The following is a 144179-nucleotide window of genomic DNA, read 5'->3' on the forward strand; positions in this document are numbered from 1 at the left end:
TAACCACTAATCTCTAATTAATTCACACAATTGAGCACATCATTGGATAGAGCAAGGGAACGATAATCTTTGTGCATCAATAATTGTATAAATTAATCTAAAATAGGAGATTAATTAGACTCTTAATTATGGTCTCCTCTTTTAAGGTAAAATTAAGCAAAGAGAGTCAAATTTCTCTTATTTATGAAAAATTTGATGTGATTAGGTGTTTTGATGCATCTAGATGCTATCAAAACACTCAAAAATACCAATTTTGACTATCATGGGATCAATTTAGACCCCAATTAACACATTTTCTAAATTCTTTGCCTCTCTTGAGCAAGATTAATCACAAAAACCAGTCCATTAAGAAAAATTAGTCAACTTGAAGGGATTTTTTATGGTTTTAAGAATTTTTTTGAAAGATTAAGCTACTCCTAATGCTTGCTAACACTCTATTCCAAATAATTTCAATAACAAATACACAATAAAACTAAAATTAATGATCTTAGTTCTATGGTTAATACTAAAGAGAGCTAACATTCACTAAAAATTGCATTCTATTGCATTGTTTGATGCAATGGATGCAAACTAAGCCTAATACAAACTATGTGCAAGCCCTAAGAATATGAAAAACCTCAAAAATAACAAATTAATCTAAAAATTAAGCAAAAAGCATTCTTTTCAAGAATAAAAAAGAGAGCTATTCTACACCAAATCTCACACAAATTACCATCAAATCCACATCTTTTTCATGGGAAACCATTAACCAAGAGAATGGGCAATGGGTAATGCGTAGATTAGAGAAAAAACGATGGAAAAAGCCAAGGGATGGCTCCCCGGCGCAGTGGCACCAAAAATGTTATGGCTCACCCTAACCCTCCTTGAAACACATCCAAAAAGAGATTGCCTGGTGAACCACAACTGTCATGAGAATCTTTCCAATGGCCGAGCTTATAACCCTTGAGGTCTCCAAGCTCTACAAATCCTTGAGAAGCAATTTCACCGTGCCTCCCGTGAACATTGTCACACCGTCGCGTTGCACTTTGGGTACTCGTTCCTCCTCTCACCTTACCTCACTTCACTCACACACACACACACACTAGCATGCATTAGGGAGAGAGATTAGCAAGAGCAAGATTCAATTGTACAATGGGAGAGTCCCTTATATTATGAGAAAAATTCACTTATATACATGGCCATAAGTATTCACACTCATTTAAACTGTGGCCAACTGGACCCTTTAGGCTCATAAGAGGCCTAATGCTATTACAATGATTACTCTCATAATATATCCATGAAGTACATCACTTAGGAATTCATCCTATCTTATTACCACATGCTTTTGAAGCAGAAATTGTCATAAATACTCCATGACACCATTACGAGCGCCCATCCAAGCCCATCCAAGTTGTAGCTTTGGACACTATTGCTTCATATCTTGAATGTATGACCCTTTGGCGTATCTACCTTGACTCCTTGTTGATGTAAGATAATGGCGGCAACTCTTGTTAACCCTATAATTAGGTTAACACTAAGTGACACTAATTTTTGAAGTCTTCCAAAAAACATCCTTAAGGGTTAAACCTCACTTGCAGACCCTGCTCAACCATCTATCCAACAAAAACGATGTTCTTTGTAATATTTAGACATGAAGCACATCTGCTAAGCACTTCATTTTGCCATCCTACATAGATAATGGCACTTTACCAACATGCGCAATGGGATGCATAGTATCATCACCAGCTAGCCATTTATGCCCACTGCCAAATAAGGTGAGGACGATTAATGCCATACTAATCTACATGACTCATGGGGAAAGCATCAGGAAGAAAGAAAATGTGGCTGGACTAGTATCTAGATAACATCCAAGATGGAATAGACAAGAGTCCAAACAATGCATGACCATGCAAGATTACTTTTGTTGAGAAATATGGTGCCAAAGAGCACAAGGAAGAGGTTGGGAGTGAGTAAGGTACAAGGTCATCTAGCAAGTTGCCATATCATCAAAGCTAATTTATCCCACATGAGCTCTCAAGAAACTTAGTAGCCACCTCATATAAAAGGGGCACCTTCAAGCAATGTAAACATAATTAACTCATGGTTGATTGTGTTTACATTGCTTGAAGGTGCCCCTTTTATATGAGGTGGCTACTAAGTTTCTTGAGAGCTCATGTGGGATAAATTAGCTTTGATGATGTGGAAACTTGCTAGATGACCTTGTACCTTACTCACTCCCAACCTCTTCCTTGTGCTCTTTGGCACCATATTTCTCAACACCCCCCCTTGGTGCCAAATCTTTGGGCTACTCAAGGTGGTTGGATGTCAGTTACAAAGTCTTGTTTTGACTTTTTACTTTCTACATTCCCCTATGTGCTGTGAGCAACTTTGGCACTCCCCCCCCCTTAATGCTACTTTCACTCTAGGTGAGAGATAAATTTCCATCTTGGGTACTTCATTGGTCCCAGAGGCTGGTTACAAGAACTTTTTGTAGGAAGTAGGATTTTTTACAATAAATTTTTGTTTAAGAGTTGGGTAGTGCTGGTAGCTTCTTTGTTGCTTCATTCTTTTCTGCATCTCTTTCGCTTTTTCTTCTTGAATTCTTTTCTTCTTTTTCATTTTGATATTTCCCTCTTCATTGTGCCTTTGGTTTTTTTCCTTACACACTGATGCGACATTATGTCATGTAGCGGGTGGTCTTACCATGATCTTCTTGAGTCTCTATGGAAGTGTCTAGGACCCCAAAAAATACGAACACAAATGAAATATTTTTACGAGAAGGTCTTAGCATGTATGGGCAATGTCTAATCCCAATGAAAAACATGGAAACAAAATATGTGTCACTATAGGACGTGCAATATGCATGATGCGGATCACACTTATTTAATGCAAAAAATGTGTGATTACAAATTAAGTGCACTGGCACCAAAGCGAGCCATCCTCTTCCTTCTTCTTTTCCATGCAACCCTGGCTTGAAGCATCGTTGTGAATGATGATGACCAACATGACAAAATTATTGTAGCACATGTTGTACAATGCATTGGTGTGCAAGCCTCACGATTTATCAACACCCACAAGTTTCTGATTTCCTCCATAGGAACAGCCTCTAGAAGAAAAAATGATTTTTTTTTCACCATACAGTTTTCAAACCTTACCTATGTGTGATTTTATGTGAACCACAAGAATGTTATATGCACCAACAAGCGCCCTTATCTGTGGACTGGCGGCGGCTACTGGGGGACGATGGCTTCTAGTTCTCTCTGCACACAACGATGGCCTACTAATGCTACTCTACGTGCACTCGCCATGTTGCCCTCCTCATTGTTGTACATGGTGATATGGCTATGCCATTCCCAAATACTATAGCCAGAGTTGGAGTCATCATGGAAGGCAACGCAGATGTGGTGGTGGCCCACGACGACAAACTTGCTGGAGTTAGGCTTGAGGGAGGCTCAGTCTTGCCGAAGACTATGATGCACATGATCTTGACCTCGAGGGGCGGGCTTAGTGCAGCCACGTATGTGCTGTTGAGATATCGAGCTCTAGTGAGGCGGTGGACACTGATGACCCGCCTGGGGGATAGGCCCCACACTTACACCACTGGCATGGTTGGTGAGATCTTGGGTGATATGCGGCCAGTGGGATGACAGGCTGTGTGACAGCCACTCTAGAGACTGGCATAGTTATAGCGCCAGCTCATTTTAGTCGGGTTCACACTATAGAGAACTCGTGTATGTATTTGGTTGAGTACCTTTCATATTGTGTGTACTCTTATTCTTGTATATGGTGTGTTGAGTGTTGAGTAGAGAAGAAGAAGATTTTCAGCCTCTCACCTTGTGTGTTCTCTATTAGGGTTTTGTGAGTGTGTGTGTGTGCTTGCAAGAGCTCAAGCTCTCCTCCCCCCTGCATCTTTTCATGGTATCAGAGCCTGGTTCGTGCTAAGGGCTGAGCTGCAAGCAAGAGAACCACAGGAAGCGGTACGAGGGTAAGAGCTTCAACTACTCTTCCCTATTGTGTTGGTGACTACACCCTTGTCGGGAGCTCTACGGGAGGCACCGGCAAACGATCTCGGATTGAGGAGCTTTCTTCGCGGGAGTGAAGCAATAGGGCAACTATACAGTACTACGGATCCTACGGACTGAATTTTTAGGCCGAAAACGCGTTTCGGGCGCGTCTGGACCTCCGTTTTTCAGAAAGCAGGCGATTTCGAGCACTGCGGGTAAGTCATCGATTCTTCGCAGAACTCTGTTTTAAGAACTGCAGGAAGACAGATTGACTGTGCAGACACTGTGGGTGCTGCAAAGAGGTCTACAGTTGCCATTGGGTGTATGTATGCACATTGAAGTCACTGGTTGTGACATTTGAGAGTACTACAGTACCGCTGTGCAGAAAATACAGCATTTGTGCAGAAAAAAACCAGAGTGCAGGTTCTGGTAAAATTGTGTGTTTGGCAAGATGTCTAATGATGGCATAACACAGATTGTGGCTGAGAAGCTGGACAAGAATAACTTCCATGCTTGGAGGTTCAGGTTGACGAATTTCCTGATGGGAAAAGGCTATTAGGACTACATAGAAGGTGAGCATGAAGAGGCACCGGAGATACCGGATATAAATCCGACTGCTGTGCAGATGTGAAAGAGTTTAAAGACTGGAACCAAGGAGCCAGGAAGGTTATGTATTGGCTTTCCATTAGTATACAGGACACCATGATTGGGCACATTCAGGATGCCAAGTCCCCCAAGGAGGCGTGGGACACCTTGGTAAAGCTTTATGAAACAAATACCAAGGCACGCAAGATACAGTTGAAGAATGAACTTCATACTGTGGAGAAAAAGAGCATGTCTGTGAATGACTATGCGCTGAAGATAAAGGGTATTGTGGAATCCCTTGCATCTATTGGTGTGTCAGTAGATGATGATGACAAGGTGGAAGTCTGTCTACGTGGTCTCGGGCCACAATACAAGGCATTTAAGACGTCTATTCAGACTCGGGAAAACATTCCCAACTTTACAGATTTGGTGTCTATGCTGATTATCGAAGAGAAGAACTTGGGTGAAGACCAACAGTCTTCACAAAGCAAAAATAGTTCAGAGCAACAGGCCTTCTACACAAGTTCAGGAAGAGGACGAGGTAGAGGAGGCCGTGGACGCGGTCAAGGAGGTGGCCGAACAGGTAATCAGAATTATGGCCAGCAGCAGCAGCAACAACAACAGTCCCAGAATCAACAACAACAACAACAACACGCAGGTGGAAGAGGCAAATTCAGAGGCAGGGGGAGTCAAAGAGGCCGTGGAAATTGGCAAAGGCAGTACAATGATGCACGTGAATGCTATTATTGTGGTAAGCCTGGACATGTGCAAGCAGAATGTTATAAAAAGCAGGCTGACATGCAAAATGGGAAAGTGCAGCAAAACAACTATGCATCCTCAAGCAGAAATAATGAGGATAATGAGAGGTTGTTTGTTATGCAGCATGTCGTGAATGCCATGTCTGAAAATGTTGATGCAGCACAAAAAGATAATGTATGGTATGTGGATTTAGGCGCTTCGAACCACATGACGAGTCATGGGGAGTGGTTCAAGGAGATGAAAAACCCCGAAAGACCAGGTTTTGTGGAAACAGGGGATGACACTGCTCATCCAATTGCCCACGTTGGAGATGTGCCATTGTCTATGCAGGATGGCAAAGTGAAGTACCTTGCAGATGTACTTCATGTACCGAACATAACAAAGAATATGGTTTCAGTTGGCCAGATGATTGAGCAGGGTTTGCAGGTTCAGTTTAACCCTGATGGGTGTTATGTTGAAGATTTTAAAGACAAGTGCAGGTTGGTTGCAAAAGGCAACAGAGTGGGCAGAATGTTTACATTGAATGTAGACATGCCTGAAATGAGTGCTGCAATGTTTGCAAATGGTTCAGGAGTTGTTGCAGACACAGACATATGGCATAAAAGAATTGGACATGTAAATGTGCAGAGATTGAAGTCTATGCAGACAAAAGGAATTGTGACAGGGCTGCCAAAATTTAAAGTGGAAGGTATGCACAAAATCTGTGAAGCATGCCAATTTGGGAAGCAAACAAAGCATGTGTTTCCACGTAACAGATATGTGAGCAGAAATGCACTAGATGTTGTGCATTCAGATGTATGGGGTCCTACGAAGACGGTGTCTATGGGAGGCTGCAGGTACTATGTCACTTTCATTGATGACCACACAAGAAAAGTGTGGGTATATTTCATGAAGGAGAAGAGTGAGGTGTTCACTCACTTTCAGAATTTCAGAGTTTTGGTTGAAAAGCAAACAGGGAAATATGTAAAGTGCCTAAGGTCAGATGGAGGGGGAGAGTACTTCTCCAATGAGTTCTCTGAATTCTTGAAGAAGAATGGTATTCGGAGACAGTTCACATGCAGATATACTCCGCAGCAAAATGGAGTTGCTGAGCGGAAAAACAGGCACATTGCTGAGATTGCGCGAGCATTGATGGAAGAGAAGAATATGCCGCATTGCTATTGGGCTGAGGCTGTTTCTACAGCAGTATACATCATGAACAGGACTCCAACTGCAGCCATACATGATGTAACTCCAGAGGAGAGGTTTACTGGCAGAAAACCAGATTTGTCTCATCTGAAAGTCTTTGGATGCATTGCATATGTGCATGTGCCAGATGAGTTGAGAACTAAGCTGGATCCGAAAGCTGAAAAATGTGTGTTTATTGGATATTCCCTTGAGCAAAAGGGATACAGGTGTTATAACCCTGCTACACGTGAGTTGAGGGTAAGCAGGGATGTTGTCTTTGATGAGATGAGCAGCTGGTATGCTGCTGAAAAAGAAGCTGTTGGGGCTGATGTGAGTGGAAGTGTGGTTGCACAGAATGCAGGTCAGCAATCACAGTCTTTGAGTGGACCAGGAGAGTCCTCATCTAGTGGGTCCGTTGATAGACCATGGAGTGGCAGGCTGCGTCATAATACCAGCCCTGCAAATGTGATTACTACATCACGTAAAGGAAAAGAGAAAGTGGTTGAGCCCCTTGGTATGCCTGACATTTCTGCAGGGCATTCTCATGTTGATGGAGAGTCTAGTGGCTCAGATATGAGCCTTGATGAGGAGCTTGGGATCCCAGCTATGAGAACACCTGGTGTAAAGAAGGCTATGGAAGCCATGAATGAAAAGCTGCGAAGATCAGGGAGAGTGAAGAACCCTATGCAGAGATTTACATATGATGGTTATGTGGCACATCACTATGCATATATGGCAAAGGTTGTGCAGGTTGTTGAGCCCACATGCATTGATGAGGCTGTTGGGAATGTGTGTTGGGAGAAAGCTATGGATGAGGAGATGGATGCACTATATGGAAATGAAACTTGGGACTTAGTGCAATTGCCTGAAGGCAAGAAAGCCATTGGATGCAAGTGGGTGTACAAAGTTAAACATAACAGTGATGGAAGCATAAACAGGTACAAGGCTAGATTGGTAGCCAAAGGATATGCGCAGACATATGGGATTGATTATGAGGAAACTTTCAGCCCAGTTGCCAAGATGGCAACGGTGAGAGTTGTGATAGCAGTGGCTGCGTCAAAGCAATGGTCTTTACATCAGATGGATGTAAAGAATGCATTCTTGCATGGGGATTTGCAAGAAGAGGTGTATATGTTGCAGCCACCTGGTTATGAGGATGTGGGTCACCCCGAGCATGTTTGCAGGTTGAAGAAAGCCTTGTATGGCTTAAAGCAAGCACCAAGAGCATGGTCTGACAAGATTTCTGAATATCTTGTCACTATTGGCTTTCATGTAGCCAATGCAAATTTCTCATTGTATGTGAGACATGGTGATAGAGGGGTTGTGCTTGTTGTCATCTATGTAGATGACTTGATCATTACGGGGGACCATGATGCAGAGATCTTTGATGTAAAGATCTTGCTAAGACAGAAGTTTGAGATGAAGGATCTGGGGGAGCTCAGATATTTCTTGGGCATTGAGGTGATTAGGTCACCACATGGTATTGGATTACTGCAGAGACAGTATGGCTTGGACATGTTGTCCAAGTATGGTATGACAGGCTGTAAGCCTATTTCTGTGCCATTGGATCAGAATGGCAAGTTGAGTGCAGATTTAGGAGAGATCTTGGAGGATCCTACTATGTACAGACGCATAGTAGAAAGCTTGATCTATATGACCATCACCAGACCAGATTTGAGCTATGCTGTTGGGTTGGTGAGTCAGTTTATGCAGGTTCCACGGAAACCGCATTTGGATGCAGTGAGACGCAGACTGAGGTATGTGAAGTCTACTTTGCATTGTGGACTATTCTATGAGACTGGGACAGAGATATGTGTACATGGGTACACAGATGCTGATTGGGCTGGTAGTATCTCAGATAGAAGATCTACCAGTGGATTCATGTTTTCTTTGGGGAGTGCTGCTGTGACTTGGAGCAGCAAGAAGCAGCCTACGGTTGCTCTATCGAGTACAGAGGCCGAGTACAGAGGAGCTGCTATGGCAGCATGTGAGGTAGCTTGGTTGAGAAAGCTACTTGCAGATTTGGGTCTATCAGTGGATAGACAAGTTGTCATTTTCTGTGACAACATTAGCAGTATACAGTTGGCCAGGAACCCAGTCTTTCATGCTCGTACGAAGCACATAGAGGTCCACTACCACTTCGTCAGAGAGAAGGTCTTGGCAGGAGACCTTGACCTTGTTTATGTCAGCACAGAGGATCAGGTAGCTGACATCTTCACCAAAGCATTGGGTACAGAGAAGCTCCGCAGATTCAGGGCTTCGCTTGGTGTACATGAGATGGAGTTGAGCTCGAGGGGGAGTGTTGAGATATCGAGCTCTAGTGAGGCGGTGGACACTGATGACCCGCCTGGGGGATAGGCCCCACACTTACACCACTGGCATGGTTGGTGAGATCTTGGGTGATATGCGGCTAGTGGGATGACAGGCTGTGTGACAGCCACTCTAGAGACTGGCATAGTTATAGCGCCAGCTCATTTTAGTCGGGTTCACACTATAGAGAACCCGTGTATGTATTTGGTTGAGTACCTTTCATATTGTGTGTACTCTTATTCTTGTATATGGTGTGTTGAGTGTTGAGTAGAGAAGAAGAAGATTTTCAGCCTCTCACCTTGTGTGTTCTCTATTAGGGTTTTGTGAGTGTGTGTGTGTGCTTGCAAGAGCTCAAGCTCTCCTCCCCCCTGCATCTTTTCATGTGCGGTGGCACCTCCAAGCTGATGACGTTGATGGTGGCTAGGGGATTGAGGCCGTTTTGGCCTGGAAGATCATTGAGGCTACTCAAGCCACTCTACAAGATGAAATTGCTACTGTGAGGTGATTAGCGATGCAACTGACGATGAAGTTGTTGCTGTGTCTCCTTTGTGTTCTGGTACAATTACCTTGACTATGGCTCCTATGCTACCACAAGCTTTCAAGCTACCAAGAAATGTGCTAATAACCTAAGAGATGCTCTTTGCTTTCTCTTTCTCTTGATGATATAATCCTAATGCACAGTCTAGCCTATTCACCTTGCTAAGTCTAGCCAACTTGGCTCTGATACCATGTTGAGAAACATGGATCAAGACTAGGCTTAATCTAAGGTGGATTAAAGCAAATGCTAAACATGATTAAAATAACATGAGCAAGAGTAAGAATAACTAAAAGGAGATAAACAAAGTATGGACCCAAATGGACTTACTTGATATTGCTTGAGAGGCTCCATAATTGAGTTGGTAGACCATTGTTGGTGATCAGTGGTGATTAATGTCTAGGGATAGTTCACCCACCAACACCTAACACACCCAGTGGATTCAACTCCACGTGCTTCTTATCTTTAATTTTTCATGTTTTGGAAAGGTATTTGGTTCGAGTTGCTAAGACATACTTCTAAGGCATGTCCCAACCTTGAATATACAAACTCAATGTTCATCCTTGTGTTTTATACCTTGTTTCATAGGCCCTTCTCCATTTTACTAATCAAGGAATGGCCCTTTCTTGTGGCCTTAGTATGACCCACTTCAATCACTTTAGGTTCTAGATAGCTCTCTTCTTAGTCATATGCATAACATCCACCACTAACACCACCATGTGTGCAACAAAGGTGTGGGGTTTTGTGGTGACACATCATCATATACATGACTTTTTGGTTCACTTTTCCTTTTCCTATTTGCATGGCTCTCGTATTGGCTCTAAAATGGCTCTCCTTCCATGACTCACCAGGTGTTGTCATTTGTGAGGGGTCCTTACGATACCGCTCTTCTATATGTGATCTCTTGCCTCCTCACCTGACAAAGCTAGTCAGGTTACCGCACCACTCTACCACATAGATCTAGAGCTAGTTGTCTAGGTTTTTATGGAAAGGTCACTATTGGAATTGACTCTTTCCTACTTGGTGTTTGGAGTTGGAGCATTGGAATTTTCTATTGTTGATTAATGAATTCCCAGTTGTCTAGAGGGTTAAACCTGTCATGCATAGCATAGTTAGCTAGATTCCTAAGGTAATGTCATGCTTTGTTTATTGATGTCTAGGAGGCATCCACAATTTTGTAAATATTAGTTAATAGTCAAACTTTGTCTTGTGCCAGAGCCTTCTTAGAATTATGCTTCCTCATGGCCCAATTTTGGAAATCTAGTGTGCTTCCTTGGATCTCTACCTTTTTCTTTGATAGCTCATAACTTTGGTGGAGGTGAGGGTTGTAGAGGGGTTGCATTAAACTTATCCAGTGAGTCCAAATTTTTAGCTCCCTTCTAGGTTCACCTCAGCGTGTTTGTGCTTGCCTCCTTCTCGAAGGCTTTCATCTTATTTATGTGGTTCTTTGAGCTCTTGCACCAGGACTTCTAACTTTTTATCGTGCGCACTAAGTGTGTATTCCTCATTTATCTTGTCTTCTATGGTGGTCATGTGCTCCCTCAATTTGTGCATAGGATTTATATCCATAGTAGTGCTAGTCCACAACACTAGCTCCTTTCATTACCCTTTTTTAGCTCTACAAGCAGGCCTCAGGCCTTTGGCCTTTAGGTTTTGGAGCTTATTTTTCTAGACTTCCACCTCCTTTTGTAGGTTTTTTTTCTCCTCTAGTGCTTCCACATCAGCACCTGCTATACCTTGTTATCCTTTACCTTTTATAGTTTTTTGTTTTTCTCCTCTAGTGCTTCCACAATAGCTGTTAGGCTAAGCCTGAGCAGCAGTCGGATAGCCGCATGTCGGCATCGTCAACTGTCAAGGCTCGCCTACTTTATTGCAGGAAACGGTGCTTCCTTAATACCCATCTGGTGCATCTTATCACAGTATTGACAAAGACTGTAAGTAAGTAGTATAAAAGGATGGATCCTGAACATTGTAAGGGCTAGCTTCCAATTGTATCATTTTCCTTTTGGGTTGATATAAGCAAGACCATTCTTTTTGTTCTCTCTCTCTCTATCTTGTACATTCATCTTCTTGTTACGTAATTGTGTATTCATTTACACTTCATATGTTATGGTCATTAGAGTTATCTGTCAAGTTATCATGCTCTTATACTATTTATTAAGCGGTCAGTAGTTTTCAGTGATCTGTGTGTTGCGTTTGTCTCTATGTTAGATCTGTAATTTTCTGGTGTATGTTGTGTGCATAACCAGTGATTCTCAGTAGGTTGCATGAGGGAATAAGGGGTCATATTTCCCCATCAACACTTTGGCAACCATGATGCTTTTTTCTCTTTCTTGTTATTGCCATTTCGTTTCTGCATGATTGCCATTGTGTTTGAATCTCCTCCCCTTGTTTTCAAACCCATCCCTCATGTCAACACATGAAAGGCGCTACTGGGAGCGCAACCAAGCTTGGAATTCTTGTTCACCAACCCTAAAGACCAACTCGCTATATTTGAACCAGAAAAAACCCCATCCCACTCAGAAGAAGGACCACTCACCCCTACTACCCCAGCCTCAACACCACTGCTCATACCACCTCCACCACCCAACTCGCCCCTCCACTACTACTACATAATGCAGTGACCAGCTGTTAATGTAAAATACCCCAAATTTTATGGGAAGTCCTCAAATGATGCTGATGCTCACATCCTTATGTTCAACACTGCTTGGCATGTCAATGTACTTAGCTCGATTGACCAACAACTCAAAAAGGTTGCCTTTGTTTCCACACTCTAGAATAGCACTGCTCTTTGGGTTGCTCAATCTGAGTACACCCATTTACCCACTTATGATGCCATCTGTGATGCACTCCTTCAATGTTTCAGAGAAGACAAGACATATGTGCATGTCTTGGATAAGCTATGCAGAATGAACCAGAGGAGAATGACAGTGGAAGATTATGCTGGAAAGTTTCAAAAACTTATCCGTAGGTTAGATGTAGCTAATCGGTCTGCAGAGGAAATTCTCAATTGTTATTTTATGAAGGGTCTCAACAAGCAACTCAAATGCTCTATGATGCTGGTGCCGACCTGACTACCCTCACCATGGAGCAGCTTATAGACTCAGCTCTCAAAGTAGAGCGGGTGCTGGTAGGCCCTGGCAAAAGCAAATAAAAGTCCAAGAGTAAAAGGAAGTCCAAGAAATCCTCATCTGGACCTTCGGACGAAGAGGATGATTTCGATGATTCCACAACCAGTGAGGAATCTGAGGAGGAGGAGAAAGATTGCAAGTCTAGGTCCCAGAGCAAGAAGGCAGGGAAGATATCCAAGGAACTCGTTGTCTGCCAGCAGCCAAAGCTTAGTTGGCCAGTGAAGGTGCGAAGTCCACTCCTACCATCCGGTCACAATTATGGACATGTAGCTGATGAATGCGACTTGAATGAACTCTGGTGTGCCATTTGCACGACGGCCACACATACAACTAAAGCCTGGCAAGAGAACCCCTCCAACCGATACCCCAACCTCCCGTGGTGGTGGCTGCAGTCCACCAACCCACCTAGCTAATAGCTATGCCTGACTAGTACCGTAGACCCCAATTCTGCCCACATGGAAACTTTCCACCCAAGGAAGTGGCTGGTGCCCCAAGGCCACCGAAAGCTGGAGTGTGAAATATGGAGAAAGCACAAAGCAAAAATAGAGGGAGATCAGGCTTTCTCACTCGGTTAACCCATAGTAAACAAGGTGGAAATCCAAGCTCTGGATGAGCAAGTAGTATCCTGGCTGACCACACTAGCGGCCAGGATGAGCAAGCAGTATCCCAACCGACCACATAGGCAGTCGAATCATTAACCATGGCGGTGACCAAATCCATGCAACCCAAGACTCCGGAGGCGGCGTAAGAACCGACCTCGGATAAGAAGGGGAAGCAGAAAGGGGTCACTTATAGCAGGACCACACTAGCGGCCGGGATGAACAAGCAGTAGTATCCTAACCGACCACACACAGGCGATTGAATCATCAGCCATGGCAGTGACCAAATCCATGCAACCCAAGACTCTAGAGGCGACACAAGAACTGACCTCGGTGGATAAAAAGGGGACGCAGAAAGGGGTCACTTGGCAGGATCAACACAAAATCCAGATGGAAGTATCTGCTTGGGTGGAGGAGGAGCAAGCCAAAGAGGCACTGCAGAAAAAGCACCCGGAAAAGCAAAGGCCAATTTGTTGGCCAGAATCACAACTCGGTTTTTTGGAGATGAGCCCGGAAGAAGAAGGCAAAGTGTCCTCGCTAGTCAAAATGCAATGGGCAATGAAAGGCACAAAGACACCAGGGTCGGAAGAATGTGCAGAAGCATAGAAGCAGGTGGATTACCCAAGAAAGCTCATAGAAGTAGAACACTAGCCGTACGACCTATGGGAATATCTAAAGTGGCAGCCAATACACATCTCAGTGGAGTAGTTACTAACATTGGTGCCGAGTTTCAGGGGAGCAGCTGATGGGTCGAGTTTCAGGGGAGTAGCTGATAGGTCGCTTGAAACCTCATGGGAGGAAATGCCACGCTTGCAGCCGCTGGAAGCCTTGAATATTGAGAAGGCAAATACCCCACCAAGGGAAGCCCTCATTTATGATGAAGCCATCCCAATGATCCATGTCAAGTTGGCTAGAGTGGATATAGCAAAAGTTCTATTGGGTTCTGGAGTCACTATCCTATCAGATGCAACATGCCGCATGCTCGAGTTGAGCAGATGGGATCTTGCACCATTTACTGTCAAAATGGCAAATCAATGGCGAGTGCAGCCACTTAGAGCTCACACTGGAGGTATCTAGATACAATTTCCAAATAGCAGTTGTGGTGCTCTGAAAAAATATCAGATTTGGTGGCAAAAGCCATGGATGTTGATCATCATTAATTTTTTGAGATGGGTGCCTTCCCCTTTCTTGCATACATAAGGATTGTATTTTATCACCCAACTTATAAGGTTCCCCTGCTTGAGTCCAAGGGTACTTGAAAAATGGATGTATTTGTGGTGTGTGTTGAGTTGTGCACGTATAGCCGTCACATTTATGGGTTGGTTCCTTCTTCCGGGCACATGGGTGTCCAAAAAGCACTCGATGGTTTCGCTGGAGCAAAATGGTGCTCAAAACAAGCTTGGGGTGTCTAGATTCGCTAGACACATGCACACACTTGTTAAACACTCCAATTTGCATTGAGGGGGAGTGTTGAGATTGGCAATGCCAAATTGGTTGGGGATGAGAGGTGAGTGATCAAATTGATTGGAGAGATTTTATGCACACAACCAAGTTTACATTGAGGAGGGGTGTTGAAATATGCAATGTAAAACGAATGGGTTATTTGGTTGAGTGTGTGAAAGTATCCTAGAGGTGCAAGATATTGTGGCAAGATAAGAATGCCACATGTAATATTGAATGGTGTGTGAGTGTTGACCAAAAGAGTGGAAAAGGAGTTGCCACACATGGATAATGATGTGTAAAGTGGGATAAGGCTAGAAGTCCTATATCATTGTATGGTTCATTTGTGATATGCAATAGAATTGAGTGTTGAGTGTGCAATCTCCCTCTCTCTCTCATGGAGTTTTTAGTGTGGTTTAATCCACCTTAATTATGTTGCTTAATCATTGTCTATCACCATGATTAATCTCATTTTAGGATTGTTAATAGTCCATGTGTCCCCCCATACATGGCTAGAATGGGCTCTATGCGATCTCTAGATGCTCGATCATCTCACAGTGTGCTTTGCACGGTGGTCCATGTGATCTGTACATGGTTAGAATGGACTGTCGCTCTTGATCATCTCACGGCGGGCGGTGTGCTTTACATGGTTGTCCATGTGATTTGTACATGGTCAGAATGACTTATCAAGATCTTTATATACTCAATGGCATCTCAGTATGATATATGTGTGCATGGTCAGAATGACTGATCAAGATCTTTATATACTCAATGGCATCTCGATATGATATGTGTGTGCAATACATGTGATCTACATATGATTGGAACAAGCTTCTCGAGATCTTTGCACACCTGCCTTGCCCTGGTGTGGCTTGTATGGTCTAGATGGCACCAACTCAAGCGCATACATGGTCAAATTAGGCTACCTGAAGTCTTTAAATGCTTAGTATCGGCATAACGTGGCTTGTATGGTTAGAATGGGATGCATGTGATATTTATGTGGTCGTCGGTATATCTCCTATGTGGTGTCTATGGTTTGTGTGTGTAGTCATATATATGAGCTTTGTATCTCATCGATGTACATGCTGCGAATGGGATTTTTGAGTGGTTTGTATGATCCACATGGTTTTGGTATGGTTGGAATGGATTACATGTGGTCTTTGTGTGGTAGTATTGTTCCCATCAATACTTTGTATGGTCCATATGATTTGGATCAGTTTAAAATTGATTAAATGTGATCTTTATGTGGTCGATATGATTCCCTTATGGTCTTTATAGTCCAAACCATATGTGTATCCTTTGAAATGCTACATGTAATCTTTATGTGCTTAATATAGCCTTGGTATTGTATGTATGGTCTATTTGTATGGGTGGCATGGATTACAGATGATCTTTATGGGTTCAGTATAGTCCGTACATATATTACAAGGGGGGCTGGCCCTTTTTGGCCCTAGTGCCTCTGTCAATTAATTTTTAACATTGCTAATTTTTTTTTGTGTTGTGCCATTTCAATTTTGTTTAAGAGTATTAATAGTTTTAAGTGTGTTGTGCTCAACTCTGTTCAGTCTGGCTAAGTGGGCACGGAGCATTCTTTTGTTTGTTATAGTTTTGGATTGCATCATATGGTGTTTTGACAGCCATTGCAGTAAGTCACCTTGCAGGTTAGAGGGGGATGAGGAGAGAGACTAATCGTTTGCTAGGGAGACATGTGGCCTCGCATGGAGGAGAGGAAAAAAAAGGGAGAGGGCTGTAGTGTCGGGTGCTACAGCCGTCTGCTTTTTTCCCCTGCATGCCCAGCAAGAGAGAGAGAGAGAGAGAGCACAACGGGCCAGTAGAAAGAGAGAGAGTGTGCGCACGACGATGGGTGGCCAGTAGAGAGAGAGAGAGAGAGAGAGAGAGAGAGAGAGAGAGAGAGAGAGAGAGAGGGAGGTATTAACGTTGGTAGAATGCAACACAAGGGCATATAAAACCAACGCTGGGACTTGAAAAAAATGGGTGGATCATGGCCTTTATAAGGGCCCTCACACTAGCCAAACTACCCCACTTGTGGGTGGTAAAAAGGTAGTGCGAGGGTCCTCTTTTATTACACACGCACACACTATGGGAGAGAGAGGTATTAATGTCGGTAGAATGCAACATGAGGGCATATACGACCAACGGTGGGGCTTGAACTTGTGTGGATCATGGCCTTTATAAGGGCCCTCACACTAGCCAATCTACCCCACTTGTTGTGGATGGCAAAAAGGTAGTGCGAGGGTCCTCCTTTATTATACACACACACACACTATGGGAGAGAGAGGTATTAACGTCGATAGAATGCAACACGAAGGCATATACGACCAACAGTGGGACTTAAACTCGGGTGGATCATGGGCTGTAGCACCTGACACTATAGCCCTCCCCTTTTTTTTGGCTTTAGAGACATAAGGCATTAAATTGAGAGTAAACCTAAGCAAGAGAGAGAATGTATCTTTAAATTTCTCTTATATATATATGTGTGTGTGTGTGTGTGTGTGTGTGTGTGTGTGTGTGTGTGTTTTATTTCTCTTATATAAATTAATACTTTTTTATTTTTAATACATAATTTTACTTTTTTTGCTTTTAATCTCTTGTGATATCTCTCTAGAGAGAGAGAGAGATTTTTTACTTTTAATAGAGACAGAAAGGAAGGGAGAGAGGGAAGGGTTTTAAAGAGAGATTTAAGATTTAAATTTTAAATCTTTCTCTCTCTCTCTCTCTCTCTCTCTCTCTCTCTCTCTTGAGAGAGAGAGAGAGAGAGAGAGAGAGAGAGAGAGAGAGAGCATGAATGTCCCATTCTTTAGCCAAGGGATCATGCGCTCAAAGAGAGGGAAATTTTAAATCTCTTCCCTCTCTTTGAGCGCACGATCCCTTGGCTAAAGAATGGGACATTCATGCTCTCTCTCTCTCTCTCTCTCTCTCTCTCTCTCTCTCTCTCTCTATCTATCTATCTCTCTCTCTCTCTCTCTGTCTAGGTTCGATGCCATAGTTGAAGTGGATTATGTTTTGTTGGTTCAATCTTTGTGGGAAAAATTGCAAGGGAGGAGGGGGCTTGCAAAGGATAGGCAGGGAGTTGGAAAAAGATGAGGGAGGAAAATATGGGCAAATGGGTAGACAGACACCACCTTACTTTTCAGTTTTGTTCGTTGAATGTCCTAAAATGTCTTGTGGATATCTTGCTCCGGCACATACAAGGTAGGAACCTATGGTATTTTTTTACCACAGAGAGAGAGAGAGAGAGAGAGAGAGAGAGAGAGAGAGAGAGAGAGAGAATATGCCAGAAAAGGTATTTTTATCTTTTTGTATTAAAAAAACCAAATATGTTTTCTTAATTATCTTACTAAATTGTTGCTTACTCTCTCTCCTCATATATCTCTTCTCAATATTAAAAGATGTCTCTCTCTTCGAGAGAGAGAGAGAGAGAGAGAGAGAGCATGAATGTCGGCATCACTATCACTAATAGTGATAGTGATACTTTCTCTTGTATGTCGGCATCACTATCACTAGTGATAATCAAGTCATCTCCACTAGTGATAATCAAGTCATCTCCACATAGATGACTAATAGCATGATCCATCTATCTGTCTTTTTCACCATAAAGTGAAAAATCTACATTGGATATATGAAATCCAATGGTAATAAGATACTCCCTGTTCTTGTTTGACCATGCTTTGGGTGCTTGCTATAAGCCATACAAGGCTTTGCATAACCTGTACTACATAAAATCAGGGTGTACATCACTCTCATAACCTAGTAGCTATATCATGTATACTTCCTCTTACAAATCACCATGCAAGAAGGAATTCTTTACATCCATCTGATGTAAATACCAACTCTTTGTTGTCGTGTTGCTGCTGTAGCCATAGCAATGACAGCTCTCACGGTTGCCATTCTTGCAAACCAGGCTGAATGTCTCCTCATAGTTAATGCCATAAGCCTACGCATAGCCCTTGGCAACACATAATCTTTCCTTATACCTTCTCATTGAACCATCAGTGTTATGATTGACTTTATACACCCATTGACATCCAATTCCCTTCTTTTTCTTAGGCAAAGGCACTAACTCCCATGTTGCATTTGCATCCAATGCTACCATCTCCTCATATGGCATCTTTCCATTTCTTATTTCCAAGTGCCTAATTAAAACAAGTGGACTCCAACTCCTGTATTTCTTTAACCATGTAAGAATAATGATGGGCTATATATCCATCATATCTCAACCTGTCAAATAGGGTACCTAACCCTCGTAGACCTGCGTACACCTATATCAATGCTAGGTGTCCTTGAGATCGCAGGAGTAACCATTAGGGAAAATTTGGACTCAAAAAGGGGCCTTGTAAGAGATCCCTTGGGATGGTGATGTGGACAAAGCAAGCCAATAAACCCACATATAATATTGGAGGGTAGGTGCGTCATTTTTGAGTTCTTTATTCCATTAACTAACATGTAGGGTGTTTTTTAATTCAAAACAATGCCTCTTAAGTATAGTTTTTTATTCCCACTATGGTGCCTTATTTTATTGAAAAAAGTCACCACTCTCTTTCTTCATTACACTTTTGAATGGAACCAAGCCAACTTTGCTTGAACCAAACTTCGTCCCTGCAACCCATCATCTTGCATTGTCTCCCTCATTGTCTTCCCGACTCCACAACCACAACCACTCCAAATCCAAATTGTTTTGAGCGGGAAGTTTTTGATTTTCTCTTCTTCTCAAGGCGGCAAGTTTTGAAAAAGGATGGAAAAGTATTTGTTCTTCATGCGCCATACCTGCTTGTGCATGAATAATAATCCCATTTCTTACCTTTTTCAAGTGAGGGTTGTGCTTACAAGTATTGTGTACATTTTGGTGCATCCAAGATACCAACAAGTTTGTTTGATGGACAAGGAGGTATTATTTAGTGATGTTGTCTTTTGGTTTTAATGAAGCAATCTTCTTCACGGGAGATAAGTGTAATATCTTTGGTTTCTTTTGGTTAAAGTGTGAGTTTATGATGCTTTTTGGTGTTGTTAAAGCATAGAACAATGCAATGGAACCTGTGAAACAAAAGAAGAAAAAGGTGGACATTCACTTCCAAGTAGAAGCCGATTATGCTCCCTGCTGCTGTAAGAGAAATTGGTCTAGGCCAGCATGCGAAGCCCACATTACTGAGCTTTGAAATGAAGGAAAGAAAAATATGGACCTATGGTTGGATGGTAGTATTTCCCCACCAGATCCAACCTCCTCTCAATCTCCATCATTCTTTGGGTTGACAAGTTTCTTGAAGTTTTTGTGTAAGGGTGAAAATGGATTGCTTGGATATTGCAAAAGATTGTTTGGCCAATGTCAAAGTATCTTTGAAAGACATTTGAGTGATAGAGATGCCAGAATAAAAATGCTTGAAGGTGCGAATTTTTACTTGGCATCGATCTCACAATAGCTTTGCAAGCTTCATATGAGGACAAAGCAAAAGTTTGTTCTGGGTTACAAAAAGAGATTGATCATTTGCAAGCAGACTATTCGTAAGATGCAGGACACTATTAAAGAGGAATGAAATTTTGGCAGTTCCAGAAATCAATAATTTCACTTTGGAGAGTGAGAATGCACACCTTAGAAAACAACTTGAAAAGTTCAACAAAAAATTACAATATTTGAAAGACACGCCATTGGGTGCTCGATTACGCAAGAGACAGTTCAAACCATTGGAAGAACTCAATGTTGGAGGTGGCCAATGGAAGTGTCGTGTAAAAGCTTGCAGGTATTGGGATCTATAATTTCTTTGAGCACTCACTTTTCATTTTCATCTTTAGTTCCTTTTTTGTAGATGGGGGATTGGGTGTGGGAGTGGTATAGTTAGATGAATGATGGACTAAAATAGCTATCGTTGTTGCTTCAAGATGGTCACAGATGTTGTGGGTCCAAAAGAGTAAGGTTCTGATATATTTGGCAAAGTTCTGACAAAAGACATCGTGGAGTCAGCAATACATCATCCTAAGTTTGCAAGACTTTGATCAGACATAACAAAGCAATCCTTGCAGAAGGTGAGTGAAGCATTCACTCCTGCAGATGCACAAGGTATATGTGACATGGCTGGCATAAGTACAAAGTCTTACAGGATGTTGTTTAATAAAGTTAAAGAAGGTTTCAATTCTAAGCTTGGAAAAAAAACAGTAATTCCCATTCCAAAACCATTTCACGTAAACAAAGCTCGAAATATTCTCAACTTGGGAATGGTCGAACTTGTTGGAGAGCCTTGTCACGTGTCTAGTACATTGACAGCAGTGACTAAAAAGAGCGGGGAACAGAAAATCATAGAGCTTACAGAGTTCAACAATTTCATTATTATGGATGTTTGAAAATTACAAATGGCTATGGTGAAATTTTATGACATCAGTGTACATGAGTGCAATGGAAGGCTGAAATTTGTTTTAAAACTTGATGAGAGTGAGGTGATCAAAGGACACAGAAGCTGGAAAGGGTTAGCTTGACTTTAATGAATAAAGCTTTGGATGCAAGTATCAGTAATGCTGATGAGAGGCACTTTAGTGTACAATCCGAAAATGAGATTTGGTGGCTGGCTGCATTTGAGGTGACATGCTATCCATTTTTAAAAAAAGTATATTATGTTGCTATCCATTACATGTTGTAGACAATTTAATTGGCCTCTTGTTAGCAGGTTCCAACAGAGACCCATGAAATTCTAAAGTGGTACTTTAACCAGACTGAGCTTCCTTCCACTATCCAGCAGCAGCAGTTGAATGGCGAAAAGCTTTATGTAGAAGGATATGGTGATAAGATAAATTACCTTCCTATTCTTTAATTGCCATCATTGCTTGATAAAAACATAGTAGACACTTTCTTTTGTGTCTACGGTGGGGGGTCTGAAACTCTTCAGATTATTGGTTCTACATCATCCCCATCTATTAGGTCCCATAAGTTCATTGACTCCAAATATAGCTTCATACCGCCATGTGTGGTAATTACCTTTGTCTAGTTTGATCCTACTGGGTGATCCTCCTCTAAGACTGGTCTTCTGCTAGATGCATCATCATCATTCTTGCCCTTGTGGTAGTGTCACTAGTGTCGTCCTCCTCTTCCTTCATAGTGTCACTAGTGTCGTCCTCCTCTTCACTTCATAGTGTTGGCTTGTTTCATCTATAAAATTTGTGGGCATCCCTATATTCATCATCTAAAATATCGTGGGGATAGGCCGCATGGATGGTGTTGAAAAGATGACTTTAGCTAGTCCTCATGTGTTGTAGCTATGATCATGTGCCCTTTGACTTCTCGAAGGCGGTGGTGATACTCCAAGAGTTTCTGGACTTTTGGGGCCTTCCTCTTCTTGATGGGTGTGAGCAACACTGTATCTGATGAGGTTTTTGGACTTTTGGGGCCTTCTTCTTCTTGGTGGGGGTGTGAGCATCATTGTATCTGATAAGGTTTCTGATGCCCTTGTGCTGATGTGCTACCATGCTAACAGTGGGGGAGAAGGCAATGAGTAAAGCATTGTAGAGGGCTGTGAACCTGGGAGGATTTATGGATAAAATTTGCAAGAGTTTGGGTAGCTGAAGAGTGAAAAATGGAAAATGAGAGGCCCCCTTGTTTATATAGCTTTTGCCTAGGAATGTACATATGCAAGTTGGTACGTATGTTCGCATAGCATTCTTGAATATGCATATGCAGAGTGGCATACGGTGCATTTACAACACTAAACGTATGTGTAGAGCATAGAACGTGCATGCACAGATGAAAATGTACATGTGCAGATGTGAACATGGAAAAGTACGTAGATTGAAACATTTGTGCATAGATTTGAACATGGAAACGTATGTGCGCAGATGTAAATATGCATGCATAAATAGAAACATGCGTGCACATCTTGCACAAGCAACTTTTTTAGAGATTTTGCATGCAAATAGGGCCCTTAATGAATATGCATGTGCAGTGTTAGGCCGTGCCTATGTGGGTGCCTTAATTAATAGTATTGTGATCATTAGCAATCTCGATGACAGCCAATATTATGGACCAAGTTTTCACCCACCATGGTCCCCCCTCCTAAGATGTATCTAGAAATCTAGTGATTAGAGAACCACTTACATAATTTGTATTGGCTTTCTTTTGGTCTCCCCTTCACAAGTCTCCACCATCATCTCTACCTTCTTCTATTGCTAATTCATTCTTGCTCCATCTCAACTGCTTTCCTTGACTTTGTTTATTGCTTTCTTTGTCATTTTTTATTAGTTTTTTTTAATGGTATCCCTTTCCATTTGGCCAGGTTGAGGTACCTATTTTTGTCCCAGTTGGTAGCTTGAGAGTGATGTCATTGTGGTAGGGAAATTCATGGTTCCCGGCTTGTAGCTGCATCATAGGCTTTTGAGTTTGATGCAAGAAATTTGTGGTTCTTAGCTTGCCACTGCATCATAGGCTTTTGAGTTTGATGTGGAAGGAATATCCTGTTTATGGTGTGTTTGGCGAGATGGTCATGGGGGCTCCATGATTTTTTTAAATCTTTTTCTTACCCTTTGCTAGGGTTGCACATAGGGTTGGTAGCCTTGGTTTTCCATTGCCATCTCGCCTTAGTACTTTTCGTTGTGATTAAAGAGGTTGAGGATAATGACAGTGTGGGTACTTTCTTCCTCGTAACCTCCCACCTCTCCTCGTATGTTTGTTCCATGCATATGATGGTCTAGAATATGGAGACTTCCAACCCTACTAATGCTACTTGTGCCTTTGATAAATAATTCTCCAACTTTTAGTCACTTCTCTCTATTATGGCATGCCCTCTAGTCTTTGATTCTTTGAAGTGTCTCTCATCCTGTAGATTCATTTGTGTGTGTGTGTGTGTGTGTGTGTGTGTGTGTGTGTGGAAGTTAGATTAGGTGGAATAAATACCCTAGTCTATTTTTTCCTTCTTAAAGATGAAAGCCATGGTTGTTAAGGATTTTTTTTGGGGAAAATATTTATAATATTAAATAATTAAGATCTCTACCTTTAAGTTTCAAACTTAACATTAGATTTCTTGAACATTTGTAACCTTCTCTTTATTAAGATCTTCAAGTTTACATGAGAATTTAAGATATTTACATTCTCTTCTTCTAAAGTAGTTTCTCTATTGTTTTTAAAAGGTGATGGGAGTGAATGCCCACTTGATAGAGGATGGACAAGTTAACAACATTTTGAAAAAGTGATTTAGATTCTCCAGGTCTATCCACCACAAATATATGAATAAAGTGAAAGTAATATGGATTTCTATCCACCACAAATATATGAATAAAGTGAAAGTAATATGGCTTGGACCTACTTGATGTAGAATATAATCAAGAAATGGGATGCATTGCTTGTGTGATAAACTTGACAACCTAGGTAGCTATGGAGGATAAAAGTTTAATAAAAAATCCATTCTTGGAGAGAGACAACAAACACTACCTTGAAGTAATTTCTTCTTTTTAATAGAAGGAGAATGATACTCTCATATAAATGTTTATGTTCCATGAATTTTTAAATAAAAGGAGGAAAATGATAATCTCATATGAATGTCAATATTCGATGAATGAACGCCTTTACACACTACTCATTGATGTACTGAGTTGGTTGCCAACATGGCCCCTACCTCTTACAACCATGGAGTTGAGCTCCATAACTAGCATTACAAAGGCAAAAAATCAATTTTCTAAGATGAGACAGCCAAAGGTGCTTCACTAATCACAAACTTTTTTTTCTTTAGAAAGGGGCATATTGGAAAACAAAAGAGGCATGGCAATGTAGGCTCCCTTAACCCGAGCCCCAACTAATAATGAACCCATACTGTTGGGCACAGGGGACTTCCACTAGAGGGGCCCCTAACTAATAATGAACCCATACTGTTGGGCAGGGAACTTCCACCAGAGGGGCCCCTAACTAATAAAGAACCCATACTGTTGGGCAGGGGACTTCCACCAGGGGGCCCCTTAACCCGAGCCCTAACTAATGCTCAAATTCTTGACCACCTCCTAACCATATCAATGGTCATAATAATGACCCCATCAACGTTTAGGTCGGGGTTCCCACCAAAGACACGTGCACCAATGGCTTCTCCTCCTAATGGGGGCCTTTATAAATGTGCACCAAACATCAATGTGTGAGAGAGGGATATTGAGTGTATAGTAACAAAAACAACATGTTGTGATTTAAAAAAAGCATAGCAAACAAGAGATGTGCCTAAGGAAATAGTAAACATCAAGCTAGAGAGTCTAAGTAAAAGTTGATGATCTTATCTATCACGTGCATTGAAATTGTGTTCTACAAAATGACATATTAAGAAACACGAGAACGTAGATCTTATGCATGCACACATATAGAGAAGGCTTCTTGGAATGTAGATATATTCTCTCCTCTCACGCAATAGGGTAATGCATTAACCTATGCTTTACCCTATTTTAGGTCTCATAGATTCATTGAGACTTTTGGAGTTGTTAACCTAGGCATTGTACTATTTTAGGTCTCATAGAATGCATTAACCTATACTCACTTTTTAAGTGAGGGGCGTCAGGACCATTGGAAAACAAAGAGCTATTGTGCAATGTGAAAATGAAAGGACAATTTTCATCACAATTGCCTTGTATAAACAACTCTTCTCAAGATCCTTGGAGAGACTTTACATGGACCCTCTATTCGGAGATACTTTTTAGATTCGCATGAGAATGAATTTTTGTTGCACAAGGTCGACTCCTAATGGGGTAGAGTTGTAGGTTTTCTTCTTCTTGGAGGGCTAGTTTGAGGGCGCTCTGAGACCCAACGAAAAAGCAGATTTTAGGGCAAATCTTTGACTGGAAGGCCATGTAAAGTTGCTTTTAGGGCCTCTGTGAAAGAGTTGCTAGAATGGAAAATATATTCACTCCATTGGGATTCACAGCCTACATTAAATGTTATACAACTACTTTTAGTGGTTGGTACTGGTTTTGCTAGTTCGAGAGACGAGGAGGTTAGGTACTAGTTAGAAGTTTCAAATTTTCACTTTAAGAGAGCAACCCTAGAAACGCCATGTAAACCTTGTGAATTTACATCTGGATGTGTCTGGGAAGGCAAACTACGTACGACGTGAAAACAAGCCCTTAAGGCTTAGTGTGAGTACTCGAGGAAGGATGGGGCCATGGCCCATTGAAGGTTTAAAGTTTTTTAACTTTTACAGGTTCAGAAGTCAACTCCAGTTTGACTATTGGCCCCTAGATTACAAAACGGCTCTTGAATGCGAAACGTAAAAAAACAGTGTGTCCGTGTAAAACAGTCTTATGTTTTTCACGACGGTTTCACACGAGCGCAACTTGCAAGGAACGGTCAAGATTCAAGAAGGACGTTCATGTTTTAAATGATCAAATGGCGCGTGGGAGGAACAACAGTCAAACAAGGCGTGATGTTTGTGCACAGTGTCACCGTGTGAAGGGTCACCCGTGACAGGTGCGCACTGCGCAGCGCCGCAATTTCCAAAGAAATATAGCATTTTTCATTTATACAGAAATGCAGAAATAAAGAAAGCGCGGCCGGCGGGCCGGTGAGGGGGTTTGTTTTCACGGGTGCCTTAGTAGATTGTCACCGTCGTCTTCTCCGCGGCGTGAGAGTTTGTGATCGTCGTTTTTTTCCCTTTTCGGGGAGCTCTAATGGTTTCCTCCAGCTTACCCTCGCAGGCCTCGCCATCGCCTACACTACAATTCTCCATAATATCTCTCTTCCTTCTCCTAGCCGTGTCTTCTTCCCCCCTCACCATTGTCGCTGCTGCGTCTTCTTCAACATCAGCAAGCAATATTAACACCACCCTCTCTTCCCTTCTTGCTTTCAAAGCATCCATCTCCTCCGACCCTACCGGCTTCCTAGCCTCATGGAACACCGCCTCTTCATCAGACTATTGCACTTGGCCAGGCATCCATTGCTCTAACGGCACTCAAGATGTCATTGCGCTTCTCTTAGATTCACATAATTTCAATGGTACCCTCACCCCTCAATTAGGAGATTTACATCAGCTCTCTTACCTTAATATATCCAACAATAGCTTCCACGGCCCAATCCCTCCACAGTTAGGAAAGCTCTCCTCTTTCACCCACCTTGATCTCAGTGTTAACCAGCTCACAGGCAGCATCCCAAACTCATTAGCAAACTGCACCCAGCTCCAATACATAGACCTTAATAGAAACTCTCTTTCAAGCAGGTTGCCTCCATTTCTAACCAATTTTACCCTTCTTGCCTACCTTGATCTGTCTGTTAATACAATCACAGGTGAACTGCCACCTGATATCAGCCTCCTCTCCAACCTGCAGTTTTTCCAAATCTACAGTTCCGCCCTTACCGGCACCATACCGGCTTCCATCCTTAATTGCACTAACCTTGCTTGGCTTGATCTTGGAGACAATGAGCTTTCAGGAGCATTACCTTCTGATTGGAGCAAACTTGCAAGCTTACAGCAGCTCAGACTCCTGGATAACCACTTAACAGGGAGCATATCGGCTACACTGGGTAATTGCACCATGTTAACGGTGGTCAATTTGCAGAACAACTCCCTCACAGGTGAAATCCCTGAGTCATTAGGCAAATTAACCTTGTTGCAGGATCTCCGACTCTATTACAATGGCTTGACTGGTGTTATACCTGCCTCAATCACGAATTGTACCAAATTGATGTTCTTGGAGCTACCTTATAATGATCTCTCAGGAAACATTCCACAGGAGATAGGGCGGCTAAATCAAGCGCAGTGGCTAGCATTTACCGGCAACTCTAAACTTGGAGGAACAATCCCTGATTCAATAGGGGGATGCGCTCAGCTGCAGCATTTGACCTTTGAATATACTGGAGTAGGGGGTTCCTTGCCAAGTTCTTTGTTTAATTTGAGCAATTTGCAGGACCTGAGGCTTACTTCAAGTAGGTTTTCAGGGAGGTTGTCCGAGCAAGTGAGAAATCTAACGTCCCTGCAAAAGCTGGGTTTGGGCAGCAATGCTTTTGAGGGCCAGATCCCTGGAGGGTTGGGTGAGCTTGAGAGCCTTCAAGGTATGATTTTGCAGCACAACAACTTCTCAGGGCTAATCCCCTCGCAATTATCTGGCTGCATTTCAATTTCTGAGATGGATTTGTCGTACAATTCACTCTCGGGGACAATCCCCACTGCCTTTGGTCAGCTCCAATCATTGAATGATCTTTATTTACAAAACAACCGCCTCTCTGGAGAAATACCTGACATCTTTGAGAGCTTAACAAGGTTAGGGATCCTTAATCTTGCTCACAACATGTTTACAGGATCAATCCCAGGCTCTCTAGCTAATCTTGGCACTATTAGTGTATTATTAGACCTGTCTTTCAATAGTTTAACAGGGACAATCCCTTCATCCATGGGAGGTATGCAGATGCTGGTGACGATGAGCTTATCAGGCAACAAGTTTACAGGTGAAATACCAGGGGCATTTGGGGATTGCCAAGGGCTGCAAGTGTTGGATCTCTCTATAAACAAATTGGAAGGGGAGATTCCTTCCGCGCTTGGACAAATGAAAAGCCTTCAGTACCTTAATTTATCGCAAAATGAGCTTTCTGGTTCCTTGCCACCATCCCTGGGCTACCTTAATGACCTTGTGTCCTTGAATGTCTCCTACAATGCATTGCAAGGGATGATACCTAATATTGGAGTCTATAAAAACTCCTCTTCATCTTCTTTTCTTGGTAATCCAAGCCTATGTGGGTACCCCCTATCCACAAGCTGTAATCCTCATTCCAATCACTCCAAAAGAGTTGCGATCATAGTGTCTGTGTGTGTGGTTGGGGGGTTCATTTTGGTGGCCATATTATGTGCTTGGTTGTGGTGGTGTTGCTGTCGTAGGAACGAGAATGCCATCTCAAAGGAGCCCCTATTTGAAGACCTTGAATCAGATTCCTTTGACATCCAGAGGCCTGGGTTCAAGGCATGGACAGCAAAGGAGATGAGGGCAGCAACCAACGGTTTTGACGCCGGGAATGTGGTAGGGTCAGGGGCAGTGAGTGTGTGCTACAAGGGCGTGATGGAGGAGTCAAAGGGGAAGAGGGTAGTGGCAGTGAAGAGGCTAAATGTGAGGGATTATTACGAGGCAGAGGCCAGGAGGAGCTTTGTGAATGAGCTCAAGACTCTGTGCAAAATGAGGCACAGGAATTTGGTGAAGGTGTTGGGCTACTGTGTGGAGGGAGGGGAGGTTGCACTGGTGATGGAGTTCATGGAAGAAGGCAATTTAGATGGGCATTTGCATAGTGAAACTAATAGACTGTGTTGGGAGGAGAGGGTTAATGTGGCTGTGGATGTAGCGGAGGGTCTAGTATACCTTCACCATGAGTATGTCCAACCCATTGTCCACTGTGATCTCAAGCCTAAGAACATACTGCTTGGATCGGATATGGTGGCCAAGATCGCTGATTTTGGCATTGCAAAGCTTCTTGATCGTAACCATACAGGAGATGTGAGCGCCAGCAAGTTTAGAGGGACGTTTGGCTATGCTGCTCCAGGTAAACTTTATTCTGAATAAATTGAATTGCATTACTTAATGAATTGTGCATCTTTCCGGCTTCACATTTAATTATTCTCGATGTAATATAATATAATACGCATGGTCGTTGAAGTCACGTTACGCACTCATTTTTTATTGTTATTATCATATCAATTTGATACTTAAAATAATATTCTTTTGTCAACCGAAGGGTATATATAATATATTATTTCATGTAATATAATATTATGCTGCTGCCGACCTAAGCCGTGACCCCGGCAGCCGGCAGGTGCTTGATTTATGAATAATTTATTTTGTAAAAGTAAAATATATTTTTATATATTTGTAGAAGTAAATATTTGCTGGCGTTGCGCTGACAGAATATGCAGCCGGGTCCCGCATATCCACGAAGGCTGACGTGTATAGCTACGGGGTGCTGCTCATCGAGCTTGTGACAGGAATGAGGCCCACGAGCCCGCAACTTCACGAGCGCGGGGTCAGCTTACACACGTGGGCGCGGACGCTTCAACGGTCCGGGCAGACAAAAGAGGCCCTGCACGAATGGGCTGCGGGAACGGACCCGCCAATTTTGCAAGAGGCCGCGGAGCTCCTGGCCCTGGGTGTGAAATGCAGCAGCGATTTGCCCACCGACAGGCCCACCATGATGGCCGTCCGCGACTCTGTGATCAGGCTCAGGAAGCACACACTTCACAAATCCACACGTAGTAACTATCCGGACATCAACGAGCTCCTGCAGGCCCCGGACATCACCCTCTCCTTGCCCGCAGCTGGCAAATTGTTATTGGACCCATGCATGGAGGTGGAGTGCTCAGATATGCACTCGTCCCTTACCAGATCATGATCTCATGGATAATCACTGGTGTGACCTTGGTTTTGGCTGTCCAACATCTTGTAACATGTCATTAGAGGATCAGTAACACCTCAACACCGTGTACATAGCCATCACCCTCTCCTTTCACTTGTCCGTTACTAAATCATGATCTCATGGATTATCACGGGTGTGACCTTGGTTTTGGCTGTCCAACATCTTGTAACATGTCATTACAGGATCAATAACACCTCAACACCTTGTACATAAAGATCTTGTTTGTTAGTTTTGAGATTCTCTGAGAATGCTTTTAAAAGTGGCACTTACCGTAATGCTAGTTATTGTGGGTGATATCACATTAATACTTAAGATCTATTGTTATTGGTATATGAGTTTGGGACCATGCTAGTGTTATCGATATTGGAGGTAATTTTTCGTATTAAATATTGACCTAGTGTATTATTGGTGTTATGTGTTATTTTTCGTGTTAAATAGGATAATTATGTCAATTAGTGGGCAGGGCCAAAAGGGGGCACTTTTTAATAGCTATTCCACACCCAAAAAGGCATGGTAGGGCTCCAAAAAAGAATCACACATGTTGCTGCTAGGGAAGGTGTGCTCCCTAAAACCAATCCTTGTGGACATTCCAAGATTTGGAAAATTGTTGTGCAGTGCTTCCCATGCACCTACATCGTTCCTCTCCAACATCCCTTGCATAGAAAAACAAGCAAAACTATGCCATGGCTCTGTAAGTTAACAAGACTATATAACTAGAACCAAGTATTTCCATATGAGATGTAGTTAGTACTCATTGGCGACCCGATTTATGATTGGTCTTAAGGGCAAGAGGCTTCATGGCCATCTCTACAAGTCTAGGCACTATATCTTCGATGAGTGTTGTGCTCGCGAGGTAATAGACTATCTATAATCTACAAGACAAGGATGTAAAAGTCGTCCACGCGAACTAAGAGATGGGGGTGCATCATCCAAAGCCTCATTGTTAGGTAAGGGTGCCCAACCAACACCAGCTAGAGTCCTAGTTAAGGACATGAGCATGGATGAGTTGGCATAGAATCTACTAGACTGTCTAGGCCGACAGTGTTTGGGACAAGCCCAAGGGCAACCTCAAGGGCAACCCCAACCAGCACCTCAAGTAGGACACTCACATCTATTCCCATGAAGAGATATGGTTTGGTTGCACAATCTGTCCTCGCCAAAATCATACACGCACAATGTGTTCCAATGTTGAGGCCTAGACAACAACAATATTATGTTCATTGCTAGCACCATAGGAGCCACGACACAACTCATTGTTGGTACCATGGAAACCCAACACCATAGCCTAGCGCCAAAGTATTCACCACTAGCCCAACCACATGTGCCAACTGGTGCATAACCTAGCACCCATACATCAGAACCCTATATTGAGAGGTATCTACACACTGCCACTAATGCCATACCCACCTTTGGTATTACCACACTAATCGGTTCCTTCTAGAACCACAGTAGTACAATTGTACTTGGTGATTTTGATAGCAGACTCAGAGAGTCCAAAATAGGAGAGTTATGAGTCATATGAGCAATATTATTCATATGAGCAATATTATTCATATGGATATCCAAAGAAACCTCTAGCCATTCAGTATGCCTCTGTGTTCGAAGCATGGTGCGACCTCAACAATATGGCTTGTAGGCCACCTATAATGTTTCCATTGTAAGGGCCCATAGCATGTTGTCCCTAGTGTCCTCATAGAACCATAACACCTAGCACCCCAACTCCATCCCTGAATCCAATGCGAAATCCCAACGTCATTCCATACGGAGGCACATGCTACAAGTGTGGATTCGAGTATGCTTTCAAGGATTATCCCAACCGAATGACAATCATCCGAGTGGCCAGAGCATTAGCCACTTTGACTAGCCTTAACTTGTGAGTGTACAAGGTGGACTTATTCACACAGTCTCCCTTAATGCCATCACAAGACTCCATACCAAGTTAAGGGTAGTTACCACTAAGAAAACACCCAAGGCAATGAAGAGAATCAAAAAGCTCAAGCTTTGCCCTCAAAGCCAGAGATGCAAGCCCCAACGGTTGCATTAGTCCCTAAAAAGGCTAATGAACGAGAACTAGACGTCTAAAAAAAGGCCTCATGAGTATGCAATGCAACGCATGATCAATTGTGTCCACAAGGGCAATGACATCACGAGACGACCATTGAAAGTGGTTGGAATGATACCTCTCAAGATATCTCCCTCATGGGGAGACAACGAGAAATCTCTCGTTCAAACTAGCTCTTCCCAAAAAGAAGAAACCCATTGACTATGAAAACCTTCCAAAGAAACTCAAAGAGTATCCCAAACACATGCTAGAGAAAGAAAAGAAACAAGCCTAAGAACTCTAAACTAGAGCCAGTACTTGAGTAAGTGGTTGAGTACAAACTATTGACCCTACCTAAGCTAATCCCTAAACCCCCCATCCTAGAGCTAATCATAGGAACCATAAGGAAACCTCAAAGCATGCCAGAGTTCTTGACCAAAATTGTAACCATTCTTAAGCAGTGATGAAAAGGGCCAATTTTTTGAGCCATGCCACAGTGAGTGCTCTTCTTCCATGCCTAAGACAAAAAGATAGCTAGAAGTTCCCATGAATGAAAGGTCCCTGCCCCCCTCCGCGCAACGAATTCTGGGGTGCTAGCAGTGGAAGTAGCACTTCTTGCGTAGGGCAGAGCCTCTCACTCGGGGCCTCGCCCTCGGATATTCGGACAAGATACTAATCCCTCGGTTCTTCCAAAACCGAATCCGGAAAAACTTCCCTCGCCCAGTAGACATAGGCGATTCCTCCATGATATTTTATTCTAACGTAGTCAAGGTCTTAACTAACCAAACTTGTAAGATTCCTCCCTCTAGCTTTTGAGGTGTACAGGTGTAAGAACCTCTCCTTCTGATCTTGTAATTATTCCCTTCTTTGAAATAAAAGAAAGATTCTGTTTCACCCTGTTTTGACCTAGAGAGAGAAAATGTCTAGAGAGAGAGAGGTAATCCAAAATTGAGATATTTTTGGATAAAAAAATCCTCCTAGTGTCTAAAATGGTTTCCCCTGAAACAAAAATTCAAAAAAAACTTTCCAATGTGCAATTGAAATTAATTGAAAATAGGTAAAAAGGACCTTAGCCTAAGGGTCCAGATTTTCAAAAATTTTTGAATTATGCTCTAATTAAGGTTCCTATGGGCCAATAGGATCAATCCAAGTGTGGGGAGGAGATAAATCCAATTTATAAAAGAAAAACCCCCCAAAAATGAGTAAATGCTCACATAAGATGAAGAGTTGACTAAGGAAAAGGTTTATTAGTAAAAAACTATGAGTATTACTAAAAAAAAGAGATATTTTAGGTATAATGATTCAATTTTGACACCTTGGTAAGGAGAAGGGGGCTCTTCAAGGAGGCGCCTATTTCACATGTGTGGTGGAGTTTTAAACTCAAAAATATTGTGATATTTTTATCTCTCCTCTCTCCTAGATTAAACCAAATCAAAAGGGAGCCAAACTAGGTCCAAATCTTGTCCAAATTCAGCCAAATTGAACCTGGAAAATTCTAGAAACTAGTTGGACTTGGTTAGAGGCCTCCCTCACCTATAAATAGATCCTTAGCCCTTTGTAAAAAATATGAGAACTATACCATGCCAGTATTATACTGAAATAATGATATTTTCTATTATCCTCTAAAAATCCTCTACAAATTGAAGAGATTGGAGCTTCTCTCTCTCTTCAATCTTCCTTGGAGACTTAATCAACATACCAAACCAATTGATTGGTTGGGAGCCTCTACTTTGATCAAAGAATCAAGCAATATAGGAGGTAAATTGTGGTTTGTGGTCTTTTTCCTTTAATCTCCAAATGTTTCTCTCTTCTCAACCCCTCTCAAGCTTGAGAAGCATTCAATTGAATGGCTTTTTAATACAATTGTAGTTCTTTAATGAATTGTGGTGATAAAACACATAAATTTTCATTTATGCTTAAATTAAATATTTTTTTTAAGCATGTCTCTCTCTCTCCCCAAAGAATGGTCATTCCTATGACCTATTCTATATTCAAATGAAGCTTCTCATGAAGCAATTCTCTAATCTAAAAGTAATTTCTATGCTTGTCAAATTAGAGGCCAAATAAGTGGCTTTTTAATGCTTTTATGCTATTTAATTTATGAAAAAATTAAGAATCAAGTCCATAATTGGGTATTGATCCAATTAATGGTTATTCTAATCATAGGAATATTACTAAACTTATGCTTTCAAATTATTGAGAATTATCAGTAATGGCAGTGGAGCTATGGCAAAATTTCTAAAAAATTAACGCATAAATCATTTTCATTCATAATATGAAAAGAGGACTTCCTACCATATTCTAGGATTAATCATCCTAGACTAATTGAATGATTCTCATTATAATCATGGAAAATTTAATTTTTATGTTTATGCATAAATAGTTAATTAGAAAAAAGAGGAATTTCTAGTAATCCATTTCTATGTTAAAAGAGTAATCCCCATGACAATGGAAATCTATGTATTCCAATGAAGTAAGAGAAAACTTAGGATGCTAAAATAATGTATATTTTATTTAAAAATTAAAGAAGGATTTTAGTTAAATTTATCTTTTTGGATAGATAAATTTAAATGTTAAAAGAGGAAATCCTATGACATTTGAAATTCCATCATTGAGATGGGAAAAGAGAAATCCCTAGCACATTCGAATTAATGAGTATTTTAATTCAATTCAAAGATGAAATTTAGATAAATTTATTTTATCTATGAGAAATATTTAAATGTTAAAAGAGGAATTCCTATGACATTTGGAATTCCATCATTTAGATGGGAAAAGAGGAATTCCTAGCATATTGGAATTAATGAGTATTATATTTAAATTCAAAGATGAATTTTAGATAAATTTATTTTATTTATTATAAATATTTAAATGTTAAAAGAGGAATTCCTATGACATTTGGAATTCCATCATTTAGATGGGAAAAGAGAAATTCCTAGCATATTGAATCAACGGGTATTTTATTTTAGATGAAATTATTTTATGAGAAATATTTGATGATAAAAGAGGAATACCCATGACATTGGAATGCAATTAATTAAATGCAAAAAGAGGAATTCCCATGGTATTTGAGATCCAAGAAATTAAATGAGAAGAAGAGGAATTTTTAGTATAATTCAATCTATGATTAATTATCAAAAGTGGAAATATGGGTAGAATTGAGTTCTTTAAATCCCATGCATTCTTTTATTCAAAAAAGGAATGTTGAATATAATTCATTTGAGAAATTGAGAATGAATATGGAAATAGTCGTCGAGAAAAAGAACCTTTAATTAGGCCAAGCAATTGGTAGAAATTTAGAAAAAGTCTCATTATCGGAATCAACCTAGAAAAGGCTATTAAATGGGAATAGCATGTGAATGGATGAGATAAGGTGAAAATAGGATGCGATAAGATGTGTATGGGATGTGATAGAATGTGAATGGATGTGATAAGATGTGTATGGGGGATGTGATAGGATGTGATAAGATGAAAATAGGATGTGATAAGATGTGATGTAATGAGAATAAATGTGGATGTGTATGTGGAAGAATGGATGTGGATGTGTATGCGGAAGAATGGATGTGGATGTGTATGCGGAAGAATGGATGTGGATGTATATGTGGAAAAATGGATGTGGATGTGTATGTGAAAGGATGTGATATCGATGTGAGTGAATGAATGAGATATGATGTGATGTGAATCGGGATAAGAATGAATGAGATGATATGTGAAATGAATGAGATGAGATGTAAATGAGATGAGATATGAAATGAATGAGATGTGATGTGATGTGAACCGGGATAAGAATGAATGAGATGAGATGTGAAATGAATGAGATGAGATGTGATGTAAATTGAGATAGATGTGAAATGAATGAGGTGTGATGGGATGTGAATATGGGTTGATGTGAGTGGATAAGATGTGATGGGATGTGAATATGGGTTGATGTGAGTGGATGAGATGTGATGAGAATAAATGAGGAAAGATGTGATGAGATGGAAAATGATGTGATTGGATGAGAATGGGTATACATATGAATTGGATATGGATTAAGTAATGTGGACGGATGTGGAACAATGTGAAAGATGAGAGTTCATTATAGGAATTGTATTTATGACTTGTTTTTAAATGACTATTTTATGTCAAAAATGTTGGGGAAGCATTTTTGACCATCTTGTGGTGACCTAACTCATAAAGTTACAACAGCTGATGGAGAGTCAATGGAGGACATCTCGCATAGCAAGGTAGGCCGAGGTCTTGACCAGCCTCGGTTCGATTTAAATGGTGAGCTTCTGGTACGGTGGTGAGGGACCAAGAAAGCGGCCTATGAGTGAAGCGCTAAGTCACCTACGAAGGATCCTAAAGGGTGCTGACCATACAGTGCTCGGGCTCTGGGTCACCGCCGAAGATACCCACACGTGCATCGCGAAAGATATTGGATCAAGGAGTAAGAGTTGTTTTCTGAAACCGAGCATGGATCTGGTTGATTGACCTTGCTGGTCCTCAACGGATAAGTCTATGGCTCTTTTATATGGATCTGTTGGTTGATCTTGCTGATCTTCAATGGGGATTCCATCTTGATTTTTATAAGTGAATATAATGTCGGGTACTATGAGCTAGGAACTATCGAAAAGGCCCCTAAGGGACAAGTGATGAGTGTTCTGGTTGCCAATGATGCCATAGGTACACCGATGAAGGAATAATTAGAAATTAGGATTCAACCGGATATTTTGGAGGATTATGATCAGTGACACTATGGTTTCATTAAATGATATTTTGCCAATGATTGGAAATCAGGATTCAACCAGATATTTTGGAGGATTATGATCAGTGACACTATGGTTTCATTAAATGATTGTTTTAAAGATAGCTGAATCTGTGAGAAAGGCAATTTCATATTGGGTGTGTAAGTGATGTGACAGGCGTTAAATTTACATGAATATCCAGCTAGGGGACATCCACATCACATCTATCCACATCACATCACATCTATCCACATCACATCTCATCACATCCATTTACATCTATTCAGATCCGCATCACATCACGTCACATCCATCCTCATCACATCTCATTCATTCACATATCTACCCATATCCTCATCACATCACATCACATCCATTCACATCACATCTCATCCATTCACATTTATCCCGATCCACATCACATCACATCCATTCACATCACATCTCATCCATTCACATCTACCCCGATCCACATCACATCCATTCACATCACATCTCATCCATTCACATCTACCTATATCCACATCACATCACATTCATCCACCTTACATCTTATCCATCCATTCACATTACATCACATCCATTTATATTCATTCAGATGCACATCTCATCACATCACATCCATCCACATCACATCTCATCCATTCACGTCTACCCAAATCCATATCACATCCATTCACCTCACATCACATCCATTCAGATATCATCACATCACATTCACATCCATTCACATCTCATCGCATCCATTTAAATATCATCACATTCACTCACATCTCATCACATCTATTCATATCTCATCACACCCATTCACATCCCATCACACCCATTCACATCCATCACATTCATTGCATCCACATCACATCACATACATTCCATCCACATCACATTACATTCATTCCATCCACATCACATCACATTCATTGCATCCACATCACATCACATACAGTCCATCCACATCTATCCATATCACATCACATTCATTCCATCCACATCACATTACATTCATTCCATCCATATCACATCACATTCATTCCATCCACATCACATTACATGCATTCCATCCACATCACATTTGTCCACATCCATCCATTCATTCACATTCACATCTATCCACATCCATTCATTCATTCACATGCACATCTATCACTTCACATCTCATTCTCATCCATTTACATCACATCACACCCATTCACATATCATCACATCTCATTCACATATCATCACATCTCATTCACATATCATCACATTCACATCCACATCCATTTACATCACATCACATCTCATCTACATCTCATTACATTCACATCCACATCCATTGACATTACATCACATCTCATCACATCCATTCACATCTGCTCACATTCACATTCACATCTGCTCACATCACATTCACATCTCCTCTTATCACATTCACATCTCATCTAATCACATCGCATCCATTTACATCCCATCACATTCATTTACATATTGTATTTTCATTCCTTAAACATCATTAATGAGAACTAATTCTAAACTTCCATTTACTCATTGGATCCTCGATCCTTTCAGGGATTCTAAATTTCCTTTTTTGAATAAGAATTATCCAAGTTTTCTCGATGGATATTTTCATATTCTTTCTCAAATTTCTCAATTAAAATATATTCAATATTCTTCTTTTCGAGTAAAAGATTCATGGGATTTAGAGAAATCAATTCTACCCATATTTTCCAATAAAAGTAATAATGCTCAAAATTCCTCTTTTACCATTTAATTTCTTGGATCTCAATTATAATGGGAATTCCTCTTTTTGCATAAAAATAAATTTACCAAAAGTTACTCTTTTCTCATAATCAATTAATTATGCATAATTACAAAAAAATTATTTCTCATGAGTATGATGAAAATCATTCTTTTTGCATAGGATGTCCAATCCTAGAATATGTTAGAAAGTCCTCTTTTAGCATTATGCATAAAAATAAGATATGTATTATTTTCTAGAAATTTTTGCCATAGCTTCGCTGCTATTACTGATAATTCTTAATTTTTTTCTAAAGAATAAAAGCTTGTAATGAACATATGATAGTAGTTCCTCTTTTATGCTTAAATTCAAACTATGAATTTAAAACATAATTTTAACCATAAAATTAAACATAACTATGATTATTCCACTAGATTAAGCTACTTTCAACATTCCTCTTTTTCCAAATTGTTAGGATAATCAATTTCTCATTTAGAATAAATTAGAGTAGTTTTCAACACTACTCATAAATAATCTAAAAGAATTTACCATTATTTTAATAGCACAAAATCATGAAAATATCATTTTCTTAATCTCTAGCTTATCAAGCCTAGAGTTTAGCTTTGAATTAAGAGACTATCATTGAGATGCATCCTTTTCCAAGGGATTTAGCCATAAGATGGCTATTCTTTTAGAGAGAGAGAGAGATTTACTTAAAGAAAGCATTACAAATAAGCATAAAGATTAGCTTTCTCTTAATTAAACATTAAGACTTTAAGGGAAAGCTTGATTTGAATTAAAACAATCATTTACAAAGCTTCTCAAGCTTGAGAGGGGTTGAGGAGAAGAAAGTTATTGAGAAATTTGAAAAAAACCATAAAAATTGAATTTACCTCCAAGTTTGGCTTGATTCTCTAATTGCAGTGAAGCCCCCGACCAATCAATTGGTCCGCCAAGAGAAGAGCTCCCAAGAGAGAGGAAAATTTAAAGCCCCCGACCAATCAATTAGTCCACCAAGAGAGAAGAGCAACTCCAAGAGTTGTTGTAGAGAGAGAGAGAGAGAGAGAGAGAGCTCCAAGCTCCAAGCTCCCAAGAGAGAGGAAAATTTAAAGGATAATAGAAAATATGATTATTTTAATATAATATTGGCATGGTATAGATCCAATATTTTATTACAAATGACTGAGGGTCTATTTAAAGGTGAGGAGGACACTAACCAAGTCCAACTGGGTTCTAGAATTTTTCAGGTTCTATTTGACTCAATTTGGAAAAGATTTAGAGCAGTTTGGCTTCCTTTTTGCTTTGGTTTGATCTAAGAGAGAGGAGAGATAAAAATATCACAACTTTTTTGAATTAAAAACCCTTACACACATGTGAAAGATGTGCCTACTCAAGAGTCCCCCTTTCCTTACCAAGGTGTCAAAAATACATCATTAGTCTAAAATATCTCGTATTTTAGTAATATCTCATAATTTTTAACTAATAAACCTTGTACTCAATCAACTCTTCATCTTATGTGAGCATTTACTCATTTTTGGGTAATTTCTTTTCTTCTTTGGATTTATCTCATCCCAACACTTGGATTAATCCAATTGGCCCATTGGAACCTTAATTGGACCATAATCTTTTTTTTTTGAAAATGTAGACCCTTAGGCTAAGGTCCCTTATACCATTTTCAATTAATTCCTAATGCACATTGGAAAGTTCATTTTGAACTTCTATTTCAGGGGAATCCATTTGACACTAGGGGGTTTTTTATCTCTCTAGGCCAAAATAGGGTAAAACAAGATCTTTCTGCTATTTCAGAGAGGGGAATAATTACAAGAATAGAAGGGGAGGTTAGGGGAATAATTACAAGAATAGAAGGGGAGGTTCTTACACCTTTACACCTCAAAAGCTGGAGGGAGGAATCTTACAATGAACAAGATGGGGCACTACTTTGAAAAAGCGATAAAATAAACACCATGTTACATGTTGTTTATAAAGGAATGACGATCTCTGCAATCTTAGATGTTCTTGCAACCATGGACATTTTCTCTTTCCACAGAAGCTTGGGACAAGGTTTACATAATAAGATGGTGCCAAAATTACATCCATGTTCATGCTTAATGCATTTGAGACAGAACCAATTGTGGAACCGGTTTCCTTGGAGCTCAAAAACACCACTGAGCTGCGTGGCCTACCTTGGACAATGGGGCTAGCCACAACATTTTGTCTTGTGAGATGTGGACCTCATTAGGCCACCCACCGCTCCACACTATCTAGAGTAACCCATTCCCAACCACCACTGAGCTGCGTGGCCTTCCTTGGACAATGGGGCTAGCCACAACGTTTTGTCTTGTGAGCTGTGGACCTCATTAGGCCACCCACCCCTCCACACCATCTAGAGTAACCCATTCCCAACCTATGACCGCCGGTTTGTTTTGAAGAAGCGAAGTTTCTAATTGGATCTAAACCTATGTTGTGCAAGTTTTATGTGACCCCCATAGGCATATTGAAAGAGAGCATCATCCTCTTGGGAGGGGATGGGTTGTGGCCACAGATTGCATCGCCAGCTCTACTATGAAGAAGGATTGCAATGCTTGAGCTTTCCCTTTGGGAGCGGTTATTGTACCCTTGGCACCCCGAACTTATGAACATCCCAAGCCTCACTCTCCCCACTTATAAACCGCCACCTTAGGTAACCTCACTAACACTAAACAATACTCTTCCCTCGATGTGTCGGCCACCCCCTCAAACTATTATATAGATCTAAAACCTCATCGACGAAGATGAAGACTACCCCTAAAACCTCAACTTTAGTAGTCCTTCCTCCGTCCTTCAGGGAGGTCACCAAGAAAGAGTGGGTACCTAAGAGTACCCTGGCTAGCCAAGGAAAGTATGATGCGCATGTAAGGACCTACTAGCCACCGTTTGGCCTAAAGCCAACCATGAACGGACTTGCTGGTAGTCACCGTTTGGCCTGAAGCCCAACCATGAATGAAGGTCTACCAAATGGGAGTCCCATGCCACATAGTTCTATCCAAACCTTAAGCCCCTATTGGATTCCCACCAAGTTGCTAGAGGCTTGCTAAGCTGCTAGTTCTATCCAAACCTCGATTCCCCACTAGATTCCCGTTAAGCTACTAGAGGCCCATGGCTTCTATGAAGGGAGCCCGTACATCTAGGTCCCTAAAACCTCACCATCCACACAACCTTGGAAGCCAAAAAGATCCAAGTACAATGGTAGAATGACTACCCAACACCCTTTTAGAAATATACGCTTCGTAGATCCTAATAAAACTATTGGAAGCACAAGGATTCTAGAAAGGGACCTCCACATCTGGATGCCAAGATCAAAGAAACCCGCAAATGCAAAGTTGGTATGGAGGCCCAAAACCACACCTTTGAAGCCAAATCTAAATATTAAGCAGGAATGGAGAGAAGTTTTTTCCACCTCGACTCGTATGTCAACACCACCTTCAAAACAGCCCGTGGACTTTGAACAACAAAGAGGCAACAACTTATCCATGTGCAATGGCCATACCCATCCTTGTTCCCATCGATGAAGAGCTACCCATGGTGTCAAAACCCAAAGAGAACCATGTACACACTTTATGGCACCATCAAGTAACCTCAGGGCTCAAAAAGATACCACAACCCTAAAACACCTGTGTGTGCCTATCATGTGTAACACCAACTCACAAGGTGCAACTCAAAAGACAACTTAATCAAGCATGCAAGCAAAGTTGGACGCAGTGACATATAAGCTTTCATCATGGATGGGTGAACGATTCTCTGCCCTTACCCCCTAAGCGCACACATGGTAGGCCTTGAACCCTTGCCCATATGTATATATGTAACGCGTAGACTCCTTGCTCAAGGTGTATAGTCACAACCTTCACCTCGAGAATGATAAAAAAACACAAATAATCTAAAAACATATCAAGAATCATAAAAAACAACTAAAAACATGCATATTTATACCACGTGCATGCACGTTTGTAGCTCGTGGACACACATTTGTAGAATCGTCAAAAAACAGATAAAAATAACTAAAAACACGCATATGCACTTGCACATTCATGCGTGTGCACCCTCACTTGTATCCCCATGTACACCCACATATTCACCTGCACGTGCATACTCCCCCCTCCACATCACACATCCATTTGCATCCACACGGGTATATGCACATGCACACACACATGCACTACTCCCCATTTGTATTTACACTCATACACAACCACACTCACTCTTGCACATGCATAGACACACACCCATTTACACACATGTGCACTCCCTATTTGCATCGTGTGTGTACACCTGTTTACACATGTCCACCCATGCATGCGCACATCGTCTGTGCACCTTTATGCCTGCACACACATACACCTAGACCCCATGCATGCCTCCGCATTCGCATGCATATGCACACCTACATAACCACACAAATATGTGCACTCAGTCTTATACATTCGCGTTTGTACCACACCCCATGCACATTCATGCATGTATCCACACTCTTACACATACACACACTCCCCATTCATGCATGTGCCCACACTCCCCATTTTCAATTGCACGTGCATGTACTTTTACACTCACTTGCACAGCACGTGCACACACCCACATTCAGCCATGCATGCACATTTATTCTTTTGCCCATGCACAAGGGATTTATAGCAAAATAATGCATTAAGTCAATTTTCTCTCTCTAGAAATAAAGGTAGCCTAAGGCTTCTTTCATAAATTGATAAATTAGAATTTTATCCTAAGATTGGGATTTGAATAACCACATCTACACTATCTAATGTTGAAAACAATTAAACAATAAAAAGGTTATTCTAAGGTCTATTCATTTAGAAATTAATAAAAGCTAGAACTTAACGATCTCTAGACTAGGAATTTGTGCAAAAACATTAAATTATATTTTAAATTTAACTTATAATTAAACTATCAAATTTTAATGAGAAATAACAAAGAAACGATAAATTATGAATATTTAAGCAATGTACCTTAAATAAATTAGCTTGGGGATGCACTACAGTGACCATTGGGTAATAGATGAAGCCTCCTCGTCTTCAAGAAATCCATGAATTTTAGATGAAGCCCCAAAGATATAGAAATTACAAATTTTCAACTCTTACACAAGAAAATGACTACTCTAGCATGTAGTAACGAGGCCTAAGGCTAATTTTGGAAGTACTTGACTAGGTTATGAGCAAACTACAATAGTCCATCCCTCTCAAAAAGACCATCACCCCGAAACTTTCTGCCACAAGGCAGAAAGACCATCTTGGCTAGCCCATCCCCAAAGCTATCGATCCAAAATGATCGTGCGTTCGAATCAAAAAAAAGTTCATGGGATATCTCGTAGGGGGGATATTTATATTTGAATTGGGTGAATGTGAGTCTCAATATGTGCATGAATTAGATGGGTGATTGGAAATTTGTTCTTTTTTTGAATTTAATGTAAACCATAGATTTTTCGAGGCTAAAATTCACTTTCGATTCTTATGCATGTACTTTATCTTTTTTGAACTAAAATAGAGAGCACGACTCCTATTTTTTATGCACCATCAACCATATACCACAAATTAAATGCCATCCTTAATTTTACCTTATTAAGAGGATGAACATACTCCGAGCAACTGAAACTGAGCAGCAAACATCTCCGAGCAACCGAAACTGAGCAGCAAACATCTCCGAGCGAGTGAAAAAAATCCAGTAAGGTGTTTGCACTCCCGCTTTTGAAAGTCCTCACAAGTGTAATGAGGGAGCTCAGAAATCGTGACCTAATAGTTCACACCCTTGGTGTGCGATCCCTTCATGCAGACAAAAAATAGGTGTGATTCATTGCATAAGATGATTGCCTCCTGAACCACGATCCAAGAAGGAACAAAAAGCAATGATGTGGGGATGCCTTAGTCACCCAATACCCCGCGGACATTGCCTTTTGGATGTTGGCCTGGTAAGCCTACAAATTTACTATTACTATTGGTTTCAATTATTGAAGCATGTCCTAGTAGAACCATGACTCAAGAGCAATCAAGCTGAATCGCAGAGCTTCCGAGAACGGGTGTTCGACCCAGGAGAATATACTTGCATTTTTTAAAAGAAAATATCCTCTCCTTTGGCAGAGACAGGGGGCCTTGCCCGCACGACCCTGTAAAATTGCAAGGGTTGTGGGAAATTGTAAGGGTTGTGGCTCCAGCCCGTGGGCTTTTTTTAAAACCGTTTCATACACGATAGGACATTGTCTTTAAAAAAAAGCCCAGAATGAGGCCACACTGCGACCCAGAAGATGAATTTAAGCTAACGTTGATGAACAAGCTCGGAAATAATTGGTGAAGTGGTAGCTCATAGTTGTTTTTATGCATAGTCGAATTAGAGTATAATTTTCTATGAAGCAAGTGGCTCAGGTTTTGTTTTTTGGTGAGCTAATTTCCACTTGTGGAACAACACACCCAAGAGATGGTGGGAACAGTACTAATAAATTGTTTTACATTGAAAGAGAACAATGGCCTCTCTAGGGACCAATTTCCAAGCTCCCTGGAATTCACAACCAGTTGTGACCTGAACACATCGTGTTCAACTGATACCCACAAGAACCAAAAAAAAAAAGGAGAATCTTTTGCTCACACCCAGAAGCCATTAAAATCCTAAGCTACAATCTGATTGGCTGCACACAACATCCACCGCACAATGCCATTGACCAATCCTTCCCCCCCCCCCCCCCCCCCCCCCAAAAAAAAAAAATCTCTAGGAATCATGATAATAATTATATAGTTTTTTAATTATGTCGAATTCTTGCATGCAGCTGGTGTTATGATATCAACCGCCAGGATCATGCTTTAAGAAGTAGATCAACGATTCATCTCCACCGTCACCAACCATTATACGATAAACCGATGACAACAACTAATAACACATAGGATATTGTCTTTTAAAAAAAAGCCCGGAAAACGTGAGATTTTTCCCTTTGACGGAGTACCTCCCTGCAGCAACCTCGGGCAACCCACATGCAAGAAAACACAAGGATTTCAAGTGCTCTTCATGTACAAGTCACAGGGCCATGGCAATTCACAATTAGTTCGATGTGCTAAAATGTTATGTCCACGACCAACAGGGTAAAGTGGAAATTGTTTTGGCCATTCTTCTAACAGCAGGTACTAAATGATTTGTTTTCATTAGAGGCCATATGAAGTGGATTTTGGGAGACCCTTCTGTGGCATCTCATGTACTTGATGCTAAGCAGAAGGCCTACACGTGGGGCCTACACATGGCAGGAGAACAAAGACCGGAGAGATGTTAAGTTTTTGGAAGGCAACTAGGTATATCTCTGAATTATGAAATTGAGGTTGAAGCAGGGATGCCCAAAGCTTTGTTATAGGAGTTTTGGACTATTCACGATCATCAAGAAAATTAACAAAATCTCCATGAAACTTTGACTTCGGTCTAGTTGGACCATGCACAATGAGTTGATAAAGGCCCATTTGCTATTGAAGTTCAAGAAAACAATGTGATCTGGACCATGCACAATGAGTTGATAAAGGCCCATTTGCTATTGAAGTTCAAGAAAACAATGCGATCGATGAAGCCTTGCAGTGGCTATAAATTTGTAAGAACAACTGTATCTTTACCCCATGACCGCCTTTTGATACCTCAATAGACATGCTTTGAAGGCATGTCTTCCATTGAACTATTGTCTTGGAGATGGGGTGTGGCATGGCTCCCACTCTGAAGGCATGTCTCCATTTTAGTCCCATGTTTCCTCGAGGCCATTGTTGTCTAGTCCCATGTTTCCTCGAGGTGTTTGCAAACCACATGGTTGTATGGTGAGCAAGCCTTAGCTGTTTTGTATATTTTTGTAATCATTTCAGTGCTCTAGGTGATGGATGTGGGGATCCATCACCTAGAGCACTATATGTTTTTTTGCAGTCGCTCGAGTTTGGGACTTACTCGGCTATGTTCTCTCGGTGTCTTGTACCACTCCCTTATTAAGTACATGTGTGCACATACATGTGCAAATGTGTACCCAAGGTCTATTTTTAATTTTATAGGCATATAAACCTTGTTGGCTTGCTCACCAAAAAAACCAATGCTTGGTGATTAAAGAAAAATGATTTCCCAAAAGATAATGCCTCAACTTGTTAACTGAATAAATCATACCCAAGGCTTATGTATTTGTTGTGGAGTAATTCTTTTCTATAGAGCAGACAATATCCAGATTGCATAATAAATTGGGTGGTACCATCCTCCTTTGGTTTGTTGCATTAATGCACTTCCTATTTCAACATCTGATGCATCCAAAAACATGAAATAACCTCTCCCAATCTGGAGGTTTCACAATTGGAACTACTGCTAATATTATTTGGAGATGCTCGAATGTTAGAATTGATGCATTGTGATGGAATGCATGAGGAGCTAAGGAATTCGTGGCGTAATCTCGCATGCAAATTGGGAGGCTTGGATGGAACTCTATATATAGCATAGTGGGCATGGCTCTTAGGAATCTTCCCCACCTAGGTTTTGTGTGGACATGAGGGGGCAATGGCGATGGGGATTGCTATCTTCCTGTGATCGTTCATGTGGTTTGGTGGTTATTGACACATGGGATTCGATCATGGTATTAGAGCACTAGGTGCTCAATCTTGGCAGGACTTTCACTACTCGAGATCTTCCTCTATGCAATGGTGGGAGGCGGCCTATTGACAATGAGATGAGGATCCATTGCAAAGGCCTTGCAAAGGTTCGTAGGACTAGGGACATCTGGGGAGACGTTCATGCAAAAACACAACAAGGCAAGGATTTTGGTTTGCTATGGTGGCAATGTCAACGAACTCCTCTTGGCTGACTGTTGACAATCTTGTGGCAGGAGGCAAGGGGAGTTAACTCAAATTTAGGAATTTTGGAAAATATGCATAATTTTGGGACAATTGTTTGTTAGATCCAATATAATGTTTACTGTGCGATATGCAAGATTTATTATTGGATGTTCTCAACAAGCATTTGAATAATACGATATGATTTATGTACTATTGTACATTTGTAACAAGTATATATGATGTTGGTGGGATGTAAATTTGCCTGCACACACACACACACACATGCACACCAAGAATTAAGTTTGTTTATATCACATAGCCTCCATGGTTTTATTGTAATTTTTCATTACCCTTACCCTATGGACATAGCTCCTTTTCTTATTTATCCCTTCAATGCTATCATAATCAGTGATCATGGCATCATGGTGTCTGTCATCAGAACTATCGCCATCATTGCCTTCTACATCATCATCCTCTTTTTCATCACTTGAATTGTTTAGGCTGTCAATATCTTTTTGCATGAAGTGATCTTGAATACCCTCATCAATAGAAGAAGATTCTATGTCCTTCACTAATGGTTCACCATTCTCGATGTGAGTTGCTTGATCGGCCAACTAACCAAATTCAGACCTGAAACACAAGTTGAACTTGGATGCAAAGATCCTTCTATAATGACACCCAAGCTACTCTCCCCTAGTTCTCTACAATTTATAGCCTCGTATGGGTGGACTAGCAATACTACTCCATTGCCAAGTTTTGTAGATCTGTTGGTCATCCCAAAGGATGACACTTTTCTCTTTCCAGCTCTCCCTATCTATAAAGTGATCTTCTTGATCAACAAGACGTTCCGCAAAATTATCCTCTTTGGTATTAGTAATGTCTTTGTCCATAACAAGGTTGACCAATGGCCATTTGATGATGCTTCCAACTGCTTGAGACATTATTCTTGCATCCATTGTGGCAAATGGAATGAGAAATGTGTCATCAAAGCTTTGTTGAACATGTATTGCTGCTGCACATGTCTCACCAATGAATTGAAAACCACATGTTTGAGATGCATCAATGGAATGAATAACCCCGCGTGCCTTCCTTGCAGAACCATCAATGAGAAGCACTGAAGCACCTTGTTTTAGACCCTGCAATCCCTGAGAAAATCAAGATCTCAATAAGAAAGATTGAAGCGATGTTTTTACGGTAGTACACAAAACTATAAATGTAATTCAATCTCAACATGAGTTCACGCTCCAACCAAAGTTTGAATCTCACCTATTAATGCTAGTTTGCTAGGAGGCTAGGCTCCATCTAAAGCTTGAGCCTTGCCTGCATATGCTAGCTTGTTAGTAGGAGGCTCCATGAGCCTCACCATCATATGTCAGTTTGCTAGGAGGCTCCAGTTAAAGTTATCTTCCTCACTTGCATAATATATTAGTTTGCATATGTTAGCTAGAAGGGTAGGCTCCTCCAACAAAAGTTTAAGCCTCACCCCGCGGATGCTAGTTCGCTTCTAGGAAGCTGAAAGTATATTTGGGTGAATGGGGAAAGAGGGAAGAAAAGAAGAACGTGAGCATTTACTCATTTTTGGGGGGTTTTTCTTTTATAAATTGGATTTATCTCCTCCCCACACTTGGATTGATCCTATTGGCCCATAGGAACCTTAATTGGAGCATAATTCAAAAATTTCTAAAAATCTGGATCCTTAGACTAAGGTCCTTTTTACCTATTTTCAATTAATTCTAATTGCACATTGAAAAGTTCTTTTTGAATTTTTGTTTCAGGGGAAACCATTTTAGACACTAGGAGGATTTTTTAATCCAAAAATATCTCAATTTTGGATTATCTCTCTCTAGACATTTTCTCTCTCTATGTCAAAATAGGATAAAACAGAATCTTTCTTTTATTTCAAAGAGGGAAATAATTACAAGATCAGAAGGGGAGGTTCTTACACCTGTACATCTCAAAAGCTGGAGGGAGGAATCTTACATCCTATCCCACTTAAAAAACACGAGATGTCCTCATCTCGTAGGTGGAGAATGATCTCTTTCATCTTCTTCTTCTTCTTCTATCACTTCCAGCGTTACTGCCTTGGAAGTGGATGGCCGATTTGGGAACATTCTTTGACTTTCCCTATTCTGAGGCGGAGGTCTTGCATTACTTTGGATTGAAACTGCGGGTTGGTTAGAGGGGCTATCTCTGGGATTTCTCTGATTTTGGCGGAAAGAAACCTGATTACTCTGGAAGGAAGGAGCTGGAGTTTGGAATCTTGATCCCTGATTTTCCTGTCCTGAAAACCTTGTTCCAAAAGGAGTTGGGTAATCTATACTGGGATGTCCAAATCCTTGACAGTTATAGCATTTCACTCCCTTATTCAAGGGTGGAACTTCTAAGCTTAGTTGAATGTCTTGCAGGGTCACCGATTGTGATTGAGCCTCATAATGCCAATCCTAAAAAAGCAACCAAAAAACAAAGCCCAAAAGGAGTACCACTTCCCCTTTCAAGAGGAAGACATACTCTCTATAGAAGAGTCATTTGAGACAGATTCCACAAACTATACGCTTGTGAAAGCACGTGAGGAATTCGATAATTCCCTTACAAGATTAAAACAGTCTCTCAAAACCTCATTTGGAGGAATGCTCTTCTCTCATGGGGTGAAGCTAGCATAACATCTAGACTTGCACCTTTAACGGCTCAACCTGAGTTATACCAAGACATAAAGAACTCCATAGAACAGGATTGTGAGGACTCGCAAGTTTCCAAACATACCTCATTAAGAATTGTCAGAGGGCCAAGTGTGCCAGTGTACGCATTGGGTACTCTTGAAAAAGGTGAGAGCCAAACAAAGGATGAAAATGGGAATATGAAATAGAAACAGGATCTGAAGATGAAACAAAAACTGAAACATCCAATTTTTTTTGAAAGATTCTATCATGGTATGGTTAGATTTCCTTATAGGCAATGATTTTAAGTGCAAATGCGCATTGATTAGCCCTCGAGCTAGTCATAACATCATGACAATAGACACTTGGGTGTCATTGGGATAACCTAAACTCATCCCTACAAGTAGTAGTCTTGCAAAAGGAGACAATGGACAAAACATTGAAGTTCCAGCTTTAGCTACACTACTCAAACTGTCGGTGAAGATATGGAATTTACATTCCATGTTACCCTAGATTCCCTTGAGTATGATGTCATCCTTGGTGGAACTTGGATAGGTGAATTGTTGTATTTAATAGATGACTCCATGCAAATAGTCACCTTGAACACTCCTGCAAAAGCAATGTACAATTGCTAGTATAGGAGGAAGAGACCTTGGAGAAGCTGGAACTTCCAACATATCTTACTAAAAAGATGCCTAGGATTCTGGTTGGATTGGAAATTCCAAATAAAATCACCACAGCTCAAGCACAGCTTTATCCAACACGAGAATTCTTGTACTTCATGTAAAGCTGTTTCATAAGAGAACTTAAATATACATAAAAACATAAAAATCACATGGGCAGAAGAAGACAAGAATAGGTCCTTCTCAACAACATTTGACAAGAATCCTGCCACACAAAGGGACATCATCAAAAGCCAATTACTTCAAATGATGAATCAAATGAGGAATTGAGAATCACCATCTCGTTTTGGTTAAGTCTAAATTCCTCCGGATCCTTCCCTCTCTTCTCTCCCATTATTAAAATCTCTTAGTGTCCCCACTAACAAAAATCACATGTAACCTTGCCGATGATTGCCCAAAACAAATTGAGAAAAAAAAGAGGGGGCTCACACAAATATAAAAATGCAATCATTCGCAAAAAAAACTCCACCCCCACCCCGTTAGGAATTCGCAATACACCACTAACCTATTAATTCATCAACTAGCTTTTCTTATTCCTTCCAGAGGAATAAAGACAATTGAATGTTAACATCAAATCCATCAACAAAGCTTGTTCATTCTCCCCACACAAAGGTCTTCAATCACAAGGACGCGATCGCCATAAGGAAAGGGAGGGATGTTAACCCAATTCTAGGGTTAACAAGATCTACCGCCATTATCTTACATCAAGGAGTCACAATAGGTACACCAAAGGGTCATACATTCAAGATAAGAAGCAATAGTGTCCAAAGCTACAACTTGGATGGGCACCCGTAATGGTGTGACGGAGTATTTATGGCGATTCTCGCTTCAAGATAGTGTGGTAGAAAGTTAGGATGAAGTCCTAAGTGATATACTTCATGGATATATTATGAGAGTAGTTATTGTAATAACATTAGGCCTCTTATGAGCCTAAAGTGCCCGACCGACCATAGTTTGAGTGTGAACACTTATGCCCATGTATATAAGTGAAGTTCTCTCATAATACAACATACTCTCCCATTGTGCAATTGAGTCTTGCTCTTGCTAATTCTCTTGCTAATCTCTCTCCCTAATACATGGTAGTGAGTGTGTGTGAGAGTGAAGTGAGGTGAGAGAAGGGACGAGTACCCGTAGTGCAACGTGGCAGTGTGACAATGCTCGCGGGGGAGGTGAAATGGAATTGCTTCTCAAGGAGTTGTAAAGCTTGGAGACCTCAAAGGTTATGAGCTCGGCCATTGGAAAGGTCCCCCATGACAGTTGCGGTTCACCAGGTAATCTCTTTTTGGATGTGTTTCAAGGAGGCTTAGGGTGAGCCATAACAATGGAATGTATGTCACTTGAATGGGACAACGGAAAGGGAATCATGCAATTCTCGATGGATGTACACATGAAATGCTTCCAGATATCATGCAAAAGATAGAGAAAATGCCAATTTTGGTGAAAAGAGTCATTGCATGGTTCAATTTATGTATAATGAAGCTTCTAAATCATTTCTTCACATGATTAGTGAAGACTAATGATACAATTAGCATGTGATTAGCATTATTTTATTGAAAGAACATCATTTAGTCATGCATTTATGAAAAAAAGCTTCTATTCAAGATCTAGAAAGCTTCTATGGCTCTAGCATGAAATTAAAGGGAAAAAACAAGAGAGAAGCTATCGTTCATGTGTTTAGATGCTACTTGATGTAATCTTGGAAGGAGATTTATGAAGATTAGTATGAAACTGATGATACTAACCCGTCTTGTTCCCATAAATCAAAATTACATAGAAGTTGAAGAGAGTGAATCATTCACCACTTGTATGAGTACTAGAGCATGGAGGAGAAAAGAAGAAACCAATGTGTGATTTAAAAAAAAAAACTTGGAAGGGATTTGAAGTGGCCGTCAATATGTGCGAATCTATGGAAATAAGAACCATTTTTGTAATTTTCACTCCTCTCCATGAAGAGAATGTTGAGATAGCTTTTCCATCACCTTCTACAACCTTCAATGGCCTCTCCAAAAAGCTCCTCCTCATAAGTATGGTTTATCTCCATCAACACTTGATATAAGAAAATGTCTAAGTCAAATGGAAAACTCTCTAGATCAATATGTATAACCCTACCTCCCCTACGAGGTCTTACCTCTACCCTTACGCTCAATGTAGAGAAGATAAAGAGCATTACCTACTACAAGCATGCACAGAATCAAGCAAACAAGCATGTATCAACACACGAGCTCACCACCATAACCACACAAGAGAGCAAGAGGGAAGAAGAAGACTCCAATGTGATTGGGATTGTATCCTTTTCATATTTCTTCAAGTCACTTAGATACAAGAGCTCTCTTTTTACAATGGCCAACCGCCCATTTAATAATTGGGGGCCCAAAACTAGTTCTCTAGCTCTATGTGATCCTAGTCTTTCTTGCACATGGCTAGCATTACACATGTCGTAAGCTCAGTCAACCCATATCTTTTTATATGAAGCCCTTAGCACAGTTTTACATAAAAAAGAGTTGCATGAAGTGTAACCACACTTTGATAAAAAATAGTAGGAGTAATGTTAGCCATTGTGGTTAAAATACCCCCCTCCCTAATTCAGGTCCGTGCTCAGAATTGGTACTAAAGCTCAGTGGTGGTAGTAGAGGGAGTAGGTGCGGATGAGATCATACTGCAATTTGGGGTATCAGGGGGAAGAATGGAAAGCTTTGTCTAGAGCACTATCTCCATTATGTCTTTAAAAGTTTGGAGTCGCCAAGAGGGCATCCACTATATTTGCTCGTAAAACCCAAAGAGTTGCTTGAGTGTAGGGCCTTTGTTGATGTCGAATGCGAAGCCTTGGGATCCTTCATCATACTAGTGCCATGTAGGGAATTCTACCAAGAGGATAATGGTTAGGTTAAAGAAGTGATGGCTGGGTTGGGCACGTGCTCATATTTGGCATTGAAGGCATTCATCCGAGCGATCATGATTTCTTTTATGTATGGACTGCTAGAAGTGGGGGGACTTAACCATGGAAAGTTGAATTGGATCTTTGAGTTTTGCTTCTATTCTTGGTGGAATAGGTCCCATGCCCATGGGTAGTGGATGGGGAGGTATATGGGGTTGATGTAGATGTGATATGGGGCTTTACAGTACTCGCCCCATACGTGAGGCTTCAGAAGGAAGGCACACTACCAGATAGGTTGATAACCCCATAAGATCAAAGGTGATAGGCCAGGCATCTAGGTTTGATTGCATGTATCACCCTCGTTGCCTATGTGGGTACTGCCTTTTCTAGGCATCCTGCTTGACATTGATGTAGAATCAAAGGACATTGTGTGGTTGCTGGGTGATGGCCTCTACAACACCACCAGCAGACACACAAGAAGAAAAGTAAAGGGATCAGAACTGGGGGACACCAAGATCCCAACTCCAAAAGTGCACCAACCAACTTTGCATCTATCCTCAATCCTGACACTATCGGACACCTATTACACCTCAAAACTCTCAAATCTGAACCAGATGATCCTTCAGCTATCCTTCCAAGTCAGCACTAACATCCAACACCTCTAATCTTCCACCTATATAGCCCAACTGACCTCCTTTGACATCCACCTGACCAGAATCCTTCCTAGGACACACAGCTGACTGTCCGATTCAAAACACTAATGCCGACCCTAGTGTGAAATGAGTCCTCTAGGCTGTTAGCCAAAACATAATACCTTGCACAAGAGAGGGAGAGAAGAATATAATGAAAGGGTCAATTCAGAGACTTGCATTTAGCCAACCCTAATGAGGATTAACTCTCCTATGTGAGGTCACCCAAGTGGAGCTCCACAAGCTAGGTAATGAGAAAAAAAGAAGGGAGCTATGGAGATCTCTACCTCCACTCAATGCCAATGTGCATGCAAGAGGGCCTTGAGAGGAAGACAAGATAAGGGGAGAGGAGATGATGTTAACCAGAGTGGTTAGCATACCCCCTCCCTAATTTAGGTCCGTCCTTGGAGGTGGCAAAGGATCTAATGTTAGTAGATCGAGTACATGCAGATGAAGTCATGTCGTGAAGTAGGATGTGGGGGGGCTCAATGATGGAAGACTTGGTAACTCATCCAGAAGGCTATCTCCATCATTTCTTTGAAAGTTTGGAGGCACTATCTAGGCAGGCATCCACTGGATGCGCTCGTAGTAGCCAAAAAGTTTCTTCAGTGTTGGGCCTTTGTTGAGGTCAAAGGTCAAGCCTTGATTGCCTTTGTGGTAATGGTTCCAAATCTAGGATGGTCTCCAACAGAGTGATGATAAGATTGAAGAACCATATTGTGGCAACCACCACAATAGGATCTAGCACCTGATTGTATCTACTGTGATGAAGTCATGGAGGTGCTTGAGCATGTTTGCTTTGGTGCAAGGGTTCTGTGGCATTTGGAGGAAAAAAGCATGTGAAGTTGTAAAGGAGTTTGGGGTTCTTGGCCTGCTCCTCATGAAAGAGATTCATTGCCTAGTAGGGCGGCGGATCAATAGATATTCGAGGTTGATCCGGAGCCATGGTGCCTTGCAACACTAGTCTCCTATGTATGGTTTAAGGGGAGAAAGGGATGCCACCAGGCCGGCTGCTCGCCCATGAGGTCGAACGTGATAGGGCGGGCGGGAGGGGGGCTGTGGTAGCTTCCACATTGTTGTTGAGGGGGTACTTGCACTTCTAGCCACAATGCTTGGCATCGAGGTAGGGTCGCAGCACGTGGAGGTTCATGTGATCAGTTACCCTGGTGATGGGTGCCTCCTAGAGTTGTTGACCGAGGAGGATTCGTATGGCATGCTCTCTCGAACTCTGTGTGATTAAGTGGATCGCACCAATTGAGGGGGTTTAGCGGAGGGTTGATTTCCTCTTGCTCTCATGTGGTGGTGGCAAGGGGATTTCTCATTCTTCCAAGGGTGGGGGGAAGGGATTTCAAGTGGCAGTTGTGACAAAGGTGGAGCAGTGGCCGATGACGAGGCGATAGTGCCAAGGCTTGCGATAAGGAATGGGGGAGGCCTGTGTTAACAATCCTAAAATGGGATTGATCATGGTGATAGACATAAGATTAAGCATAGATTAAGGTGGATTAAACCACACTAAAAACTCCATGAGAGAGAGAGAGAGAGATTGCACACTCAACACTTGATCTCTTCTATTGCGTATCTCAAATGGACCATACAATGATATAGGCTCTCTAGCCTTATCCCACTTTACATGTCATCATCCATGTGGCACTCCCTTTTCCACTCTTTTGGTCACACCATTCGATATTACATGTGGCATTCTTATCTCACCACAATATCTTGCACCTCTAGGGTGCTTTCCCACATACACAACACCACAATTACATCTTTCAACACCCCCTCTTAATCGAGGTGTTCCACAACTCACCCATCACCCATCTCAATGTAGCATTGCACAACCGCAATTGCTACCTCTCAACACTCCCCCTCAATGATACATTGGAGTGTCCATCAACCAAACATGTGTGCGCGTGTCTACCATCTTAGACACCTAGTCCATTTTGAGCCGACTCACTCACAACGGAACCACTGAGCCCGATTGAACATGGAAGTTTGAGTGGGAACCAACCAATGCGCATGCACCTCACACGTGCATCGCTCATGCACACATCACAATAACCATTTTGAGCTTCTAGGTGAGCTCGGGCAGGGTGACCCTCATACCATGGGTGATTACAAAAAAATCCTCGTTTTGAGCATGCAAGCTTGGGCACATTACCCTCATAAATGTGGGTGAGATGATTTTACAAAACCCTTTTATGCACTATGCAAGGACGTAAAAAAAGTTCACTTCTTGCATGTGAACATGTTTTAAGTTCATTCACTTTAATGTGAATATCCTTCTTGTTTGGGATAAGTGTGTGAATCCACTCTTAACTTTGTTAAGGATGAAACTTGATTTTTTTCATTTAGGTGCAAGAAAAGAAAAGAAAGGAAAAAAATAATTTGTCTTCTCTGCAATGTTGGCTCTCCAGCTGTATTCATCATTGGCATCCGCTACTACATGCTGCCATACCATACCCATGCGGCTCCTTTACTTTCGGGACCCATCTACTCTGCAACCCATCAGACTCCATCTTCTCCACCATGATTCCCTGCGCCTTTAGTTCACACCCGCCATAGCTGGAGCTTGAACTGCCAGGGTTGTCATTTCTCTCTACCAGCTATAGCTGCCTTGAATGGTGGCTAGTCCGTTGTCACTATTCACAGACTCCTCTTCAGCCATTTGAACATCATGATGAGCAGCACAGGGATATTGTTGTCCCAACACAAGCTTTTTCTAAGTCTTGGAGCTTACTATTCTAGGTTCCTACTCTAGAGTTATATTTTATGCAGCTGTTGTTCATAGACGATTCCTTGTGAGGAGTGCAGAATATCGGTTGATGCCACCTCTCCTCCTCATGCTGATGTGCTACAACCATCCTTATTTGCCACACAGTTGAAACTCTCACCAAATCTATTTTTGAAGTTTCCATAGCCCCATTCCCAGGGCTAATTTGAGCTCCCATAACTGTAGATTCTCCTCAACTTTGCTGCCTTTCTACACACCTCCTGCTGCTTGCAATCTTTATATGCAAGATTCATTTACTGTAAGTTGTCTATGCAAGACCTCCATATTGAGGTCCCAATAACCATCACCATTATGGCTCATAAGCTCCCAAATGAGCTTTGCTACTACCTTTGCATAACTCCCATGACAAGCTCCACATGCTTGCCTATTGGCTTCTACACATGTAGCTAGATGTGTGGTTACCTTGAGCTCCCAATTGCGCTCCATAATGCAGATCCTTCTTGTTTCAGTCTCTTTGCCTCTTCTAAACCTCTCTCATTGAGGTTTCTCCCATAGCCATCAACATGGCCTTTCATGAGCTCCAATATGAACTCCATATATAGCATGCTCTTCCATATGCATGCCAACATCTTCAAGGGTTCCTCTTCACAAATTTCCCACAAGAACCAAGGTGTAAACCAATGTAAAAGCTCCAAAGGCTTCCACCAAACATTGCCTATCTTCCATGAGCAAAACCATGAGCATCGCTCTTTCTAATGTGCTCAACCATGGACTTCTTCCAAGCCCATAACCACTTGTCCCTTCTTAGACAAGCATTTCACCTCCACACTTTCTCTTTGCCAATATGCAAGAGCCATGGGATTTACTTGTCCCATAAATCAGCAACCCTTCTTTACATTGAGTATTCTCCAATACTCACCAATACTTTAATGAGGCAAAATCCACAAAAACCAACCTTCCTGAGACACCTTTGTCTCCTTGGCAGCTTCCTTGTTGACACCGAAGACTCCATAGTCTTCATACTTGTTGCTGAAATCTCCATTTTCAGCTTCTTTGATGATGAGTAGGCTCTTCATGTTGCAAAACTCCCATTTGCAACTCTCTTGGGCAGCTTCTATGCAACCTCCTTGTTGCAAATCTCATATCAAATCCTCACAAATGCAAATCCAAAAGATAATATGAGCGTGCCAATTTTTTCCATAATAAACTGAAAATAATGCTTAATCAAAGAACTCATAACCAAGAAAAACTATACATAAATATTCACCACCATGACCAAGAGCCCACCTAAGCTCTCTGATACCATGTTAACAATCCTAAAATGGGATTGATCATGGTGATAGACATAAGATTAAGCATAGATTAAGGTGGATTAAACCACACTAAAAACTCCATAAGAGAGAGAGAGAGAGAAATTGCACACTCAACACTTGATCTCTTCTATTGCATATCTCAAATGAACCATACAATGATATACGCTCTCTAGCCTTATCCCACTTTACACGCCATCATCCATGTGGCACTCCCTTTTCCACTCTTTTGGTCAACACTCACACACCATTCAATATTACATGTGGAATTCTTATCTCACCACAATATCTTGCACCTCTAGGGTGCTTTCCCACACACACACAACACCACAATTACATCTTTCAATAGCCTTGCCAATGTCGAGGGTAAATTTGTTGTGGAATTGGGTAGGCCTAAGTTGAGAGTTAAAGTGGTAGGTGAGGGAGGCGGGTGGGGAGATGAAGGGGTGTAGAGGACTGTGAGGGGAAGAGAGGGAGTGTGTGGTGGTTCCGGGTGGGGGTGGGGGTGTTTGTGCTAAGGTGAGAGGATCTGGGAGGAGGTGGTTGATGGGGGGGGGGGGACATGAAGGTGGGGGTTGCTGAGGGGAGTGGGTGGCTGGGGATCCTCTGCCACCATCGCTATCGTCGTTGTTGTCGCTGTTGTCTTCATCATCTGAGTTGGTTTGTCAGGGCTTTTGGAGTTGAAAAAAGCTTTTGCGTGTCAGTGGATTCTTAGGGGGGTATACTCCATGGGGAACGCCAGATGTAAGTCATAAAACTGCATGATGTCAGTGGCCTAGATAACCTCCATCTATAAATGGCAGTGCTGGTACAGGATGAGGAGGCCCTTTGCTGAGTATGGTGAGAGATTGTAGCACCATAGGGATTTGTAAAGCAGCATAAACGATTTCCCAACCTATAGGAATCAGAGGCCTTCTATAGTTTTGGGGGAGGAGTAAGCGTAAGGGCATAGTCCATTAGGTATGGTGAGATCTATGGGTTCAGTGTGTTCTATTTGTTGGCCATATAGCAAAGGAGATAGGCCCAATTCAAAAGGTTTTCTTGGAGAGGATGGACATGGAGGTCAAAAAAGATGGAGGGGTGGGAAAGAGAGTTGTCCCTCAAAGATGAGGGTGTCTAGGAGGGAGATTCTATTAGGTGGGAGTTTGGTAGGGTTTGTGAGGGGTTCTGGGGAGGAATGACCAGGAGGGGAAGCTCATTGGTGGTGTCCATCAACCTTTCTTTCGATTGTGTTGGGTGGGGACAAGACCATATGGGGTGGGTGGGTGTTGGCCTACTTGAGCTTCTCTGCAACTTCCAATAGGGTGGTTTTTTGGTGGAGGGCCTCCTCTGCAACCTCACGATAGTGCTAGAAGTCGAGGTTGGTTTTGTTGAGGTTTTATTTGGCCTAGGATGCTCTTTAGTGGAGGTCCTATGCTATGGCCTGGGTGAGGGAGATTTCATTGAGAGCCCATTCCTGTGCTGCCTATAGCTAGATTTGAAGCTCTCAAAGGGGGGAGAGGGTGATGGCCAATATACACTCTCTATCCTCTAGGACTTGTTGGAGGTTGATATTGGCAATGGGGATTTATAGAGAGCCTTTTGGCTTTGTTGTTCCTATGCCTTCGTAGCAACAAACACCATCTGTTGTTGTGCCACTATTGCTAGCTCCTGCTGCTGCTGTGCAGTCGATACATACAGTCCATCATTTGTGTGATAAGCTCACGAGCCAAATGGGAGAAGCCCTAGGTAAAGTCTGGCACTTCCCCATGTGATGCACGAATGCCTTCAGAATATGCCTCATGTGAGGAAAAGCTCCTAGTGTGTGTCAAGCGGTGGGTTTCCAAGAAGGTATTTTTGTGCGAGGAGGTAGGAGAAGAGGGAGTAGATTCTGAGTAATGAGGAGGGAAAGGAGAGGAGCCTGCGGGGTGGTGGGGTTTCATATAGATTCTAATAAAAAAATGCCTTCCGTTGTGCTTCCTCCTCTCAGTAGCTTTACGATGGGCATCAACGGCAATCTCCTTTATGTTCGAGCCCAGGCTAGGGATTGGGGTGGAATCTACTCCTACAGCTTTGGTTCTGATTTTGAATGATGGCGCTTTGGGTGGAGAGGTGGGAAATGATTGGGGGGGTCGAGGGTGATTGGCACTACATTAGGCCCCTGTAGAGCTGAATTGCCCTGGAGAGTTTGTCCCATTCGGCAATGTGGTACAACACCTTGGTTAGTAGTAGGGATGCCGCCGCTGCGAGCTTCCTGGGGGTTGGCATAGATGGAATGCAACTCCCTATGCAGGTATTCTGCCCAGTTAATGGGTGTGCCCTTGTGGACCCTTGATAGTGTGGAGAGAATGCACTTGCTAAATTTATCTATCCATTGGGTTGTGAGCAAAAAGGATAATGCCTTGGCTAGCATGACAAGCTCCTCTTGTGTGGTGTTGGCCCATTCCACCACCCCATCCTTTGTGGTGGTGCCTTGAAGATGCCGCAAGTCAAACATGTGGGGTTGGTGAGGCCCATGTAAGGTTATTCCATCCTTGGGAGGTGTAGGGCATCTTGGACTACGCCAAGACTTAGGTGGACGGTCTGGGTCTATCCTGTGGCATCTAACACCTCTCCAATTGCGGCATTGGTGTCATAGGTCTCTATGAAATAGAGACAATTGAAGAGGTCTAGGGCCCAAGGTTCCAAGGATGGTAGCTCGCTGAGCCCAATCCCTAGGTGAGCGACTATGGCTGGATTGATGGCAACAACTCGATAACAGGGCCTCGTGTAATAAAGGAGCTTGTGCTCCACCTTAAGATTGTTCTTCATAAGGTTGTGGACAATGTGTCCACTGACATGCTTCATCAAGTTCTCTCTGAGGTGGGACAACTATGTTGGGTGTCGGCCATACTCCTCTAAGCATTCCCCAGTTGGGCACTTTTGCATCTGGGGAGTGTGGGGGAGGACCTCGAGGGAGGAGTCATAGTGTTTTGCCATTGGGTCGAGGATAGGAGATAGGAAGTTCAAACTCAAGAAAATAATTTGCAAGAGTTTGTCTAGGGAGAGAGAAAAGAGTGAGGAAAACAAAGTGGTGGGTCCCTATTTATAGGTTTACAAGAAGGATGTGGCCATGGCAAAGATTGGTACGAGTGTGGCATCTCTAGGGTATGAGCGTATGCTTCTAAATTGGTACGGGCATGGCACCGCATTAGTATGGTCGTGGAAAGGTTTGGTACATGACCGTGGAAGATGGGTATTGACTGGTAGGGGCATGGAATTGGGCTGGTACAATCATGGCAAGGTTTGATATAACCATGGCATAGTGAATGGAACGGGTGTATGCTTCTATTTGGTACGGTTGTGGGAACCAAGATAGAGTATGGTATGACTGTGGCTTCAGATTGGTACGACTATGGCTTCTGATTGGTACAACCATGGTAGTTGTTTTTTTATGGCCGTGGTTTTGGATTGGTATAACTGTGGTTTCTGATTGGTACAGCTATGGAGTTTTTTTTTAAAACACCCTGGAAACAGGTTTTGTACTCGTGGGCTATGTAGCCAGCAGCAACCCATTGCGGGTTTTGTATTGACCCGTGCCCAGTTCGCCAAAGTGAGAAGCTAGTTTCAGTTGGGTGATGGCGAGGTTGGTATATCCCTTGGGAGTTCAGAGGCTTTCAAGGAGCGAGTAGCTAAGGGTGGAGAGGACAAGGGCAGCTGAGTGGAAGTACTTTGAGGTAGCCAGATAATGAGGGGTGGGGGAGTAGCCAAAGTCAAGGGTATATCCTGGTTAGGGACCATGGGCTTCGTTGGAAGGGCAAGGGTGCTTCGTGCAGTTTTGTTCCTATTTTGTCTAGTGCAGTAGTCGTGGGGCAGAGGCCACTTTGGGCTTCCATTGTAAGGTTAGTGATTGCGAAAGGACAAGAGTAGGAAGTTGGTACCTTGGTGATTTGGGGACCCAAATTCGACGATTGCCTTCATAGTAGTTATGAGCTTGAAGCAAAGGTTTGGGGATCCACCGGGTAATTTGTTGTTGTAAGATTTCTCCCCACCCCCCCAAGATGTCCAGTATCTTCCCCTATAATCAATCCCCTTTTTAGAATAATAAAATATCTTGTTTCTACCTGTTTTGGCCTAGAGAGAGAGAAAATGTTCTAGAGAGAGGTAACTCAATTTTTAGATATCTTTGGATGGAAAAATATCCTTTCTTATCAAAATAAATTCCCCCAAAATAGAAGTTTAAAAAGAATTTCCTAAGGTGCATTAGAAATAAATTATAATCTGCTAAAAAGACCTTAGCCTAAGGGTCCAAATTTTTTGAAAATTTTGGATTAAGGTTCTGAGGGACCAATCAGATTAATCCAAATGTAGGGAGGAGATAAATTGAAGAAATAAAGAAAAACCTCCCAAAAATGAGTAAATACTCACATAAGCTAAAGAGTGGACTAAGGACCAAAGGAAACAAAAAAATGAAATTTTGACACCTTAGAGTGGGGATTCCCCCTCATGAAGGAGGCGCCTATTTCACATATGTGGAGGAGTTTTAAACTCAAAAAATAATGAGATATTTCATCTCTCCTCTGTCCTAATTCAAGTCTAGTTCCAAAAAGTAAGCTGAAGATATTTCACATGTGTGGAGGAGTTTTAAACTCAAAAAATAATGAGATATTTCATCTCTCCTCTGTCCTAATTCAAGTCTAGTTCCAAAAAGTAAGCTGAACTGATCCAAAAATGGTCAAAAATTGACCAAACTGATCTAGAAAAGTCTAGAATAAGTTTGCTTGGTTAGAGGCTCACTTTTTCCTATAAATAGAAGCCTCCCCCTTTGTAAAAGCTTAATAGTGTTTATGCGCTGTTACTCTACTCCTCCCCCCCAAAGCCAAAAACATTGAATTCACTTGATAATTTACTTGTTTTTGACTAATTCCTCTACAAAGAATTGGTGGCCACTCTTTATCCAAACAAGAGTAGAACCCTCAATCCCTCAAGCCAAAGGAAAGCTCACAAAACTCCATGTAAGTTAATAATTCTACTTTTTTTTAATTCTAATCTATGGTTTTCTGAATTCTTTGCTTTTTAATGTGAATATGGATGTTGAGCCTTGATGAAAAGGCTTCCCCCTTCTCTTCATTAAGAATTCAGTCCTTATTTATCCTAAAATGAGTAACAAATAAATTGAGTTAAACTTTTCTTATTGATTACTCTTTAGAAAGTGAAAATTGATTAGATTAGAGTGCTTTATTTCATCGTGGGATTAATTTCAAAGTAAATTTAGAATGTAAAAATTGAGAAATGGTCAACCATACAAAGGAGGTTATGGCAAAATTTTCTTAAATTTTGTGGAAATAACTTTTATCTTTATGTTATTTTAAAAGAGTAATCCACACCGTTTGTGCATTCTAAAAGAAATTCTTTTTATTTTAAAAGTGTTATTCCTATTTTATGCATAAATAGATGCATAAAAGGATTTTCTTTTATATAAAAGTGTTTTTCATTATATTTAAATTCTATGCATAGAAAGATGCATATTGGAAATTTTTTTATTATAAAAGAGTTATTTTCATTAGATTTAAATTCTATACATAGAAAGATGCATATTGAAAATTTTTTTATTATAAAAGTGTTATTTTCATTAGATTTATTTTCTATGCATGGAAAGATGCATAAAAGAAATTTTTTTAATTATAAAAGTGTTATTTTCATTAGATTTAATTTCTATGCATGGAAAGATGCATAAAAGAAATTTTTTTATTATAAAAGTGTTATTCTCATTGGATTTAATTTCTATGCATGGAAAGATGCCTAAAAGAAATTTTTTTATTATAAAAGTGTTATTTTCATTAGATTTAATTTCTATGCATGGAAAGATGTATAAAAGAAATTTTTTTATTATAAAAGTGTCATTTTCATTAGATTTAATTTCTATGCATGGAAAGATGCATAAAAGAATTTTTTTAATATTATAAAAGTGTTATTTTCATTGAATTCAATTTCTATGCATGGAAGGATGTATAACAGAAATTCTTTTTATTTTTAAAAGTGTTATTCCTAATTAAGTTGGATTTTATGCATAAAGAAATTTTATATCAAAATTAGAGTTCTCTTTAATTATATGTTGAATTTCCATGAGTAATTGATAAATGAATAAGTAAATACTCTGTGAGAGAAATTTCTATCGTTTCATATTCACTCGGATTGTAATGAGAAAATTCAAAAAATCTATCAAAATCGAAAATTCAGATAAATGATTAATTCGTGATTAGTTTAGAAATCAGTTAAGTGAATATTCAATGAATGAAATTCAGTAAAATAGTAATTGAAATATCACCCCTTTCGAGAAAGATAGTTCAGGAAGAACCTTATCTGACTCGAACCTAGAATCAAACTATGACCAAGACCAAACTCTTTCGTCGGTTTCAAGAAAAGATGATGTGACCAGTTCAGGAAAATACATTCAAATCACCCACCAAATCTGAAACTAAGTTGAAACCCTTTGAATTGATCTCAGGACCAAGGTTACAGAATTCGAGGAATTCTGTTTTGAAATTCAATGTTACGTGTATGAAGTTTTGGGGATACGGATTTAAGATATACTCATTGTATTCAAAAGAAAATCAAAACTGAAAACTTGCATAGAAATCTTGTTTTCTTAAAGGACTATCTTACGCCAGAATGCTGGAAGGAGCATTTGGTATATGTGTTTTTCTAAGGGAAGTTTGGTTGCAACAGCTGGCGGGGAGTGTTCAAAGGATAGCTCACGCGGCAAAGCGGTACGATTAAAATGGTGCGCTTCCAGTATGATGGACGATGGCCGACGAAGCGGTCCCTGAGTGAAGTGCCAGGACACCTAAGGAGGATCTTGGAGGGTTTTGACCAGGCGATGCATGGGCTCGCGATGCCGAGGACACCCATGCGTATGTTGAGGAAGATATCGTATGATGGACCAATGTTTATTGTAATCTGTTTACTGGATCTCGTTGCTGACCAGCTGGTCTCAAGGGAGAGTCCAGAGTGATACTGTTTTTGTTGAGAAACAAGGATTGGATGGAAAATTTGAGTTATGACATCTGTAACCAATGATTGTTTTTGTCAATGGATTGTTTTATAAGTTAAAGTTTCAAGAGGAGTGTGTGCGTATCTATATTCTAAAGCAAAAGTTAAGAAAGGCATTCAATTATGGGTGGGTGAGTAATTGTCTCGTTCTACCAATTCCAGTGGTTGGGCAGTGGCTAACCCATGGGCCGGATGGGGTAAGGCTGGAATCAGTAGAGTTTTAATAATAAAATTGATTAATAGGAATATGCTTAGAACTCGAGTAGTTAAATAAAAGCCTAAAGACTTCTCAAATGAATAGATCAACGGCTGTGCCTGATTCAATTAGGAAAAAAGCGTTAATTTCTTCAAGATAAGTCTATAACAGTTTTCCTTCTATCTGGTTTAGTCAGATGAAGGTTAGTTTATTCTATAACAGTTTTCCTTCTATCTAGTTTAGTCAGATGAAGGTTAGTTTAGTCTCTTGACCCCGTTAGAAAATTCATTAAGAAATTCAAAAAGGTGGAATCATCGCCATTTTTCGGGCAAGGGAAATTTTCCCGATTTCAGTTTCGGAATGACCACCAGATTAGCCTCGTTCCTAGACATTCGAGGGCGAGGCCCCGAGTGGGAAACCTTGCCCCGCACAAGAGGAAGGTACTTCTGCTGCTACCAACCGGGAATCCGGTGCGCGGAGGGGACAGTGGGATCTCACAGTTGTTGGGCAAGGCTTAAGGTGTGGGCGAGGATAGTTTGGCCTTGGGGAGCATTTGGGCCGACGATTGTCATGTACCTTGTGGGCTTGGGTTGCCTTCGAGAAGGACAAGGAGATGGTTTTTGCGAGGCAGTGTGGTGTCTAGAGTGGGGAGTGGCCTCTTTTTAAGAGGTATGGATCGGTGTTGATCGGAGGGCAGAATAATAGTGGTGAGGGGAGGATTATCATCTCGGCATGAGTTAGCGGAGGGCACGGGTTCTTCATCCATCATTAGGACTATAACTTAGCTAGAGGCCAGTTGTAGGGTGGCAGTCCTTGCATCCCAATCGATGTTGCAGAGGTTTTTTCCCATCCAACCTCATCCGAGAAGAATTTTCTCATGCATAGTTCCTGCAGGCATCACATAAAACTTCCCTTACAAGGGATTATTTCCAATGTGGAATAAGGTTGTAATTGTGCTTAAACATTGAACTGTTTGAGAGGCCACTATTGTGACCGTAACAAGAGTATCTTTTAATGGGGATTTCCCTAGGGAAAGCCATGTGTCATAAGACACTAAGTTGTAATTAGCCCCTATATCTACAAGAGCCAATTTTTGGGTAAAGGTTGTCAGGGTGGTCATTTCTAACCATAACCAAGCAGGTTTCACCTCCCAATCTTCCTCTTCAAGGTCTACAACTTGGGCCATGTTGACCACAATATTTCTCCCCCGAAGTTTGGCTTGCCATTCTTTAGCCTCTTGTTGGGCTGCTTGTTTCATCTCTTCGTGTTCAGTTTTTCATTGTTTTTTGCCATGAATGGGCCCAAGGGTGGTTTCACAGTTAGTGGGCCATAGTAGTGTTTCAATTTTCTACCATTAAAATATCCCGCTATCTCGACACCGTCAGGTGTCTCTATGCGGGGTTATCTCAGTGAGACTAGGAAAGGTCCTAACCCTCTAAGCTTGAGTTTCTTTTTATGAGTTTTTGTGCTAAAGAGGAGGACCATGTTGCCTCGTTTATTTGTTTGTCCTTTAGCTGATTATCAAACCACTATTTACGCCTTAGTTTTTCAATAATCATACTATAGACAACGAGGAGGCATGTTTCATCAAGTTTTTCAAGCTTGAACAGGTGACAATCGAGGACATTGCCCATGAGTTTTTCTTTTACTACAATTTGTAAACTCGGCACCAAGAACTCCATAGGCATAACTGCTTCAGTACCATAGGCATAACTGCTTCAGTACCATAGGGCACATTGAAGGGTGTCACATTGGTGGCAGCCTTGTAGGATGTTTGATAGGCCCAGAGTGCCGCCAGGTAACTTTTTTTCCCAATCGTTACAGCGGCTGTCTTCAACCGTTGGTTAGAATTTCACAAAGAACTTTATTGGTGCTTTCTGCTTGGCCATTGGCTTGGGGGTAGTATGGAAAAGATTTCTTGTGAGTGACAAGGAATTCTTGTAAGAGGAATTGTATTACCTCATAGCGCGTGCCATTGTCGCTCACTATCTCAAGGGGGCATCTGAAGCGAGTGATTACTAACTCATACAAGAATTTTGTAGTAGATCACACATAAGCTTTGTGGGTAGCTCTTACTTCAATCCATTTCGTGCAATAGTCCATTAGCCTGCAATGATGTATCGAGCTTGAGTGTATCTAGCCATGGGACTTATGGGTCCAATGAAATCAATTCCCCACTTTTCAAATGGTTGTAAGGAAACAACATGGTTTAGGGGCATATTGTCCTTAAAGTGGGGAATTGATGCTCGTTGGCATTCATCGCACCGTTTGACATATTCTGATGCGTTAGCCATTAAGGTGGGCCACCATAGCCCGATTTTGAGGACTTTGCATGCAGTGATATCTGTTGTGAAGTGCACCAAGCACAGTCGGAGTGAGCATGTTCTAAAAGGAAGACATATTTGTCTTCTCGGACACAGCATCTGATAATTTTATCTTTCCCCTACCTATAGAGTTGGCCTCCAATTAATTGGTAGGGGGTCGCCTTTTTAATGAGGTGTCATGAACGATCTTTATTGAGGAGTGGGTCAACTGGTAGGCCATTGGCTAGAAAGTGTGCAACCTCCTCTCCCCATTCCAGAATTAATCATAATTAGTAGGGGGTCGCCTTTTTAATTGGTAGGGGGTCGCCTTTTTAATGAGGTGTCATGAACGATCTTTATTGAGGAGTGGGTCAACTGGTAGACCATTGGCTAGAAAGTGTGCAACCTCCTCTCGCCATTCCAGAATTAATCATAATTGGAACAAGGTAGCATCTGGTAAATCGTCATCCTCTCCCATCGATGGCTCGCCACCATTGGGGATGCGTGACATATGGTCCACTAAGATATGCAGTGAGCCCTTCCGCACTATGTAGTGAAGCCAAACTCAAGTAAGATCAACAACCATTTGATTCTTCTGGTTGTGCATGGTTTGTTTACCAGATATAAAAGATCTTGATGGTCTACCAAGAAGATAAATTTGGTCGCCAAAAGATAATGGCAAAACTTCTTGACCGTGTAAATCATAGCTAACCCTTCACTCTCAGTGGTGGTATAATTTTGTTCGGCCTCTTTGAGTTGGCGGCTAGAAAAGATGAAGGGGAAATCCATCTTATATTCACCAACACACACACCCAATTGCAAAGGCAGAGGCATTAATGTGGACATGAAAGATGATGTCCTAGTTGGGGGACCTCAAAACAGGAGCACTTGCCAAGGCTTTTTTCAGAGTGTTATATGTGTGTTGGCATTCCTCTGTCCATTCAAAGAGGATTAGGAGTCCGTAAAGGGGGCGAGCAGTATTGGCATACATAAAAATGAAACGTCAATAATAGCCAACATGTCCCATGAAGAAATGGACTCCCTTAAAGTTGGTTGGTGGGGGAAGCTCAAGGATGAGCTGCACCTTATCAATGGAGATTCCTTGTTTGGAGACAATATGTCCCAAGATAACTCCATGCCTAACCCAGAACTGGCATTTAAGAGGGTTCAATGAAATACGGTAGAGCCTAAATATTTCCAGCACCTTCCGTAAACATTCGAGATGTGCTCTCTACGTGGAATTTGTGAGACCCCTACCCTCTACAATCTATCAGAATGCTAGCAGAAAAGCAAAATAGCAACTACACATGGTAGAGTATCCCACTCAGGGCCTCGCCTACGTCTATCTGAACAAAAGACTATCCGATGACTCTTCCCTAAGCCAAGCCCCAAAAAAATTTCTTACTGGAAAAACATAGGCAATTTCTCCAAGGAAAACTCTAACACAAACTATCTAACGTGGTTATTTAGTCTATTGGTCTTCTTGAAAGATCCCTGCCCCCTCCGTGCAACGAATTTCAGGGGTGCTAGCAGTAGAAGTAGCACTTCTTATGCAAGGCAGAACCTCTCACTCGAGGCCTCGCCCACGGATATCCGGACAAGAGACTAATCCCTCGGTTCTTCCAAAACCCGGAAAAATTTCCCTCGCACAGCAGACATAGGCGATTCCTCCAGAATATTTTTATTCTGACGTAGTCAAGAGCCTTAACTAACCAAACTGATCCGATCGAGCCCGTAAGTCACATACTCAGATCAAGGAAAAGACTTGTACTTGGATCATAGAGTCCAACGCTTTTTTTCCTCATAAAGAGGCACAGCCGTTAATTCTTTTCCATAGAACAAGGGTTATTCGGGATTTATTTCAACTATCATAACTTAACAGAATTGAGTCTCATTTTAGGGATCCATCAGTCTAGCCTAACCCCATCCAATCCCATGGGTTAGCCAACTGCCCAACCACTGTAGTGATAGGATCCATTTAGAAATTTGGTTATGTTTTGTCCCGAGTACCAGGGAAAAGAGTTCCTAGGCCCCCTAGCCGGCGCTTCAAGCAAACTTTAAGATAGTCACACCACCACACCCAATATGAAATTGCCTGTTTTACAGATTTAGCTGTCTTTAAAACAATCTTTTAATGAAACAATAGTATCACTGATCATAATCCTCTAAAATATCTAGCTTGACTTTTAATTTCCAATCATTCCTTCATCGGTGTACCTATGGCATCATTGGTAACCAGAACGCTCACCACCTGTTCACTCAGGGACCTTTTCAATAGTTCCTAGCTCATAGTACTTGGGAATATAATCACATAAGAAAATACAGATGGACTCTCCTTTGAAGATGAGCAAGATCAGCAGATCCATATAAAAGAGCCATGGACTCATTCGTTGAGGACCAGCAAAAGGACAATCAACCAGATCCATGCCCGAGTTCAGAAAACAACTCTAACACCTTGTTTCATGTTTCTTTCTCGATGCACACGTGGGTATCTTTGGCGACCGAGAGCCCAAGCACCGTATGGTCAGCACCCTCTAGGCTCCTTCGCATAGGTCACCTAGCGCTTCACTCATAGGCCACTTCCTTGGTCCATCATCCATCGTACCGAAAGCTCACAATTTAAATCAAACCGAGGCTGGTCACAGACCTTGACCGGCCTCGCTACGCGAGACGTCCTCCGTTGACTCTCCATCAGCTGTTACAACTTTAGCACTTAGGTCTCCATGACCTCATTCACAAGATGGTTAAAATGCTTCCCCAGCATTCTTGACATAAAACAATCATCTAAAGACATGTCATAAATACAGTTTCTAATGAACTCTCATCTTTCCACATTGTTCCACATCATTTCTCGTTATTCCACATTCTTCTAAATCAATTCACTTTGCTTATTCCACATCCAGTCATATCTATTCCCATCATCCTTCATCCATTCTCATCCAATCATATCATATTACATCTCATCACATCTATCCACATCACATCACATTCACCCACATCACATCTCATCACATCCAATTACATCTATTGAGATCCTCATCACATCACGTCACATCCATCCTCATCACATCTCATCCATTCACATCTACTTAGATCCACATCACATCACATCACATCTATCCATTCACATTACATCACATCCATTCAAATATCATCATATCACATTCTCATCCATTCACATTACATCACATTCACATAACATCTATCCATTCACATTACATCACATCCATTCAGATATCATCATATCACATTCACATCCATTCACATCTCATCGCATCTCATCACATCTTATCACATCCCACTCACATCTCATCATCCATTCACATCCATCACACCCACTCACATCCATCACACCCACTCACATCCATCACATTCATTGCATCCACATCACACCCATTCACATCTCATCACACCCATTCACATCCATCACACCCATTCACATCCATCACATTCATTGCATCCACATCACACCCATTCACATCCATTACATTCATTGCATCCACATCACATCACATACATTCCATCCACATCTATCCTTATCACATCACATTCTTTCCATCCATATCACATCACATTCATTCCATCCACATTACATCACGTCCACATCTATCACGTCCACATTACATCACGTCCACATGTATCACGTCCACATTCATTCCATCCATATCACATCACATTCATTCCATCCACATTACATCACGTCCACATCTATCATGTCCACATTACATCACGTCAACGTCTCATCACATCCAATTACATCTATTCAGATCCTCATCACATCACGTCATATCCATCCTCATCACATCTCATCCATTCAATTCTACCTGGATCCACATCACATCACCTCACATCTATCCATTCACATTACATCTATCCATTTACATTACATCACGTCATATCCATCCTCATCACATCTCATCCATTCACTTCTACCTGGATCCACATCACATCACCTCACATCTATCCATTCACATTACATCACATCCATTCGAGATATCATCATATCACATTCACATCTATTCACATCTCATCGCATCCATTCACATCTATCCTTATCACATGACATTCTTTCCATCCATATCACATCACATTCATTCCATCCACATTACATCACATCCACATCTATCACGTCCACATTACATCACGTCCACGTCTCATCACATCCAATTACATCTATTCAGATCCTCATCACATCACGTCATATCCATCCTCATCACATCTCATCCATTCACTTCTACCTAGATCCACATCACATCACATCACATCTATCCATTCACATTACATCACATCCATTCCAGATAGCATCATATCACATTCACATCTATTCACATCTCATCCCATCCATTCACATCTCATCACATCCACTCACATCTCATCACATCCATTCACATCCATCACACCCATTCACATCCATCACATTCATTGCATCCACATCACACCCATTTACATCTCATCTCACACCCATTCACATCCATTCACATCTTATCACATCCATTCACACCCATTCACACCCATTCACATCTTATCACACCTATTCACATCCATCACATTCATTGCATCCACATCACACCCATTCACATCCATTACACCCATCCACATCCATCACATTCATTGCATCCACATCACATCACATACATTCCATTTACATCTATCCTTATCACATCACATTCATTCCATCCATATTACATCACATTCATTCCATCCTTTTCACATCACATTCATTCCATCCACATTACATCATGTCCACATCTATCCACATCACATCTTATTCATTCCATCCACATTACATCACGTCCACATCTATCCACATCACATCTCATTCATTCCATCCACATTACATCACATCCACATCTATTCATATCTCATCACATCCATTCACATCTCATCACATTCATCCACATCCATCCATTCATTCACATTCACATCTATCCACATCCATCCATTCATTCACATGCACATCTATCCACATCCATCCATCCATTCACATGCACATCCATCCATTCATTCGCATGCACATCTATCCACATCCATCCATTCATTCACATGCACATCTATCACTTCACATCTCATTATCATCCATGTATATCATATCACACTCATTCACATATCATCACATATCATCACATCCACATCTACATCCACATCCATTTACATCACATCACATCTCATCCACATCTCATTACATCCACTCACATCTTATCGCATCACATTCAAATCTTATCACATCGCATTCACATCTTATCACATCACATTCACATCTTATCACATCACGTTTACATCTCCTCTTATCACATTCTCATCTAATCACATCACATCCATTTACATCCTGTCACATTCATTTACATTCATTCGGCTCTACATCACATCTTATCACATCCGCTTTTAGTACTGTTTTCTACTTTCGATACCGATGGGGCTTTTCTAAGTTTCTGCTAATTGCTTGGCCTAGTTAAAGGTACTTTTTCTTGATGGATATTTTCATATTCTTTCTCAAATTTCTCAAGTGAAATATATTCAATATTACTCTTTTGAGTAAAAGATTCATGGGATTTACAAAAATCAATTCTACCCATATTTTCCAATAAAAGTAATAATGCTCAAAATTTTACTTTTAATAAATATTGATAATTTGAATTATGCCAAAAGCTACTCTTTTACCATTTAATTACTTGGATATCAAATATCATGGGAATTCCTCTTTTTGCATAAAAATAAATTTACCAAAAGTTTCTCTTTTACCATTTAATTACTTGGATCTTAAATATCATGGAAATTCCTCTTTTTGCATAAAAATAAATTTACCAAAATTTACCCTTTTCTCATAATCAATTAATTATGCATAATTATAAAAAAAAATATTTCTCATGAATATGATGAAAATCATTCTTTTTGCATAGGATGTCCAATCCTAGAATATGGTAGGAAGTCCTCTTTTAGCATTATGCATAAAAATAAGATATGTATTATTTTCTAAAAATTTTACCATAGCTTCACTGCTATTACTGATAATTCTCAATTTTTTCTAAAGAATAAAAACTTGTAATGGAAATATGATAGTAGTTCCTCTTTTATGCTTAAAATCAAATTATGAATTTAAATCATAATTTTAGCCATAATCATAAAATTAATTATGATTATCCTACTAGATTATGCTAATTCCATTATTTCTCTTTTTCTAAATTGATAGGATAATCTATTTCTCATTTAGAATCAATCAAAGTAGTTTTTAACTACTTATAAATAATCTAAAATAAATAACCGTTATTTTGTTAACACAAAATCATAATTTTAACCATAATCATAAAATTAATTATGATTATCCTACTAGATATTTCTCTTTTCCTAAATTGATAGGATAATCTATTTCTCATTTAGAATCAATCAAAGTAGTTTTTAACTACTTATAAATAATCTAAAAGAAATAACCGTTATTTTGTTAAAATAAAATCATAAAAATATAATTTTCTTAATCTCTAGCTTATCAAGCCTAGAGTTTAGCTTTGAATTAAGAGACTAACATTGAGAAGCATCCTTTTTCAAAGGATTTAGCCATAAAGATGGCTATTCTTTTAGAGATAGAGATCTACTTAAAGAAAGCTTTATAACTAAGCATAAAGACTAACTTTCTTTTAATTAAGCATGAAGACTTCAAGGGAAATCTTGATTTGAATTAAAACAATTATTTAGAAAGCTTCTCAAGCTTGAGAGGGGTTGAGAAGAAGAAAGTCATTGAGATAAATTGGAAAAAACCATAAAAATTAATTTTACCTTCAAGTTTGGCTTGATTCTCTATTAACAGTGAGGCTCCTGACCAACCAACTGGTCCACATAGAGGAGAAGAGCAACTCCAAGAGTTGTTGTAGAGAAAGAGAGCTCCAAGCTCTTAAGAGAGGAAAATTTAAGGGATAATAGAAAATATGATTATTTTAATATAATATTGGCATGGTATAGCTCCAATATTTTTTTCCAAAAGACTAAGGGTCTATTTATAGGTGAGGGAGGCCACTTACCAAGTCCAACTGGGTTCTAGAATTTTCCAGGTTCAGTTTGACTCAATTTGGACCAGTTTGGCTCCCTTTTTTATTTGGTTTGATCCAGGAGAGAGGAGAGATAAAAATATCACATTTTTTTGAATTAAAAACCCTTCCACACATGTGAAATAGGCGCCTACCTCAAGAGTCACCCTCTCCTTAACCAAGGTGTCAAAAATGCATCATTATTCTAAAATATCTCATTTTTTTAGTAATATCTCATAATTTTTAACTAATAAACCTTATACTCAGTCAACTCTTCATCTTATGTGAGCATTTACTCATTCTTGGGTAATTTCTTTTATTCTTCGAATTTATCTCATCCCCACTTGGATTAATCCAATTGGTCCATTGAAACCTTAATTGGACCATAATCTAAAATTTTTTGAAAATGTAGATCCTTAGGCTAAGGTCCCTTATACCATTTTCAGTTAATTCCTAATGCACATTGGAAAGTTCATTTTGAACTTCTGTTATAGGGGAATCCAATTTAGACACTAGGAGGATTTTTATATCCAAAGATATCTAAATTTTGGATTATCTCTCTCTAGACATTTTCTCTCTCTAGGCCAACACAGGGTAAAACAAGATCTTTCTCCTATTTCAGAGAGGGAAATAATTTCAAGAACAGAAGGGGAGGTTCTTACACCTTCACACCTCAAAAGCTGGAGGGAGGAATCTAACATCCTACCCCACTTAAAAAATGCGAGATGTCCTTATAGTCTGGTCAACCCACGCAGAATCCTGGGATAAAGATCCCTTCTATAAGAAGAACATAGAAATTTCATTATCAGAGAACAATTCATTCAAAACATATCATTCATACCCTTAACATAATAATGGTCCATTAGATCGAAAATTTCATCTGAACATTCCTCGACGACGATGAGAATTTCAGTTATGCAGGTTCTCAATTTGTCATCCCTTAATTAGATCCATTGGGTCAAAGGTTAACAGCAGCAATCTGCAGCACAATCCACTAATCTCATAGTGATTTGTTGAAGTCATAATCGTCATTCCAATTACTAATATCATCACTGGGATTCATCCCATTCATCCTCATTGTGGCTTTGTTCAACTTATCTTCCTTCAACCAGAATTCAGAAATCATCATCTTTCAATCATCAGAATCCAAATAAACTCATCAATTCTCAACTAGAATTCTAAAATCATCAACTAGCATTCAAATTCATCCTTTGGATAGCATTTTTGCTTATAACTTCAAGGTCTTAGATTTACTTGTATATATATTGTCAGTAAAGAGCTGCAAATATACCCACGGTATATACGGGTAGTCATGGTCCTTGGAGCTATACGGTAAATACCATCATATCTAGGTCTTAAGCAAGTCAGGGATTCCATATAATTGTGGTACTTCCATCTGAAAACCCAATTTCCAATTTATGAATCTTCATTTTGAATATCGATTTGTATGAATTTCATCACATAATTACAATCTTTTACTCGTACTTCATACATTTTTGACATTTCTGGCTTCTCGGTTGTTCCACTTTAGCCAATTCGTTCTGATACCATTTGAAAGATCCTTGCCCCCTCCGCGCAATGAATTCGGGGGGTGCTAGCAGTGGAAGTAGCACTTCTTATGCAAGGCAGAATCTCTCACTCGGGGCCTCGCCCACGGATATCCGGACAAGAGACTAATCCCTCGGTTCTTCCAAAATCGTACCCGGAAAAACTTCCCTTGCCCAGCAGACATAGGCGATTCCTCCAGGATATTTTTATTCTAATGTAGTCAAGACCCTTAACTAACCACAAAACTAATCTAACCGAATCCGTAAGTCACATGCTCAGATCAAGGAAAAGACTTGCACTTGGATCATAGAGTCCAATGCTTTGTTCCTCATCAAGAGGCACAGCCGTTGATTCTTTTCCATAGAACAAGGGTTATTCAGGATTTACTTCAACTATCGTAACTTAACAGAATTGAGTCTCATTTTAGGGATCCATCAGTCCAGCCTAACCCCATCCAATCCCATGGGTTAGCCAACCGCCCAACCACTGTAGTGATAGGATCCATTTAGAAATTTGGTTATGTTTTGTTCGGGGTACCAGGGAAAAGAGTTCCCAGGCCCCCTAGCCGGCGCTTCAAGCAAACTTCAAGATAGTCACACCACTTACACACCCAATATGAAATTGCCTATTTCACAGATTCAACTGTGAAATAGACAAACTTCAAGATAGTCACACCACTTACACACCAATATGAAATTGCCTATTTCACAGATTCAACTATCTTTAAAACAATCTTTTAATGAAACCATAGTATCACTGATCATAATCCTCTAAAATATCCAGCTTGACTTCAAATTTCTAATCATTCCTTCATCGGTGTACCTATGGCATCATTGGCAACCAGAACGCTCACCACCTGTTCACTCAGGGGTCTTTTCAATAGTTTCTAGCTCATAGTACTGGGCAATATAACCACATAAAAAAATTTAGATAGACTCTCCATTGAAGATCAGCAAGATCAACCAACAGATCCATATAAAAGAGCCATGGACTCCTTTGTATTGGACCAGCAAGAACAATCAACCAGATCCATGCCCGAGTTCAGAAAACAACTCTAACACCTTGTTCCATTTTTCTTCCTCGACGCACGCGTGGGTATCTTCGTGTTGGCGACCTAGAGCCCGAGCACCGTATGGTCAGCACCCTCTAGGCTCCTTCTTCGCAGGTCACCTAGTGCTTCACTCATAGGCCGCTTCCTTGGTCCCTCATCCACTGTACCGGAAGCTCACCATTTAAATCGAACCGAGGCTGGTCAAGACCTCGAGCGACCTTGCTATGCGAGACATCCTCCGTTGACTCTCTGTTAGCTATTGCAACTTTATCACTTAGCTCTCCACGACCTCATTCACAAGATGGTCAAAATGCTTCCCCAGCATTCTTGACATAAAATAGTCATCTAAAAACAGGTCAATAACATAGTTTCTAATGAACTCTCATCTTTCCACATTGTTCCACATCATTTCTCGTTATTCCACATTCTTCTAAATCAATTCACTTTGCTTATTCCACATCCAGTCATATCTATTCCCATCATCCTTCATCCATTCTCATCCAATCATATCATATTACATCTCATCACATCTATCCACATCACATCACATCTCAACACATCCAATTACATCTATTCAGATAATTATCACATCACGTCACATCAATCGTCATCACATCTCATCCATTCACAACTACCTAGATCCACATCACATCACATCACATCACATCTATCCATTCACATTACATCACTGTAAGGCCCCCGACCCGAAGGGTGGGGGAATCCTTTTGATAGGCGGTCAAGTCTCGTGTTATTTTCCGATTGACGACACCTCGATCTCGTAGAAATACGAGGTTACGAGCAAACGGACGGACCTAACTCTATCTCGCAGGGGAAACGTAGTCATCCTAAAGGAAATTCTAATCCCCAGCACGAAATGTGCGTGGAGATGGAACAAGACCCACACTTGGTTCAAGGAAGCCAACGCCTTTTTCCCCGTATTCATGAGGCACGGCCGCTGGCTCGGTCCCCTAAAACAAGTCTTGTTCGTGACTCTACTATTCCCTAAGTATCGTAGGTTACGACTAGTAGAAAGCTACCCGACTGATCGGGTCCACCCATCCTTAGAATGGTACCGTCAGGGCATCCATTCTCCCACTTTCCACACACTCACCCGTTCAATTGTTTCCTAATTAAGTCCTACCACACTGTGAAACACTTAAAAACAAATTCCTTTGTTAATTAATTACACTTGATTCCTTAAAGAAAATCTTTCTTAGCACAACATTGAAATCAACGAGCATACTTACAGTGAAAAATATTTACAAAGACCCTGAAACCGGGCCGATATTCCAATCCAAACTCATGTTCAAACCATAACCATAACCACAATCCAATCACAGTCACAACCACAACCACAACCACATCGATGATCTAGAATTCGATCTTCCAGCCTCAACCAGCTGGGTAACCTCACGGACCGTCTCCCCTCGTCGTCAGCCAGCCGACGAGGGCCAAGCCGTCCTGTCACCCCCTCAGGTACTGACGCTTGTACCAAACCCTCTCGCTCTTCGGAGGGGACGTCTCCTCATGAGGTGGGGGTTAAGTCACCGCACTAGCCTGGACCCACAGAACTAGGCAGCATATATACATCACCCTGGTGGTGAAAACCAATTCCCAGTGGCATAGGAGGGGATTGCCCTGGGCCGACTCCCGGCCTCGCTATATCCTCCGCCCGTCTACACAGGCAAGCACGGAGTTAGCTAAGGGGGGGAGAAGCTGTACCTGCATGTTAGCAATAAACCAGCAGTATATCCAATAGAAAAAAAAACATAGCCTTTATTCAATGAATTCACACATTAACAAAAACCATCGTTTTGGAAAGACAATGATTCAAAAGCAAGATTATTTTCCTATAACTTTACTTAAGAGTAACCATAAGGTACTTTAGGCCATCTATACTAGGGGTTTAACCTTGGTTCCTTTTCTATTATTTCGAATCTTTGCATTAAGCTTCATAAGAGAGAATTTTACTTAAACTTGTTAAATGACCAACCTGGTTATCGTTTTCATGCCTATTCACTTCAAGAGGGGCGAAGTCGATTGCAGGGACGCGATTCGCCTCATTCCCTCCTTGGGCAGCGCGTGGTTCTTCAATTCGGCAGCGTTTCGGTGCCATAAGAGCACTAGAGTTTTAAGAGGATAGAGAGAAAACGAGGTGAATATAAGAGGTTGGGAGCGTGGAGAGAAAAGAGAGAATTCTAATGGTTCAAACGGATTCGAAAACGGAGTCCGTTTGGGGTAGGAAAAGCTTGTTGGGCTTATGGGCAGGAGCGACCTCTTAGCCTAAGTTTAAGTCGCCGCATATGGGGGGGGGGAAATTGAGAGGGTGTCCTTAACTTGGAGAGCTCTTGAGAAGAGTGTACGTCTAGGGAGGCCTAGGGAAGAGTAAGGCAAGGGTTGGAGGAGAGGCACACTTTAAGTCTATTCACACGGGGGGGGGGGGGGGGGGGGGGGGAAGAGTGTAGGACATGTCCTAGAGCTTGAGAGAGGGCTTGCGCGTAGGGGCTTGCTGGGGGCTTGTCTGGAGAAGGGGGCTGGGAGGGTCCTTTTATAGGTGCTGGAGGGTAGACGTCCGGGTGCGGGAAGGTGACACCTGGGTGGTGTAGGTGTCCGGGAGAGGGTGTGGGCGTGAAACACCTGGGGGTGGAGGTGTCTCGAGGAGAGAGAAAGTGTGACACATGGGGGTGGAGGTGTCCCCAAGAGAGAGAGAGCGCGACACCTGTGGATAGAGGGTTATGGGAGGAGGGGGTACGTGTAGGGGTGTGCTGGAGGGTGCGTCTAGGTCGTGTACACGCTTGGGTGTCCCGGGCGGATTGTCGGTTTTTTTCACGGGCGGTGCCCGTGGTGGGGCCCACGCCGGCCGCTCGCCGTCGTCCGAGGGGTCAAAAAATATTTTTTGACGGAAATGTCCGGCCTTGCCCCGTGACCATGGGGGCGTATTCCGTTCGTTGATTAGACGCCTGGATAGTTACTATTTTTGGTCGGAAGTTCGCAGATTAAAGGCTTAAAAGCTTAATTAAACCCATTCCGGGTGCCCGTTTTTAGTTCAGAAAAAACTATTTTAAGCGTAAAATTACGCGTAGATTCCAAATTTGGATTCAGAATTACAAATTTCTAAGCAAAAATGGCTCATTTTCCAAAAATAGAAGTTTTTTTATCGTAAAAATGACAAACTAAGTTATATTTTTCAACTCTGAAGCAAGTACATTGTTATTTACAATGGGTATGTTACATCCTTCCCTACTAAAAGAACTCGAGATGTCCTCATCTCGGCATGAACTCTGGGTAATTCTTTTGGAGGGTTGTCTCTTCCTCCCAAGTGGCATCCTCCTCAGGGTAATCTTTCCATTCCACTAAATGTTCCCTAAGGATTCTATTGCGAAGCACTCTTTCTCTAGAGTCGATGATTCTATTAGGTCTCATTTCAAGGACTCCCTGAGTTGGCATTACAATTTGTTCATCATCAAGAACATGATCAGGATGAGGCACATATGGCTTTAGTAAGCTTACATGGAATACATCATGGATCTTGAGGTGGGTTGGGAGGCGAAGTTTGTAGGCATGTTTTCCCAAACATTTGATGACTTCATAAGGCCCACAATACCTTGGACTCAGTTTCCTAAATTTTCCAAGAGATAAAGAACTTCTCTTTGGCCGCACTCGAAGAAAAACTTTGTCTCCTTGCTGAAAAATTCTTTCAGATCTTTTGGTATCAGCATAATGCTTCTGTCGATCCTGGGCGGCTTTAATATCCTTACGAATAGCTTTGGTTTGTTCTTCCATTTCTTCAAGCATTATCCTGGAGGCTTCAACCTTTAGTGTGGGGTCAGAGAAATTTAAGGGAGACAAACATTCCTGACCATAAAGAGCTTTGAATGGTGACATCCCTATGCTTTGGTGATAGGATGTATTGTAAGAGAATTCCACTAGAGGGAGATACTGAATCCACTTCTTTGGTTCACGCCCACAATAGGCTCTCAGGATGTCTTCTATAATCTGATTAACTCTCTCAGTTTGACCATCTGTTTCTGGGTGGTAAGCTGTACTGAAACAAAGTTGTGTTCCAATAGCCTGGAATAATGATGTCCAGAACTTTGAAGTGAAGTCAGAGTCCCGGTCACTGACTATTCTTTTTGGCAATCCATGAAGCCTAAAGATTTCCTTGATGAAAAGGCGGGCAATATCAGAAGATTTAAATGTCTTCTTTACTGGGATAATATGGGTGACTTTGGTAAGCATATCCACAACTACTAATATAGAATCATACCCTCCTTGTGTTGTGGGAAGACTTGTGACAAAATCCATACTGATACATTCCCACTTCATCTGAGGAATGTCCAGAGGTTGGAGTTTCCCGGGCATTTTGATTCTTTCAGCTTTAATCCTTTGACATGAAAGGCATTGTCTGATGTATTGAAGGATATCTCTCTTCATTCCAGGCCAAAAGTAACTTCTCCTTAAGGCATTCAAGGTTTTTGCATAACCTGGGTGTCCTGCTACGGGGCTATCATGAGCTTCATACAAGATCATCTTCTTTAGTGCAAGATCTTTGGGGATACATAACCTATGCATGAAGTAGAGGCATTCATCATCGAGGGTGTATCCCTTGATCAATATATTTTCCTTTTCTGTGGGTACCTCCTTGTGAACCAGGCTTACTAGCTTTTGGTAATCAGGGTCATGAAGTGAAACCTGCTTTACCTTCTCTAGGATGGGGTTATTTGGCATAGAGATTGCACTTAGGAAGGATTTGCGACTGAGGGCATCTGCTACAACATTATCCTTTCCAGGATGAAATTTGATATCAAAATCAAACTCTTGCAGAATCTCAATCCACCTTCTTTGCCTCATGTTGAGATTGGGCTGGGTGAAGATCCACTTTAAACTCTGGTGGTCAGTTACAAGCAGAAACTTACGGCCTAGGAGATAGTGTCTCCATAACTTGAAACAATGAACAACTGCAAGGAGTTCCAAATCATGGGTGGCATAATTGACTTCATAGGATTTAAGCTTACTAGAAGTGTAAGCCACAGGCCTTCCTTCTTGAATTAAGACACCACCAAGTGCAAGGCCACTAGCATCAGTGACAACCTCAAACTCTTTGGTGAAGTTAGGGAGCTTCAGAACTGGTGCTGAGGTGAGGATAGCTTTAAGTTGGCTAAAACTGATTTGGTGGATTGGTAACCATATTATCTTGCATTCCTTCTTGAGGAGATCAGTTAAGGATGCGGCTATCTTGGCATAATCCTTGATGAAGATCCTATACCATCCTGTGATGCCTAGAAACCCACGGATTTCTCTGATTGTCCTAGGGGGTGGCCATTCCAATATATCCTTAACTTTGGTAGGGTCTACTGAGATGCCCCTTGAGGAGACAATGAACCCTAGATATTCAATTTGGGAAGTGAAGAAGGTACATTTGCTTTTCTTGGCATAGAGCTTATGTTCGCGCAGTATTTGCAATACTTTGCGTACATGCTCCTCATGTTCCTCTTTTGACTGAGAATAGACCAAGATGTCATCGAAGAAGACAAGGAAAAATTCATCCAAGTAGGGTCGGAAGATATCTTGCATCAAGCGGTTGAAGGTGGCGGGAGCATTGGTTAATCCGAATGGCATGACTGTAAATTCATAGTGGCCATAGCGGGTATTGAAAGCGGTTTTAGAGATATCTGATTCCTTGATCCTAATTTGATAGTAGCCAGACCTTAAATCCATCTTGGAGAAAACTTTGGATCCATAAAGTCTGTCAAGAAGTTCGTCGATGCGAGGAATGGGGTATTTGTTTTTGACAGTAACCTTGTTTAGGCCTCGGTAGTCAATACAAAGCCGAAGCGAGCCATGCTTCTTTCTCTGGAAAAGAACAGGCGCTCCCCATGGGGAATTACTAGGGCGAATGAATCGTTGCTCAATGAGCTGCCTAAGTTGTTCCTTGAGCTCTATGGCTTCGGGAAGAGACATTTTGTAAGGTCTCCTTGAAACTGATTCAGCACCAGGGATTAACTCAATCCCATGATCTACTTCTCGAGATGGGGGTAGTTTTGTAAGTTCCTCTGGAAAGATATCTGAAAACTCCTGGAGCCAAGAGGGTTCTAAATTTGGGTTGCTTTCTTCTACCTTGTTGAGTTTGACAAGGAAGATCTGTTGGCCCTTGCGCACTCCCTTAAGAAGACGATTAGCTTTGACCAAATGAAATTTGGGTTTACCTGTTTTTCCCTGGGCTGATACTACCTGTCCTTGACTATTCTTAAAGGTGATGCTTCCTTCAGCACAGTGAATGTCAGCATTGTTTGCAATTAACCAATCCATACCAAGGATTCCATCATAAATCCCTAATGGTAAGCTTCTAAAATACCCATGGGTTGATTCACCATCCAATTCAAGATCCCCCACACAATGTCGGGATACTTCTTCTTTTCCACTAGCTAACTCAACAATCATTGCTTGGGCTGGTTTTTGATCTAACTGTAACTTACGCAAGCATTTTGGAGAAAGAAATGAATGCGTACTACCACAATCAACCAAAAGTTGGAAAGATCTACCTTGATAAGTAGCCGGAGCTTGGATAACAGAAAACTGCTGATTAGGTCCTTGATGTTCTATAGCTGCATGAATGGTGGCTTGCTCTTCTTCTTCCATCTCTAAAGTCGGTTCACCAATCATAGAGCAGACACGGGCAGTCACTCCACGACCTCTACCACGTCCACCACCACCTCGTCTAGCTTGGCGATTATTAGGAATCCCACGACCTTGAACTACCTGGCCGCCTTGTGGAGCAGCAGTGACACTAGGATTGAGAGAGGGTCTTGCAAGTTTGGGGCATTCATTCCGGAAGTGGCCAACTTCATTGCAATAAAAGCACCTTTGGTCCCCATAGGATTCTGAAGTGGAATTAGCATAACTGCGGGGGACAAAATTATTGGGGTACTGACCAATAGTATTGTGGCAAAAATTCGATTGGTAATTCCTCTGAAGGCGCCCCCTTGGGTTAGACTCAGGATAGACTCTCTTCTTTGCTTGACCACTCTTTACTTCTTTAGCCAGAGGTTTGGCTCGAGTAAGAGCATCTTGCAAGGTAGTTGGCCTCATTGCTTCAAGGCGAGAATCCAAAGGTTCATTCAGCCCTTGGCAAAATCGGGCCAGTTGTTGAGTGATCGACATAGGTGGAGCATATTTGCCAAGTGTGACAAATTTTGAGTAGTATTCCTCCAAGGTTAAGCTAAGCTGCTTGAGGCTGAAGAACTCGTTCATCTTAATAGATTCATGAGATGGGGGAAGATAACGGCCCTTCACAGCTTGCTTAATGTCACTCCAGGTTTGGGTATCTTCAGTGACGCCCTTATCTCGGCACCATTGCTTCCACCAAAGTTTGGCGTCCCCAGTAAGACGGAATCTGGCAAGATTCCCAATTCCTGTACCAGCAGCCGAAAAGTAATCGTCCATGGCTTCTATCCAAACTTCTGCATCCCTTTCAATCTTTGAACCTGCCCCATTAAATGAGGGAGGTTGCATTTGTTTGAGGAGAAGCTTCTTCTCCTGTGTATCTGTATATAATGCATTGGGAGCAAGAAGTTGACGATCCTGGTTATCAATAAGAAGCTAAATTTAGAATCATGTCACTTAGGCGATTTAATACACATAAGACAATGAGTGTGAAAATCAAAACCTTTTATTCCAAGCTTTAATATTTACAAGTAAACCAAGCCATTTACAAGGATTGGACTAAATCCAATCTTATTTATTTACATGGTAGTCCTCTAGGGAACCTAATAAAGATCTGCGGTGGTAGCATTGAAAAAGTAGGGGGGTTCTCCCATGGTTTCAAGAACTCGATAAGTCTCTGGTAGGGGAGGTAAACCTCATCTAGAAAGACGGGTAACGGCTACTCTATCAGGGGATACAACTTGAGTCACCTTATCATAAACCCAACGATTCTGCAGCATGCGATTCCCATCGATAGTGACATAGGTGTTACGAGGAGTGCCAATAAACCAGAACAGGCGAACCATCCGCAACATCTCGGCATATCGGATCCGCCTCAAGTCGTTGGTGAGATTACCGACGTGCTCAGCTCGAATGATGAAGTAGGTAGATCGACGATGCCAATACTCAGTTCTGTTCCATCCCCTTTCGATGCGAGTGTAAAGAGGAAGGGTTAGCTTGTCTACAATGTGCATCATAGTGTCACGGAACTCGAATTCGGAAGAGCGACAAGCAGTCATGAACATGCATTGGAATACCAGGAAGCGAGAATAGGGATCCATCTCGTCCTCCTGCATCCAGTCGTAACTAGATTAGTTTAACAAGAATTCCTAGAGCAACAAGAGAATACAATATAAAATCTCCCAAGTCTAAACCTGCTCTGATACCATGTGTAAGGCCCCCCCGCCGACCCGAAGGGCGGGGGAATCCTTTTGATAGGCGGTCAAGTCTCGTGTTACTTTTCGATTGACGACACCTCGATCTCATAGAAATACGAGGTTACGAGCAAACGGACGGACCTAACTCTATCTCGCAGGGGAAACGTAGTCATCCTAAAGGAAATTCTAATCCCCAGCACGAAATGTGCGTGGAGATGGAACAAGACCCACACTTGGTTCAAGGAAGCCAACGCCTTTTTCCCCGTATTCATGAGGCACGGCCGCTGGCTCGGTCCCCTAAAACAAGTCTTGTTCGTGACTCTACTATTCCCTAAGTATCGTAGGTTACGACTAGTAGAAAGCTACCCGACTGATCGGGTCCACCCATCCTTAGAATGGTACCGTCAGGGCATCCATTCTCCCACTTTCCACACACTCACCCGTTCAATTGTTTCCTAATTAAGTCCTACCACACTGTGAAACACTTAAAAACAAATTCCTTTGTTAATTAATTACACTTGATTCCTTAAAGAAAATCTTTCTTAGCACAACATTGAAATCAACGAGCATACTTACAGTGAAAAATATTTACAAAGACCCTGAAACCGGGCCGATATTCCAATCCAAACTCATGTCCAAACCATAACCATAACCACAATCCAATCACAGTCACAACCACAACCACATCGATGATCTAGAATTCGATCTTCCAGCCTCAACCAGCTGGGTAACCTCACGGACCGTCTCCCCTCGTCGTCAGCCAGCCGACGAGGGCCAAGCCGTCCTGTCACCCCCTCAGGTACTGACGCTTGTACCAAACCCTCTCGCTCTTCGGAGGGGACGTCTCCTCATGAGGTGGGGGTTAAGTCACCGCACTAGCCTAGACCCACAGAACTAGGCAGCATATATACATCACCCTGGTGGTGAAAACCAATTCCCAGTGGCATAGGAGGGGATTGCCCTGGGCCGACTCCCGGCCTCGCTATATCCTCCGCCCGTCTACACAGGCAAGCACGGAGTTAGCTAAGGGGGGGAGAAGCTGTACCTGCATGTTAGCAATAAACCAGCAGTATATCCAATAGAAAAAAAAACATAGCCTTTATTCAATGAATTCACACATTAACAAAAACCATCGTTTTGGAAAGACAATGATTCAAAAGCAAGATTATTTTCCTATAACTTTACTTAAGAGTAACCATAAGGTACTTTAGGCCATCTATACTAGGGGTTTAACCTTGGTTCCTTTTCTATTATTTCGAATCTTTGCATTAAGCTTCATAAGAGAGAATTTTACTTAAACTTGTTAAATGACCAACCTGGTTATCGTTTTCATGCCTATTCACTTCAAGAGGGGCGAAGTCGATTGCAGGGACGCGATTCGCCTCATTCCCCCCTTGGGCAGCGCGTGGTTCTTCAATTCGGCGGCGTTCCGGTGCCATAAGAGCACTAGAGTTTTAAGAGGATAGAGAGAAAACGAGGTGAATATAAGAGGTTGGGAGCGTGGAGAGAAAAGAGAGAATTCTAATGGTTCAAACGGATTCGAAAACGGAGTCCGTTTGGGGTAGGAAAAGCTTGTTGGGCTTATGGGCAGGAACGACCTCTTAGCCTAAGTTTAAGTCGCCGCATATGGGGGGGGGGAATTGAGAGGGTGTCCTTAACTTGGAGAGCTCTTGAGAAGAGTGTACGTCTAGGGAGGCCTAGGGAAGAGTAAGGCAAGGGTTGGAGGAGAGGCACACTTTAAGTCTATTCACACGGGGGGGGGGAGAAGAGTGTAGGACATGTCCTAGAGCTTGAGAGAGGGCTTGCGCGTAGGGGCTTGCTGGGGGCTTGTCTGGAGAAGGGGGCTGGGAGGGTCCTTTTATAGGTGCTGGAGGGTGGACGTCCGGGTGCGGGAAGGTGACACCTGGGTGGTGTAGGTGTCCGGGAGAGGGTGTGGGCGTGAGACACCTGGGGGTGGAGGTGTCTCGAGGAGAGAGAAAGTGTGACACATGGGGGTGGAGGTGTCCCCAAGAGAGAGAGCGCGACACCTGTGGATAGAGGGTTATGGGAGGAGGGGGTACGTGTAGGGGTGTGCTGGAGGGTGCGTCTAGGTCGTGTACACGCTTGGGTGTCCCGGGCGGATTGTCGGTTTTTTTCACGGGCGGCGCCCGTGGTGGGGCCCACACCGGCCGCTCGCCGTCGTCCGGGGGGTCAAAAAATATTTTTTGACGGAAATGTCCGGCCTTGCCCCGTGACCATGGGGGCGTATTCCGTTCGTTGATTAGATGCCTGGATAGTTACTATTTTTGGTCGGAAGTTCGCAAATTAAAGGCTTAAAAGCTTAATTAAACCCATTCCGGGTGCCCGTTTTTAGTTCAGAAAAAACTATTTTAAGGGTAAAATTACGCGTAGATTCCAAATTTGGATTCAGAATTACAAATTTCTAAGCAAAAATGGCTCATTTTCCAAAAATATAAGTTTTTTGATCGTAAAAATGACAAACTAAGTTATATTTTTCAACTCTGAAGCAAGTACATTGTTATTTACAATGGGTATGTTACAATCACATCCATTCAGATATCATCATATTACATCACATCCATTCACATCATATCACATCTATCCATTCACATCATATCACATCCATTCAGATATCATCATATTACATCACATCCATTCAGATATCATCATATTACATCACATCCATTCACATCATATCACATCTATCCATTCACATTACATCACATCCATTCAGATATCATCATATTACATCACATCCATTCACATCATATCACATCTATTCATTCACATCATATCACATCTATCCATTCACATATCATATTACATCACATCCATTCAGATATCATCATATCACATTCACATCCATTCACATTATATCACATCTTTCCATTCACATTACATCACATCCATTCAGATATCATCATATTACATTCACATCCATTCACATCTCATCGCATCCATTCACATCTCATCACATCCACTCACATCTCATCACACCCATTCACATCCACTCACATCTCATCACACCCATTCATATCTCATCACACCCATTCACATCCATCATACCCATTCACATCCATCACACCCATTCACATCCATCACATTCATTGCATCCACATCACACCCATTCACATCTCATCACACCCATTCACATCCATCATACTCATTCACATCCATCACACCCATTCACATCCATCACATTCATTGCATCCACATCACATCACATACATTCCATCTATATCACATCACATTCATTCCATCCATATCACATCACATTCATTCCATCCACATTACATCACGTCCACATCTATCCACATCACATCTCATTCATTCCATCCACATTACATCACGTCCACATCTATCCACATCACATCTCATTCATTCCATCCACATTACATCACATCCACATCTATCCATATCTCATCACATCCTTTCACATCTCATCACATCCATTCACATCTCATCACATCCATCCATTCATTCACATTCACATTCACATCTATCCACATCCATTCATTTATTCACATTCACATCTATCCACATCCATCCAATTATTCACATGCACATCTATCCACATCCATCAATCCATTCACATGCACATCTATCCACATCCATCCATTCATTCACACGCACATCTATCCACATCCATCCATTCATTCACATGCACATCTATCACTTCACATCTCATTATCATCCATTTAAATTAAATCACACCCATTCACATCTCATTATCATCCATTTAAATTAAATCACACCCATTCACATATCATCATCATCCATTTAAATTAAATCACACCCATTCACATATCATCACATTTCTTCATATCCACATCCACCACATCTACTCATATCCACATCCACATCCATTTACATCACATCACATCTCATCCACATCTACTCACATCGCATTCACATCTCATATCCACATCTCATCACATCTACTCACATCGCATTCACATCTTATCACATCACGTTTACATCTCCTCATCCACATCTACTCACATCGCATTCACATCTCATATCCACATCTCATCACATCTACTCACATCGCATTCACATCACGTTTACATCTCCTCTTATCACATTCACATCTCATCTAATCACATCGCATCCATTTACATCCCGTCACATTCATTTACATTCATTCGGCTCTACATCACATCTTATCACATCCACTTTTAGTATTGTTTTCTACTTTCGATACCGATGGGACTTTTCTAAGTTTCTGCTAATTGCTTGGCCTAGTTAAAGGTACTTTTTCTCGATGGACATTTTCATATTCTTTCTCAAATTTCTCAAGTGAATTAGATTCATGGGATTTACAAAAATCAATTCTACCCATATTTCCCAATAAAATTAATAATGCTGAAAATTCCACTTTTGATAAATACTCATAATTTGAATTATGCCAAAAATTACTCTTTTACCATTTAATTACTTGGATATCAAATATCATGGGAATTCCTCTTTTTACATAAAAATAAATTTACCAAAAATTCCTCTTTTACCATTTAATTACTTGGATCTCAAATATCATGGGAATTCCTCTTTTTGCATAAAAATAAATTTACCAAAATTTACTCTTTTCTCATAATCAATTAATTATGCATAATTATAAAAAAAATATTTCTCATGAATATGATGAAAATCATTCTTTTTGCATAGGACGTCCAATCCTATAATATGGTAGGAAGTCCTCTCTTAGCATTATGCATAAAAATAAGATATGTTTTATTTTCTAAAAATTTTACCATAACTTCGCTGTGCTATTACTGATAAATCTCAAATTTTTCTAAAGAATAAAATCTTGTAATGGAAATCTCATAGTAGTTCCTCTTTTATGCTTAAAATCAAATTATGTATTTAAATCAAAATTTTAATCGTAATCATAAAATTAATTATGATTATCCTACTAGATTAAGTTGATTCCATTATTTCTCTTTTCCCAAATTGATAGTATAATCTATTTCTCATTTAGAATCAATCAAAGTAGTTTTTAACTACTTATAAATAATCTAAAAGAAATAACCATTATTTTGTTAACACAAAATCATAAAAATACCATTTTCTTAATCTTTAGCTTATCAAGCTTAGAGTTTAGCTTTGAATTAAGAGACTAACATTGAGAAGCATCCTTTTTCAAAGGATTTAGCCATAAAGATGGCTATTCTTTTAGAGAGAGAGATTTACTTAAAGAAAGCTTTACAATTAAGCATAAAGACTAACTTTCTCTTAATTAAGCATTAAGACTTTAAGAAAAATCTTGATTTGAATTAAAACAATTATTTAAAAAGCTTCTCAAGCTTGGGAGGGGTTGAGAAGAAGAAAGTCATTGAGATAAATTGAAAAAAACCATAAAAATTTATTTTACCTCCAAGTTTGGCTTGATTCTCTATTATCAGTGAAGCCCCCGACCAATCAATTAGTCCACATAGAGGAGAAGAGCAACTCCAAGAGTTGTTGTAGAGAGAGAGAGCTCCAAGCTCTTAAGAGAGAAAAATTTAAGGGATAATAGAAAATATGATTATTTTAATATAATATTGGCATGGTATAGCTCCAATATTTTTTTCCAAAAGACTAAGAGTCTATTTATAGGTGAGGGAGGCCACTAACCAAGACCAACTGGGTTCTAGAGTTTTCCAAGTTCAATTTGACTCAATTTGGACCAGTTTGGCTCCCTTTTTTATTTGGTTTGATCCAAGAGAGAGGAGAGATAAAAATATCACAATTTTTTTGAATTAAAAACCCTTCCACACATATTAAATAGGCACCTACCTCAGGAGTCCCCCTCTCCTTACCAAGGTGTCAAAAATGCATCATTATTCTAAAATATCTCATTTTTTAGTAATATCTCATAATTTTTAACTAATAAACCTTGTACTCAGTCAACTCTTCATCTTATGTGAGCATTTACTCATTTTTGGGTATTTTCTTTTATTCTTTGGATTTATCTCATCCCAACACTTGGATTAATCCAATTGGCCCATTGGAACCTTAATTGGACCATCATCCAAAAAGTTCTGAAAATGTAGATCCTTAGGCTAAGGTCCCTTATACCATTTTCAATTAATTCCTAATGCACATTGAAAAGTTTATTTTAAACTTCTGTTTTAGGGGAATCCAATTTAGACACTAGGAGGATTTTTATATCCAAAGATTACAACTTCATGTTATACAGACACATACATATTCTGGGTGAGAGAAAAGGCAATTAGATTAATGCTCAAAACATTACTGAAGATCTAGATCACCACCACGAGCACCCCACCTAAGATGAAAACAAAGACATTGAAAAGAAAAGGAATTCCCACAGTGTCTCAATTGAGATCTCCATTGAAATTTGGGACATCCTCAAAGAAGAAAACAACATACACAAAGAAGAAGGGAAAGGCTTCTCAAAAACATAAAAAACGTAAGGAGAACTTAGGGAAAAGAGACCAATCCAAAGAAAACTAAGGAGTCAAAGTTGAGCAAGGATCTCAAGCCTAAGGAGAAACATGCATCAGAGTCCCAACCAACCAAGAAATCCGAAGAGTCCAAAGATTCCATAGACGTTGACTAGCCAAAACAAGAGCCAAAGGGGTAGAAAGGATTTTTGTTCTCACACTTTGTATCTAACCAACTTGTATAGATACCATCATTGGAATAAATATATATATGAGATTAGGCTGAAAGCATGGATAGGTGATTCAAAAACCAGTGTCTTTGACATCTCTTTCCAAGTAGGAAAAATAATGTGAAAGTTTGTAATTTTACACATCTGTAAAAAAATTTTCTTTCTTTCTTACGTGGTCAATTCAGTAGGTGGAGGGTTCTTGCCACCGCTCCATTTTGCCAGCTTCTCTCTCTCTCTCTCTCTCTCTCTCTCTCTCTCTCTCTCTCTCTCTCTCTCTCTCTCTCTCTCTGCCAGCAGCAAACAAGGAGGACTTTAGTGAGAATACAAATATACAGATTTTGGTACCTACAGAGTACATGGATGTACAACCACTACAAATTATGGCTAGAGAGGGTGAAAATATGGCTACAAAAGGCAAAAATATAGCTAGTGAAAGCTAGGAAAATCACCATGTCGCCACCACAAGGGCAATCAGGGGGTACTAGGCTTTAAGGAACAGGGAGGAACGAATACAAAAGGTCATTGAGCATAGATTTGGGGAGAATGTTAAAATTTCACAATTTCAACAAAAGAAGATCTATAGGGTTGTTGTGCAAATTGCTGGCAAGAGGCCATCCAAGGAATTTGCATCACTACTCAGAAGGATATTTTTCAACAGCTCCTCCATCCTACTTTTGAGAATCTACAACCTTCAAGTTCAGGTCTTAAAAGAGTTATTTTTTCAAACATACAGAACACTTTGATGCAAGTGAAAGTCCCTCGATCACGAGATGAGATTTTTCTCAAGAGATCAACATGTATGATATATAGGGCAAGCATAACCTATTTAGGTTGTCAGTGGAGGTCCAAGAAAACATTTACAATAGCATGCCCCTTGAGCTTTAGAAAGATTTATATTCATTTTTGAATGAAATTTAAAGTCATTTTGTCAATTCATTTGATGCAAAGTGTAAACTACCTTGGCATGCATGTAAACTACTTTTCCCGTATTATTGTAACTACTATTTCAGTACCATGAACTAATTTTTAAGTACTTCAAACAATCTTATTAGGACCATAATCTTCTAATAATATATGTATACCATTTGTGAAGAGAACCACCTATATTCAGATTATATTGTATCTTGGGAACCTTTTCCAAAAATTATAAAGATTCTTGAAGAAAACTAGTTTTCCCAAATCAAAATTAAAATCTTCAACATCACATAACTCTTGACCAATCAAGGCACACAACCACTTCGAAGAACGAGGGAAACAAAGCTCCATCCTTTTTTTAAGGTTTCGAAGGGCAAAACTCCAATTATAAACATTCGCAAATCTGCATGCTATCAGAAGGGCTCTGCATCCTTGCATACAAAGTGGATCACCTCCTCCCCTTATTCATTTACCTGTATGTAGTCATTAGTATCCAGATTTGGAGGTTCCTCTTTCTTCAAATGGAATGTCTACAAAAGAACCCCTTGCAAGTCAAGAACCAATGCCACTCGATCTAGATCCTTTGTATCTATGAACTTTGATGGAGTGTGATACCGTGGCGGCACTATGTCAATCTTGATCTCCTCAGCCCTCTATATTGCCACATGAGCCTTTTGAACCTCTAATACACAAAATGATTATTAACACATTAATCTAAATTCATCAAAACTTTGCACAAGGAGACTCAACGCATTAAAAAGAGACATAGATGACAAGGAGTTTCAAAAAAGGATGCATTTCATTAAAATAGGGGCAGTCAATACAAAGAGTGGCAACAATGCTTATAGATGTGTATTAAATACAAGAGGCCAAAAATTGGCAGGTGCCAATGATACAAACATGTGCATACAACAAGTAGTTTACAACTTCTTGCATGCATGGGGCTTATGTAAGTGCAAAGGGGGGTCGATGGGATTGGGTCTAGTACTTTTATTGCTTGGTTGTGGTTGCTGTGACACCACAGGGAATGATTTAATATCTTCATCACCATCGCGACTGGTGCTAGCTTTGTCTTCTTTGGAGGGCCGGCTCCTACAAACACAATAGCCTTTCAATAATAATAATGATGATATTACAATATGGTTAAAAATTAAAAACAAGGTACCTTCATTTGTATTTTGCTTTCTTCCATTCGTTGCTAACGCTTATTTTTATGTTTCTCTTTGATGAATTGGCTCAACGTCACATTTGGAGAGGCTTTAGTATCAACATCCTCCTGCTCCCCTTCTTTGCCCTCATTGTCAAAATTTTTCACAACCTTCATTGTGCTGCATACACACCCTCCTCCGCTGCTTTCTCCATGACCTTGACTGGTGATTTTTTATGTAGGTCATCAACCATAGGCTTAGTTGACACATCTTCCATGCCACTACTCTTTTTCCATTGTCTGTACTCTAAGCTTATGTACAAGGTTTGTTGAGAGATGTATGCCACAACCAATACAAGCATTATACTTTATAAAATCACCCCTATGGATGACTTTAGCCACTTCCCATTTCACTCCAACTTCATTATCCAAGTCAGACTCAAATATATTTATAGACAGCCACATTGCTTTTATCCTCTTCATGTTTACTTCTCAAAAACATGCCACAAATACACGAAGAGGTATAAAGCATGATAGCTTAATCCTCTTAGAAAATCTTCTTACATTTATAGACTTTTGAATATCTAAGGCAATCTTGGATTTAAATGCTAATAGAATACCTTTGTCTAGAAAATCTCAATCTAAAGAATTTAGGCTTGGTACAAGCAAACTTTCTAATCTTCCATAAGCTTCTGGTCTTGCAAGGACAATATACTTAGCATTATACAATTTTATTTACTTTTTAATGAAAAAAGAAGATGGTTAATTGAAAAATACTACTTTCCCAAGATCAGCATGCATAGCTTCAAAAGTCATGGTGAATGACTCCAAAGGTTTCCACTCAATGCTTGTTGATGGTGGATAAACATCTATCACATATACAACACATGTGAATAAGCCATAGAAACGAAAAGAACATAAATTAAATTAAAAAAAACAATTTTACAATGAGTTGCAATGCAGATGCTGGAGTAGAAGGAAGCATGTGCATGTCTCCTCTCATGTACACATGTTGCACCTTTACCTTCCATCCATCTTTTGCTATCTTGAATTCCAAGATATGCCCCTTCCAATGGTATTGTAGTAAGTCTCTTCTTTGCCTTTTTATCCTATGAGGACCTTTGCATGATGGTTGCATAGACACCCAATCATTTAGCTTGAATTTTATGTCCTTCCACAATCCCTAATTATCTTTAACATTGTGAAGAATGCAGAATGAAATGGCATTAGGAGTGCATCTCGGGTTGGAATATTGTCTCGACATTGTTTGATGATGAATAGAGGAGAGAATGATGTAAAAAGACGACGAGAAAGAGGTACGACTACGATAGATTAGGGAATTTGAAATAATGCATTTACTCAAATATATGACTCATTTTAGGGGGAACCTAATTTTTAAAATTTTATTTTCTTAAATACTGACATTTGGTACGTGGGAGTAGGTTTTGAAGTTGAAACTCCCACAAATAGCCATGCCAGATTACATTAAGTGGTGATAACCCCCTAAAATAACCAAAGGTAGTGAAGTTAGTGAAAAGTAGATATGACACCCAATGTCATATTTATGGTTGAATGTCGTGTTTCTATTGGTCCAAAGATTAATCCAAATCTGGTACAAGTGATCAAAATGTGGCCCCTTTTTAAACATTTTTTGGTCCTAATATTGGGAGGATGGTGGCACGATGATGCATGGTAGGGCTGGAGATGTATGAATCCTTCTATTGCGCTCAAACTTTCTGGCACAGAGGCGGTTATAAAAATGGGAGCTAGGCTGAGGCTTTGTGCCTCCACGAGAGAGAGAGAGAGAGAGAGAGAGAGAGAGAGAGAGAGAGATGTGATACGTGAACGAGAGAGAGCCTCTATGATATGTAAGAGTGAGAAAGGCAGGGAGAGAGATGTGTGAGGTAAAAACATATTAATTAACAAAAACATAATGCTCGCCGCTGAGACGATAGAGAGGGCTGATTGAACATCCTAAGGTTTATACCTTAGGGTAATGCACTTTAATGGAACAACCAACATCCTAAGGTTTATACCTTAAGGTAATGCACTTTAATGGAACAATTGAACATTAGTTAATTAATTAATGTGGCAAGCAGCCTCAAAATATGAAGCATGAAGCCTGAATAAGCCACATTGATGTATTTGTATGTGTCATGTTTTCAATTTAATGTTTCTTTTATAATTTAAAAAAGGTTTTAAATTCGGTGTCTTCAAGATTCACCTAGGCATGCCAAGTGATTGCTTGATCAAAGATCTACTACAGGATGTGCTTTTGTCAAGACTACAGCAGGTCACAAGAAACTAGGCTTCAGTTACATCCTTCTTTATCCAAACTCTATTACTATTTACAAACATGTAGTTGCTTATAAGTAAACACATTTATTTTATTTTAAGATTCCTCCCTCCAGCTTTTGAGGTGTGTAGGTATAACTCCCCTTCTGATCCTATAATTATTCCCCTCTCTGAAATAAAAGAAAGATCCTGTTTTACCCTATTTTGGCCTAGAGAGAGAAAATGTCTAGAGGGAGGTAATTCAAAATTGAGATATTTTTGGATATAAAAATCCTCCTAGTGTCTAAAATGGTCTCCCCTGAAACAAAAATTCAAAAAGAATTTTCCAATGTGCGATTGGAATTAATTGGAAATAGGTAAAAGGACCTTAGCCTAAGGGTCCAGATTTTTAGAAATTTTTGAATTATGCTCCAATTAAGGTTCTTATGGACCAATAAGATTAATCCAAATGTAGGGACGAGATAAATTGAAGAATAAAAGAAAATCTCCCAAAAATGAGTAAATGCTCACATAAGATGAAGAGTTGACTAAGGACAAGGTTTATTAGTTAAAAAAGAAGAGATATTTAGAAGAAATGATACATTTTTGACACCTCAGTGTGGGGATCTCCCCTCATGAAGGAGGTGCCTATTTCACATATGTGGAGGAGTTTTAAACTAAAAAATAATGAGATATTTTCATCTCTCTTGTTTCAACTAGATCCAAAAAGTAAGCTAAACTGACCCAAAAATGGTCAAAAATTGACCAAATTGATCTAGAAAATTCTAAAATCAATTTTTTTGGTTAGAGGCTCATTTTTTCCTATAAATAGAAGCCTCCCCCTTTGTAAAAGATTAATGGTGTTTATGCATTGTTACTCTACTCTCCTACCCATTCTTTTTGGCTTCATCCTCTCCAAAATAATTGGTGGCCATTCTTGCTTCAAACAAGAGTAGAACCCTCAATCCCTCAAGCCAAAGGAAAGCTTACAACTCTATGTAAGCTAAATTTTTCTTACTTTTTAATTTCAAATCTATGGTTTTCTTGATTTTCTTGTTTTATAGTTTATTAAAGCAAATTCTAATGCTATGCCTTGATGAAAATGCCTCCCCCTTCTCTTCTTTACAATTCAGCCTTTCTTTATCCTAGAATGTTTAACAAAAATATTAATTAAACTTTTCTTATTGTTTACTCTCTTGGAAATTAAAAATTATGTAGATTAGAGTCCTTTACATCTAATTAGGGTTAATTTAAATTGAAAATAGAATGTTAAAAATTAGAAATGGTCAGCCATACAAAGGAGGTTATGGTAAAATTTTCTAGAATTTTGTGGAAAAGAAAGTTCATTTTTATATTATTCCAAAAGAGTAATACATTCTAAAAGAAATATTCTAATTTACTCCATGTATATATTGACCTATGAATATGCATGGATATCACTGATATTAATTATTAAAATTAATTTCTATGCATAGAAAGATGCATAATGGAAGTTTTTATTATAAAAATGTTGTTTTCATTGAATTTAATTTCTATGCATAGAAAGATGTATAATGGAAATTTTTATTATAAAAGTGTTATTCTCATTAAAATTGATATTATGCATAGAAAGATGCATAAAGGAATTATTTTTATTTCAAGTGTTATTCTCATTAAAATTGATTTTATGCATAGAAAGATGCATAAAGGATTTATTTTTATTTCAAAAGTGTTATTCTCATTAAAATTGACTTTATGCATAGAAAGATGCATAAAGGATTTATTTTTATTTCTAAAGTGTTATTCTCATTAAAATTGATTTTATGCATAGAAAGATGCATAAAGGATTTATTTTTATTTCAAAAGTGTTATTCTCATTAAAATTGATTTTATGCATAGAAAGATGCATAAAGGAATTTTTTTTATTTCAAAAGTGTTATTCTCATTAAAATTCTCATTAAAATTATTTTTTATGCATAAATAGATGCAAAAAAGGATTTTTATAAAAGTGTTATTCCCACTGAAGTTTATTTTTATGCATAAATAGGTGCGTGAAGAATCTTTATATCAAAAGTAGAATTCTCCTAAATTCTATGTTTAAATTCTATGAGAAAGATGTGAATCAGATAAATGTGAATGAATGGATGGATGGATGTGATGTGAATAGAGGTGAATAGATGTGATGTGAATCAGATAGAGGTGAATGAGTGGATGGATGGATGTGATGTGAATCATATAGATGTGAATGAATGGATGGATGGATGTGATGTGAATCATATAGATGTGAATGAATGGATGGATGGATATGATGTGAATAGAGGTGATGAGAATGTGAGGTGAATAGATGTGATGTGAATCAGATAGAGGTGAATGAGTGGATGGATGGATGTGATGTGGATAGAGGTGATGCGAATGTGAGGTGAATAGATGTGATGAGAAAGATGTGAATTAGATAGATGTGAATGAATGAATGGATGGATGGATGATGTGTTGTGAATAGAGGTGATGAGAATGTGAGGTGAATAGATGTGATGAGATGTGATGTGAATCAGATAGAGGTGAATGAATGGATGGCTGGATGTGATGTGAATCAGATAGAGGTGAATGAATGGATAGATGGATGTGATGTGAATAGAGGTGATGAGAATGTGAGGTGAATAGATGTGATGAAATGTGATGTGAATCGGATAGATGTGAATGAATGGATAGATGGATGTGATGTGAATAGAGGTGATGAGAATGTGAGGTGAGTAGATGTGATGAAATATGATGTGAATCAGATAGATGTGAATGAATGGATGGATGGATGTGATGTGAATAGAGGTGATGAGAATGTGAGGTGAATAGATGTGATGTGAATCAGATAGATGTGAATGAATGGATGGATGGATGTGATGTGAATAGAGGTGATGAGAATGTGAGGTGAATAGATGTGATGTGAATTAGAGAAATGTGAATGAATGGATGAGATGGGATGTCATGTGAATTAGGATGTAAATGAATGATATGGGATGTGAGTGAATGTATGTGATGATAATGGACGTGGATGTGTAAGTGAAGAATGGATGTGAATGTGTATGCGAAGAATGGATATAGATGTGTATGTGAAGAATGGATGTGAATGTGTATGCGAAGAATGGATGTGAATGAGTATGTGAGAGAATGGATGTGGATGTATGTGAAAGAATGGATATAGATGTGTATGTGAAAGAATGTGATGTGTTGTAAAGAGGTGATGTGACATGAATATATGTGGATGTGAAGTGATAGATATGAATGAATGAGATGTGAGGTAAAATGAATGAGATGTGATGTGAGTGAATGTGATGTGGTCTGAATGGATGAGATGTGAATGAATGTGATGTGATGAGATGTGGATATGGGTAGATGCGAGTGGATGAGGTCTAATGAGATGTGGATATGGGTAGATGCGAGTGGATGAGATCTGATGAGGATAAATTGAGGAAAGATGTGATGAGATGAAAATGATGTGATTGGATGAGAATAGGAATACTTATGAAATGGTTGTGGAATTAAATAATGTGGATTGATGTGGAACAATGTGGAAAAATGAGAGTTTGTTATAGAAACTGTATTTAACACTATATTCGTGAGTTTGGGAATTTCCCAACTCCCATTTTTTGAATACTAAAAAGGTGGGACCTGGATAACATGCCTATAAGTTTCTTAAAACCATATCATGTGACCTATTGTTGGAAAGCGCTTGGAAAATGGAATCTAGTGAGCTATAGAGCGCTTAATTTGGAGTAACGATGTTCAAGTTATGATTAATCCAAAGATTTGACCACGTGTCCCAAACTAGTGGGAAATTCCCATATTCCCGAATATGGTGCTATTTATGACCTGTTTTTAAATGACTGTTTTATGTCAAGAATGCTCGGGAAGCATTTTGACTGTCTTGTGAAGGAGGTCGTGGAGACCTAATCTGATAAAGTTGCAACAGCTGACAGAGAGTCAATGGAGGACGTCTCGCGTAGCAAGCTCGACCGAGGTCTTGACCAGCCTCGGTTCCATTAAAATGGAGGACGTCTGGCGTAGCAAGCTCGGCCGAGGTCTTGATCGATTAAAATGGTGAGCTTCCAGTACGGTGGATGAGGGACCAAGGAAGCGGCCTATGAGTGAAGCGCTAGGTCACTTGCGAAGGATCCTAGAGAGTGCTGACCAGGGATTTCATAAACGTGTTCACAAATTCGTGATCACGTTAACAAAACGTGTAAACATGTGATCACAACATATATTCACAAGACTTGATCTCTTACCGGCCAAAACTTACTATTCTTGTAAACCCACCGGGATTCTTTGTTTCGTGAGACGGGCCCCGCCGGGAAACAAAGAATCCCGGCGGGCATATTTCTTATTAATAAAAGGTGCTCGACACCCTTCAGCCGGCTTTTTGGGAAGATTGTCCTTGTTTTGGGGGCGTCACATCTTTCCTTGAAGTGCTTATAGAGCTCCCGATTGGCTAGGAGCATCCTCTAGGGAAGAACGTCCTTATCTTAGGGGCTATTATCTTTCCTTATTGGCACTCCTAAGGCTACTGAGCCACTAGTCTTCAATTCTTTGAATTGTGGGCAGAGTGTGGTTCGTAGCTAATACTCACAGAGATTTAGGAAGATTTAGGGACAAAGTTGGAGTCACTTCAACTTTGCGTTCGAGCAGCGCAGGTAGTCTACCTTATTCTGCTCTATAAATGGTTTGATGGAGCCAAGAGTCCTCCTTAGGGGCTTGTATTGGTTCTTGATATTTGATATAGTCTTTATTAGACAAGGGTCTATTGTCCTATACTAGAGTGTTGGGCAAACATAGATCTTTGATTTGCTTTGTCAATGTTAGAGTCTTAGAGAACGTCTTTTGTCCTATACTAGAGTATTGGGCAATCATAGATCTTTGATTTGTTTAAAGTATCCTTAATTGGGTACGAAAGACATCCTTCATCGAGGGTGCAATGTGCATTGTATGCATGCTCTCAATTACATGTATCTTAATCTTAGAATACACATTTATGCATTCGTCTTGTCTTGTCGTCGTGACGCTAAAAGTCTAGCAAAAATTAATATCTACGGTTCTGTAAGTTGAAAAATAAAATTCCTATAGGCAAAAAACTTTTAGTCATCCTTTGCAGTTAGCATGAATCATCATGGATGTCTTTCTCTTTTAAAATAAAAACAATAAACAACATATATAACGATCAACATATATGACGATCTTTTATTTTTGTCAAAAAAGATTCAAACTAGTTTCAGATTTTTGCTTGGCTACATTTTAGCTTTTCAGTAATCACTTGGTTTTTTAAGGCTTCTATGTTTCTGTAGTAATATATGTTTTGTAATATGTGAGTGGCTTTGTTGTTACTTCGTTTGTGTATTCATTATTGTATGCTTGCTTGAATAGGTTATTTGAGATGGAAGAAAACGTTGGACCTAGCGATACTTCTAATAGAGCCCAAATTCAGAAGAGTAGAAAAAAAAAGGCACCTGGGATAGAGTGGCAATATGCAATTAACATCAGTGACCGATTCATAGATTGGGAGTGTAAGCTATGCCACGTAGTAAAATCAGGTGGGGCGCCTCATTTAGAGAACACTTTTTAGGTGGAGTGAAGAAAAAAGAACGAGGATGTACCCACCCCTCTGCACCTGCAGTGCCCAAACGTTTAAGAGACAAAATGCAGAAGAAAGATGCAAGGAAACTGTTCTCATCTACTGCTAATGTATCGAGGCAGGAAGAACATTGTTGTTCTAATCATCAAACTCCAGAAGCATTGCCGGCTTGTACTCCGAACTTTAATGTGCAACTAGAAAGTAATCTACCCAATGCATCTTCTTGCAAGCGTCACTTTAACATACCCATGCGTCAAACTTCATTGCAAGAAAGCTTACGTAACGGTCTGCTTGATGATGCACAGCTCGCCCTTGCTGAAGCGATCTACTTTTCAGGGAGTGCTATGGTGATGGTGGAGAGTGAGCATTGGAAGAGAGCATGGAAGAAAATCGGTGAATTTGGATCAGGGTTTTCATCGCCTTCGTATCATGCTATGCGAAATGATCTATTGGAGAAATGCTATGCTAAAGTGAAAGAACGTGTACATAGAATAATTCTTAGCAACATAGAGCTTTCTGGATGTAGTATAGTCAGCGATGGATGGTCCAATGTACAAAGAAAACCATTAATTAATATAATGGCTGTTTCACCTAGAGGTGATAGTTTTATGCGTGCCGTGGATTTGGCTGGCGCAATAAAATATGGGGCGTATATTGCTTGTATCATTGCCTCTGTGATAGAAGAAGTGGGTGCCAAAAATGTAGTCCAAATTGTTATGGACAATGCAAAAAATTGCAAGAATGCATCTAAAATCTTAAAGCAGACATGTTTTCCCGTCTGGCTGCAATACTCATAGTTTGAATCTTGTATTGAAAGATTGGTATAAAAGTGATGATACCAAATGGTTTGCCTCAATCGTCGATACTGTTCGCAAGCTTGTGAGATTTATGCTCAAGAGATAGAGAGTGTTAGATATTTTTCGGCCTCGCATGTCAGTTATGTTAAAGCTTCCTGCGGAGACCAGGTTTTGCACTCACTTCTATACTTTCGAGTCTCTTCTTCGAAACAAAGATGCAGTTTGTGAAACATTTACATGTATTGCATTTCATGATTGGGAGAGCACTCAGTCTGAAAGAGTGAAAGAGAAAATCAAAGTCTTAAAGACAGCGCTCACGAAGAAAACCTGGTGGAATAGTGTAATGGATGCCTACCACTTAATGATGCTTGTTATGTATGTGATACGAAATCTTGATCAAAGAGCACCTAATCTTGGAAAAGTATGGATGCAATGGTGGACTGTCCACAGCGGAGTTTAGAGTGTCTTGAGAAATTAGAGCATTCGGTGGTTGAAAAGCATTGGCGTGTACCATTCTCCAGTCGACAAAGAAAAGTCCTATTGAAGTACTTCCATGCAAAAAGATTGCCATTACACAAGAAGTGTTTGTACATTTAGCTTTCGTCCTGAAAGAGATTGCGAAGTACACTAGGAGTAGCAGAGGGTGACCCCGGTGGTTTGTATTCATTAGCCATACCGAACATAGCATAAATACCACGATTAATTGCTATGCCGCACAATGCACATGTGGACACATTTTGCACCTGTCTCACCAAGCATATCAAGTGATAGTAGTGGCCACATGGTAGAACATAGTGGCCGCTCCAACCGTCGAATGGTTTATAGCACACGGGACATTGCGAGGTGGAGGAACTAGTAGCACCGCTAGCAGTCCCCACAAGCTCAGGATGCATAAAAAAATGTGAAATATGATTCCCTTGATGCATAGGATTTAAACATGCAGATAGTCCTTGCACATCTTGGCTAAGCCGGGTGAGCTTCTCTTGAACCTCTCAGTTGGCCGGGGGGAGTTTGGGCCTGTGAGTGACAATCTCACTGCTTCTTGCTCCTTCTCTGCGAGCTTTGCCCCTAGGTTGTCTTTGATCGCGTTCTCAGCTCTAGCCCAGCCCCTTCCACCATGAGAGCAAGATCCTCTCTTGTGAAGGTCATTGTCTCTTCACGCAAATCGTGGGTGTTGACAGTGACCTCTCTAGAAGCGAAGTCCACAGGCGTTTGCAGGACAAACTGGGCATACAGCATCTTGGCAAAATACAGTGGAGCGTCTGCATTGTGGAGATGATGACCGTACACTTCTAAGAATATTCGTTCGGCATTATTTCTGATGTCGTCTTGATTGCACAGCGACACCTTCAACCTTCCCTTCTTGATCTCGCCATCTGGGCATGGCCATATCTGTTTAATCATATCTGTGGTTATTTGTTTGTTGATGTCTTTCCATTGGGCATAAGAAGGGTTTGCCCATTTTGACAATCGGCATGCCGTTCTAGTCGCTTCACGAGCAGTCAATCCATGTGCAAGGGATTTCATGCGCTCGTACGACTTCTTAGCCAGCTCCTGGTGCTCGTTTGCTTGTGTGTCTCCCATGTCTGCACGAATAGGGGACAAATAAAGATGACTTTAGGCTTTTAATGAACTATAAAATAAAACGTACGACAAATTCATCATTATCCTCAAAAACTTAATTTTAAACACCACGGGATGAAAGATGAAATGCAAAGACTCAGAAAGTATCCACTTAACATAAAAATACTTCAAAACATTGCACACACTAGAAAACATTGGTCATTCTTCAAAGTAAGGCGGACACCATGTTCAATTACATAATAGGCTTAAATGATACAGAAAGCTCCACCAGCGGACGTTGCGCCCTTGCTGGTTCAGTCTTAAGTGATCTAAAAAATTCTACTACTTGCAAGAGAGATTTTCTCTCATCACGATTAGGCAAGCACATCCAATTTTTGACTTTATATATAATTGCGTCCATGGTGGCTTTGTCGTGAGTACTGCCGCCCATCCATAACTCCTACACTTTCCTCCAAAAGTCATATAACACCTCTAATAAATATCCCAAGGTGAAAACATCGCTCGCAGGAGTGTATGCATCTTCCAAGAGAGGGTCAAAAATCTTTGGAGCTATCCATGGTCGCTTGTTCCGCTCCCTGTCGGCATAAGCTTGAGCCTCCGCCACCTTTTTTGGATTTTTACTGGCTTCGAATACAAAATTGAGCGATACTGGCTTTTTGGGCGCTCTCAGTAGAAGGCCCTAGTCAATGATACCAATGCGTGCTTTTAAATCCTTTGTAAAATCTAGCAAAACATTGAAGGGATGTAGGTCAGTGTGAATGATGCTAGCCATGTGTGCGGCTGCTAGGCCATCCACCACCAAGGCATGCATAATGTGAGGCATATTCAAAGCCACCTCCTTTATCTGAGCAAGCTGCACCTGGCTTAATTGTATGTCAGCAGGCGGGGGCTTTTTCCATCCCTGATCCAAGCAGTACATCGCTCTGGTAAACTCACTGTATCTAAAAGAAACCTTCAAGAGCGTGTCACCCAGCCACCGTTATATAATGGAAAAATAGTGATCCACGGCAATTCCTTGGTGAGGGCTATGCATCGCACGATGGACGGGTGTAGAACCTGCATGCCTTGCTCTGCCTGAAAGCTCTCAAATCTTGAGCTGCATTCTTCCTTATAAAGCTTTCCGCAAAAAGTAACGTGCTCTGGAAGAAATGAGATGCCCTGGACCTTATACTCCTTCACTGTGCCAAAAGCTCCTAACCCTATTGTTTGCCCCTCGATCAAGGCCTCATGCAGAACGCCGATAAGGTGTGTACATCGCTCGTTGAAAATGGTACCCATGATTGCGCCCGTCTCCCTGTCACATCCGGTTGTCCGGACGGTGCAGCGGTGGGCGATGCGCACATTTTTTGGAAAGTGTGTCTGCAGAAAGAACTCTCATACGTTTGCTCTTCACCTTCTACTCGTTCCATGTTGCGTCCCATAGTTTTAGACGGCGTAAGTCGGTAGAAGGTGGTGCGGCATCTCTGAGATCCTCGTATGCCGAATGCATACTCCCCAAGATAGTGCGTATCTTGTGCTGGTAGTCAAAGTCGACTAACTTCCGTCTTTCACACAATTCAGTGTTGCCTTCGCATCTGAGACGATGCTTTGCATTTTTCCAGATCTGCACAACGAGGTCTCTCATGAGGATATCTGACTCATTAGTCTTTCTGACAGCTTCTTCTGAACATTGTGACACTATGATAACTGCCTCTGTGCGAATGGCTCGCAGGATGATCTTTCGCTGTTCAATGGAGAGCATGGTGGCCATTGTCACAAATCTAGCAAATATCTTTAGATACAGAACAAAAAAAGAATATCAAACAATAGTATTGAAAACAACATCAAGCAATACATCAACATGTTATCCATTTACGCTTTACACAAACAGGTAAAACAACCGTAACAAGTGTGTCACATTAATTATCATTGATCAAACAAAAGAAGCATCCATTATTGCACATTCACTGAACTGCTACCACCAATCAAGTAGATCAAGAGAAATATATGAGAGAGAGAGAGAGAGAGAGAGAGTATCAAGACACAGATAGAGAGGAAAGGCACTGAACAGTCAAGCTAAATATTCATTATCATATATACATATCCTTCTAGCCATAATCACGTGAATCGAGGGAGAGACAGAGCGAGAGAGAGAGAGAGAGAGAGAGAGAGAGAGAGAGAGAGAGAGAGAGAGAGAGAGAGATTAAAATTGTTTTATATTCACTGTCTAGCCAAAATCACCTAAGTCAAGACAGTGGAAGGAGGAGAGAAATAGATGGAAAGAGAGATTATATTAGATGGCATTTTGAATAATTTCAGCAATGTTTAAAGATAGTTTCCTAAATGGTTTCATAAATTCTTAAAGACAGTGCAAAACAATGTTTATAATCCCTTTATGGCATTTTAAATAATTTCAGAAATTTTAAAGATGACATTTTAAATGGTTTTATAAATTCTTAAACATAATGCAAAACAATGTATATGATTGTTTTATATTCATTGTGATCTATACATGGAAATCTAACCATAATCACCTAGTCAAGACAGAGATAAGAGAAGGAAAATAGAGAGAGAGATAGATATAGAGAGAGAGAGTGAATAGTAGAAGACATTTTGAATGATTTCGTAAATTCTCCAAGATAGACTAAAATAGTGTGTAGAATTGTTTTGTTTACATTGTCATCTTTGCATGGACGTTTAGCCATAATCACCCAAGTAAAGATAGAGGTAGGAGAGAGAGAGAGAGAGAGAGAGAGAGAGAGAGAGAGAGAGAGAATGTCATCTATTTTTTAGTGTTATTTTGGTTATTACTTTGTTACTTTGATTTTACTATTTCATGAAATGAGACTTATAGACAATATGATTTAAACTATGACCCATGTGATACTTAGGCCGCGTTACCGACCAAGTATCGCATGTATCACACACAATAAAAACAACACAGGCCGCGTTACCGGCAAACCAAACAAATTTATGACATTTTTTTACTGTGTTACCGATCAAATGCCGCAATATGCAATCAAAGCATATGCACTAGCGAACGACACCATTTTGCTGCGTTACCAACAAGGTGCCGCCCGAATCTATGGGAATAGGAATTGGATACAGACATAAATTAGCTGCGTTACCGACCATATGCCTGCATTTGATAAAGGGAAGGGAAGGTGACATCGTCATAATGATACTATGCTTGCCACGTTACCGACTAGTACCATTACAACGTGCCATACTTACCATAGGCCACAACTCGGCCACGTTACCGACCATGTGTCCCATGATAAGCACCATTCCGAAGAATGGCCTTACACACACACGCATCTCTCATGTGGCGGACCACCCACATCTAGCCACGCACTGCGACTGTGGGCGGCTGCCCGCAGCACGAGTACTCACACACCCACACTACCCACATGCAGATAAGACATTACCTGTGTGTAAACAGCTGTCAAGTAATGAATCCCCAAGGGGCCCCGTGGGCTTCATATATATAGAAATATGTTGCTCGGCGGGAATTCTGACGGCCTCGGCGGTTCCCGCCGGGTTTTAATAATACCCGGCGGGCCCGTTGGGTTTTTTCTGAATCCCGGCGGGATTTTGGCCGGTTACCAGGTAACCAGCACCTGCTATTTTGTGAACGTGTAATCATGTAAACATGTTATTAACATGTTCACATGTGTTATTAACAAGAAAAAACTTGTGGTCACGTGAATATTAAATCCCTGGTGCTGACCATACGGTGCTCGGGCTCTATTATCACCAACGATACCCAGGCATGCGTTGTGGAAGATATTGAAACAAGGAGTAAGAGTTATTTTCTAAATTCGACATGGATCTGGTTGATTGACCTTGCTGATCCTCAACACGGATGAGTCCATGGCTCTTTTATATGGATCTGTTGGTTGATCTTGCTGATCTTCAACGGAGATTCCATTTTGATATGTGAATATATTGCCAAGTACTATAAGCTACGAACCATCCAAAAGGGCCCTGAGTGGACAGGTGGTGAGCGTTCTGGTTGCCAATGATGCCATAGGTACACCGATGAAGGAATGATTGGAAATAAGGACTCAACTGGAGATTTTGAGGATTATGATCAATGACACAATGATTTCACTAAATGATTGTTTTAAAGACAGCTGAATCTGTGAAAAAGGCAATTTCATATTAGGTGTGTAAGTGGTGTGACTAGTTTTAAGTTTGCATGAATTCCGGCTAGGGGGCCTAGGAACTCTTTTCCATGGTACCCGGGACAAAACCTAACCAAATTCCTAGTTGGATCCCATCACTACAGTGGTTGGGCGGTTGGCTAATCCACGAGACTGGATTGGGTTAGGCTGGACTGATGGATCCCAAAAATGAGGCTCAATTCTGTTATGGTACGATAGATGAAGTAAATCCTGGATAAAATTTGTTCTATGGAAAAGAATCAACGGCTGTGCCTCTCAATGAGGAAAAAAGCGTTGGTCTCTATGATCCAAGTGCAATCTTTTCCTTGATCTGACTATGATACTTATGGGTTCAATCAGATTAGTTCAGTTAGTTAAGGCTCTTGACCATGTTAGAGAAAAAAAATATCTTGGAGGAATCGCCCGTTGCTTTCTAGGTGAGGGAAGTTTTTTCGGGTTCGGTTTTGGAAGAACCGAGGGATTAGTCTCTGCAAAAAATACAGCAGTTTGTGCAGGACAAACCAAAGTGCTTTTTTTGGTAAATTTGTGTGTCTGGCAAGATGTCAAATGATGGCATAACCCAGATTGTTGTTGTGAGAAGCTTGATAAGAACAACTTCCATGCTTGGAGGTTCAGGCTGTCAAATTTCCCAATAGGAAAGGGCCATTGGGACTATATAGAAGGTGAGCATGAAGAGGCACCGGAGATACTGGAGAACAATCCGACTGCTGCTCTGCAGATGTGAAAGAGTTCAAGGACTGGAACCAAGGAGCCAGAAAAGTTATGTATTGGCTCTCTATCAATATATAGGGCACTATGATTGGGCACATACAGGATGCCAAGTCCCCCAAGGAGGCATGGGACACCTTGGTAAAACTCTATGAAACAAATACCAAGGCACGCAAGATACAGTTGAAGAATGAACTTCATACTATGGAGAAAAAGAGTATGTCTATGAATGACTATGCATTGAAGATAAAAGGTATTGTGGAATCCCTTGCATCTATTGGTGTTTCAGTAGATGATGATGATAAGGTGGAAGTCTGTGTACATGGTCTTGGGCCACAATACAAGGCGTTCAAGACCTCTATTCAGACTCGGGAAAACATTCCCAATTTTACAGATTTGGTGTCTATGTTGATTATAGAAGAGAAGATCTTGGATGAAGACCAGCAGTCTTCACAAAACAAAAACAGTTCAGAGCAACAGGCCTTCTACACAAGTTCAAGAAGAGGACGAGGTAGAGGAGGCCGTGGACCTGGTCAAGGAGGTGGCCAAACAGGTAATCAGAATTATGGCCAGCAGCAGCAACAACAACAGTCCTAGAAACAACAACAATAACAACAACAACAACAACAACACGCAGGTGGAAGAGGCCAATTCAGAGGCAGGGGGAGTCAAAGAGGTCGTAGAAATTGGCAAAGGCAGTATAATGATACACGTGGATGCTTTTATTGTGGTAAGCCTGGACATGTGCAGGCAGATTGTTATAAGAAGCAGGCTGACATGCAAAATGGAAAATTGCAGCAAAACAACTATGCATCCTCGCACAAACAATGAGGATAATGAAAGGTTGTTTATTATGCAGTATGTCGTTAATGCCATGTCTAAAAATGTAGAAGCAGCACATAAAGATGATGTATGGTACGTTGATTCAGGTGCTTCGAACCACATGAAAAGTCATGGGGAGTGGTTCAAGTCATGAAAAGTCATGGGGAGTGGTTTAAGGAGACGAAAAACCTTGAAAGACCAGGTTTTGTGGAAATAGGGGATGACACTGCTCATCCAATTGCCCATGTTGCAGATGTGCCATTGTCTATGCAGGATGGCAAAGTGAAGTACCTTGCAAATGTACTTCATGTTCCGAACATAACAAATAATTTGGCTTCAGTTGGCCAGATGATTGAGCAGGGTTTGCAGATTTGGTTTAATCCTGATTGGTTGTTATGTTGAAGACTTTAAAGACAAGTGTAGGTTGTTGCGAAAGGCAACAGAGTGGGCAGAATGTTTACCTTGAATGTAAACATGCCTAAAGTGAGTGCTGCGACGTTTGCAAATGGTTCAGGAATTGTTGCAGACACAGACACATTTGGCATAAAAGAATTGGACATGTGAATGTGCAGAGAATGAAGTCTATGCAGAGACTAAAGGAATTGTGACAGGATTGCCAAAATTTAAAGTTGAAGATATGCAGAGAATATGTGAAGCATGTATTTCCACGTGACAGAAATGTGAGCAGAAATGCACTAGATGTTGAGCATTCAGATGTATGGGGTCCTACGAAGACCATGTCTATGGGAGGCTGCAGATATTATTATGTGACATTTATTGATGACCACACAAGGAAAGTGTGGGTATACTTCATGAAGGAGAAGGGTGAGGTGTTCACTCACTTTTAGAATTTCAGAGTTATGGTTGAAAAGCAAACAGGGAAATATGTAAAGTGCCTAGGTCAGATGGAGGGAGAGAGTACTTCTCCAATGAGTTCTCTAAATTTTTGAAGAAAAATGGTATTCAGAGACAGTTTACATGCAGATACACTCCGCAGCAAAATGGAGTTGTGGAGCGGTAAAACAGGCACATTGCTGAGATTGCACGAGCATTGATGGAAGAGAAGAATATGCTGCATAGCTATTGGGCTGAGGCTACTTCTACAACAGTTTACATCATGAACAGGACTCCAACTACAGCCATACATGATGTAACTCCAGAGGAGAGGTTTACTGGGGCAGAAAACCTAATTTGTCTCATTTGAAAGTTTTTGGATGCATTGCATATGTGCATGTGCCAGATGAGCTGAGAACTAAGCTGGATCCAAAAGCTGAAAAATGTGTGTTTATTGGATATTCCCTTGAGCAAAAGGGATACAGGTGTTATAACCCTGCTACACGTGAGTTGAGGGTAAGCAAGGATGTTGTTTTTTATGAGATGAGTAGCTGGTATGCTGCTGAAAAAGAAGCTGTTGGGGCTGATGTGAGTGGAAATGTGGCTGCACAAAATGCAAGTCAACAATCACAATCTTTGAGTGGACCAGGAGAGTCCTCATCTAGTAGTTCAGTTGATAGACCATGGAGTGGCAGGCTGCGTCATAATACCAGTCCTACAAATGTGATTAGTACATCACATAAAGGCAAAGAGAAAGTGGTTGAGCCCCTGAGTATGCGTGACATTTCTACAGGGCATTCTCATGTTGATGGAGACTCTAGTGGCTCAGATATGAGCCTTGATGAGGAGCTTGGGATTCCAGCTACTATGAGAACACCTAGTGTAAAGAAGGCTATGGAAGCCATGAATGAAAAGCTGCGAAGATCTTGGAGAGTGAAAAACCCTGTGCAGAGGTTTACTTATGATGGTTATGTGGCACATCATCATGCATATATGGCAAAGGTTGTGCAGGTTGTAGAGCCCCCATGCATTGATGAGGCTGTTGGAAATGTGTGTTGGGAGAAAGCTGTGGATGAGGAGATGGATGCACTATATGGAAATAAGACTTGGTATTTAGTGCAATTGCCTGAAGGCAAGAAATCCATTGGATGCAAGTGGGTGTACAAAGTAAAACATAACAGAGATGGAAGCATAAACAGGTATAAGGCTAGGTTGGTAGCCAAAGGATATGCACAGACATATGGCATTGATTGGGGGAGGTTTCACTGTCTCTTTAGAGATGGCTTGGGCCCTATTTCCAGGGTCATTGACTATGAGGATCAGAGATACCTAGCTCTATTCGTCAGACAGAGAGGCTTTCACTTTCAGAGATAGGAGACTTAGATAGTTGTAGGGCCACCAGACTCATGATGCGCGAGAGACCCAGGAGCCAGATAGCCCACCAAACCACACTGAGACTCACAGGGAGGATCCACAGATTCCGAACCCGACATGGCTGCAGAGACCAGTGTTGTATACCCACGAGGATGCACATATGAGATGATTGAGCAGAGACGCATAGAGCACCTACATAGAGGCCACTACAGGAGACTGGTCTCACGACGCCAGACGACATTATGGGCATTTAGACAGAGACACCTCGAGGGGGACCTCCATTTTCGCCTACGGATCGCAGGCTCTCGAGGGACCAAATTATCCACTATTATGGTGCACCTGACGAGGGGGCCCAGCCCTCATGAGTACCTATATGGCATGACTTCTTCTACTATTATGGTGCACCTGACGAGGGGGCCCAGTCCTCATGAGTACCTATATGGCATGACATGCTTCTCATGATGTACACTTATAGCATGCTGCATAGCTTTTTGATTTTCATTTCAGTTTCAGTTCGAGTTTCACACATTTCAGTTTCATTATGCTTTCCGATGAGGCTCCCGAGCGCATCGACTTATGTATTCATGTATGTTCAACATGTGTCTCATGGACCCGTTATGATCCTTCAAAGATAATAATAAAATTTCATTTCATTTCTCTCTCTCTCTCTCTCTCTCTCTCTCTCTCTCTCTCTCTCTCTCTCTCTCTCTCTCTCCCCCAATCTCAAACGCTTCCCTCCTCCCCTCCCCTCTCTTTCTCTCTTCTTTTTTCCTTGTTTTTTTTTCCTTTTCTTCTCAGCTCTTTTCTATTTCTTGTCTCTTCTTTTCTATTGTTATCCAAAACCCTAAAAATTATTTTTTTCTTCTATTTTTATCTCTTTTGACCCGAAAAGTTTGTTCTATTTCCCTATTTATATCACTTTCTTTTTTTAAAAAAAATCATTTTTTTAAATCTCTTTGTTGTTCTTCACTTTGGTTGCTTTTTCTCTTTCTTTCCTCTTCGAATCTCCTTCCTTCCAGTCTTATTTAGCAATCTCTTACATTTCTCTCTCATCTGTCCACTTCTCTACATGGTTCCTCCCCAACTTGAAAAAGGGACGCAAGTGTTCTTAACGTTCAACGGTATGAAGTAGCTACTGGACCGTGTTGCATGTAAGCCCCACTGTTAATACCGTCCATGGAATTCTGTTGTTGCCTGGGTATGTTGGTGTGTCGATTGAAGATGTCTAAGTGGGAGAAGTGCCCCTTTCGTTTCCCCTTGAAGATGGTGATATCCTATCGTGTTCAATCAAACTAAAGGCTATATCATTGTATGGCCATCAAGAGATTACATAAGTGTTGTTATATCTCTCTCCCACCTTTATAATTATGCTCTTTTTGTGGTTTTATTGAGAGTAATTTGTCTTGTATATGTTGATGTGTTTAGATTGAGGAAACCTAGCTTGTATATGTTTATGTGTTTAGATTGGGGAAACCTAGCTTGTAATTAAATGTACAAAGCATGAACAACGCTTAAAGACACACCTATTAGATAAGCAAGCCAAGAAGTAACAAGTACAAAGAAGAGGAGGATAACTGCACGCAAGAAGATGAAGATGATGGTGATTGGGCTCCTCCACAAAGAAATCCAAGTCGATCTTCTAAGTCCACAAAAAAGGTGCTTCTTCGAAATAATCCATGAAAGAAACAAAAGAAGTAGGAGAGGTGGAAGAGGGAACTAAAAAAGAAGACAAGAATGAAGACCACTTCATGGTCACACATGTAACTTGTTTGCGACTAGAACTCCTCTAGGGTAGTCTAAACAAAGTAAAGGTAATTGTTATCCACTTTTTACCAAATCTTGCATAAGGTATTTTTATAACTAGTAAAAGAACAACTTGTGTGTGTACATTGCAGGTGGAAAAATACACTCCTTTTCCACTTATTCCCTTGTTCAGACTTGTGCATAACCCCTCTATACAAAGAGTGTAGTTTAGGTACAAGAAGTTGGAAAGGGAATTCTACACAAATGGCTATGTTACTGATCAATGTAGTCACCATTTGCACTATCTCCTCATCCCACAATCCTATTAGAGAAGTATCGCAAGATGATGTTAGTACATGGGATAAAATATGGAGAATGAAAAACGAGGAGTTCAAGAATGTGATCAAAGACATGGAGTGGGAATTTATGACCAACGAGATGTTTTATATGTGGGACGGTAATCATCGCGTTGTGGCATGGATGGAGGAGATTAATAAATGTAAGTTATCACAAATCGCTAACTTTTTAAACATGGTGTAAGTTTTTTAAAATAGTTTTGGGACTAATTAGATTCGCATTGACTGTAGCATTCAAGAATGTTGTATCAAGACATCCATGTGTTGATGCTATCCTTATTGAATTCAATGAGGATAGCGAGGGGGAGATCCTCATAGTTTTAGCTTGCTTAAATAGGTAAGGGAATGTACACATTACAAGAATATATATCTTAAATCTCTTTGACTTGGGAAGGTCCAAGTGCTATATGTTTTATCTTCCATCACATAACTCATAATTATTTTGCCATAGGATGAATGAAGTGGGCTATTTTTTATCATCTCTTGTGGACAAAGTATGCCTCATTATTAGAGTGCTTGGATTAGTAAATAAAGAAACAATTATGAATTACACAAGAGCGGTGAACAAGGCATGGATGGAGAAGCATGCCTTGATGTAGAAAAAAAAGGGTCGCCCATCCTAGTACAACTATGAGCTATTAGGACTATCCCAAATAGAATTCTAGGTATAATCTTCTATCTTCTAATACTTGCAATATATGATTAACATTTACATATTTTCAAACTAATGTAGAACCCTAGGAATAATAAGATGAGTACCTCACAGAGCCACCCAAGATATTGACCCCTAAGTAGATAGCTTGCCTTTACAAATGAGTTCGAAGACAAATGGAGAACTGCATTTTATAAAGATGAGAGAAGTGGAGGCATGCTACTAGACGGCTAGTGGTGATTACAAACCCTGCACAAGGAGAAGGTTTCTTTGAGTAAAGCCTACACTCTTCCCTCTTTGTCTTTTTGGTAGGCAATGACATATTATGGTTTTAATGTTGCGGTTTAACTTTGGTGTTGTGTTACAGATGACTAGTGTAGGTAAATTGGGATGAGGAACTAGATTATTTGACGGACGATAGGCTGTACAACTTAGCATCTAGCTCATTGCCAAATGACCAGAAAGAAACGATTTTAGATATTTTTATTGAGGGAGATTCGCAAGCTGAAGGACTTACAAATCTCTAAAATTAAGTAATAATTACTTTTCTTATTTTCTTAATATATACAAAGCGCTATATTTTGTATGAATAACAATTTTAATGGCAACGCAACAAATGCAAGTTTATTTATGGATTAGCTAAGAAGAGAAGTCATTTGGCACGAGATTAGAGCACAAGGTGTGGCCGTCCTTGGAGAAATAACAAATAAGTACAAAATAATTTTCCCAGATACATTTCAGGAGGACCTCGCTAATCTTAAGAGACTGTATTTTGGGAAGCTATTTGAGGAAATGGTGGGGTCCCTGAAAAAACAAGGCGTGGTAGCTTCAAACCCTGTTTGTTATCAAAGCTACCAAGCATGCTGTGTTCTTCTCAGGTACGCAACATTCTAGAAGAAAGGCTACTTACTACTTTATTGTGCTCTTATCGTAAACTAAATGGAAATAATTATATGTCAGTGCCATGCCGAGAATATATTACAATTGTGCTTGCCATCATAAATGACTAGCGCGATCCATGACATGAGAGCACAATGTATACGTAGTAGCAACGTTGAGACCTTTGGGATGCAGGGATATACAAGAGATGCCTATTATTCCTTGATTTTTCAAATGGTAAATTTTCCAAGAGAGCGAGAAGGAGATGTATACTCGGGCTTGTAAATCAAAGCAATCAAATACGGTATGTATTATACAATTAGATATTTCAGTTCTTTTTTAATATTGTTAGGCTTATATCTTTTTGAATCGTGATTTATATTATGAAGACTAGAATTCTACATGACCAATCACATGTTCAAAGGAGATGTATACTCGGGCTTGTAAATCAAAGCAATCAAATACGGTATGTATTATACAATTAGATATTTCAGTTCTTTTTTAATATTGTTAGGCTTATATCTTTTTGAATCGTGATTTATATTATGAAGACTAGAATTCTACATGACCAATCACATGTTCAAGATAAGGGCAAAGGTCTTATGAAAGATGAAGGGGCTGAGGGATGAGGATGATGATGTGATGAAGGGACAAAAGTGTGAAAGAAGGATGCCACGAAGGAAGGGAAAAAAGCAAAGGCACGAGGGGAAGAAGATGACTTTGATGTCTCTGCATCGGAGTATGACGAAAGCGATTCCAAGGATAGCACTCGCGCATCATTGAGGCAACCCCAAAAGTTGACGAAGTGCGTCATGTAGGAACATAGGCAAGGCACTCTTTAACTTGTGATCCATTAGTTATATTATTAAATAGTTTGGATACTAACATATATGATTTAGTTATACATCTAGAGATGCTTGGCAAGAGGTGAGCGGTTTGATTTTATAGGTTTAGAATACTTATGTATATGAATAAGTTATGGATCTAGGTAAACTTGGCAAGAGATGAAGCGGTGTTATAACACCAATCCAAATGAATTTTCTAGGTATGATTTTACTCATTAGTAATGATAATGTAATGTATATGTGTAGTGCATGCACTTACAAAATTTATTCTTTGTAGAAGTGTCTCATCATACGTCCTCGTGAGTGACAGTAGTTAGAAGTGTCTCATCATCGTACGCCCTCAACACATAGTATTCTTTGTAGTGCTGCAACATCAAAGTGCTAGTTCCTCTACTGTTAGAAGCCTTGGCGCTGGACATGTGTACTAATCAATTGTGAACACATGTGTAAGGATTGTAAATGTGTGCCTTTTATATCATGTAATGGCAAGTAATGTGTAACTCTTCTCAACATGGTGTAGCAGGACATGATTCTCCAAAGGTGAGGGCATTTGTGGATCCTTTGAAGATAGGCCGTGTAATTTAGAACCAGGAGTATCCAGAGGAGCTAGTACATCTTTTTGATATGTTGTAGATTATGAAAAAGGGAAACCAAACCTTTAATATTAAAGGTGCTACCTTCACGAGCATAGTTAGAATAAACTATGCACAACCTTTCTCGCTTGATTATATCATTGATCCTTGCACCACGATGCACTGAGCAAGATGCCCAGATGGGAAAACAACATGGTGAGGTATGGTATAAATATATCAGTTCTCTAAATTAAGGGTGTTATATTTTTTGTAAATTAAGAGAAATGTTTTCTTTGTTAAGTGGGTGTCAACATGGATATGACTTTTGGGATAGCTTATTGAAGCGTCATACAACAAAAGAAGGGCAAGTTATAGTAGAGCTGCAGGATGTGGAGATTGTGCTATGGTAGCGTGTAAATTAGGCATGAAAATTGTTTGTAGTATTGATCCCGAAGAGGACATTGTGGATGGTGTCTTGATGAAGATGTCATTGTACTATAATGAACATATTTGTTTATGAATATTCAAGTGATTGGGTTTAACATTTTTTATGATTATATCATGATCTTATTTTTCATATGAAGAGAGAGAGAGAGAGAGAGAGAGAGAGAGAGAGAGAGAGAGAGAGAGAGGGCGAGAGCAATGCCTGTTGGGGTTGTACAATAATATATCATTGACAGTTTCAACAATGTTTATGCTCAACATTTTCTATATTATGTGGATGAATAAGGTAGTGTTAATTTTGTAGACTCGAAGGATCTGTAAGCAAAACATGAGTTAATTGTATTTTGTTGAGAACAGTGAGAAGGATATGCAAAGAGAGAGGGAGGATAGAGAGAGTGATCAAAGAGAAAGATAGATAGATAGATAGATAGAGAGAGAGAGAGAGAGAGAGAGAGAGAGAGAGAGAGAGAGAGCAAAGAGAACGATAGAGAGAGAGGAGGATATAGAGAGTGAGCAAAGCGAAGGATAGAAAGAAAGAGAGAGGTGGCTATAGAGAGTGAGCGAAGAGATGGATATATATATATATATATATATATATATATATATATATATATATATATAGAGAGAGAGAGAGAGAGAGAGAGAGAGAGAGAGAGAGGGAGGATAGAGAGAGTGAGCAAAGAGAAGGAGAGAGAGAGAGAGAGAGAGAGAGAGAGAGAGAGAGATAAGAGAAAATAGAGACTAAGCAAAGAGAAGGATAGAAAGAGAGAGAGGAGGCTATAGAGAGTGAGTGAAGAGAGAGAGAGAGAGAGAGAGAGAGAGATAAGAGAAAATAGAGACTAAGCAAAGAGAAGGATAGAAAGAGAGAGAGGAGGCTATAGAGAGTGAGTGGAGAGAGAGAGAGAGAGAGAGAGAGAGAGAGAGAGCAAAGAGAAGGATAAACAGAGAGAGAGGGAGGATAGAGAGAGTAAGCAAAGAGAAGGATAGAGAGAGAGAGAGAGGAGGATTTAGAGATTGAGCGAAGAGATGGATACACAGAGAGAGAGAGGAGGATATATACAGAGAGAGAGAGAGGAGGATAAAAGGAAAGAGAAGGATAGAGAGAGAGAGAGAGAGAGAGAGAGAGAGAGAGAGAGAGAGAGAGGGATGGTAGATAGAGAGAGTGAGCAAAGAGAAAGATATAGAGATAGAGAAAAAGAGAGAGGGGAGAGTGAGACAAGGGATAGAGAGAGAAGCAAAAGAACGATGTGAGATGGTTGGACAGAGGAGAGGAGAGAAAGGGATGAAGGTAATAGATAGAGAGAGAAAGGGAGAAGCAAGGTTGGTGCGGTGGAGGGCTGAGCTGGGAGGTGGTGGGCGGAGATGGTGGTGAGAATAGTTATAGAGAGAGTGTTCAAGTAGAGAGAGAGGGTAGCCAAGAAAAGCTTCCTCCACCGAGCTCCCTCGGTGACCATCCCTCTCAAGTGGAAAGTTAAATGTTTTTCATGCTGAAATTCGACTTTGTTATATGAGGGAGAGAATGCTAGCTTCTTAGCATCACAATATATATTTTTCTATAATTCCTTATATGTTATGCCATTTAGGAATATGAAATATGGTTCCTTGCAGCCCATGTTATCACTCCCATTACCGTCAAGTCTAATGGTGGCCACAACCTACTATACATGTGATTGTAGCTTGTAAGGTAAAACTTGCAAATGATGTGCAAGGTTCAATGAAACCAAATAGAGGCTCAAAAGATATTCAAATTAGTTGGTTTATTCCCTTTGGCTATTTTTAAACTTATTGAACAAATAACTCATTTTGTTCACTTAAAAAGTTGAAGAAAAATGAAGATATAGTTACAAGAGTCGAACTGAAATTGGATAAAACATCTCTTGGGTGAGCAATGGGAAGACAACCTATTAAGATGACAGTTGATTATTGAGTTTCAAAATCTTATGTTACATTTCAGTAATAAATTGGTTAGTGTGATTGTAACTTCTAATTTTGAGTAAGTATAGTAAGTACAAATTTTTAACTTTTTATTATGTGAGGAATAAGTAATAACTTGGTTAGTGTGATTGTAACCTCTAATTTTGAGTAAGTATAGTAAGTACAATTTTTTAACTTTTTATTTTGTGATGAATAGGTATTTTTGTTACTTGACGAACATTATGTATAAGATTTATCAACAAGAGGTGGATATTTGTGAAAGGTAAATGGATCAAGATGGACCAAGATGGTGAAACTGAACATTCTTTGGGGAGAGCATGGGGAGAGCATAAAATAATTACAATAATTTTTTGTTGACCACCACTGTATGTGTTTGCCATTACACTTTTGCGACCACGATTTCCAAATGAACTTCGAAAGGCCTAGAAGACTTTGTAGGTTCTGTGCTTCCCAGCCAGTAGATGACCGAGATGGGTTCATGTCTAAACCGATGAATTATCTTAACGTCCGAGTGGAAGACCAGGAAGCCTCCTTTCAGTTCGGATACCACTCGAGCTCTGGTAGGTCCTCGATGAATGGTGATGGTGGTAGACTAGTCTAGAAGCGGGCTCGATTGATGCGACTGTAGACGAGTTAGTTACTCTGAACTTGCCAGTGTCTTCAGATTTCCCACCCTTACGAGTGTAGGGGTGTCAGCATCCTCGGTCTCCCAGCCCTTACGAGCGCGAAACTGCCAGGCCGACCTGGGATCCCTCTGGCACCCCTGTTGCTTCCTCCTCCATTCTGGTATTATTGGTATGCTCCTCTGAGATGTTGTCGCCTTTGGTTTGGTCCATTGAATCAGCCAGTGGGATCGTCATGATTGGTAAGTATTCAAAGTTTTTGGGGCGGTCCTCAAATGATGCGGATACTCATGTCTTGCTATTCAACAGCTCATGGTGAGTCAATGTTTTGGGTGCACTGAACTAGCAAAGTTGAAGAAGGAACCAGCAAAGTTGAAGAAGGCATCTTTTATTGTGACTCTGAAGAAGGCGGTACTGTGGATCGCGTAGTATGGGGCTGCTCATTTTGCAACCTATGATGCGTTGCAAGATGCATTCTTAGCCGAGGAGGAGAAACCCTTTGTGCATGTGCTGCTGGACAAGCTGAGTCGGATGAATCAGAAGGATTTAACTGTGGAGGATTATGCAGCCAAGTTGCGGAAGTTGCTGCGATGCTTAAATCATGCTAACCAGTTGGCTCCACAAAGATTTTAAATTCCTATTTTATAAAGGCCCTTAGTAAATCTTTGAGAAGCGGGCAGTGGCCCCGCCGCGCAGTATACATAGCTGCTGCCACTTTGGAGAATTTAGTGGAGGCTTTGTTTCTCTTTTAAAAAAAGGTCTAAGGGATTTTCTAAATTTGTTTCTTTAATATTTAATATCATAAAACTTATTAAAACACACTACCCATTTGTTATGTTAAAAGTATGAAATTATACACTAGAATATATATATATATATATATATATATATATATATATATAATGGTGACGTGTGTATGCGTGTGTCTGTGTGATAACACAAGCTAGTCTCATTGTAGACTCAAGTAGGAATGGGATGTTCTGGACCTCAAACATCTTTTTGAGAACCCTAGTTATCTTTTTGAGCACGTTTGGTTTGGCAAAGGCTTTGTGTGGCGCGGGATTTGAACAATAAAAGAAATGGAAGCTCTCACTATGCAAAGATTTATTGTAACTTATTGCAATCCAACTTGCACTATGGTGTGTGATTTAGAGAGAGAGAGAGAGAGAGAGAGAGAGAGAGAGAGAGAGTATAATCAATTATAAACTCCACCATAACCTAGTGACAATGTCTTGAAAAAAAACTATAAATTCAAATGCTTACAAGATATTCTTGGAAGCTCGCCAAAAAAAAAAAAACCCTATAAAGGAATGCTAAAAAGTTACATTGCTTACAAAGCATTACAACGCTTTAGTTATAGTGCTTTAGGTCCATATTATCATTCAGAAAATTAAAAAATTAAAAGAATTAGAGCCGGATAATCGGATAGTCAAGGTCAAACCCGTCCCACACTTGATACACCTAGTAGGTTGAATGGAATTTGATGACCCGAGCCCACCAAAATCAACACCGAAGTTATCATCACGCACTCCATCGACACCTCTAATAGTATGATCGTGTTGAGTACAAAGTACTCATAGCCCTAGCCCTAGGACTGACGTGGCTAACACACGGAAAAAAACCCTACCAACACAAGGTAAAAAGTGTACGTGTGTAGAACTGTTCACACCAAGGACTTCCCAGGCTAACAAACCCCCTTTAAGTGAATGATGTGAACATGTACATAGTGTAATAGACTTCCCTGGTGGAGGTTACATGAGTCTGTCTTCTCGTCTCTACCTCTGAGAACTTCGTCAGCTTCTTGCATCTAGACTGTAGAGAAGTCGCAACCTTTCGACATGCACTTTCCATAAAGCTGTAATCTCCGTTGCAAAAAGATCAGCAAGCGCCTCTACAACCAACCTTGTTACACTCTCCGAGGGGTCTACAACGTCGGTATGCACCTCTATAGTTTGTTCTTTCCCGTATTCATCATCCCTCCTTTGCTCCTGACATTTCAAGTCTGCATGCACACTGTGGCATGTCAAGTCTGTCCGGGAGGTTCACACTGCTCGGGCCGGGTTCTGGAAGAATTATCTCCCGCAAAGTTGCCCCTAGCAGTGTTTTGGGCACTGTTTTGCTCTTCTTCAGTTCACCAAGAAGAACCTATAACAGCCAATCTTATTGGCGATCTTGTAATTTGCAAGTCTGAATTCTCCTGCCGCTCTGTCACCAAATAATTCAATCAGCATGGAGGCGTCCATAGTCAACACCTTTGCTCCTCCCTTCAGGGGCAACCTTAGCCCCACTGATGCACCAGCTCGAGGCCTAAGGTGTACTTCTTCCCTGCGTAATCCATTTCGTCTCCCTGCTGTAATTGCTGTACTGGGGTTCTTTGCCATAGGATGTTGGTGAAATCTATGAGACCAACGGTCTCCAATCAACGGTGCACCTCTATCTCTGTGATTGAGAAGGGCGAGAAGAGGTCAAACTGCACCATGGTTGCCTGGATGTCACCTACATAGTTACACACAGGAAGAAGGCTATGCATAGGAAGAAGAAGAATAGCAAGGGCGCACAATTAATTTCCAAATCTTCCTCATCATTAAAGGGATAGGGAATATATGACTATGATACGGACACAAATCTTCTTCATCATTAAAGGGATAGGGAATATCTGACCATGATACGGACAGAGTCGGTATCCGTTAACCGACTTACCAAACTTCTTTGCCTTTAAGGTGCCAAGAACAAAAGTGCAATCATAGAACTTGTCGACAATCCAATATGGACCTTCCCACCTGAGCTTCAGCTTCCCTGGGTGTAGTCCAAGCCAAGAGTTGAACAACAAAACTAGGTCCTCCTTCTAAAGTGTCCGAATTTTTTAGTGGCAATCCACCCACTTTTTTCGACACTCCTGGACCACCTCGAAAATGTAAGAACTCACAAATCTATCTCATCGCCGAGCTTGACCAGTTGATCCATCTGATGGGTTAAGGATTCCTCCAGTCCCAACTTCTCCGTCATCACGGCAATTCTCACTCGGAACCAAAAACTCCATCGGAACCACGTCTTCCACTCCATACACCAGTTTGAAAGGAGTCAATTCAGTTGCTACCTTGTATGTCGTTCTGAAAGCTCAAAGTGCCTAATGAAGCTTCTCATCCCAATTTGTACGATTCTCATTGACCAGCTTCTTCAAGATCTTCTATAAAATCTTATTGCTAGATTCCGTGTTGGCTTGTGGATAGTAGACAGTGGATTTGAGGTGCTGAGTCATCAACTCTCGAATAACATTGTTCAGAAAATGTCCACCTTGGTCGCTAATTAGCTCCATTGGACAACCGAACCGGGTCATCACCATTTCATACAAGAACACTGACTAGCTCTAAATTATCTTTCAATGCCCGAGCTTCCACCCACTTAGTATAGTAATTCGTTTTGCCACTAGAATATACCTATTTTCTATGCACCTAGCACGTGGCTTAAATAGACCCAAAAAATTCAGTCCCCATTTCATAAAAGGTTCCAGAGGCAGTACTGGATTATGAGGCATTCTGTTCTTCTGAGTAGGTTTCTCCAACCTCTGACAGATGTCACATTGCTTGACAAACTTGTAAGCATCTCCCAGCACTATTGGCTGCCACAAACCAACCTACAAGATCTTTCGACATGTGACATCTCTATCAAAATGGCCACTAGTGATGCCCTGGTGTGCCTCCCAAAGAACTGCTTCCTACTCATGAGGTGGTACACACCGTTAGAGCACCTGATCTATCCTGAGCTGATAAAGCTATCCTATAATAACTCTAAAGTTTCGATTGTGGATAGCCAACCGCTTCCACTGATCCCAAGTCAGGATGTCCTCAATAGACTTGTCTCCACAAACTGTAGCGTTTCATCATACCAAATATGCCAAACATTTGGAACCACTGCTTCAACCTCAAACAAGTCGGCATCCAGATCATCATTAAAAACTCCATTTGGTGATTCGCCACCCTCCAGTGTGGAAAGATAATCTACCCTGCATGCATAGAACCGGGTGTATGGACCACCATAAACTCAAACTCTTGCAAAATCAGCATCCACCTGGCTAGTTTTCCTGTTAAGTTAGGCTTATTGATCAAATACACAAGGCATAATGATCCACATGAAAAGTGAATTTTCCACCCAATAGGTAATTCTGGAACTTCATCACTGACTATATCATCCCCAAAGCCTCCCGCTCAGTGGGCAGAATAGTTTCGCTCTGCCTTGGACGGCCTTTGTGTGACTGGCATAATAAACTAGGCGAAACCACTTCGGCTCCTTTTCCTACACCAACACACTGCCAATGGCCACATCCAAAGCATCAACGAATATATAGAAGGGGAGGTCCCAATCCGGTGGCTTTCAAAAAATTTGACCAAGTCCACATTCTGATGCAGATACTCCTCCTCCTCATCATGGTCGATCCCATCCATCATATTGACACCTTCCACCACCCGAGGCTAGGTCGATGTTTCCACTTTCTGCCTGGCAACTACTGACGACTTCAGCTTCTTTTCCCTTCTGAATCACATCAGAATGCCAATCGTGCTTGATGTGAGTCTGTCAAAGCCAGGGTCAGCAGCCCAACCGCATATCGGGTAATCCCCCTTAATATCTTCCATCCACAGCACCATTGCTATAATTGAAAATGAAAATCCAAAAACATCCATGGTTATGCCTCAGATCATATCCAAAGGCTGTATCCTTTGCTGATTGGAAATCTTGATTGCAAATGGTATAGGCTCCCAAGTCTTTAGTCCCAGCTTTCAACGCGTGTTGTCTGACAGAATATTGACTCCGGACCCACCATCCAATAAAGCACTAGAAATACTCTAGTCCAACAGCTTCACATTAATCACCAAATTAACCTCATCAAGCATTGGAGCCTCTGTACGATCTGCCAGACCTTCCATCTTGGTGGAACATACTTGCATCACCAGCTTATCCTGCTCTCCACCTGTGGCACCTTTTACACCCATGAGCTGTCAAAGTAGCTGCTGTCGGAAGTTAAGTAACATGAGTAACTGTTTCACTGACATGTGAATAGGTTGTCCCTTCAGATCATCCCATATATTATATGGTTGAGCCTTATCCTTGTTATCTCCTAGCTCAATCTCCTGCACTACTGCATTTTGAAGCTCCTATGGCCCCATCTTTCCAAGTGGCCCATCCGTGCGAGCCGAAGTCGCTGGTCTGCTTAGTCAACACAGAACACTACTTCTCCTGGACCCAATTCCATGACTTGGGCTCAAACTTTGTCCTATTGTTGCCAATCATCATCACTGGCCACTTCCCTTTTCTAACTGAAGCCACCTTAGGCGGAATCCCCCTAGAGTGAGTAATATCCACCATCATCCCAGTTTCCGTGGTTCCTGCTCTTCCAGAGCCACAATTTCCACCACATTCAATGTGGGTTGCTTGTTGGAGGAGGAAGCCTCACCTATTCCCCGACTCTGCTCCTTCTCTGCCTTGTGTCGCTTCCAGAGCTTGCAATGCCCAAGGGAATCCCAATAGAAACAAACAAATTTCCTTTCTATCGTCTACCCCTACACCAATGGTCCTGGTGCAAAATTCACATGCGGTTGGAAAGGACAACACATCGGCTCAAGCCATGAGCGAAACCGGTGTTGTCAGTTGAATTATTGAAACTGTTGCTGCCGGTGCATGCAACAACAACTACTGCTTTCGGGGCCCATCGTCCATTATATCTACAAGAATCGGTGGAGTGAGTAGCCGTCTGGCAAATTGCACACCAGAGATCATTCAAACCGCACTTTCCACCATATGGCTAGGATTCTGGTAGTGCGTAAACCATGTGCCTACTATCAAGATCTTGCACACCTTTAGGAGTGCGAGGACCCGCCACCGACCCCTCCTGGGTCATTTTACCTAACATTCTTGCTTGCCTTCTTTTGCTCCTAGCGCTTTTCCTTCCCATCGCCTGACTCATCGCACTGGTTTCTGAAATATTAGAATCCCTATCCTCCTCATCATCCAAGGAATCTGTATACTGGGACTTAGACTTGCCCTTGTTCAAATTCTTGATTCACTTCATTTTTTTTTGGATTTCTAAACATCTTTTTTCATGTTCTAATGTTGTGCATAGAAGACCCAAATATGGTAAAAACAATTGTAAGATTGGAGATTGGGTACCTTTCGATGAGTTTAATGAGTTTCAAGTAATGAAAAAAAATATATGGGAAGCTTCTCTTTTTTTTTTTCAATATTTGAAATTCATAAAACTCATCTAAAGGTATCCAAGTTTACAATCATTTTTAGTATATTTGGGGCTTCTACATCTATGAAATTTTACACTTGAAAAAATAGTTGTAAAAAAAGTCTAGGAAGCCTTGAGAGCTTTTCAGACTTTTGTTTTTCAATATTATAAATCCACAAAACTCATCAAAAGATACCTAAGTTTACAATAATTTTAACCATATTTGGGCCCTTGCACTTGAAAAATAATTTATAATATAATGACTTATGTACATATGTGTATTAAAAAAAGGTATGGGAATCCCTCAAAAGTAACCGCTAGTCCTGGCTTCTAAGTTTTCTTGATACTTATGTAATCATTTTACCATATTTAGGCCTTCTAAGCCTATTTTTTAAGTTTGAATCATGAAATTTTGCAATAGATAATTTTTTGTAATGTAATGGTGACTTGTGTATATATGTGTGTTGTATTGTGTGTGTGTGTGTGTGTGTGTGTGTGTGTGTGTGAGAGAGAGAGAGAGAGAGAGAGAGAGAGAGGGTATGAGGGAGGAAAGATTAGGTATGAGAGAGGAGAGAGATTAGTTTTGAGAGAGGAGAGAGAAGACAAAAAAGAAAGGAGAGAGAATAGAGAGAGTAAGATGCTCTCCAAATTATTAAAAAAAATAGAAATGTAAAAGCTCGCCATTTCTTATCAAAAGCTCACGAAGCAAGCTCACAAAAAATCACACCCCCTCTACATATAACGATAACTAAGTATGAACAAATCATCAATATTCCTTTAACCATGTAAGCATAATGATGGGCTGTATATCCATCATATCTCAACTGTCAACAACAGAGTACCTAACCCTCATAGACCTGCGTACACTTGGATCACTACAAGGTGTCCTTAAAACAACCCTCATTCTCCTTACACCAGGAGGAACCATAGATAGAATTCCAAGCTCCTCATCAAGGCTCTACTCAGAGCCACTAGAGTCACCATCCACATGAGTGACTTGCTGATAGATCAGGCACAAAGGGTTGATTTACCATTTCCTTCCCTTTGTGTGATACATGTGTATCTACATCTGTCCTCAACTTGTCGTTAACATCATTGGATCCTATGTTAGAGGACTCTCCAAGTCCACTAAGCACCTACGATTGCTTCTCTACATGTGGTGCAACATCAGCACTTCTTACATCTACATCTTTTGTTACCTTCACTACAGCTATATGTATGACATCTAATGGCCTTGCACTGATATGCTTTTCATGAGGTAAAGCATGTTTGGCCTACTTACCAAGTTGGCATGCTTCACATACTTTGTGCATACCATCAACCTTAAACTTTGGCAAACCTACAACAATATTTTAGGCGTGTATAGACTTCAGTTGCTGTACATTCACATGACCAATATGCTTGTGTCATATGTCAATATCTGCAATGACACCTGCTCCATGTGAAAACATGGCATGTTCACATCCAAAGTAAACATCTTGCCATTTTTGTTACCCTTTGCAACCAAGCAACACTGATTTTTGAAGTCCTCCACAAAACATCCTTGAGGATTAAACCTCACTTGTAGACCGTGCTGCTCAACCATTTGTCTAATAGAAACCAGGTTCTTTGTAATAATTGAAACATGAAGTACATCTTTCAACTACTTCATTTTGCCATCCTACATAGACTATACCTACATGCGCAATGGGATGTGCAATATCATCACCTATTTCTACATAACCTGGTTTTTTCATTTTCTGCATGTCTCTAAACCACTCGCATGACTAGTCATGTAGTTAGAGGCACCGGAATCCACATACCATGTATCTTGAGATCTTAACACATGTCCTGTTATGGAACTGAGCATGTGCTACATCACAACAAATAGTTGCTCACTTCTGTTCATCACCTTCTTGTTTACTAGATGATGCATAGTTGTCTTGCTACAACTTTCCACTTTTAATGTAATTCTGCTTTTTATAGCAGTCCTTTGCCATGTGCCTTGGTTTTTCACAATAATAGCCCTCTATGCTATTTGCATTCTGATTTCTTTGTCAACCACCTCAGCCTCTTGGCTCCCCCTGCCTCTAGATCAGCCTCTTCCACTTGTGAATTATTTGCTGTGAATCATTAGACTGTTGTCCAGAAGTTTGATTTCCTTGTCGGCCACCACCTTGGCCTTGACCATGACCTCTATCTTTGCCTCTACCTGAATTGGAGTAGAAGGCTTGTTCTGATGTTTTCTTACTTTGTGAAGAAGAGTCCTCACCTAAAGACTTTTCTTCTATGATCAGCATAGACACCAAGTCTCGAAAGTTGGAAATATTCTCCTTGACTGCAATGGAGGTCCTGAATGGTTTGTACTCTTTACCAAGACTATTCAAATAGACACTTGCCAAGTCATCATCTTCCACCGATACATTGATAGACCTAAGGGATTTAACAATTCCCTTGATCTTTAAATCATACTCATTGATTGACATGCTTTTCTTTTCCACGGTATGCATCACTTGCTTTAGCTACAATTTCCTTACTTTTGTGTTGGTCTGGAACATCTGCACCAGATTCTGCCATGCAACTGCTGGAGTATTGGAATCCTATATGTTTCTTATCATTGTGTCTGTGACAAGAATTGAAAGCCAATACATGACTTTTGTTACACCCTGGTTCCAATCCTTCAATGCCTTTATGTCTGCTAGGTGGCATTCTCCTCATCATACAACTTAGCAGGCTTCTCATTGTCTCCTTCGACATGGTCCCAAAATCCTTTATCCATAAGGAAATCAGCCATTCTAAACTTCCAGGCATGGAAGTTGTTCTTGTCCAGCTTCTCATTGACAAACTTATTGATTCCGTCACCAGACATGTTTTCCTGCAACAATTAAAAAACTGCAAACAGACAATTTATATATGAAATTCCTAACATAACAGCATCTTCTGTGAACTACTGCCAGCGGTACTTCAACAACACAACCTATAGGTCACCAAATCTGACCAAAGTACATGTACATACACCCAATGTCAACAATACATGTGCAAATATTGTGTGCACTCCCAAAATGCATTGCTGCACTACAATAACTAGATTTCGACACCAGAGACAGTTCTCAACTATAACTTCTTGAAACTATCAAAAATACCTTGCAGTGACAAAACAAAGACCGAGACGTGTTCGAAACATGATTTTGGCCACAAAATTGCAGTACAAATTACTATGTACCACACAGGCACCTCCAAGCCTACGAAGACAACTCCTCAATCGGAGATGTGTAGCTCCCGGAGCTACTGAGGGGTGTTGTACCTAAACCAAGAAGGGAAAGAGATGGTGATACTCTTACCCATATACCGCTTCCTTCCTTGCTTGTTCTTGCTTCTTGATTGCATCCTTAGCTCTCACACGATTCGGAGGTCTGATACAATAAAGAGAATGTGGGGGGAGAGAGAGCTTGAGTTTCCTTGCAAGCAAACACACACACACACACTGTAATATGCGGAAGCTTCGGAGAAGGATCGGTACTTCAAAACTCAGAAATCAGCACTCTTTTCGTGACGGAATTAACGCACAAACTGAAAGGAGATGTGCAAAAAATAGAGAGAGAAGGGGGAGATGGAGAGGACACAGTATTGGGTCCCAATTACCCTCTGTAGGGCCCCCACCACGGATGGTGTATTTGCTTTATTAGAATGATGTAAATCTGAAAACAAATACAGAAACTTGACCTTTTCTTGGCTGGAAAATCCTGCCCTTAACCTTCAGTCCTTCACCCCTTTGCGTTAGCAACTTCTTGGCTGTCCTGGTCCTTGTTTGCTTGGAGCACTTGGTGAATTATGAGATGACTTCATTGATTATTGGCTGGAGTATTTATACTCCCCCTTTCATCCAGTCGGCCAGCTTAATAAAAAGCCCCACGACTAGGTAAAATGTTTCACATTATGCAATATTGTGCTTTCACACTAGGCAATATGCTGGCCACTTCTGCGCATGCCTGCTGGGACAGTACCAGGCTGCTGGGCACTCTGCGCATGGGTGTGGGACTGCCCCCTACACCTGGCCGACCTGCTGGGTAGGGTTTCTAACCCTGTCGGCCTGTCCAGAAGCACTAGGGCTGGCCGACAGCCCTTCCAGCCCATGCCATGGCTGGTGGGCACAGCTTGGGCCCTCCTGGCCCCTTGGGGGTGGTTCTACACCTCCCCCATGCCCACACTACAAGTGCAAACCTTCGCACTGGGGGGGTAGCCCTATGGGCTGGCCCCATCTCTACATGCAAACCTACATGCCCACAGAGGTCTGGCATCCAGTTGCAAACTAGATACACAGAACATCTGACATCATTCCAGAGGGAGACTCACAGCGCGGACTGGCACTGTTTCATGTGTAGGACAGTGCACACCTGACCTTGGACTCATGTGCAGGACAATGCACACCTGACCTTGGACGACTGAGATGGATCCCTGGTTGACTCGTCCCGGACTGGGCTCACATGGGACCAGTTCACCATCCCAGGTCCTGCACCTTCTGTACAGAAATGTCTACGTGGCATCCAAGTGCGGGATGCACGTGACATCCCCTTCTGCTTAACTTGACGGAAGCTGCATAGCCTCCAAATAATCCGTCAATAATGCCGGATAGTCTTCGAAAAATTCTTTGTCAAGCCATATCGCTTCATGAGTTCCTCGGTGTCCTGAAACTTCGTGAGGAACTGTCGTAGTCTTCGGCCTGAGCCATGCTTGAAACGGTGCAGAAGGATCTGTTCTGGAACCATTACTTCTGCTTCATCAATAATGTCTGGTTCCGCTTCGTCTTTGACCTCTGAAGGGGGTGGACCTGCATATGGCTTTAACCAACTGACATGAAATACATCGTGCATAATCCAACTCGGAGGTAGCTTTAACTGCATAGACACCTCATTAATCTTTTTCCGGATGGGAAATGGTCCGAAGCTCCTGAAAGACAACTTTGGGCATCGCTTGCCCACCTGCTTCAATCTTTGCTTCATAATCCGAAGATACACCCAATCCCCTTCCGAAAACTTCATGTCCCTTCGGTCTTTATTGGCCTGTCGGGTGTAGGCCTCTTGCGCTTTAGCCAATCTGTCTTTAATGGACTCTAGGATTTCCTGGTAAGACTCCGTCACTCTGTTCGCCTCAGGTACTGAAGACGAAGTCTTGGTTAACAACGACTGGAAAGGCCTTCCAAACGCTACCTCATATGGAGTCCTGCCAATAGCTGAAGAAAAAGAGTCATTCAAAACAGCTTGAACTAAAGGCAAAAACGATTCCCACTTACCTTGCTGATCGTGGACATAACACTTCAGCACATCAAAAGGCCAACTGGTTGTATATCTCTGTTTGGCCATCTGTCTGTGGTGGTGGGTGGAATGCACTGGAAAAATTCAACTTAGTACCAAAATTATCAAACAATGCCCTCCAAAAATGACTGGTAAACTTGGCATCTCGGTCTGACACTATGGTTCTAGGAATCCCGCCAATCGGGTACCAATGCCGAATGAATAGTTGGGCAACATCCTCGGCGGTCACATTGGCCCTACAAGGAATAAGCATAACAAATTTGCTGAACCTATCAACAATAGTTAAACACTGCGTATTACGCTTACTCGGACTGGGAGGCAGATTTGTGACAAAGTCCATCGAAATGTCCTGGAAAGGACCCTCAGGAATTGGCACAGGCTGTAACAACCCTATCTTCTTTCCACGAGGAGCTTTCACCTTTTGACAAATGTCACAGCGTTGTACATATGTAAACACATCACGCCTCATCTTTGGCCAATAGTATTGCCGTTCTAATTTCTCCAGAGTCGAATTCATGCCCCTATGACCACCTGTAATGGCGTCATGGGCATCATGGAGAAGAGCTGCCCGGAATGATTTCATGACACATAGTCGGCCTTTGTAGAAAAGCCAACCATCGCGTATCAGAAAATGGCATGGTCCTGTGGCATCCAATGCCTGTTCCCACTGTGTACCAAATTCCTCGAAATTCGCGTACGTGTGCTTCATGTCTTCTAGTCCTGTACCAACAAGGTCAAGTCTAGTGGTCTGAATCGCAGATACTTGTCCCTTCCTGCTCAAAGCATCGGCCTTTCTTGGAAGGTACTTAATCATGCCACCGAACTGCTGGAATATCTGACTCCAGCGGTGTTGTCGATCACTCCACTGTGCACTTGGCATCGTCTGAATCCAACGCAATGCCTGATGGTCAGTGCGAACCTCAAAGTCACGGCCATACAGGAAATGTTTCCAATGTTTCAAGGCCTGTATAACTGCTAGGAGTTCACGATCATAGACTGAGTAGTTCTTCTCGGCGGGCAGTAACTTACGAGACATGTAACCTACCGGATGACCATTCTGTTGCAATACACCTCCAATTGCGATGTTACTCGCATCGGTGATCACTTGAAATGGTTCGTCCCACGAGGCAAGGGCTAAACAAGGCGCTTCTGACAAAGCCACCTTGAGGTTCTGGAATGCCTCCAACGCTCGTGGAGTCATTCGAATCTTTTGCCTTCTTGTTTTCACTCCCTTTAGCAGATCTGTGAGGTCTACCGAGAGATCAGAAAACTTGTCAATGTGGGTGGAATATGCCTGGCATATACCCACAAATGATCTAATGTCATAAGCGGTCTGAGGTACTTCCCAGTTAACAATCTCGGCCACTTTAGCCAGATCAAGTCGAATGCTTTCAGCACTAATTATATATCCCAAGTAATGTACCTGTAACAGATAAAATTCTGACTTCTTTTCATTGACATAGAGCTCGTTGCTTTCCAGCAACTTAAGGACTTTCTCCACATCAATGTCATGCTGCTCAACTGTAGTTGAAAATATGAGTATGTCGTCCAGAAATATGAACACACACTCTCCAATCAACTCCCGAAAAATACGCATCATCATGCGGTTAAATGTAGCTGGGGCGTTCGTCAAACCAAATGGCATGACCACAAATTCATAGTGGGCCCGTTCTGTACGGAAGGCTGTCTTGGGGATGTCCCCCTCTACAATCCGTACCTGGTGGTACCCACTCTTTAAATCTAGTTTGGAGAACACCTTAGCTCCATTCAGCCTCTCAAGAATATAGTCAATTCGAGGCATCGGGAATCTGCTCTTGATAGTTAGCTTGTTGAGTGCACGATAATCGACACAACCGAGAAGACCCATCTTTCTTCTTGACAAACAAGATCGGTGCTGCAAATGGCGACACGCTGGGACGGATGAAGCCAGCTTGCAACAATTCTTGGAGTTGGCGGTCCAACTCCGATTCCATTGCCTTAGAAAGGCGATACGGAAACTTGCTCGGGGGTTCCGAGCCTGGGAGGAGGTCAATCTTGTGATCCTCCGGTCTGGACGGCGGGGGGAGCTGGGGAGGGAGACTGTCCCGAAGAAAAATCTTCTGGAACTTTTCATGGAGCACCGAGTACTTCTCGGAAGCACTGGCCACCGTCTGGGCTGTCTGGATGTAAATCATCGCACACTGTGCGCCTTTCCTTGACTGCTCGCTTAGCCTGCAAGTGGCTTATGAGCGGAAAGTTTGGAATACCTGGCTCACACTTAATGGTCACGGGGGTGTTTGACACATTCCGATCGATTTGGAACGTGTGCTTGTCCCACTTGACATCAGGAAGAAACTTGTGAAACCACTGGATACCCAAAATTATGTCTGCTCCTACAAGAGGGGCAACCATAAAGTCACGCACAAACTCTATGCCCTGAATCACTAACTTAGCACCTAGAGCTTCATACTTGACGCTCGTTGTCATACTTGTGCTAAAACCCTCAACCTGTTTGTCCACCAGAGTCAGCTCAAAACGGGCACGCCGAGCGGCCTGTTCCGTGACCACATCCTCCGTGCTGCCGCTGTCAAACAAGACAACGACTCTCTGGCCACCTATGTAGCCAAAGGACTTGAGCAATTCGTTGCGCTCATACTCCTGGTCATGGGCGCCCTTCTGCTTATCTTCAAGCTCCCGGCTAATAATTGCTCCAACTGAAGCACCGGGGGTTGAAGAACTAGGGGTAGCCGCTGGGGTCTGTGCTCACCACGGAAGCTGTGGAGGCGACGGCGGCCTTTGGAGGCTTCTTCGGACAATCCCGAGAAGTATGTCTTTTTGTGTGACAAAAGAAACATCTACCCTCCTTCTTGTACTGAGAAAGCTCCTCAGCACTCAACTTGCCACCTGTCTTGCTTACCTCTGCTTTTTGGTCTGGAGTAAGCTTAGACGCATTGTTTGAGTTCTTGGAGCCAGAGGCTCCCGAGCTCTGTCCTGGGGAAGACCCCGTCTGGTTCTGGCTTTTGCCCCCCGAGGCGTTAGCCTTGGGAGAAGCCGGCTGGGAAGTCTTGGGCTTGCCACCAGTGTGTTTCATTTCTGCACTCTGCGTAAGCGAGAGTGCGTCCTCAAAGGTGGCTGGCCTAAACATACGCACCTCCCATTGGATTTGCGTGTCCAGGCCATACAAAAACTGCCCTTTCTTTTCCATATCAGATAAGCCTAATTGCAGACACAAGGTCGAAATTTTATTGGCAAACTGAAGGACTGGTTGCGCGTTCTGACGCGCTTCCCTGAACTCGTCTTCGAGTCGCTCAAGGTAGTGGGGCGATAGAAACCGCTGCTTAAGGTCGCGGACGAACTCGTCCCACACATAAGCTGCCATACCTGCTCTGGTGTGGGCATGAGCCCACTGAGTCCACCAAGGAATGGCCTCACCTTCCAAGTACCAACTAGCTAAGATCACTTTGTCAGTATCTGTTTTCCTAACTGCGGCAAAGTAAGCTTCAAAAATTGATGTAACCATGAATAAAGAGTAGTGGGATCGAGTTTACCATTATACTTACTGAAATTCATTTTCTCGGGAAAATGATTCGAGGGCGCCGCCGGTGTCAATCTGGCGTCCAAAGCTCTGAGGTAACGCTCGTGTTCCACTCGTCGCATGGCATCGTCTTCTCGTTGTCGAATCTCCAATGCACGCATCTGCATCTCAAGCAAGGAGCTTGGCTGCGGCTGTGACCCCGCGAGGGGGTCCCTGTGTGACGAGGATCTGGTATCTGGGATACGGAAGGAGAGGGAGGAGGAGATGGAAAACGCGACGCTGGAGAGCGAGAACGCTCATCCAGAACCAAAATCCGCGCCTTCTGCTCATCCAACTTGGTTGTCTGGTCTGCGATTGCTCGCATCATCTGCTGCTGGAACATGTCTGTGACACTCAAGCCGGGTGCCCTAGCTGGGCTGCCTGGTGCACTCTGGTCCCATGGTTCTGGTTCTCTCTCGTCGCCGAAACTCGCCATAGCGAGAAAATGCAATTCCTTTTCGGAACGCAATCTGACCATCCACTATCTGTGTGGGAGACTTCCTGTTAACCCATGGCGGACGCACTATGTTTTACGTCATTAATTTAAATATTCTGAGTCATGGGCCGGGCTTGTCGGCACCATATGTTAAGGATAAAGGGATTGGGTGATCGCCGATGAGAGGCGCACCTTGGATATCAGTAGGATAAGGGTTAAGGTCGGCCGGCCATGTATGGGCGCCCAAGTGTGAACGGCCAAGTCACCTATATGAGTCAAATGTAACCCTAAAATCCTCATTCTCATGTGTTGTGAATAGAAGAGTGCTCTTGCCTTATCTCCTTGGTTTCCTTCTCCTGCGTGTGTGAGAGAGAGAGAGAGAGAGAGAGTGAGAGAGCGATCGAGCGCACTGCGTAGCGGCACGGCGGCGGCGGCGAGGCGGTAGAGCGGCGACGGCGGCTCCTCCTTCACGGCTGCGACGCGGGAATCCTTCAAGGCGGCGGTTGAGCGGTGAGTGACACATCCTTTGGCATTCTGTTTGAGCTTCCTTCCCTGGTTGTATGCTTGTAGCCATTCGTGGCTCGTATACGGTGTCCGGCAAGTCCCCAGCTACGACCTGTGCGACAAAAGCGCACATTTGGCGCCGCTGCCGGGGAGTTGCCCTGCACCAAGCTCCAGTTTGCAGCTCGGCTGCTGCGTGAAGTTTAATCTACACTGTAGGAAAGGCGTCTGTGTTGCTGTTGAGGTGTTTCTGTGGTTTTCAATCTCTGTTTCTGCAATTTGTCTTCTGTATTCCTGTTTCTTTTGTTATATGTTCGCTCCGCGTGTGGGCGTACGTTCTGTTATCTGGTTTCTGCGTGTGAGAGGGATTTCTGAATCCCCAGATCTGTGCTGTGTGTGCGAACTGCACCGCGGCCAAGGCTGAACCCTAAGGAAACCCTAGAAAACTTATCCCACAAAAAAAAAACAGAAAATAAAAAATAAAAAAATTATAAAAAAGAAAAAAGAAAAAATTAAATTTTATTTTCAAAGAAAGAACCAAACGTGTGGAGAGGAAAGCTTTTCTAATTGGAGAAAAAAATTTGAAAAGAAAGAACCCCAATTGACCCACGACCCACGGCCCCGGGCCCGGCCCCGGCCCCGGCCCCGGCCTCGGTCTTTTGATATATATATATAGGAGAGTGAGCCTCCATAGCTTTCTCTCAAGTGAGAGCTTATGGGAAGTCGTGCCCTATATGTAGCCCACTCCCCAAGGAGTAAAGTGAGCATGTGGGATAAAGCCCTCACCCTTTCCTCCACAAGCAAATAGGCTTTTGCCCCTTTCCCCCAAGGGAAACGGACTGTTTTGAGGACTACAGGAGCTCTAGATAGGCGAACACGGTGCTGTAAAGCACACTAGGACCCTTTAAACGATACGCTCGTTTCGAGCTATCACACGCCCTAGTCCAAGTTCGATCGTAAGTAAGGGGGTCAAAAACGGGTTAAAAACAACACAAAAACAAGTAAAAACGGGGTGCGAAACACCTAAGAAACCACTTGTGTGAGTTTCAAGGGTAGTTACCGACGCACGTAGGGTACCTACGTCACATGCATCTACGCTCTGGTCGGGTGCTGGAATCTGAGCCACTAGAAAGCGTTTCAGTCTACGCAGGCTCACACCATCCCTCCACGTTAGCATCTTGGCCTTCGGCTGGAACCCAAGGGAGTGCGACCCAAGATCCATGAATAGTGGATAGTGACTCATCTTCTGACTCAGAAGCCATGGAAGGACACCCTACCAAGAACCCTGAGGAGACAAGCCAAAACATGCCAGTGTGGGCCCCACAACCCGGATCTAGCATGTTTAGTCGTCTAATCGAGACCTTTAGTAGAGCTACACGCTCTGAGCATGCGACAAGCGAAGTAAATGAAGAAGGAGGGGTAGTGGATTCCCCATTCACATCTTATGTAGACCCTACCCTCCCAAGGAGTGTCCATGTGGATATTCTACCGACTTCGTTCAATGAGGGCCCTACTGAGCTACCACATTCCGATGCTCTTCCTAAAGTAGAGGTCCCTAGAAGCCAACCCTTAAGAAGTGACATTGCGTCCACTTCAAGAGAACCGTTTGGCACACCAAGTCTGGATGGGATATTTCTCAATGAAAATTGGGAATATGATCTACACACAGAGACTCTAACGGACCTATACACGGGTTACACATACCATGTAGGTTGGTTAGAAGTCCTACGATCTACATCTAGCGCCACTAATCTAGAAGAGCAACAGCAAATGATATGTGAGGTTATTCATAGAATTATCCAAATTGAGAGGCAAAATAGGGGAGTGAACCTAGTTTCCACTGGCCCTATGAGGTTTTTGGATACGGGCAAGGCCAAACAACCAACCCTATCACAATTGGAGACTCCCTCGGTGAGTCCCATAGACCCTTCGTATGTTGTTTCGCCTGGAGTCTCAATGCAGGTTGAGCCCACGAGTAGTAACTTTAGCTTCCCAACCTTGGCTCAACTTTCCATTAGGGAATCCGCAATGCCCACCCCAATGATGAGCATAGCTGAAAGTGCACCTGTTACCGCTGTAGTTAGTACGACACCGCTACCTAGTGGAACAGTACCTACAACAGTGCGTGCCAGTGCCTATCGACCCTATGTACCTATCGCTACTCATGCTCAGGTAGCTCCTACGCCTCTTAGTATGCCAATGGCGTATGCTCCACGACCGCCTTATCATAACCATTATCCAAGGGGAGCTAGGCCTAGCCACATATCATATCCTACGTCATTTGCCAACCTACTCAGACCAACGCTAACTCCTATCAGCCAGGCTATCCCAGAAGTGCCTCCACCAACTATGCCTGCTCACTTAGGTGATCTCGCAGCATTTGCTCAGACGATCGGACGATCCATTACAGAAAACATGCGGGGTATGCCTGAGAGAGAACCTAGAAGCAAGGCAGTACAAGTGGCTAAGCTCACTCAAAACTTCAGTGGTAACGAGGATGTTAGGAAGCACATTGAAGTCTTTGAACACGTGTGTGATTCCTTGGAAGAGCACAATGAGCTGCATAAGTGTAAAGCCTTAGGCTTAACCTTAAGTGGGAAGGCCGGAGATTGGTATCGAACCTTAAGGGTTGAAGAGCGCACTCACTACCCCACTCTCAAGAGATTGTTCTTGAAAGAATACATACGTGAGGGTGTGCTTTGGGGAGTAGCATCTCAACTCCAAAAAGCTGAACGCGAGGAAGGGGAGTCAGTGAGAGACTTTATAAGTCGATTGAAGCATCTAAATTCTCGCTGCACTCCCGATGAACGCTTCAATAACAACCAACTCCTCGATAGATTCATCCAAGGATTGCGCCACGAGGACATTTACAATGGCCTAGTCATTAGAGGTCTTACAACGTGGGAAGCAGTCACTGCCAATGCAATCCAGTTAGAAGACAACTTGAGGATTGCAGGTAAAAAGGTGTCTTCAGAAACAAAATCCGTTAGTTCGCAAGTATCTGGGCACGAGCCAATGACGGTAAAACCTATTGCCAAGGAGCCCAAGATATCTGAAATGTCTGTGACCGACCTTACTAAGGCTCTCCAAGAATACTTTAGGGGTAATCGAGCTCCTCAGAATAGCCATATGTACCCAAGGAGAGAGCAACAATGGTGTTCGGTGTGCTTAGGACCACATAGCACGAGTGAATGTCCCACATTCAGAGTCAAATTCAATGGGAATTGCAATGCATGTGGTAAGTATGGCCATCAATCTAAAGATTGCCTAACACTTAAGCGAATGTTGGCAAACCAGGCACCACTAGCTTGGTCAAACACACCTCAAGTACCCGCGCTAATGCCTGCACAACCTGTCGAGCAACCATCACAGCACATAGTTCCAAGGAATCCGAATGTAGTCCAGTCTGTGCCGTTACCACCGCCAGTGCTAGGACCACAACCTCCACATCCAAGGATAACCCCAATAAACCAGATGGGTTGTGAGTCACATAGTGCATGTGGGGATTATGAAGAGGAGATAGACCCTACTGTTCCATACGGAATTGATACGTTTGAAATGATTCCCCAGTACTACATGGAGGATCATTTCGGGCAAGTCAAGCCTGTATATCAAGCGGCTGCTCTCGCCACAAGAGGGCAAAACCTTAATACCTTGGCGAGGAGACCACCTCTTCAATGCTACGATTGTGGTGGACCGCATCGTGTAGCAGAGTGCCCTAATAGGCTACAGAAGATCGCTACTCAAATGCAACCAAATCAAGGGAGCACATCGGGAATGCCGGTACTTACATGTAATCGTTGTGGCATAGATCATTTGATCGCTCAATGTCCACATAATCCTAATGCACCCAAGATTACGCCATTAAATTTGGTTGAGGTCACCAACCAAGCACGAAGAACCACACCCGTTGTACCCGCGACGAATGTAGTTACACGGTCAATGCTTCAAAATCAAAACTACATTCTTGAAGAGAGGGATACTGCGTCAATCGCTCAGGCAAAGAAAAAGAAAACACGACGAAAGAGATCGCTTAATGCCACGAGCTCCAAGCCCAGTTCAAAGACTAACATAGGGACAGGAGACGACCCCATGTATATGAATGATCCTGAAGATGATTCTGATTCAATAGAAACCATGGGGACCAAGGCCACTACCTTAAAGGAGGAACCCACTCGGGAGCTCAATGAAGGAGAATCAAGCGAGTACATAAATAAGGGAAAACAAAAGGAAACTTCCTCGGTCCCACAACCAAGTCAGATAATGCCCTCTCGACCACCCAAACTGACTGAGACTCCCCAAGACAAGCCACGTGGGCCAAAAACCCTCAAGAAAAAGATTGGTACTTACCCAAACCCAGTTGAGGAGATTGAACAAGTGCAACACCTAAGGGGTTTGGTGGAAGAAACACAAAGAGAACTGGAGCCAAACCCGAGAAAAATCAAAATTCCAGACACAGTGTTTCCTACGCAAGTTCAGCCTCACCGGAACCATAAACCGTTAGCTATACCTAGTATCATTCGGGAAGAAAGTGAGGATAGGACATCAGGAAGTGGGCAAACACCCTTTTTGCTTGAAAGAATGTTTAGTGAGGGAATGCCTGACCCCATCGAAGAGGAAGTAATTCCATCTTCACCAGTCCCTAGTCAAGGGGCGATATCTCGAAAAGTACCGTTGAATGTGTCCAAGCTAATGGATTTCATGTCCTCTGAGATCAGAACCACGATCATATCCAAATTATACGGAGATCCTGAGCTATTCTTAGCTCTTCGGGCATTTCTCAATGGAGAACTAAAGGCGGGGTTACCACAATTTGCAAATATGGATAGACCCGACACGCTTCAAGATGAAGGGAAACATTGGGATCTACAACCCAACTTAGATGAAGATGCGGTCGTTGAAATACCTGTGAACAAGTTGGGTCAGTACTTTGAAGGGGACGAATCTAATGCCACCCTCCCCATTACTACCAAGGGATTAACTCTAAAGGGAATCCTTGATGGTGGTGCTGGAGTGAGCATTGTGACTAAAAACTGTTGGGAATCCATGGGAAGACCTCACCTCGAAGTCACAAACATAGTGGTTAAGATGGCAAATGGAACTATTGCTAAACCTATTGGAATGTTAAGGGACCTTAAGATCAAGGTTCTGGGATACAAGGTACGACATACCTTCATTGTAATGGATTTCTCCAAGCATCCTATGTCATATCAAATGATCTTAGGACGTCCTTTCATGAGGGAAGCACAAATGGTGCATGACTGGTCGAAAAACCATGTCTACCTACAATTCCAGGACTCTGTCATTCGAGTTGATCTTGAGAATGGTCGTGCGCATCCCTTAGGAAGCAAGGTTATCATTGATAATCGATCGGATACCACTATTCACTCCGCCCCATTAAGATATTGCTACACGTGCAAAAAAGAGACTAATGATGGGAAAGATTCTCCTTATATGGATGTCCTACCGGGTATGACTGAGTCGGATAACGTGGATTGGGTACACCTAGCGGCAACCATAGACACATGGGGAAATAGAGGCACAAGTTGGGTAACACCTGAGGGGCAAGATATGCCACCGTTAGTGCCAATAAACATGATAGGTGTTATGCACTTGACTCCTGATGGCGAGAACGTGGCAAACTCCACCGACACTGAAAGTAGCGAAGACTCTGACCAATGCAACTCTGAGTATGAATCTCAAGAAGAAACTGACCCTGAGCTTGATGGGGAAAATGAATCAAATATTCACCCAAATGTGGAAGCAAGGTGCTCAAGGCCTAGGACAGTGGCCTCCTGCAGTTCATCCGAAAGTGAAGATCGACCAAGTGAGTCCGAATCTGATAAAAACAAAAATCAAAAACTTGGTAAGAAGAAAACGAGACATAAGCGTCAACGCTATCGAGCCAATGTACGCACGGCAATAAACAAGGAAAGATCCACTGCAGAATGGCTTAGTTATGTAGGAGCCATTGATGCTCATCGGAAGATAGCGGATAATTGGGGACAATACCTCCAAAGTGTCATGTGGTGTATTCCGCAACCTCATGACGTCGCCCAATTAGAAATTGATGAGAAGCCAAAACTAAGTCGTACTGCAAGAAGGCGGCAAAACCAAGAGTTGGCTCAACAACAAAAGGAAGCGGAATTGAAAGAAAAAAGCCTGGCACAACAAGAACCAGTAGACTTACACCCCGCACCCGAGCATTTCAAATCATTTACCACAGGGGAACGTAAAGTGGTCTACACAAAAGCCCAACGAACGCCTACCAATGGGAGTAGCGGTGTCTACGATGGCCCTGCGGTAGTTAAGGAGATAGACTTAGCAGATCCGGGTGAGGAGTCTAAACCAGTTTATATTGCTCAAGACCTCACCAAGGCGGAAGAAGCTGCACTTACGAAGCTTCTTAAAGAATTCAAGGATGTAACGTACCCATCTTCACTAATAAAGAAATGTCCATGTAATTATGAGTTTTTATAGTATAAATATCAATAATTTTATTATTTGAGTCATTTCCACTTAGAATCTTCAAATTCTGAGCCCAAATTTGGAATCTGCGCGCGATTTTACCCTAATACAGGATTTTACAGCATCCAAAACGGACACCGGATCAAGCCTATACGCTAATTTCAATCATTTTAGTTATAAAACGGCGACCTTTAAACCTTAATAAATGCACGACCGCACGTCCGTTTGACGAACGGTCTGAACCCCTGCGACCAGGAGAACCTCCCGGACAAAAAAAAATTTCGCCCCCCGGGGCGGTCCGGCACGCAAATCGAGGCGGGCGCCCCAAATTTGGGTACCCCGTCCCAAAATTTGGTCCGTACACACTTACTAGGGCGCCCGTACAATGGCCGCCCAAGAACCAAAGGACGGCCGCCCACTGTTTGGTCCACGCATACCCTTGGGCGGACACCCGGACACCCAGACCGGATAAGGTACATGCGTACCACTCCTTTCCCAGACAACCGACACCGTACCTTTCCCGTAGACCCATGCAGGCCACTGATCCATAGACTTTGAAGGTACACCGTCCTTTCGTCCCTGCTTTGCGCAGCGCCCGCACCCTCACCCCTCAGCTATATAAACCCCCGGGGTGCTCCTCAGTCGGCACGCACTTCTGTGTAGCGTATGCCCTGTTGTGCCGCCGTCCGTACCGCCGTAGCGTACTTGCTGCAAGTACAGTCGCCCTTGCAGCCACCCCTCTCACAGCCCCTCATTTGGCTCTTTTCAGATAAGCCAATTTTCCTCCATCCTCCTCTTGCCATGGACCAGTGTCCTTAACTCTTCTCCCCCCCCCCCCCGTGTGAATAGACTTACAGAGAGGCTTGCAGCCACCCCTCCCAGCCCTCTCCACGTTTTTGCCTTTGGCCTTAAGGACACCCTCACAATCCCCCCCCCCATTTGCGTAGACTTTAGTAAGGGATTTTTTACTCAAGCGAGGGTTCGTGCGCCATTTTCTTTTGCTCATACGGTGAGCAAACGAGCTCGGAATTCAGATCCGACTGAAGCGTTTCGATCGCAGCAGCGAGCTCTACAAGGCGACACCTACGATGGCCTCATCCCGGAGACGGCAAAATATTACCTCAAGAGGCGCACGTAACAACGAGATGGAGGGAGATGCGCCCAACGCGGCTCCAGTCCCTTTTCAAGCCGCTCAAGGAAACGGTGGCCAGGTTAGATTGGTTAATTTTCAAAAGAAGAGATTTT

At 41.4% G+C, this 144179-nt stretch overlaps 1 protein-coding gene across 1 annotated transcript; it reads left to right on the top strand.

Moving 5' to 3' along the window:
- Positions 1–26044: 26044 nt before the first annotated feature.
- On the top strand, positions 26045–30069 carry LOC147626048 (uncharacterized). The gene is made up of 2 exons (XM_086817612.1): positions 26045–28988; positions 29350–30069. The coding sequence occupies exons 1-2, from the start codon at positions 26138–26140 to the stop codon at positions 29829–29831; spliced, it is 3333 nt and encodes a 1110-aa protein (XP_086673738.1). The 5' UTR covers positions 26045–26137; the 3' UTR covers positions 29832–30069.
- The last annotated feature ends 114110 nt before the right edge of the window (positions 30070–144179 follow it).

The sequence above is a fragment of the Cibotium barometz genome, chromosome 23, assembly GCF_041138505.1.
Source record: "Cibotium barometz isolate CiBa-2024 chromosome 23, ASM4113850v1, whole genome shotgun sequence".
NCBI lineage: Eukaryota > Viridiplantae > Streptophyta > Polypodiopsida > Cyatheales > Cibotiaceae > Cibotium > Cibotium barometz.

Bases quoted from the DNA above. Each gene is read 5' to 3' on its own strand.
- LOC147626048 (XM_086817612.1), top strand. From the start codon at position 26,138: ATGGTTTCCTCCAGCTTACCCTCGCAGGCCTCGCCATCGCCTACACTA. The intron at 28,989-29,349 runs GTAAACTTTATT...TTGCGCTGACAG, and splicing joins GTTTGGCTATGCTGCTCCAG to AATATGCAGCCGGGTCCCGC.